The following is a 144,179-nucleotide window of genomic DNA, read 5'->3' on the forward strand; positions in this document are numbered from 1 at the left end:
AACAGGTGAGATTGTAGTCAAGGGCTAACTTAGAGAATAAAAAAATATATATATTCTAATAATACCTATATTCTCAAGGGTACGGGAATAGATAAAATAAGGAATGAGTATATAAGAGGAAGTCTGAAGGTGGCGCCAGTGACAGAAAAATTGAGGAGTAGAAGGTTAGCTTGGTATGGACATGCAATGCGTAGAGAGGAAAGTCATATTACTAGAAAAATGTTGAATGTGCAAGTGGAAGGTCATAAGAGGAAAGGAAGGCCAAAGAAGAGATGGTTGGATTGTGTGAAAGAGGACATGTGTGTAAAAGGAGTGGATGATGAGTTGACGAGTAATAGAGACGAATGGAAAAGATTGACATATTTTTCCGACCCCGCTTAAGTGGGATAAGGGTAAGGAGATGATGATGATGATGATGATGATGATGATGATTCGCAAGGGTACGGGACCTACACGGGCGAAACCGTGGATTTAATAATAAATTCTAAATAATAATAAAATATTTTTAACAAAAAAAATAAACCAACTTTAAAATCACAAAAATAAACTAAACAGCAAAAAATAACATCATATGTGCTACCTTCTGATCACTTTGAAGGCGGTGCCGAACCAGTGGTGTATTAATTAAAGTGACTATGTTTTATTTCCGTATTCCTACGGAAACGGTAATTACGTGAGTGAAGCCGCAGAAATCTTTGCTAAACAAAGGGCCTACTTAACCTTCAATCAGTTGTATCTACAATTGTTCATTCTACGATGATACGATTTTATTAACAAGAGATAACATGAAAAAGTTACGCACGACCATTCCCGATAACATTTTGTGTGAATAAGAAAAAGTATGACTGTGGACGCGTCCGCGTTAATGCGCCGTGAACGAGATGCAAAAACCCATTGAAGCTGGCAGAATTCGGACATCGATCGAGGAACGCTTTATAAAAAGTAAAGTTTTATAAAAATACTAAAGTTTTCGATTGCATCGCTCGCAAGAAAGTCCCCAATTACCAAGTGGACCGTAGCCTTAATATTACAACCACAGACATTTAGTTTTATAGAACAAATACGAAGTGAGTGATGATCCAAATTGAAAATAATATTTATAACCTGTTACTGTCAACAAAATGTCAGACATGGACGTACAGACAACTTCACGACAATAATTTGTCAGTTTTGTTTCGGTTTTGTATGATTATGGCCGTGTTGGGGCCAAATGTGAGTGTAAATATGAACGGGCATAGTAATATTCATAGTCAGTTAACAAAATCACTAGAAAGAATTTTGGAGGATGCTTATTTGAGTGGTGAATTAAAATTGAGCGGTCGTAAATTGCGGGAGTTCCCGAAACCAGTGAAATATGATTTGAGTGATACAGTTGTGGCTGGTAAGTTTGAATTTATAAATAAATCGGGTTGCATTTGTATGCGATTTTAGCTCAACACGAGGTTTTATATGTGTTTTATGTGATCTCGTAACCGTTATGGAGTGTTGGTTGCTGTTATTTTTGTTTATTTACCGGCACTAAGCGTCTCGGTCGCCCGGCGTGGTTGTCACATCGATCGGAAAAGATAAAGTTCATAACTTCACGGTAACGGCTACCGGCCGTGAATCATTCATTTTTACACATTTTTCCTACTATACATACAGTAAATTGAGTTCCAAATCGTATTTGCAGTATAACTTGCACATAATATATTGGTTTTATCTGTGACTGTGACTTATCTAAAATAAACTGAGTCCATTAACTTTTGATCGAACTTTCTAAATTCATGTGCAACCGGGCAAAGGTTAAACAATTATTGTGAACCTAAAAGCAATGATGTACCTTTAACACATTCTATAATCAGTGTTGCAATATATTCTCTGTATGAACTGATTTTTTAATACATACTAGGAGCTAAAGTAAAACTTCTGCCTTATGGAACTAAAGTTAAACGCGCTCTAACTTAAACCGCATTTAAAGTTTTCCATCAAGCATAATTGTAGTCAAGCGCGAGCCTTTCATATAAAAAAAAAATAAGATCAATTTTTGAAATTTGAAATATTATATACTGATTAACTTTTATGTTTTCTGTTAGAAGTCTGAACTATGGCCTTAATATCACCATTTTTATCTAAAAAAAAATAAAATGAAAAAAATCATCCATTTTCATTAAATGATAATGTCAAATGAAAATGGATGATTTTTTATTACAGATTTTCCAAGTTCCAAGTTGTACTAAAAAATTAATTACCCGTCTGAAACCACCCCTTATATTAAAAAGTATACCTGAAAGAGGCTTTTAACACCCTTCAGGACAGGATCAAAGGGGAGGCTATACAGATAGTAAAGATACATGTTATTGCGGCTTTACTTCTTTTTTATCTTATTGGAATAGCAGAGATAGGGGGATACATTTCAGAGTGCCTTGTATACATGTATAAATGCTGTTGTCAAGGGCTCTTGTAAGTCTGGAGTAATGAAGTGTTGCTGGTTTTTTTTTAATTTCTGTTTACATAAACAGTTTGATGGTTTTACTGAAGGGGTTGACTTTTCCATATAGAACAGGAGTCTGTTAGAGTGATACTTACCTATTTTTATGAAGGCTGATTATTTGTAAGCTCATGCTCCTACCAAAGGAAAGTGTGGTAGAAGGTTTAAAAGTGCAATCACAGAATAAAGAATAAATACATAATGAGTATTTACAAGCATCGTGGTGAAGCCGGTGAAACCCTTAAAAACACAAATGTCACACATTAGATTTTGTGAACGGTTTTTAAAATATTTAAAAATATAAGACCGCATTTTTTTATAATATTAGTACAATTGCATTCATAACCTATCTATAGTATAAAATTATCATTGGTAGTTAGTAACAAATCCATTAGCTGTTGTCTGGCACTCCCATATTAATTAGGCTACCATCCCAACATGGGTAATTATTTTTGTTATCAATGCAATACAACCTACTCTATAACCTGTATACCTATAAGATACAAGCAAACCCAGCCAAGCTTCGCTTTGACAGTTAAGCAAGTTAAGTTAGCAAGGTAGCTATCACTGGATAACTGAATATTTAGTTGTTTATATGTAAGATACATATAACATAATAATTTCTGTTACACATTAAATTGACTTTAACATTCAAAAACTATAAATAACCAATAACCAGCCTTAATAAATGCCTAAATGTTACCTAAATTTTTTTATAGTAGGTAATTCATTGTTACAATGAATTGCCACAAAATAACACCTGCTTCTATACAATCATTTGTCACTATTAATTTTAAAAACTTATAATCCTAATAAATTGTATTGGTTGTATGTTTACAAACTAAGTAATATCAATATGTAAACAAGATATAATTTGATTTAAAAATGATGCCATGTTATCAGACCTAATTTCCAATTGTAACAGATGATATCATATTTTATCTTTATAATATAAACATTTTAAATAAGGCTTTATTAATTGTGTGCCTTGGGAATCAATTGTGAGGTATGTCACTTTATCTACCAACAAAACGTTGTGTAGACTGATCCAAAATTCTAGATTATATATTGAATTTTAAAATGAATGAGTTGTATTTATATAATTTTTAACTACAAATATTATAAAAAGAATGGGATATGTACATAAATAAACTTTGTTTCTTCCTAAAATACTGTAATACATATATACTTACAATTAATTAATACTGAAATAGCCCAATGTGGGTTCGCATCTGGTCAGGGAATTCCACAACTTCTCAGTTGTGTGCATTAATATCACATGTTAATTTGTTAAACATTAATAACAGGAAAACATCATGAGGAGACCTGCATACCAGAGAATTTTCTTAATTCTCTGCATGTGTGAAGTCTGCCAATCCACATTGGGCCAGCATAGTGGACTATTGGCCTAACCCCTCACATTCTCAGAGGAGACTTGAGCTTAGCAGTGAGTCGAATATGGGTTGATATTGATGATGATCCTGATAGCCCAATAATAAAAGGGATTCTAGTTGAAATTTATAAAGTTCTAGTAATTTTTCTTAGTCAGTGTCAAAGTTTTTTATTTTAATAAACTTAATCAACTCAGTTTGATTCACCTCATTGTTCCACTGTGTTTTTCAGTGGATCACTGTGTTTCGCAGTGTATAACTTTTTAACTGTTTCTCCCCAATGATCACTGTGGTTCACTAGTTTTCTGCGAATAACTGTAGTTTGGCGAGAATAACTATGTTGACTTATCGCCTGCTGAATTTTATAAATATGAAAATTTAAAATAAAAAAACTAATTGAGCAAACAAAGTGAACATTGTGCGCCTAAGTTCGCCCTCCTTCGCTCCGATACGTGCTGGTCTTCACAAAGGCGTAAGAAAAACAAAAGCTCGTATTCACGGGCTATATTCGGCGTTTATTGTTATGGTGGGAGCTATAAAAATGCGGCGCTTAAAATGGTTTTATTTACTTTTGCATAACTCCACCAGCTGGCACTAAAATATGAAAATACCTACCCACGGACCATTTAAGAATTTAGACCATAAACTTGTTCATATTTGAATAGTTCCAAGCGGTTGTATCAATTTAGTACTGCTGCAGGAGTCTTCTTTTTCCTTTTATTTAGTTCTATACTAATATTATAGAGCTAAAGAGTTTGTTTGTGTGAACGCGCTAATCTTAGGAACTACTGGTCCGATTTGAAAAATTCTTTCAGCGTTTAGATAGCCCATTTATCGAGGAAGGCTGTAGGCTATATTTTATCCCCGTATTCTTACGGTAACGGGAACCACGCGGGTGAAATTGCACGTCTACTAGTACCTCAAATAAAGCGGAATGTTAGATTAGAGTAAGTACCTTCCCAATTTGAATTATATTTTAAGTACCTAGTTGCAAGGACCATTAGAGCGAGGCCCCATTAGTGCGTTGCGCTGCGTTGCGTCGTCGCAGCGTCGTCGCTGCGTCGTTTTCCATACATTTTTTATGACATGCCCCATTAGACCGTTGCGTCGTCGCGCGCGACGTTTCAACGGATCGACGGACAAGAGACTATAGCGGGAGGGAGGGTGATGCGCTGCGTTGTCGGAGCTCCGCTGCGACGACGGACAGTGATGCACTGCTAGAGGAGAAAGCTAGACGAGCGTAACGACATTTTCTATTTTACCATGAGTGAGCAGGATATTGATATAGATTTTCTCATATCCTTGGTCCAAGAAAGACCCATTATATGGGATAAATCACACGAACATTACAGTGATAAATTTCGTAAAGCGAATGAATGGGTAGCTGTTTGTAAAAAAATATTTCAAGATTACGAGGAGTTTGAGGACCAAAAAAAGAACAAAATTGGTGAGTTGTTATTTATTATATTATTTGTAAATTCAATACATAAGTTAATTTATATCTTTTTCAACTGCCATGGTAAAGCCCCTTCTGGACTCATAAAGTAATTAGCAAATTGATCTCTGATAAAATTTTCGGCTAATGATTCTTCATTGCTATGGGGTCTCAATTGTGAGAACCTACTTATTGCCATATTGTCTTGTTGTTTTAACCCATCGTGTTGTATAACAAAATTGTGTAAAACACAACATGCTTTCGCAATATTAATAGTTAAATCATATGACGTATCAATTGGCCTATGTAAAATGCGCCATTTATTTGCCATGATCCCAAATGCACATTCCACGTATCTACGTGCTCTGCTAAGGCGATAATTATAAACTCTTTGTTTCACATTGAGATTGGATCCGCCGTATGGGCGCATAACATGCTTACTTAAACCAAAAGCTTCATCACCGACGAGTACATAAGGGATGGGTGGCTCGTTATTATGATCATTTCCAAGTGGTTGAGGATCAGGCAATGGTAATTCATTTCTCATTAAAATCTTGTACAGTGTCGAATTTCTAAAAATAGTAGAATCACTTTCCTTACCATATGCACCCACGTCGACAAAAACAAACTTATAATTTGAGTCAACAACCGCCAGCAAAACAATTGAAAAATATTTTTTATAATTATAAAACAGAGAGCCACTTTTGTCTGGTTTTATTAAACGTATATGTTTCCCATCAATTGCCCCGAAGCAATGAGGAAAGTTAGCTTTGAGATCAAAATCTAATGCAATATTTTGTAGTTTTTCTACTGTGATCTCTTCTATGTACAGTGGTCGAACATATTTCCATATAGCTTGACAAACTGACGAAATAGTTCTAGAAATTGTTGCTCTTCCACGTTTAAATTTGAAATGCAAGTCGTTTATCGAATTTCCGCTGCCTAAGTACCTGAAATAGAAACACAAAAAAATAAACAGGGTGGCCCATTTAGATTGGTCAGTGTAGACAAGTTAGGTACTTACACATTTTTTTCTTTCTTTGCAGGTAACGAGGTTGTGAAAAAATGGAGAAGCGTGAAGGACAACTTTTTTCGATACGTAAAAAAAATAAAAGAAAACAGTTCGTCTGGATCAGGGGCAAAACAATTGAAGAAATATCATTATTACAATCAGTTGCTGTTTTTGATGAAAGTTGCCCAAAATAAAACTGATAGTAGCCTTGAAATGGTGTCTGAAGAAACGGAACGAAATGAAAACACAGCATCATCTTCTCCATTTCCTACAAAAGAAATGTCCTCGTTACCCCCAGGTCCTTCTCGCTACGTGCCTGCAAGCCGTAAGAGATCAAACCAAGCAATAGATGATTTCGAGGCGCAAGCATTAAAAGCGTTGCAAGAGAAAGAAAACCGCCACTTATCATTTTTCAAAGGAATTTTGCCTTCTTTGGACAGCTTTACGGAATTACAAACTTTGACATTCCAAAGCAAAGTTATAAATATCATTACCGAAATTCGGTTCGGGGAACAGACTCAATCAACAACATGGCAGTCACGCGGATATCAAACTGGACAACAGTATCAAGCAACACCATTGCAGTCACGCGGATATCAAACTGGACAACAGTATCAAGCAACACCATTGCAGTCACGCGGATATCAAACTGGACAACATGCCCAGTCACCATCGCCATCATCGTATCGAACAGATGAATTCGAAGCTACCTACTCAACCAACACTACGATTAATAATTTTACTGATGATAGTCAAGAAGAAGATTATAACTTTGCTTTGTTACCTAATAGTAATACTTAAATTAAACTGTTTTTAAAGATAATAAATTAATAACTGATTAACATTACGAGTATTATGATATTTGAATTACTTACCTCAATGTAATACCAATCATTTCAATTGGTTCTAAAGGGTTCCTGAATTTGGTATATTGCTTTTTTATATGTGGTTTTAAGGTTTCAACCAAATTATTAAAGCTGGCCACACTCATTCTAAAAAAATTAAAAAATGTATTTTCATCTAATAACAACTCCCTATATTCCTGCATAAAAAACTGACCATCACTATTTCTTAATGCTATCAAAGGAGATATCCAGAATCTTCTATGATTTCTACGTTTATTTCGGCGGTGCCGTAATAAAAGCAACAAAAGAACACGTTTGTATCTATCCATTGCAAAGGCTGAACTGAGACGCAGCTGCGTCGGCGTGCATACCCTCTTGCGTTGCGTTGGCGCAGCGTCAACGCAACACAGGTGTGGCATACAATGCGTTGTTCCGTTGCGATGACGCGACGCAACGCAGCGCAACGCACTAATGGGGCCTCGGCCTTACTCCTCATTGGATGGACCGAGGATATTAAGCATTTTGCAGGGAGCCGCTGGATACAGGAGGCAAAACCATGTTGTTTGGAAGTTCTTAAAAGGCAACAACATTTTAAATACATGTTACATGTACAAAATCACTACAAAAAGTGTGCCGAATTTACCTATTCCACTGAACGTATGCACAATAGGGATGATGACAGTTTTTTAAATTGTATATAAATTAAGAGTATACTAATAGCAAAGCAATTTTGTAAAAGTAACAGGGTATCTGCGATCATTACTTTCGGAGCTACAGGGATTTAAAGGTCATTTGTGCGTTTATGTTTATAGTTCATTTATTGAAAAATGTCACATTTAATGTAAGGAAGCTAAAACTGTATGAATTTTTATCTAATTATGATAAAAAAAATTAATAGGTTTTTAAATTTTATAATCTTATTTATTTTGCAAATATCCAGACAATCTTTGCGATTAATGTATAAATTAGTTAACCTTGACCTTATTTAGTCGAATGTATCATAAAAATCAATATATTCAAACCTAGTCATCATCCCCATTCTGTGTTTAATTCCAGTCAATCTTTGCGTTTTATGTATAAATTAGTTAACCTTGACCTTATTTAGCCGAATGTATCATAAAAATCAATATATTCAAACCTAGTCATCATCCCCATTCTGTGTTTAATTCCATTATATGTATATATTTATACGTAATATACGGTTATTAAAGTTCCGAAACATACAACTCGACACTGTATGTGTATTTCGTATGTATTTAGGTAGATATTATTTGTTTAAATAACTTTCGTTGTTTACTATGCGACTGAATGAAATGCGGTCAATTAGCCGCTTTTGTTCACCTCAGTTTCGACGTGCTAGTGACATATCTCTTCTCTATTATAAAATCTTTATTAATGGGCCTTTAATTAGCAGTAGAATTTGTGATACCACAAAACAGACGAATCTAAGCGACAACGCCACCAAGACCCACCAGTAGCATACACTCAAGAAGTTAATAATAAATTGCAAAGATTTTAAACTTATTTCGTGGTTGTTCATTATGAATGTTATTTAAACGGGTACATACCACGATGAAACGACGAGATTTTTATTGTCGATATTTCGACCCAGTTGCATGGATCGTGGTCACGACGGGACTGAAGTTGCGAGATGAGAAGTGAAGTCAGCTGTTTGGGGCAGAATCGATCTACCCTCTTTCTTGTTCTTTTTCTTTTTTCAACAACCTCGCGTTTTTGGCTGTTTAGGCAAACCACACTCACGACATCGCTTTTGTTATTATGCGTATCGCGGCGCCCTCTTGGTTTGCACAATTCTACCACCGGGTTCCACTCGCTGGCTAGTTTGAAACCTAAAACGATCCATGCAACTGGGTCGAAATATCGACAGTAAAAATCTCGTCGTTTCATCGTTGTATGTACCCGTTTAAATAACATTCATAAATTGCAAAGACTTTGCAATAGAGCTTAAGTCTATAAAAATATAGTGAATGCATCATCATTGCATATTCTCCTCTCTATAGCCTCCGCCACCACTTAAACTACAAGTCCATTTTGTATGTTTTACACTTCAGCACTTATGCCTGTAGAGTTTGCAATCCTATCTCCTGACAACGAGTATGCAAATGCTTGATAATGTTTTAGCCAGATTTATATTAATAACAGATATACATACAACTGTTTAACATTAGGTATATGGAAACATATACTTCTATATATTTGCTACATAATTTATAATGCTCAGTAGGTTGCAGCGGCGAAGGATGGAATTTTGACGAAGGTAAGCCGTCCCAAAGAAAAGAAAATTCATGCCGCTTGGTAGAAACTCCGGTTTTTTGTTTAATATATCCATTCATTTATAATCATTACATTAATGAATATGTTTAAATGGATTTTTAAAATATGACCTGGTGGGAATCGACTTGTATTGGCCGCTTATAGGTAGGCACCTATATCATCCTTCTCATCCTCAGCCTGAATTAGGACTTGCCTTCAGGACCTTCGTTAACTAAAGCTTACGAGGCAGTTATCCTCAAAGTATCTAAAATATATAAAGATCACGCACGGGTTGAATCTAACGACATTCTTTCGGTATCCTAAAACATACTCATACCGAGCTCTCCGCAATGCGCCACATAAAATCGCAGTGAAATTAATAAAACCGTTTACATAGATAGTTGTTGAAGTGGCAGTAATTAATTAAGATTGATTTGTAATGTAAGGGCATCGTATTAAATCTATGCATACTGTTGCATTACTTGGTAAACTTAGGACGTGTTCACACTGGCATATTTTTTATAGCGTACGCGCTAAATTTCACGCGCGTTCCAGCTCGAACTTTCCCCGATATCTAACGTCACCCGTACGTGGGTTTTCTAACTCACGATCTCGGGGGCGTCCGGACTGATTCACTCAGATCACGGTTACACCCTCCCGAATGGGATCCTAAGTCGAGGTCCGAGTCTCATAGGAGACGCCCTTAGAGAGTCATTATGTCCTCTATCTTTATTTCAGCCTTCGGGTCTCATCAGGCTTCTGCGCTCGCCAAAATCCCCCGGTGACGCCGTAGTGGTCCAACATGGAGCCATCGGCACTTACTCAACACGAAAAATAAAACAAAAAAAATGCTCGAACCGGTGGTATCTCTGGAAGGCGTCTCTCGCGGCTCTCGCTTATACGAGCTTAGAAGCGTATCAACACTCGCACGAGTTGAGCGTATGCCAAAATGCGCTTTATAAAACGAGCTCATACGCGCGTATAAAACGCTAGTCTGTAACCGCCCTAAGCAGCTGCACTATCTCATAACGCACGTCATCGGCGGTAGTTGTTAAAACAGTGCTCGTCTCAGTTTGATTACGACTCGAGTGCTACAAGTGGGAATGTTTTTTTTTTTTCTCAACTCGTCTCTGTTCGAGAGATAGATAATAAACAGTTTGGTAATGTTTTGTTTATTTTTTGTTTAAGACAAATCATAACACGATCAACAAAAATACTATTTTTATTGGTTTACTGTTAAAGTTGTTTACGTTAAAAGTCTACTGTTTAGTTTTACTGAGACTTTTAACAATGTTTTGTTACCTAGGCACTGTATACCAACACATAACAGAAAAGCATTACTTAGCTGGCGTAATAAAAAAAAACTAAATTCAATTAAGACCGGTTCGGAACGCAGAATCTAGGTATTTACGTAATTAATTAATATTGTAAATAATCATTATATTTTAGGAGCATCTGCTAAGTTTATTGCCTTAGTAGAGTCCGAACTGAAACGGGAGTAAAGTAGACAAACGCACAAATTGATAACTTCGTAATCTGAATACTAGAAACAAAGTAATTTGAATACAATACCTTGTAGGTAATATAAGTAATCATCATCATCAATTAACCTATAATTGGCTCACTGTTGAGCACGAGTCTCCTATCAGAGAGAGAGAGTGGCAGACTTCACATATACATGTAGAGCATTTTAAGCAAATTCTCTGGCAAAGTTTCCTCACATTGTTTTTCCTTCACCGTTTGAAGCAAAAATGCACATAACTGAATGGTTGGAGGTGCATGAGCCAGACCGGAGGCGAATCTACTACCTCCGAAACAATAGCAGAGGTCATATCCACTGGCCTATCACGGTTTTTAATATTCGTAATAATCTATATATATAAAAATGAATTGCTGTTCGTTAGTCTCGCTAAAACTCGAGAACGGCTTAACGGATTTATCTTATCTTGGTCTTGAAATGTTCGTGGAGGTATAAGGAAGGTTTAAAAGGTGAGAAAAAATCAAATAATTTCCGGGAGAACCCTAAAAACTGCCCTTTTCTATTTCCCATACAAAGTTTAAGAATCAAGCGGTAGGGGTAGGGTAGGGGTAGCGTAGGTATAGAAGGGTAGAGTAGGGATAGAGAATAAGTGCACTTATGTCAAAACGAAGCTTGACCGGGTCCGCTAGTCCCATAAATATTATACTGATTGGACGTGAGGGTGGCGTGCAATAAGAGAAACGTAGGGAAAGTAAAATGATACCTATCACGATTCGCAGACGGTCAATCATGTTCACTGATAGCGTGATGTATCTAATCTACGAGTAGCGACGGGAAACATCCGAACGATATATATTCACGCGATATCGCGAAGCTACTTTTCCAATTTCTTTCTGCCGATAATGATTTATTGGATCGAAATTTTTGTGTAACTATTGGATAGAAGCAGGCGTTACTTTGCGGAAGTTCATCATGATTATATAATGATTTATTTATTTTGCTATCATCCGCGAAAAGTCGACGAACCCATGCGACAACGTCACCCAGGTCCGACAAAATACTCTCCACGTACGTTTCACCCCGAAACCGGAGCATCCTCAGGAGATGTTGACTCTACAACGTGCAATTGCAAAGATTTTGCAAAATTGCAAAGACTTGACTTGTTGTCGCATGGGTTCGTCGACTTTTCGCGGATGATAACAAAATAAATAAATCATTATATAATTTTGTGTAACTGTTCGATGACTTACCTTACCTTACCTTATCAGCCGATAGACGTCCACTGCTGGAGATAGGCCTCTTGCATGGACCTCCAACCACAACGATCTCAAGCCGCCAGCATCCATCGGGAGGATATCAAGCGGGATATCAAGCGGGCGGGCAGGTAGCCGCTGGATGCCAACTGTTACTATCAGATAGAAATTTGACTGTATTGCGGGTAGCTTTTTTGTCACATACGTACGATTTCAGTGAATTAAATTAAAATGTAAATATTATGTTGCTCTAGAGGCCTTAACATACTACCAAACGACGTATATCGTCAAGATAAATAGACAAATAGACAATTACGCTACTACCGCTACCGGAAATATCGGTATCTTGCGTTTGGACGCTTAGGACTACTCCACCGCCATTGGTTGAAATTATGTCCATTTCTCTTCACGAGATAGGTATGTCCTTGGTCGCCGCGAATTGAATTATTGAATTGTGTGAAAATACGTTCAGTGTTGTTGGAAATTAGTATGAACAGGTCTACTTATAGGTAGGGATTTGCATGCCCATACTCTGTTGCTTGCGTTTACGTTTTTCCTGGTTCAGTTTACATGAGGTAAATACCATGTACTTTTTTCTGTAGTCATACCAACCTGTTAGCAAAACTTTATAGTGATAAGTTGAGTTACACGTAGAAGCCATACATACAGAGTCACAATCGCATTTGTACTTACTATTCGATTTTCCTGGATTACTTTAACTACTTTGTGGTGATAATACAATGAACAAAACTTAATTTAGGTCAAAATATTCAAATTAAGTATGTATAAAACCTATACTACATAGCAGTAGAATTTGCAGAGCAGTTCATTAAAAGTTTCATCCAACTAATGAACTATGTGTGAAATAGAATACAAGTGGCGTTAGTCATCCTCGTTCAAACTATTTAACTAACTAGTTACCGTTTCATGGCTTTTCTATAGAAAAGCGCACGAGACAGGTGCATAAGCGTGCTCGGCCGACCGTCACACCGGATGTAAGGGGACTGTCACACCAGCATTGTTGGCGTAAAATAAACATACCCGCATTTTATCTAAAACAGCACTTGCACAACCACAGCCTTCTGTGGGATAGATAGGTAACACATTGTTGTGTTGAAACACAAAACAACGTACAACTATATATACTCAGAGGCACAATTATCCGCCCACTTTAATATGCGCGAGTATACAAAAATGGGCGGATATTTGTGCTTCTGAGTATATTATAACATTCTATGAGGTTGAAATATGGATAGAAAATCCAATACTTAACTGCATTAAGCACTTGCAATTCTATGAGATTCACAGTTACATAGATAGATAGAAACACAAATTAGCACTTGCACAAGTTATAGAAAAAACTCGAATCGCATTTAAATTATTTAAATACTCATGATAAGAAATAACTCAAATTAAAACAGATATTATTTTTTTATAATAATAATAATAATAATAATAATTTATTTGCTAAGACATGGGTAACAACAGATACAATAAATACAATGGTCCAAACATGTTTTGCCACGAATTAGGCGTGCAAATATTTAAACAATAAGTAATTTAATTTAAATGTTCCAATTATTTTTACATGCTGCATGTTAATTTGTTTTAAAATAAAATAAAATTTACCATAACTATACCAATACTGAAATTCTTAAGTAATGAAAATAATGAAATATTTAATTTATGTGTATGTCAAATTGTAAAAATATAATAAATTAGTCAAATACTCATGATAAGAAATAACTCAAATTAAAACAGATATTATTGAGAAAAACGCGGATCTACCAACATACGTACCTATTTATATATATGAATACTTTATTAGAAAACACAAATTCCGTTTTTAAAATCAGAATCAGTATCAGAGTAGTAGCAGTAGTAGTATATAACTTAAAGAAACAAAATATAAGCAAAATGGTAAGGTCAAAGAAACTGGGTCCTCAATCAATTAAGTTTCATTAACCACGATCTGTCGTCTGAAATTCCAAAAACTGGCATTATAAGTATTAAGCTTATTGCAATTTTAATTTAACAATTTTCTTCAATTAAAACTGGTAACGGTACAACATTTGTCATTCAAGTTAAAACATTAAATCCTTGAGCTAGAACAGTAAGTATTCGTATACTAGTCGATACTAGTAAATTAGATGTAATAAAAAAAGTTTAAAATAATCTCGTTGGAGTATTTTTGAAACAAAATGACCGAAGTGCGTATATTCCATTTAAAATACCATGGCGCCCCATTGAAATGATGAGAGACAATTCCCATTGAGTTCGTGACACCGCGCAGGTATCCGAAACCTGTTTTTTGTACACGCGGCCAGTGGGTGTGCGCCAGAAAAAGTAAACATTTTGTGGATAATGTCGTATCGTTTAACGTCAAACCCAAACAGTATATTTGGCTTGTAACGGAATATGCGCCTATTATCCTTTTTTACCCAAAAATGTCATGTTTTTAACATATACGTCATACTCGTAATCATCTATTTATGATATTATAATACTTTACTCTTGCCTGAAATCACGCCCTTAATGGAAGGTTTGCCTAAAAGGTGCTTATTTATTCTTGGCTTGAATATAACGTCACTGTGATGATAATGCAAATGGAAGCAGGAAGGGCATTCCAGATAATTTTATGGAAAACTATAGGATGCCTGGGACTCTGTTTTTAACAAATTCCGCGGGAACCATGAGTATTTCCTGGATAAAAAGAAGTCCATGTTCTGCCCCAAGTTCCAACTTATCTCTACCAAATCTTTTCTTCGGTTTAGCTGTAAATAGGTAACGAGACAGAATACATTTGCACAATAATAAATCACACTTGTAACAAAAGAAAATCTTACATTTCACAAGTTTTGTAATCCCACTTCGGATGAACCACTAAACGCTGAGTAGATTCTATAATATAAAGAAATTTCTTTGTTTCTATGCCGGTTATGTTAGAAGCATATCCGGTGTCATGCGGCTTTCGTTAATCCGTCTTATCGGGTTGCCATGCCTTGTAGCTTATGAAAAGGTCGTTTGTTTCTTCGTATGGTTTCTCTTATCCGTTTAAATCAAAGAATGGGACCAAGGCGCAAAACCTTGACATGATGTGAGTTTTCCTTCATTAAGAATGGCTGACACACTTAACAATGTTATTATATTTTCAGCCTAGTTTCACGCTTCCTCTGAGAACTCCCTTTGAATTAAATATAACCCATTATAGAGTTCCTGCGCGCAGAGCCTCCTGTATTTTTAACACCGGTCGAAGGTCGGCGAAACCAAATTAAACCCTTTTCATTTTCCATTTAACGGCTCCGGAAGCTTTCATACGAGACATTAGCAAAGGGATGACGTTACGAGGACCAGAATATATTATAACCTCAATGCAAATTTTTCGAGGCTACAATGGACGATGCCATATTATAGCGAGGCTAGGTTAAACAATAGGCGCGTCACTCTTTATTCGCCTCATATTCAGGTATGGTCCTTAGAATATTGATGATGTTAACCCGACCAATGGCAATAGGCTGTGAAGTATCACATAAGCTTTCTTGCTTGGAGTCTTTCTCATATGTTCAAGTTATATCATCAAGCCTTATAAAAAATTAGTATGCAAGCAGTATCCTTCCCTGGCGTCAGCGAAGTCTCGTGTCCTATAGAATTTAAATGTTTTTGACGTATGTAAAGTTAAAGTTAACGTTTATTAGATATCTTGTTAGTGATGTTCTGCGAGATTTTTTTGTTGGTCGTGAAAACCATGTGAAAGTGATTAACACTTGGCTGGCTAAATGAGTAAACAAAGACATAAGAATAAAAACTAATAGATTCATATTGATGGGGCATTCATCAGTTAAATGAACTAACTATAAACAACTACAATACATGCATTAATAGTTGTCACTTTCCATGCAATCACGAGTATAATCTAGTGCACTGAAGTATCTTAAACATTAATAGAATATGTAATCCATTCATTTAACTACCATAGACAACTAATTGCATTTTCGCTGATGAGTGTATTCAATATGTTTTCTACTTGCGCTGTTTATTCCTGTGAGACGTTTTATGTCTTCGTTAAAGCAAAGTTCTCCACCGTGTCTGTCTGTCTAACATAAAAAAATACTACTTCTGAGTTTTGTTACACTGACTATTCGACTGGGTGACTTCTGGGAAATGTCATGTTTACGTGTATTAGAGTGTTAAATTGGCTGATTGGCTGATTGGCTGAAATGATTGTTGAACATGTCGGAAAAATTTCGTTGAATTGGGGAGCTTCATTGAGTTTCACTTAAAGCGTTATTCTATTAATATATATTTATTAATAGAAATCTAATCATCAATTTGTTTATGCTCTTTTACTCAGGTGGGTTGATAGTATCTACTATTAGTACTCGTAGGTATAACTAGTTTCTGATTTTATCGTTCTTCGACTCACATAATTCAAGTCGATGAAATCCGTCGGCAAATAGATCTAGATCAATACGGATACGTGTACCATTATACCCGGCCCACTTATCTCGCCCTTTGCGTTTTCACTCCATCGCCTAGTGCAAGCCTTTGCATCGCCAGTGACCCACATTATACGTTAACAACTGCATGTTACTTTGATACTTTGCAGGGTTGCTTGAATGAAAGTAACAATGCAGTTTGTATTCATTTTCTTTACACCATGTCGAACACTTTATTATCTCCAAAACTTTGATATTGAATTCTGTTATGGAAATCTTTTTATTTCGTTACAAGGCCATTTATAAACTATTTGTGTTCGTTGATGTGTAAAATATCAATTTATAAATTTTAAGTATGAAGCATTACATTTTACTCATTGCAAACGGTATTGTGCTTCTTTATAAAATTATTAATGATATAAGTGGTACTTTTTAAGTTACGTAAGTTAACATTTAAAGCTATAACTTTAGTTTTATGTTATGCATTTTGTTTAATATTTATTATATTTCATCAATATAACTTAATTAGTGGGAAGTGTGATATTTCAAACTATAACTCTATCTGTGTCAAATATTTTCTATAATAATACTTTTCCGATGCTTTCATCGGTGCTGCGAGATTGAGTAACTGACATCTATCTAAGGCTCTGAGACACTCTGAGTTGAGTATGTTGTGGACTCTTCTCGGATTAAGGCGCGTTTTGAAGTTGGAACCCTCGTAAATTTTAATTTTAAAATTTCAACTACTTATCCGTTTTATCTGTATAATTACCTGATGTTTCAAAAGTGCTTGTAAACTAAGCTTAATTGAAATAAATGAATTTAGACTTTGACTTCAACTTTATTACATCCATCCTTAAATCTAGTTGATTTACAGCGATGTTACGAGTGTAATTTTACATTCACATCTGTATTGTGACATCACAGGAAGTCTAATATTTCACACACGCAATCATTCCGATCTCAATGATACACTCGTGATTCGTATCTATCAACAACTCAATAGCTTTGTGATTGATTGCACTCGATGTCTTCATGTCAAGTATTTTTCTGATAAGTTATTTACTATGTTTGCAGTTATAACCTTGTAAAATCCTATGCTACCACTCGAATATTATGTAATTTTTGTTATAACTTTTTGTATAAATTTCTTCTGCTTGGTGTATTGACATAAAATCGAAGTCGCCAGACACCCTTTGCTTATGACCCTTAACTCTGATCTTCGATAATGTTTCTTTTTAAAGAGTTGCCACGATACTTAGTGCCTGGTTTATCTATACACGGACGGTTGCAGGCCTGGATCCTTGAAACCTGCTACTTCCCAAAGCCACCACTAACTCTAAAATTGACATACTTACCTATAGGAGCATAGGCTTACAAACTTTCAGCCTTTCAAAAATTAGGTATGTATGGTATGTGTGACATAGGTTTTCGGTCAAAAACCGAAAAAGGCCGTCACTGCCTTGTCTCAGACTCGCTATATTTATTACCGAATTCGTAAATTGATTTTAATAATATTAAGATACTACTACATACTCATAACCCTATTAACACATCGACCGGCTTCCCGATCTTGGTGGTCTATCTAACTATAACCCGACCCGATAGCTTTCCAAGCGTGTTCGGCTTTCATAGCCCTTTTATGTTCACAGTTGTTGAGCAATCCTCTGATCGGTTCCGTTTTACGATTTTAATTGCACTTACTTTTTATAACGAGCCTTCTGAGATTACTTCCCATATGAGTTGAATCTATTTTTAACCAAATTCAAAAAAGAATGAGGTTCTTCTTAGTCTGAATTATTTATTTCCTTTTTTTACCCAATTTCTCGAAGACGTGAGACTAATTTGGAAAATTCTTTTCCCCATATTCAGGCTCCCGTGGTCAAGGCTTTTTTAAGAGAGAGTATTTACTGATTAAGTATTTTTTGTTTGTAATGCATACTTTTAAAATGTAAAATGAGTAACTTTGTATGGATATTTGAAATAAAGAATATAAAATAAATGATTATTTATTAATTTATACTTATAATAGAACTGGTATAAATAAATTGCAAAAAATCAACTATATAAAAATAAGTCGGGTTTTCCTTCCTGACGCTATAACTCCAGAACGCACGAACCGATTTCCACGGTTTTGCATTCGTTGGAAAGGTCTCGGGCTCCGTGAGGTTTATAGCAAAAAAAATCAGGAAAAGGTAGGGGTTGGGTAGGGGTAGGGTAGGGGTAGAGTTGGGTAGGGGTAGTTGAAAGTTTACATCGAGTTTCACGCGGACGAAGTCGCGGGGGTCCGCTAGTATTATATATTATCCAAAGTCTTAGTTAAATGTTAGGTAAATGTACCGACTCGTTATACGCCTACGTGAATAAACATGGCTCCTGTAGACTTGTGGAACTTTATAGCACAAGTCCCTCTGAGCTTTACCTCTAAAAGGTCCATTTCAAAGCATATTTCATGTTTGAGTAACCGTAGAAGTTTCAAAGTAATGAAGCATTCGTTACTCTGATTTATATTTCAAGGGTGTGTAAATTATTCAAACGGCTCCTCGTAAATAAGCACGCCCACATCACAGTTGGCTGTACAGTTACTTTGGAAGGTGAATGTTAGGTCTTGCTTTTATATTATATTTTTTTTATTGTAATAATTGACTGACCGAGCAGATGCTCCATCTGATGCTAAGTGGAGACTATCGCCTGTAATATGTCATCATCAAATTGTAAATACCGCTAGTTTATAATCTATCTCGCAAGATTGTAAACTGTCGATAGATTGTGAACTCCATTCATACTCCTAAGAACCGGAACTTGAGTGGTTCAGAAACCAATAGTTAGGTTATGTTAGGTATTTTTTATATGTGAACGTACAAATAGTTTCTTACAAAAATTTGTTACCAAAAATAACACGTTATATTGTTGCGGTTCACAATTTATCGACAGTTTACAATCTCGCGAGATAGATTATAAATTAACGGTATTTGCAATTTTACGATGGCATATGCATTTCGCGGGACACGTAAGGAACACGTTACCAATTTCAATATTTTAAATTTTTTCGAATTTTTTTAAACATTCTCAATAGTAAACAAAATAGAAAAATAATCATCCAACTCAGTCACGCCATTTTTTATAGATGCATACAGCGACAACAAACAGTCTATTTTTATATGTAAGAAATAAGAGATTAAGTAAATGTATTCCAGTTACAAAAAAGCAAGCTCACCGAGAGGATGTCCCGTCATAGATACGTGAGACGGAACTTCGCTTCCTTCATTTTCCACTCGGTTGGCTTTTGCATGAACCCTTGCTTGCCTGACCGCGAGATCGCTATTGTTTAAAGGCATTACTCCTAAGCTATATGCGGATACATTGAATTATACGCATTTGTAACTTAATGCAGGAAATGCTTCACTCCGCCTTCAAGAATGAGCAAAATTTTTAAAATGGCGATAGTTTCTATACTAGTGTCAATAAATAGCCTATAAATCATCTTGTCTACATCAGTCTTGATCAAGATTTTAAACATAATAGTAAAACAGCTTTACTTTATACTGAGACCTATTGAGGTCAGTTTCCGCACCATTGCACCGTAATTAATAATTTATATGAAACTTGAAGCTATTATTAAAACCATTTGGTTGCGAACACCGTTAGATCGCTATAAAAGTTTAAACATACAGTTGATGTTTCATTAGCCATTGCTAAAACTGGCAGCACGTAAAGCATTTAGGTCGCACATGATTGTATTTAGACTATTCCTCTAAACCGTTTCATGTGTGTATTAGATTTAGTTCGTTATTCTCACGCGTAGAGTTCATTATAGATCTATTATTATTATTAACTGTGATCTGTTTGACATCTGTAAGTACAAAGAACCTTTCTGCCTGAGAGAATTTGGTATTCCAAGCATTTGAGTAATTGTCTTTTCTAGTTGTCGTTAATTTTTCAATGTCCATGGATTAACGGTATGATTTTCAAATCTCCATAAATAAATATTACATTTCTCGTTAAAATCTGATGTTAGCTAGTTAAGAATAATTTTGGCGTGTTCTAAAGTTTTAATTAGTTCATTCATAATATATTTAGTATTACAGATAAGTGATGGACCTTTTGTCTACGTCCATTGCGTTATAATCTAAAAATAGACATTATGTCGTGTGCCCTCACTGTGAAGTCCCCTCTATGCGCCGGCGCATGCCGTGACTGGAGTGATGGAGTCTCTCGCACGTGCTTTATCTCCATTTTGAATCGGATGCAAATATGGTGTCAAAGATAAAAACAAACTGTTAGATTTACGACTTTCGAAACGGATGTTGCGTTTACGAGACCCTTCTTATTGTTTGTTTTCGTTATGAATACGAATTTAAAAATTTAAAGATAATAAGTAACGGAAAAACGTTTATTATTGTATATTGTCTTATATGTTGTTAAAAATCAATGAATTCCGATTCAAATCGGCAATATGAAGATGGCAGTATCGGTTCTTCATCATAACGCTCGAAGTTAGTAGTGTCCCCGGGATGTTTAAACTTGGGAGTAAACGGCGGAGGCCATCGACAATTCAGTATAGCTTCCCACTCCACGCCTTTAAACCATTTGTGATTTTTGAAATCCAGTACTCCATTTTTCATTACTCCAAAACGTTTACTGATGTCAACTTGAAGAGTGTTCCTCACAAGATCTCTCAGATCTCCGTTGAAATTTGACGGGCAACGATATTTCCCTGACACAATTTTCTCGTAAGTTTTCATTGGATCATTGGCGTAAAAGGGAGGATAGCCTGCATTCATTTCATACAGTAACACACCGAAAGACCACCAGTCAACCGAAAATCCATAACCTTTGCTTAAAATTAATTCAGGAGCTAAATATTCTGGTGTTCCACATAAAGTCCATGTTCTGCCGGTTATTTTTTTGCAAAACCCGAAGTCGGTTATTTTGAGATATCCATTCTTGTCGATCAATATATTTTCTGGTTTTAAATCTCGATAAACAAGTTCGCAGAAATGAAGATATTCTAACGCCAATACAACTTGGCTAGCATAGAATTTTGCGATAGGCTCCTCAAACTTGCCCATTTTTCGTAGATGACTGAACATTTCCCCTCCAGGTACAAACGGCATTATAAAATAAATGTAACTGTTATCTTTAAAACTAAATTCCATCGACACGGTAAAAGGAAATCGAATCGCTTCGAGTATTTGTTTTTCATAGAGGGTGTGTTCCACTTGCTTCAATTTGATGATTTTCTCTTTCTCCAGGATTTTCATTGCGTAGTATTTGTTGGTCTTCGAATGTTTCAGAAGGACAACTCTCCCAAACGCCCCAGTACCTAAAGTTCGCACACGTTCTAGTTCCGAGAAAACCATTTTTGATTTTGACTTCTCACACCATCGCTCGTCGAATTCATTTTTGAGTTTCTCTAGATATTTTCTGTACTGCAGCTGTTGTTGTACAGTGTAACCGTCCTTGACTTCTGCGGATGTAGATTGATAAGCTTTGTACGATGTATTATCTTTAAATGTGCCATAGCTTTTACTCGAATTCATTTTAGTTCGTTGTCAAATTAATATTCGCAATTGGTCCATTGCCAACTGGATTTTCGTGTTTGTGGAATGGCATACTGGCAATTATATTAGCAGAAAATTGCGATTTCCTTTCGCGCGTGTCGAGGGGCCGTCTGTATTCCCTTGCCGGCTGTATTCTCCGAGATCGAAAGTACGCGAGGGTATAAAGAATTGCGGGGGTGAAGGGTGAACGAACCAGCTGTGGGGAGGGGTGGTAGGATCAGCTGTGTTTGGGGTGACACGCCATGCCGCGCCGGCCGGTCGGCGTCCCGACTGCCGTATTGATCAGACGCCACGTGGAACTTATACGTTCATTTCCCGAAACTTTTCAAGGAATCAATAATAATAGAATAAATGACAAATTCCCCTCTACTCATATTAGGTACATTTAGGAAGAAAGAAGAAACTCCGCGAAATTGTAGAATGTAGAACATCCTTGGAAAGTATTGAAAAACATATCAGCTATCTTAGTATCTACAACACAGGCTAGATAGTAATCTGTGTATTGTTTAAATATATTCATTAATTTATTTATTTATAGATATAGTATAAAGATCACTGCAGTAGGTACTTCGATCCAGTAAATTATTCTGATGTCTCGTGTAAATGTGCTGAATATATTCACCGTATTGCATGCGTGCAGACGGCGTTTGAAAGTGAAGGGCCCTTTTAACATTTACAACTTCGAATATTTACATTTTTATATTGCAACTGCTATCTTCTTTATTTCAAACAGCTGGCCTATTCACTAATTTGGTCTTTATTAACAACCTATTAAAAAAAATATCATATCAAGTGTGAAATGTTATCTACCTACTAGGCACCGGATAACATTTGTTACATGGAATCTCAATATCGTATATGTCTACTAAAATATGTCAAAGTTAGTGAAATAGCCTGCTGATACAAAAAATAAATTACCAATGAATTACCTAAACGAGGACTGGTTTGTTAGTAGGACTCCGGGAGAGTATACCCGCCGTCCACTAAAATGCCCATAAATCTTTCTATACTTAGAAATCGCTATTTTCTATACATTGAATCTTAAACTGCATTATTTAGCTATATTTTCTCATAAGAAACTTCAATTAAACATTTTCAATTTATGAGTAACTAGCTGACGCCGCGCGGTTTTATCCGCGTGGTTCCCGTTCCCGTAGGAAAACGGAAATAATATATAGCCTATAGCCTTCCTTGATAAATGGAAACACTGAAATAATTTTTCAAATCGGACCAGTAGTTCCTGAGATTAGCGTGTTCAATCAAACAAACAAACTCTTCAGCTTTATAATATTAGTATAGATTAAGGATTTTTATAAAAATTACATTCGGCCCATATCTCCCATCTGGGTGTGAGACTTTACCTTTTGTAAGGTTCAGGCCAGTGTCGAAGTAAAACGTCGTAGTGCACAATAACAAATTCACTATTTATTCACTTTTCTTAACTTAATAACACTTTTTAGTAATCACTCCAAAATCTCAAGACTGAATGCCCGGCTCGACCGCAGTCGTCGTACCCCCCCTACCGACCTTTTCCCCCAGTTGGTCGGCCGTGATTGGTCGACGTCTGCGATTGCTCGAGCTCCCTGATTGGTCGACATCAATTGACCATCTTTTTATTAAATAAGAATCAAAAAGAACACTTAAAATTGAAAGTACATATAACAGTTAATTAGTAGACATATAATTCTACGGAAACCTAACAGCTCGGCCATCCTACCTTAAGCGAGTCCCTTCGCTTGGTTTTAATACATTAATTTCAATATAATCACTAATACTTATTTGTAAGTTACACTTAAGTTACAAAATAAAGTGTGTATATATATAAATATATATATATAACATTTTTTTTCTTTTATATATTTTTTTTTAATTTAATTCATAGGTTTTTAACAATAATCAAGAAATTAAACTACGCGAATAAAATTAATGCATTCATCGAATAAAGTTTTGAATTTACATTTATCATCTTGTAAGTCCTAATTAATGAATATTATAGCTAAAAAAAAATAATTAAGTGAATAAATACATTTCTTAATCAATCTTTTATTAGTATCAAAAATGAATAAGCAAATAAAATTAATGAGAAACATAAATACTTATAATTACGCTTGTTAAGTTTAACATAATGTATAATGGTTTATAATATTAAGTAATTTCTGTTCGAAGACACAACCAGACATTTACATTAATCTTCTTTTTCAGTATTAGATTCAGATTCAGATTCATAATTTCTACAGTAATTCATCCATGGCTGGATTTTATCAACAGACACGACGGGTTCGTATTTCCGGCCATGTTTTCGTGTCAAAGGTGTGTCTTCAATCAGAAATCTGTCGTTATTGAGCATTTTTACCATGATGCGGTAGGGACCTTGATATTTTGATACAAGTTTTTGTGAGTTATCATTGTGAGGTACTTGCCTTTCGACTCTAACTAAATTACCTTCTTTATATTGTGTTGCCGCCTTTCTATGTTTATTGTAGATAACTGCGTCTCTTACCTGTTGCTCTTTTATTTTCTCTCCTGTCTCTTTCCTAAGCACATCTTATTCTTCTACCGGAATCCTATTAATTGTATCGCTAATTATATCACTTAACTTACCTTCTGTCTTGCTGGTTACATTAAAGCCGAATAATAATTCAGAGGGGCTCTTTTGCGTGGTTTTGTTTTTAGTTGTGTTTATACCGACCTGTATATCTTCAACATGATCATCCCAGCACTTCTCGTCTTCGCCATGACTGCATGTAGCTAGCGCGTCTAAAATTGTTCTGTTGAACCTTTCGACTTGACCGTTTGCTCTAGGAGTCGCAACAGCATTTTTAATATGATTAATGCCGTATGATTTAACGAAGTCCTGGAATGTTTTGCTGGTAAAGCTCGTTCCCCTATCTTGTTTTAACAGCTGTAATACTTCTTCCAGTCTCTGTAAACCTTCCTCGAAGTTCTTTGATGGAATCAATATATCGTCCATGTAGACAATGGCATACTTAATTTTGGCTTCCAACAGTATCTTATTTATGGTCCTCTGCCAATAGGTCCAGCTGGTCTTCTACTCGAGGCATCGGATAGTGATCTTTTTTTGTTTTTCTATTCAAAGCCCTATAGTCAACGCATAAACGTTTATCACCTGTTTTCTTCTGTACTATGATGATAGGGCTTGCATACGGCGATGACGACTCTCTTACTGTTTGGTTGTCTAACATTTCCTTAATCATATTACTTACCATTAGTCTTTCAGCCTGCGACATGCGATAAGGGCGATATACGACGGGATCGCCATCAGTTACTTCTATGGTCATTTCATGTACCTTTGTAAAACCCAAATCATGTAATCCACTAGAAAAACAGTCACTAAATCTCGCCAATAACTCTTTCAAAGCTTGCCGCTGTCTAAATCTAACTTTGGATTATAAGTCACAGAGGTATCCATTGTTGTTTTATCGAAAACAACACTGAATGAATTTTTAATATTATCTGCTGAAACCTTGTTTTGTTCTACAGATCTAGTCAAAAGCGTGCCTGCAACGATACTTAAGGGTTTAGGTGGTGTAATATTATGAATAAGAATAGCCCCACGACCAAGCTTGATTTCGTACTGTCCCGGGAGTAAATAACTCTCTTAGTAAATACTCTTTACCGTCTGGGCCGCATAACGTACCTTTTACATATACTACACAATCTAGCATAGGACAACCAGTGGAAATTTGCACTGCGCGCATTGTATTGCTAGGGATTTCACAATCATGATTAGCCACTAACGAATTTTTATTTGGGACGATCCTTTGAAATTTAATTTCCTCTGGGGTCTTAATTATCAAGATGTCTGGTCTTTCAGTGAAGGAATGGCCTAAAAGAACAGGGTGCATTAGTACATAATTCTTTACAACATAAAGATCTATTGTCGCGGCTACGCCTTGAACTTCAACCGTGGCGACCACTACTCCAAGAGGGCTAACTAGGTTGCCTCCTATACCCCTAAGGGTGGGTAATTTATCCCGCGGTGTCATTTGGAGATTTAAGCATTTGACCTCACTTTCCCTAATAAGTGAACACTGACTACCCATGTCTATATGGCTACTCACCGTAGATCCGTTGACAGTGATGTCCATGACGTATTTATTAATTCCAACATCTTCAGTCATCACTTCTGAGATCTGCTTGTGATTAAGATCGTTACCCGAAGTAGCATGGGAAAGATTCTATTAATTTCTTTTTCCATTCCGGCCACGTATGTAGTATCGAAGTTAAACCCTGATACCATGTTCTGGCTACGCCGGTTAATTTAGGCAATGAGTAGTGTATGATTTCCCTTTCTTCCCAACCATATATTTCGGCACACTCCTCCACTTTATTGATCCATGTTAAAATAGATTGGTCTTTCGACAAAGGGTCGAACTCCGGTACTACATTCGTGTTAAACGTTATTTTAGGTTTATCCGAACTCTTAACTTTTTCTAAAATAGCTAAAAATTTATCCATCATATCTTCATCTTTACGTTTCGACGTTTTCGACCTTTTTGGGGGCGGCGACTCGCCGACTGAACTCAAAGAATCGCTTGTTTCATTGTTTTTAGTTTCAGCGTGACGTCGCTTTGACCGTGATTTTCTATTCCTGTTCGTATGTAATTCCTCTTCAGTATCGGAGGACACAGAATGGTGCTTCTTCCGTCCCTGTGACCGCAATGTTCGGCTTCGTTTATATAAACGTTGCGGTTGATCAGTTAACCTTCTACTAGATTCTTTCATTGACTCTCCTGCACAACTATCCGTATCCGAATCAGCCATATTTCCTCCTCCACTTACACGTTCCGGTTCTTTTCTAAACTGTAACCTCAACCCCCCACCTGGGATTGAGTTCCTTAGATGAGACCCCCCACCTGGGGCCTCACCCCTCCTTAGATGAGACTCCCCACCTGGAGCCTCACCCCTCCTTAGATGAGACTCCCCACCTGGAGCCTCACCCCTCCTTAGATGAGACTCCCCACCAGGAGCCTCACCCCTCCTTAGATGAGACTCCCCACCTGGAGCCTCACCCCTCCTTAGATGAGACCCCCCACCTGGGGCCTCACCCCTTACTTGCATATATGACCCATCACCTAGGGTATCCTTCCTTGACATCATCCCTCCACCTAGGGATTCTGTCCTTTGCCTTAACTCCCCACCTGGAGTTTTTTTCCTTTTAGACCCTTTACCTTGGGTATACTCGGTATCATTTTCATCATTTTCCATTATCTGAAACTTTCAAGAACACAGCTTAGAATTTTATATTTAATATAAAATTCGTAATATTTTAAAAGTTCTGACACTTATTTTCGATTATCTATAAGTTTCAATAAATACGGTTAGTAATCATTATTTTTATTTTAACACGTGGTAATCTTTCTTAGATATGTTAAAAGTGTAAACAGAAAAGGAAATATCCCATAAATAAAAAATAAAAAAAAATAATGTATAAAACAAAAAAATATAAAAAAAAAAAAAAAAACTAAAGTATCCACAAAAGAAAGAAAAATATATAAATAAATAAATAAAAAAAAAGGATCTCATTAACACCAAATCGAGTTTAATTTATTTTTGTGATTCATTCAATGATAATTTTATACTATAGACCCTTCAAAATCACCGCAAAAAGTGATCCTATTAATACTACGACACTGAGTGAACACATGCACAATCTTGTTTTTAATTCCATTATACACTTATGTATATCTCACTTTTTAAATACACAACTTGACATTGTACGTATTTACACGGTATTTATAAATTATTTGTTTAAATAACGTTCATTGTTGACCACAACTAACATTGAATTGACTATAAATTTCCTCTTTTGAAAGCCTTATTTTTCATACTATTGCATTGGATTCATTACCTTCGAGTTACACTTTAGTTTATTATTTTGCTTAGGTAGACAATCCTTTTATTTTTAAGTTTTAATTTAGAATGTAAGTACTTACGTTTTTCCGAGCGTGTGGACGTAGCAAGAAAATGTAAATTTCCTTGATTATCCCACTTATGAACTGTAAGGTTCAGGCCAGTGTCGAAGTAAAACGTCGTAGTGCACAATAACAAATTCACTATTTATTCACTTTTCTTAACTTAATAACACTTTTTAGTAATCACTCCAAAATCTCAAGACTGAATGCCCGGCTCGACCGCAGTCGTCGTACCCCCCCTACCGACCTTTTCCCCCAGTTGGTCGGCCGTGATTGGTCGACGTCTGCGATTGCTCGAGCTCCCTGATTGGTCGACATCAATTGACCATCTTTTTATTAAATAAGAATCAAAAAGAACACTTAAAATTGAAAGTACATATAACAGTTAATTAGTAGACATATAATTCTACGGAAACCTAACACTTTACTTTACTCGGGCTCAAAACAGCAAGCTAATATTTACAAATTGTAATTCTATGATAAATCTATACTAATATTATAAAGCTGAAGAGTTTGTTTGTTTGTTTGATTGAACGCGCTAATCTCAGGAACTACTGGACCGATTTGAAAAATTCTTTCAGTGTTAGATAGCCCATTTATCGAGGAAGGCTATATATTATCCCCGTATTCCTACGGGAACGGGAACCACGCGAGTGAAACCGCGCGGCGCTAGCTAGTTTAATCATAAAAATATGGCACATGGTACAATGTAGCAAATGAGAACTCGAAGTAGTATATCTTTGAGATGTATGTACCTACATCCCAAGACCATTTCCAAGAATAGCTAGGCAACGCAAGATAACATAGTGCGGTCAAAACAATATACATACTGTATGTAGTATTGTTAAGTATTTAGTAAGTATTATTATTGTACAGGTACCTATTGTTATTATCCTGTTGACGCAATGTATGTGACTTGTTAAAAATACCCTTCGCTCGGGACATACCGGAGAATTGCGAGAATCGTTTCTACACTAGTGACATGTAGGCTTTATAACTACTTATTTTATAAAACCTACTAGCCGTCGTCCGCCCTGAGACTTTCTTAATCCGTTGTTAGCGGGTGTCTAAAAACTATAAACTACCTCCCTGCTAAATTTCGTGGATAGTTACCACCCTACCGGCAAAGACGTACCGCCAAGCGATTTAGCGTTCCGGTACGATGCCGTGTAGAAACCGAAAGGGGTGTGGATTTTCATCCTCCTCCTAACAAGTTTGCCCCTTAGACTTTCTTAATCCGTTGTTAGCGGATGTCTAAAAACTATAAACTACCTCCCTGCTAAATTTCGTGGATAGTTACCACCCTACCGGCAAAGACGTACCGTCAAGCGATTTAGCGTTCCGGTACGATGCCGTGTGTGTGTGAACCAAAAGGGGTGTGGATTTTTATCCTCCTCCTAACAAGTTTGCCCGCTTTCATCTTAGACTGCATCATCACTTACCATCAGGTGAGATTGTAGTCAAGTATCTTCTATTTAAATGTAACAATTTTGTACCTAACTACAAAAAAATATAATGATCAATGTTACAAATAAATAATGAAAATTTATTGTCACATGTAAGCAGGCGTCCACAGATCCGCATCGTGCGCATTATACGCAACGCATCAAACGGATTTTAGTATTCTTTGTATAGAAAGTCATAATAATAATAATAATAATTTATTTATTCATCAGAAAGCAGGTTTACAAAGATTACTTAAATATAATAAGACCCTGATACTTTCTACCATAATAATTTGGTGTCTTAAAAATTTAAATAGACTATGTATAATCCTAATTTAAAAGCAAACAAATAAAAAAGAAAACATATGTAATAGCTTATACAATTTAACATTTTAAGATTCAATGATTATGAAAAATCTAACTCAAAACTACTGTGACAGATAAAATAAAATAATAGTCATAATATATACTGTCAAAATTATTGAACCATGTTAAAGTGCGTCCACTGATCCGCATCGTACGGATTGCATCGAACGGATTTTATCTACTGTAAAATTAAAAATGCGTCCGATACGTACGCCAGTGGACGCCTACCAGTAATAATCTATTTCATGTTGTTTCTTTTGTTCCTGCGGTCGCAAAGACTTCGCTTTTTACTGCTTATTTTTTTGGAAGATACGGCGAAGACGTGCCAATCATCATATGCATAACTTTATGGCACATAAACACATTCGTTCTAGCGGTCGTTTGCCTCAGTAGAAATCAGATGCTTGCTGTGCGATAGCAAATTGTATAAATTCAACTATACTATGCACAAAAATTAAGGGAGCCGAAAAAAAATCCAAATTTTTGGGGGATTTCAACAGGCTGTAACTTATACAAAAATGGTCGTACAGCAAAAAAAAAAAGCAAATTGTAGCTCTAAGTGTTTAGTTTTTGATAAAAATTATGACATTTTCAGAGCGAAATTCATGCTCCTTTAATTTTTTCAAAAATTCGATCAAGTGGGAAAAAAAAAACGGTTGGCTGAATTGAATTGAAACTTTGTAGGGTTTTTGTGGGTATATTGAACAGTACATAACGTCAGTGGTTTCCGCAATATTTTTGATTGGGCGCTTGATTTTCCAAAAAACGACAAAAAGCCCTTTTTTGGATACTTTTTCAAATTCATGTAATGATTGAAAAAAAAATTTTTTTTCAAAATTCAATTGCTAATCCTTGTAGAGAATTTATTCAAGTTTTTAAAACCAACCTCAAAATTTCTGTGCGATCATTGGTTGCTGAGATATTGGTAATCAAAGACAAAATGATCTTTTTCCATTCAAACATCGATATCTCAGCGAGAAATGCTCGTATCGAGATTTAAAAAAAAACGAAATTAAATCTGAATAAACAAGCTATCCGGTCCATATGGAGGTTGAGTCGAAAAATTTTTTTCCACGTCCGTAGATTAAAAAAAAAAACCAAAAAAATTTCGAAAATTTTTTTCTCGGTGGTTTTCTTATGATTACTCGAAAAATATTTTCAAAAAAAAATTTTCAAACTCAGATCTAAAAACTAAACACTTCGAGCTACAATTTGCTTTTTTTTTTTGCTGTACGACCATTTTTGTATAAGTTACAGCCTGTTGAAAATCCCCCAAAAATTTGGATTTTTTTTCTGCTCCCTTAATTTTTGTGCATAGTATATTTACATGTAACTCGAGTTGTTATCTTTAAATCAGATGATTATATTACAGGTAAGAGATATTTGGTTTGTATGAGATAAAATCAGCCCAGCTAAAATGTTTTTGAATATTGTTTTAAAATTGATGATGCTAAAACAATCTCACGTATCAATTACTGAAGAAGAATAAGATGTTTTTAATCAATACAATGCTGAGAAGCTAGATAATGTATTACAATGATATAATGTTAAACAAAACACCGTCGCATTCATACTCACTAATATTATAAATGCGAAAGTCCGTCTGTCTCTACCTTTTCACAAAACCGCTTATTTGATGGACATAGAGATTTTGTTAGTAGAGATAAATTGGACCTTGATACAGAAAATAGGCTACTTTTAATCCCATTAAGATCTATGGTTCTTCGAGGTTTGTAAAAAACAGAATTACACGCGAACGTAGTTATAGGCGTCAATAAATCCATTTAAGTACTTAAAAAAAACAATTGCTTTCTCAACACATCGAGTAATGAAAAAGATGAATAACAATTGGCACATTAGCGGGTCATCTTAAATAAAAACTTGTTACCACTACATACGTGCGTTATAATACCGTTACTTACACATACAGAAGCACTAGAATTATCTTCTAAGGCAGGAACATATGGGCGCAATGTCTGGTGATGCGTGTGGGGAATTTGGGAATTTTTGAAATGGATGGACGACCGGATGCTCTGTAATTAATTATTGTTTAATCACAAGTAAAAATTTGCACGTGCGTTTCTAATAAAATTGTTTTATGATACTTGGATTGCCATAGATGTTCTATTTTGACGTGACAACGTCTTATAAATCGATAAAACCGGCTGCACACTCGAAAAAAGATGACGTCATGCGTCGTTAAAAAAAAGTATATTCTGGTCTATGAAGATTATTAAACATTATTTTAGAAAAACTAACATTTTCTTTTGAAAAAATGCAACCATTCCATCGGTATTTTCTTATGACGTTGTCACGTTCAACTATCGTCAGTAAACTTTATAGATAACCATTTTTTATTTTTACTTGTGTTGAAGAATTTGCAACTTGTACTGTAGCATTGAATTGGCGAGAATACTAAACTGTTGTACATGTAAAAAAGAAAAGTTATCGTCTATTATCAAATACACTGGCTTAACAAAACTAAGTGACGCTGGCAGACACTTCGTGAAATGTCGACGTCTCCGTACCTAAAAGACTTTAATGTTACATCAATAGCAGTTTCAAAATTGTTGTAACATTTCACAGATCGTTGTTACCACTCATTTAAAGGCTTAGTTTACGAGAATGTCTATATAGTTGTCTGTGTGTTTCTAAAGTGTTTAGAAACACCTAAAATGTCGTAACGATCTTACGTGTCTTCGAATAGATTGGCGAATTTGTCGCGCTATTCCGTCTTTCCATTCAATGCGTATAATTGTTTGTACAGATTCACTTGTAGACTTTATCATTTGAAAAAAATGCTTCCGCTGCTATTGTTACTACGGATCGTTAGTTTATATGACTATTCTTATCTAATGTTTATAAAGCCATTTAGCTTTTTCGTTTGTACATAGTAATAGCGTCGACAGGAAACTTTTTGTTACCGATTAGGATTAATTAAACTTTTAATTTTTATGCTTTGTGTTTAATAGGGTAGTTATCAAAAGTGTAACTTGTTTAAAGTGTAGTTGACTGTTTCGCTATTGCTATTTTTAATGAAATCTATGAACGTTTATGATATTCGAAAGTATCGTTTTTATATTTTCATTGTTAACTTTGTAACAGCTTCGTAGATCCATTCATCGATTATAGTTATGGATCATATGGTTCTAGCACTGCCTAGAGCTATGAAATACAAGAATTGTCAACAAATTCTGAGTTGTACCTAAGTTATAGTTCGGAAGTTTGTGCTTTTGAATCACAGTGCTACATCAATATCTAATAGTATCGTTACAGTTAAACATTATTACATTCAGCCCGTCCACTCAGATTGAATTAGTGTGGTGGGGATGAACTCCAAAATTCCATTATTAAACCTAAAGTAGGCCGTTAAATATAGGCTGACATGATGATGTTCATTATTTCATTCATTCAATAATGAGTCGCGCGGATGTGATAGCCAGTGTGAAACCAGCCTTACAATAGGTTTCACTGTCGTGAATAGTTTAGCGATGTATTGTACTGAATTCGGTCATCGCAATTTAGAACACTTATTACTCAATGTTATTGTTCTTGACTGAATGAATAGAATGCCTCGTGAGGCTAATGTGACCTCGTACAGCATCTATATCATTGACGAGCGCTTTCGACCAGTGCTTGCTGGCTTTTTATTATTAAGGCGATGTACAATTTTTATTATATACTAGCTGACACCGCGCGGTTTCACCCGTATGGTTCCCGTTCCCGTAAGAATACTGGGATAATATAGCCTTATAGCCTTCATCGATAAATGGGCTTTCTAACACTGAAAGAATTTTTCAAGTCGGACCAGATGTTCCTGAGATTAGCGGGTGCAAACAAACTCTTCAGCTTCATAATATTAGTATAGATGAATTAATGTACTTTTCTGAAAATTAACTAATTAAGTAATATAGTTCTCCTTAAGTCGTGTTCTTTACATGTAAGGATCGTGACCTCCTTCATCTTACTTTGTCTATTAATTGATGCAGTGGTTTTCTTGGGAAGATTACACAATAAGTAAGTAAAATCGGAATTTAAAAAAAAACTCAAATTTTATTAATACAGCAGAACATATAAAACTTCTTTCTTTTTGGAAGTCGGTTAGTTAAAGCTAATTAAGATGGTAGTATTTTTAATTTTTTTTTCGCCATCTTATAGTAGAATTACCAGTCTATTAAACATAAACATATTCACACTAGTAGTGAGATTTCACCTCAAAACTGCGTCGTCACTTGCCATCTGGTGAGATCGTGGTCAAGCGCTAAGTTGTCATGTAATAAAAAAAAATCAAAGTCCACAAAGTGCTATGAACTCCCATCGGTCAAGGTTCCGCAGGCCCGCAGTCCGCAGTGGACTTGGCATCGACTCCGACTGGCGCATTGAGATTATTTCCTTCGAGACGTTGTGTTGCCGTGACTTTCGAGTTTTGGTATCTAACCTACAGTATAAGTATGTTGGACTGAAAATAACTTTAATTTTAAGTTTTCGACTAATTATTATCACCATTATATAATTATATTATTACCTGAGAAAAGCCGTGATAGCCCGGTGGATATGACCTCTGCCTCCGATTCCGGAATGTGGGTTTAAATCCGGTCCGGGGCATGCACCTCCAACTTTTCAGTTGTGTGTATTTTAAGAAATTAAATATCACGTGTCTCAAACGGTGAAGGAAAATATCGTGAGGAAACCTGCATACCAAAGAATTTTCTTAATTCTCTGCGTGTCTGCCAATCCGCATTGGGCCAGCGTGGTGGACTATTGGCCTGACCCCTCTCATTCTGAGAGGAGACTCGAGCTGCTGAGCCAAATAAGGGTTGATGACGACGACGACGATTATTACCTGACGTTCGAAAGTGCTTGTAAACTAAAGCCTAATTGAAATAAATGAATTTTGATTTTATTTAAGGCCCTTTCTTGTGTACAAGCATTCTTATTAGTATTAAGCAGAGCATTTGCATCTATAAAGCGTACGCCACTGTCCACTCCTAAAATATTAAAATACTTATGTTTTCTTATCTCAGAGAACGTGACAAAAAGAGCATTAAAAGAACATTTTAAACAAACATTAGAACTACAAATTACTTACTAATAATTAAAGTAAGATATCTTAATTCGTAGAAAGAAAGAAAAGAAAGATCTTTTTTAAAAAAGAAAGATCTTAGCGGTACTCAATACGACTAGCTATATTACTAAGATATAGCAAGATACCGTACGTACGTACCTACTTACTATTTTACGAAAAAGAAAACACTGTATAATGTATGGCCACCCAGATAATAAAGCTATTAAGATTGATGAAGTATTAATTAGTTGAATTTGCGGCTACATATATAATACATCATAACGTAAAATACAAACGTACAATTATACCATAAAACTTTATTCTCGTCTAACATAAAACTTTACACTCAGTTTACACAGGACGCATAACTGAGTATTTCATTCTTATATGGTATTATATCATTAAATAATTACCATAAATATCACTTTTGTATGTAAATTCATCGCATTAAACGAAAGTGGCGCACTAAATCTCTTTCGGAGAATGTTTACCAGTTATTTTTAGTCAGTTTAAACATGGAGTATCTATAGACTCGGAACAGGAAAGTCGACGTATACGTTGAAAAATACTTGCTAGTTAAGGGCCCGCCTACGCGTACTCGTATCTATTTGTTTATTTTTATTAATATTTTCATTAAAGTCTTCATCATCATCATGATCATCATCATATCAGCCAATGGACGTCCACTGCAGGACATAGGCCTTTTGTAAGGACTTCCAAACATCACGATACTGAGCCACCTGCATCCAGCGAATCCCTGCGACTCGCTTGATGTCGTCAGTCCACCTGGTGGGGGGTCGGCCAACACGGCGCTTACTAGTGCGGGGTCGCCATTCCAGCACTTTGGGACCCCAACGTCCATCGGCTCTTCGAACTATGTGCCCCGCCCATTGCCACTTCAGCTTCGCAACTCGTTGAGCTATTAAAGTCTTACTAAAATGCAATACCGGGCAATCCTCCTATTTGAATTTTTTTTCAAGTTTTGTATATGTGATATCCTTTGATCCTTTTGTCAATTGTCTTGTAGTAAGGCGTGACTAGTATGGCGCAGTTCTATACTTTCACGGCTATCTACATTTTGTAGTCTGTCATATTGTTGTCAAAGAAATAAGTTTATTAATTTTTTTTCATTTAATCGCACTTAGACTATAAAGTTTTATTTTTAACGGTTTCAACATTTAATATTCCTTTCGTATTGTCAATACATTTGTTATCAGTAATTGTTATCGTTAACGGCACACTAGCGTCACGAAATCGTGTCGTCGAGTTGCACCTAAGTACGTTTGACACAATTTCAAATTCGAAATATTTTCTTTCTAATTGATAAAATTTTCAAATTCGAATTTGGTTTTGGTTAGCATTTTCGGTTCTGGATCATGTGGACCAGAGTTCGAGACGTAGGTAAAGCCAACATAAGACATTAATTAGGATTTTTTTCTTTGGGTTAGATACAACTGCAGCAAATTTACCTATGGATAATACCTGTAATTTTAACCGTGATGTTTTTGAAATATTATTGTTATTGTTTTGGACAAGTTATTCAATAGGTGGGCCCTTAACATTGAAAACACTCATTAATTCCACGTGGTAACGTTCGTTACTCTTCGAGGACGATACAAACGTAAAAAACTGGACCGTCGACATGTTTCATACGTTTTTTTGTCTGTTTGAACTTTGAGGCCGGTTATGGTTTATGTATGTATTTAGCATTTGGTATTGCGAAGTCAATGTTAGACTATTTTGTTATGTAATTACTAATTAGTATTATTAAATACGGCTAAAACTTAACTAAAGATACAAAACTCGGAAAGAAATTTGTTCAGTGGTGTAACTGACGGCTGTTTCTGGCGTATTTGCCTTCCTTTTGAATTAGAGGTTCTGAGTTTCAAATCCAATTTTGGAAATTGTAATTTTACCGGAAATCATACAATTACGACAATGCTGCTTGGCGGTAGAAATCAACAGTACTTTCGCGGAGATGCTGTCACATAGAGCCCACTACTACCTACTACTTGTTAGAATTCTACTAATCATTCCGCAACTACCAAAGTTACTACTAAATTACTACATACCTAAAATTGTTTACAATGTTGCCTGATTAAACTAAATAGAACAGAAATAAATTTTTAGACTCTTTACTCCCGTTCTATAGACTACAGACTTGCTCATAGTTTCCAATAGTAGCGAATAGCAATTTGGGGCTACACTCTTCACTATAAACCGCTTTGGGCGCTAAATTGCGAAACATCAAGCACAGTACAAAAGGCTATGAAGCAATCAAGGAGACGTGAATGCAGTTATTGCCTTTCTACTGATGTTTGCATACTGCCCGAACCTAGATTAAGCTTTCAGCAACTCTTGTGTTTGTTACCTACAAAGTATTTATCTATCATTGATGTAGAATAGCTATCGCTTTGCTGGCTTATTCACTATTTTGATCTTTATTGTCAACCTATTAAACTAAACAACAAATCAATTGACAAAATGTCATTACATACATACTATATTATGATATCCACCAGTAAGCATTGGATGACATTTGTATTTTGTATCGTAGTATGTAGATGACATTCTGTCAATTGATTTGTTGTTTATTTTAATAGGTTGATCATAGAGACCAAAATATGAAATAGACAGCTGCATCATATCACGAGATCCGCATCGTAAGTACGTATCGGAAGCATCGCATCAAATGGATTTTAGTATTCTTTGTATAGAAAGTCATACAAGTGCGTCCACTGATCCGCATCGTACGGATCGCATTTAATGGATTTTATCTACCGTAAAATTTTAAATCCGTTTGATGCGATGCGTCCGATACGTGCGATGCGGATCTGTAGACGCCTGCCAATAACCGTACAAAGTAATTGTACGAATGGGAAACTAACTCAGAATAATTTATGAAGTGTGTAATGCACGTCACTAGTAGCTATTGATTCTTTATGTACATCTATTATGCTGATTTTTATCTGATAAAAGTGTATACCAGCATTATGTGTTATCAATGACAAGTGTTCTGGGAAGCGCAATAATATTTTTCACTGGTTATTTTTATGTGACTTTATATCAAAATGTAACAATAGGAATTGGCAAACTTACGAGTTACCTACCAAAATCATCGTATCTGGGTACTGTCTCTTCGGACTATTATTTTCACAGAATAAAACGGAGAATCATCATCAACAATTCATATTCGGCTTACTGTTGAGGAGGAGTCTCCTCTCAGAATGAGAGAGGCCTTAGTCAACCATGCTGGCCCAATGCCGATTGGCAGACTTCACACACGTAGATAATTAAGAAAATTTTCAGATATTGGAGACTATAGAGAGAGAATGTTAGACTAAAACATCTCCTTAACTGGACTAAAACGTCTATTGTGAGTTTTGCAGCCGAGCACATGTTCTTTGACTCTAATGATTGATTTTTTTTTCTAACTAGAATTAAGAGATATGAGAATAGGTAACGAACGTATCTTTATATCTGTATGATCGAGTGTCTATATCGATGCAGCCTTTTGTCGGGTCAATGGTGTGTTCATTGTCATCGGTTGGCCTTTGCCGATCCCCTTCTGCCATGAAGGGCAGGCAACTGCTAAAAATATCTCACCTCTACAAAATTCAATAGCTGATGGTATACATTGTTCGCCTTTTATTTTCTTATAAAGGAAGGCTCTATTCTAGCTAGTGAAAACTATTATCGATTTTCGAAGCGATGTCGTGAGTGTGGTTTGACTAAACAGCCAAAAACGCGAGGTTGTTGTAAAAAGAAAAAAGAACTAGAAAGAGGGTAGATCGATTCTGCCCCTAACAGCTGATGTCAACTTCGCATATCGCAACTTTAGTCCCGTCGTGACCACGATCCATGCAACTGCGTCGAAATATCGACATTAAAAATCTCGTCGTTTTATCGTGGTATGTACCCGTTTAAATAATATTCATAATGAATAACCACGAAATAAGTTTAAATTCTGCTTTAATGATTGAAATCGTTAATTATTAATTGTCTATGTAGCTATGATAGACAAACATTCGTATTTTATAAAAGCTAATAGTTTGTCAGCGCATGCTCCTACCATAGATACCTACGGTATGCAACAATGAAGTTTGGATCATGGTGGCTTAGGGAGAGGGCAGGTAGTAAGGTCCAGACCGTTAATGGTCCATGCTTATAACTCGCCAGGTAGTAGTACATAGCTTCAACCTAACCCTTCGCAGGAATTTTTTTAAGTATACATCTTACACAAGCTGACATCCGTGATTTTACCCACATGGGCTTATTGCATTGGATCCAGATAGAATCACACAGCGTTGGTCGACCCCCCAACAGGTGGACTGACCACATCAAGCGAGTCGCAGAGATTGAACTCAGGCGGCTCAGGGTCGTGATGTTTGGAAGTCCCTACATAATGCCTAGAAAAAATTACAGTTCTTCGTTTTACAGCTACACAGGACGATTTAACTGATAAAAATTTACGCCACCGGTAAATTATCTTGCCTTTTAGCATAGCCCTCCCCCCAAGATCTTGAAGGCATGGAAGATCTTTCTTGAAACTTTCCTTTTCCAAAGTGTTTTTGCTGTCTTTCCATCTTCTAAATGGTCTGTCGCGTCTCCTTTTGTTGTTTTCGGATCACACTGTAACAGATCGACTGTACCTACAGTTAAAACTGTACGTCGGTAGCCCGCATAATCAAAACCATGGGAAAATTCAAATTAAAATGTCACAGTGGAAACTAAGAAGTAGGTTAAAGGCATATTATTTACTCAGTACAAATCTCTGAGTCACGCATCTCGTAACACCGCGCTATATTTATGATACACAGCGGAAATTGTGGTATGCAATTATTGTGGGCCGAGGTCTCAGATGGAGTCCCGGCCATTACTTGGAATTAATTTAGATTACCACAAATAACCACCTATCTGAGGTAAATGCGTAGCCAGATCCGAGTCCAGACTCGAGTACAAATTACAGAGATATAGTCAGCTCTATAAATTACTTGGTCTATGTGAATATAGTTAATTTTTTTAACAGAATATACTTCAGACGGGCCTATTCAAATTATGGGTCCCATATATGGGTCCATAGTATGCAATTTTAACATCGATTTCAAACCATTTAGTTTAATTTATTACCTAAACAAAATCCAATTTATGGATTTGTATTTTATTTATTTCAGTTTTAGTTACTTGTAAGACAAGAAATAAAAGGCTTTTTTATTTTTATTTTATTTATTTAGCATTGTTTTACACAGTTCAAAATAATATTCACTATAGCTTTTTCAGTGCTTTATGTTCTGTGATTACCTTGACAAAATCGAGATACGCACGACTAGTAAAACAACACTCAGGATCAATTCAGCAGTGACTGCCTCAAATCTCATTAATTTATTTGCTCATGATGTACTGTTTGCATTAGCACTGATATGCTATTAGAGAGCTCGTCAGTGTCTTTAGTAATATTTGCGGTTACGTTTAGTAATATAATCTCACCACAACAAACCCTCAGCTGAGCCGATGCCAACGAACCTATTAACCGGTTTTTTTTGTAAGAATAACCGACGACGTTTGTACAACTTCCACGTAATCTTTCACTTTGAATTTAATTGAACACGCACATACTGATGTATGTGTAGAATAATATGAAAATTGTATTGTTTCAAAAGTTTCAAGATATGTTCCATGTTACAAGAGACATTCGATTACGTAGCTATAAGTAAATTTAGGTCAAGGCTTTTTATTTGTGTATATCACATCAGAGTTACTTAAATACCGTTTTTATTCTATTAGTTTTTTTTTCGTGTGCAAAATAAATAAATATTGGCCATCGTCAATGTCGAAATGTTTGAAGCGTAGATTTTTACTATTACTGCATCGTAAAGTAATTAGCATATTTCCTTTTTTGCGCTCATTTTAATACAGGCTTAGCTAAATCTTAAGTTGTTTTAAGTTTACAGAAAAATACTCGTATATCATGTTTTGTTTTGTGGTTGAATTAACATATTTTTTCGCTTTAGGTTCATTGGTTGTCATTGTTTTAGGTGGTATTTATTGGTTATGTTTTACAAGCATTTTCTATTTTACAATGTACTTGGTTCACTAATATAAATTATCCGTCATTGAGATGATGTGATTGTGTAGTTAATTCACTCGGCGAGGCCATCAAGGCCCCGATGATTCTAACACGCATAATTACGTTTGTCGGTCATAATTATTTTATATCCTTCAGATGATATCAGTGTTTTTTTTATTCTGGCTTGTTTGTATTAGCCTGACAATTAAATATTTATTAGTCCGTGTATTTCAGTTAATTAACTTGGTACCAACAGGCTAATTCACTAGACTACGGCCAGTTTCTTCATCGTAAGTAACAGTCAAAGTAACGTCATAAAGCAAAAGTGACGGTTTTAATCACGGAAAAATAAAGTCTTCTTTACTATTTACTGCTTTTACTGTTACATGAAGAAACTGGCTGTTTTAAGTACGAATTTGAGATTCAATGTAACAAAATGTCATCCGGCGCCTACTGACAATCCTTCGGGGATATCATACAGTTGATAATATCATATGTTGTTAATAAAGACCAAATTAGTAAACAGATCAGCTGTAAGTGAGTAAACTTAGATCACTGAAAGAGATTGAGGTTGTTAATTCGTTTAATGCATATCAGGTATTTTACGAGTAGCGACAAAGTTTTCAGCTTTATCATATACTTGTACATTTCACTGTACACTTATTTCTGGACTATACATCAGCAGGCAACAAATGTCATCCAGTGCTTAGTAACAACCCTTTATCTAATAGGTATCATATAGGTAGATGACATTTCTCAGTTGATTTGATGATTACTTTAAACGGTTATTAATAATGACCAAATTAATAAATAGGCCAGCAGGAGACAAGCAGGAAAACGTCCGAATGACGTAAACAATAACTGTGATTGAGTTTTACAGCTGTATAAAAGTAATTTTGTCTCCAACCCTGACCTTCATATAGCTACATAGCATCTAAATAGACCATAAATTGACTGCTCTGGTTTTTTACAACCAACTGTACTTGAAGGACATGTTTAATTGGTTGTATATGTCGCTTGTTCCCAACTCACAACTGTGAATAACTCCTTACACATTCCGTATTACGAGCAGTTTTCATGGCGGACCATTACTTGGATCGTAAAACCGCATGCGTTAATGAAAGGAAATATTGTTTTCCCTCAAGTTTGCGTCCCCCTTCGTTTACTTTGGCGGGCTATTAAATTACACACTATGAACTCAGTGGTTTTGATTGGTGCGTTTTAATCCTTGCCAGGGTAGACGCATTAGGTGGCAGGCGTCCACAGACACAGATCCGCATCGTACGTATCGGACGCATCGCATCAAATGGATTTTTTTTATTCTTTGTATACAAAGTCATACAAGTGTGTACGGGATTGCATCGAACGGTTTTTATTAACCGAAAAATTAAAAATCCGTTTGATGTGATGCGTCCGATACGTACGATCTGTGTGCCATTATTCAGTTATTTTTTAATTAATTTGTCATCATTTCGCTGTTTTCAGCTGCTAACTATATTTTTATTATTTTTAACTGCTAACTATAGTTTTCTGACACTCTATAAAATGATTTCAGCATTTTAGAAAATCGTCAGAATTTATGGCTATGGTTATATTTTTGTATTCTATTTCTCCTTTATTCATGTATAATTGTATTTTATTTTTTTGATGATAAGAATAAACTCTATTAATGCATTGTTCTGTGAACTGGCTCCTTCTTCACTTGAATCTGTTAAAAATAAGAATAAGAATATGTTTGCGAATTTCCTCCCAATATTTTATTATTATTCAATGTTAATCAATTATTATATGTATAATTTTATTGTTTTAAAAACATCTCTCTTTGTTTCAGATTTATCTAAGAATCGCTTCAGTGAAGTGCCAGAAGAAGTGACAACGTACATTTATTTAGAAAAGTTATTATTGTCGCAGAATATTATAAGGACTGTGCCAGACGGAGTGGGGGGACTACAGTCCCTCACATATTTAGACCTTAGGTAAGTACTTGAGAACTTAATATTTCAATTTTATCCTTACTTATAGTTCGCGCGCCGAATGATGATCCGTAAGACGTTTCAACTGACAGTTGTATTAGTGATGCGAAACAATTTCGTAACAGTCATAACATAAAGTCGATAACAGCTTGACGACGTAACTTTTGCAGCACGTGTACGTGCTGTTTTTTTTTTTATTGTTTACAAGTTAGCCCCTGACTACAATCTCACCTGATGGTAAGTGATGATGTAGTCTTAGATGGAAGCGGGCTAACCTGTAAGGAGGAGGTTGAAAATCCACATTCCTTTCGGTTTCTACACGGCATTGTACCGGAACGCTAAATCGCTTGGCGGTACGTCTTTGCCGGTAGGGTGGTAACTAGCCACGGCCGAAGCCTCCCACCAGCCAGACCTGGACCAATTAAGAAAATTCTCAATCTGCCCAGCCGGGGATCGAATCCAGGACCTTCGTTTTGTAAATCCACCGCGCATACCACTGCGCCACGGAGGTCGTCAAGCTGTTATCGACTTTATGTTAAACACATCCTAAAAGCTCAGTACAGGCATTTTTCAGAGGGAAGGGACCCTTAATTTATTTTAACACAAACAATCGCATCATCCATAGATGTCTTATAAGTTAATTATAATCATAATATAATGATGAATGATGATATTTACATAACTCTCCAAACTGAACTATCATATCGATTTTTAAGGGCCTTTTTGGGCCTATAATAAATTCTCAATTTCTCTAGTTATTTAAATTAAGGTACAAAATTAAATTTGTCTTTTTTAGTGTCATGGTTTTCTGCAATTACCTACAGTACTCATTTTGTGTACTTAGCCTTTGATTTATTAGAAGTCTACTGAACTTTTAAAGAGAGTAATAATTTTAGTATTTATTTTATTTACACTTAAAAAATAAAGCCAAGTGAAATCATTATTAAAATACTACTTAATGTAGTTAACAATTACACGTATTATTCTTAAATTATAACCAAGAAAAAACACAATTATAGCAGTCTTCTAAAGTCTGTAAACTTTTTACGTTCAACAATTTACAATAGTGTCTTTTATAATATCACAATGTATTTTTGAAGCCTTTTTTTAGATTATTTTATAATCCATCGAAACCTGGTGTTGGGCGTTTCTCAATACTTGCATCATTTCCATTTTGACGTTCAGGCGGAATTCGTCGGGAATCGTCTTCAAATGAGGTAACAGCGAGAGAAGGAAGAGTTTATCTGGATCCTCCGATTCGGTTCTACTCTGATCGACATTCGCGAACGCGAATTCGTCTACCATACTATTGTGTTTGCCGCTCGCGTTTTTAGCAGATGAATCGTTTGTTGCATCTTCTACTGTACTGTAGTCATCGTCAGCGGTATCGTTATCGTCGTCGGAGCTCTGTCTCGCCAGTTTCAATCTCTTCTTAGTTTTCCAAACTCTTTTCGAGCGTCGTCCGCTGTCCGAGTCGCTCGATCCCACCTCCTGGCACTGCGCGTCGGTCTTTTGCAGTTTGAGGAAGCCCAGTTGTTTTGCGTACAAGTACGGCCGCTTCGTTCTGTTCGGATGTGTCACGTACTTCTGGAAGCAGTCCCTGATGCTTTTCCACTTCTTCTGCAGCTGGAGTTCTGCGAATTGGTAGAAAGGTAACTTGTAGTTTTCGTGATAAACATTTTTTTTTTTATTGTTTACAAGTTAGCCCTTGACTACAATCTCACCTGATGGTAAGTGATGATGTAGTCTAAGATGGAAGCGGGCTAACTTGAAAATCCACAACCCCTTTCGGTTTCTACACGGCATCGTACCGGAACGCTAAAATCGCTTGGCGGTACGTCTTTGCCGGTAGGGTGGTAACTAGCCACGGCCGAAACCTCCCACCAACCAGAATTTGCATTTTTATATTTTGAAATTTGCATACGAATTCTTCTAATGTTAGAATAAATGTAAAAGTTGATATCACAAAAATGGCTAAACAGTTTTGGTCGTGTTCGCTTACTAATCTGGATTAGCCCTGAAATATTTTTAAATTCTAGATTGTTAATTCAATGATAATGTTTTAAATTTTAAACCGATTGTTTTGCAATTAAGCTTAGCTTTTGACGGCTTCCGTGGCGCCGTGGTATGCGCGGTGAATTTAAAAAGCGCAGGTCCTAGGTTCGATCCCCGGCTGGGTCGATTGAGGTTGTCTTAATATTGATCCTGGTCTGGTTGGTGGGGACTTCGGTCGTGGCTAGTAGCAACCCTACTGGCAAAGTCGTACCGCCAAGTGATGTCGTGTAGAAGCCGAAAGGGGCGTGGATTTTCATCCTACTCACATGTAAGCCCGCTGCCATCTTAAATTGCATCATCACTTACCATCAGGTGAAATTGTAGTCAGGGCTAACTTGTCTAGAATATAATAAATAAATAAAGAGATAATTATCCGAGAGACGACGTGGATGTCCCCTAGTGCTATAAATAACCCTAATCAATAAGTTGTTGGACCTACATTTGTATCTGTGCTATCGTAGGCAATATCCAATATCTTTCTATTTTATGTAAGTACTCAATTTACTACAAGTGTAAACAACAATAAATAAATTAATATGCACTTGATAAATGGTCACACTTATACCTATTGGTTCCTTTATAGGTAACCTGATAATATTGTTTGAAGTGATTGCACAAAATATCTACTTATGAAGTAATAATTGCAAGTTTAAAAAACCAAAGACGACTTAATAGGAGATTCTCCTAACACGTGTTACATTTGCTGTGATAACAAAACGCCGAAGTCTTCGCCTCTCTTTGAAGACGGTTACAAACAGTAGAGGCAAACGTTTACCTAGTTCCCGCATCTCGCTCTTTGATATCTTGACGTCGCCGGTCATGAGCGTGTTCACGACCTCGGACCACAGTTCGTGCCTTTTGTTTTTCACTCTGTACTCGACGTGCTCGAAGTCCCATATGCCCGGGCGTCTCTTCACCTCCTCGATCAGCCGCTCTGGGTCGTATTCGAACTGGACCGTGTTGGCGCACATTTTGTTGGTGTGGTTAGCTCTCGTGGGCTCCCTTTTTGAACGTTCGAACGAGCGGCGTGCAAACGCGGCTGTCTACACGGGCAGCGGGCGCCGGGCGACTGACGCGCAGCGACGGAACGCGCGGTGCAGATTCAAAATGGCCGCGCGGTACGTTAGGAGGTCCAGCGTGGTCGAACTTTGAAGCAGGACAATCAAGATGACTATGTTTTTATTATTGAAAAAATATTATTACATAATTTACTAGCGGACGCCCGCGACTTCGTCTGCATGAAACTCGATGTAAACTTTCAACTACCCCTACCCTACCCCTGCAATATTGGTTTGTAGTACATTCTTTGTATCAGAGATGGCGCTTTATGTGAATAAAGATTTTCCTGTTTTTTTGTTGAAATATTTCCTGAATTTTCTTTGCTATAACCTCACGGAGCCCGAGACCTTTCCAACGAATGCAAAACCGTGGAAATCGGTTCGTGCGTTCTGGAGTTATAGCGTCAGGAAGGAAAACTCGACTTATTTTTATATAGTAGAATATTTATATTCCTTTGATTTTGGAAGATATTATTCTGATTGAGTTTATTTTTGTTTAAATTTGATTGAGACAAGTTAGTCCTTGATTCCGAACTAACTTGATGAACTTGTTTTAAGTTTAATCTACCTTATCACTGACTAGTCTAGCAGCAACTTTCCGGAACGCTATATCGCTTGGGCACAGTACGTCTATGCACGTGTGAGTATAACTAGCCACGGCCCAAACCTCCCAACAGAACAGACCAGACCTGATCTAAATTTGTGTGCTTCATACTACACAACTAAAGTAAAACTTCTTTAGCTCTCTCTCTCTCAACGTCCGCTCGCCTCGCCCGATTATACATTTCGTAAAGCATTCACAAGCTTACTCCCCAAGACAAATTTTACTTTAAAAACCGAACTGCAAAGATCTATTGTTTAAAACCGCAGTGTTACGCTACGTTATCAACCCATATTCGGGTCTACTATACTGCTGACTGAATGGCTGACTAGTATACTGCTGAGCTCGAGTCTCCTCTCAGAATGAGAGGGGTTAGGCTAATAGTCCACTACGCTGGCCCAATGCGGATTGGCAGACTTCACACACGCAGAGAATTAAGGAAAATCTCTGGTATGCAGGTTTCCTCACGATGTTTTCCTTCACCGTTTGAAACACGTGATATTTAATTACTTAAAATGCACACAACTGAAAAGTTGGAGGTGCATGCCCCGGACCGGATTCGGACCCACACCCTCCGGAATCGGAGGCAGAGGTCATATCCACTGGGCTATCACGGCTTCTTCACTTCACAAAATCGCAGCATTACATGCAAAATAACGTACCAGATTGATGGTCACCCTACTCGCAGCTGCGTATCTGTATCGAGCGAGGCGACCGCGCCCGGAGTGGGGGACGCGCGGGAACGCGGCGGCCGCGCCCGCACGCCGCCGCTGCGCGCTGCGGTCGCACGCCGGACACCGGCGCGGCGCTCGCCAGGGTTCCCAACTTTTCCCCCAAATTTAGGGGGCAAATAAGTGAAATGGGATTTTTTAGGGGTATTTTCAGGAATTTTTAATATTTTTGATGACTCTTTAATATTTTTAAGTAGAATTTATTTTTCTTTTCTCTTTATTTGACATACAAATAATACAATTATTAAACATAAATGCAAGGAGCAGAAAGATAAAATGCAAATCTATTTATAGGTAAACACCGCATGCAACTGTCTAAAACTAAAGTTTAAAATTTATTTGCAATATTAATATTTTAAATCATGACTGGTGCGGAAATACACTATTTACTAATTTAATACAATTTATTTTCTATACTAAACTATAAGAATACTTAATCTAAAATACAGAATGGATAAAATATATATATATATATATATATATATATATATAAATTATTTAAACTATACAATAGAAATCAAATTACTTATTACTTAATTCTAAATTTACCGATTTAAATATCAGTGTTAATTGATGATAATTTTAATATTTCTTTCTTGACCTAGCGACTTATAACGATATATAATAAGTTATTCTACAACCATTCTGAGGCAACTGGCGGCAATTTTCATCGAATTAAAAAAATGTTAAATTTATTCATTGTCAACATGTATAATTTCAAAAAATCTGAATCTTCAGATAAAGACGTAATATTTTGTCTGTATTAAATATAGACTTTTGAAACATATTACAGCATATTATTTCTAAATTATTATGAATTTATATTTTTAGGGGGATAACTCAATAATTTTTTTTGATTTTAGGGGTTTTTGACACAAACTGTAGGGATAAATATTTTGGAGAGTTGGTAACACTGGCGCTCGCTTCGGCAGTCAGTTTGTCACGTCATGCCTCGCGTAGACTAAGAGACTAGGAGTATGACGAAAGCGAAACGCTGTACGCCCTCGCGCGTGCATACGTTGCGTTTAATTCACCGCGGCTTTTACGAATTGGAACACGCGCATTTTATTTTATTTTAAGTATTTAGTTACGATACTTTATTTTATAAATAGCTTAATTATTAATATTAATTATGTTTAAGTACCCATATCTATAAATATGTGCCGTGATAGCCCAGTGGATATGAACTCTGCCTCTCAGTCCGGAGGGTGTGAGTTCGAATCCGGTCCGGGGCATGCACCTCCAACTTTTCTGTTGTGTGCATTTTAAGAAATTAAATATCGCGTGTCTCAAACGGTGAAGGAAAAACATCGCGAAAAATCCTGCATACCTGAGAATTTTCTTGATTCTCTGCGTGTGTGAAGTATGCCTATCCGCATTGGGCTAGCGTGGTAGACTATTGGCCTAAGTCCTTTCATTCTGAGAGGAGACTCGTGCTCAACAGTGAGCTGAATATGGGTTGATAATGAGATGCTGTAAACGTAGCCGGTGCTAGTTATCTAGCTCGTTTGTCGCCAGCCGGTTTCGCGAACATCTCTCATTGATATTTTAATGTTCTATCTGCCTGCCGAGTAGAAAAACCTGTCAGGACACATTATCCTCAACCGGATATCTATAAGTACATACTGACTAATGGTTGTTTTATAGTTTCAAAAATATACTCAGAGGCACAATTATCCGCCCACTTTTATATGTCGCGAGTATATTAAAGTTGGCGGATAATTGTGCCTTTGAGTATAAATACAACAGAGTATAATAATTATCTCGGTGTTAGACATAAAATATAAGCCATTATAAGTTGTAGTGATTTTTTTTTAATCTTTACACGTTAGCCATTGATTACAATCTCACCTGATGGTAGATGCAATCTAAGGTGGAAGCGGGCTGACTTCTTAGGAGTAGGATGAAAATCCACACCCCTTTCGGTTTCTACACAACATCGTGCCGGAACGCTATTCGAATCACCAGCCCACCAGCTAGGGACCTAGAGCAATTAAGAAAACCTCAATCGGCCCAGCCGCGGATCGAACCCAGGACTTCCGCCTTGAATACCTACCGCGCATACCACTGCGCCACTGAGGCCATCAAAAGTTTCAGCCAGTTCAAATCGCATGCTGCCGTTCTATGGCAACTACATGACGGCCCCCGTGGCGCAGTAGGTAGTATGCGCGTTGGATATACAAAACGGAAGTCCTGGGTTTGATACCCGGCTGGGCAGATTGAGATTTTCTTAATTGGTCCAGGTATGGCTGGTGGGAGGCTTCGGCCGTGGCTAGTTACCACCTACCGGCAAATACGTACCGCCAAGCGATTTAGCGTTCCGGTACGATGTTGTGTAGAAACCGAAACGGGTGTGGATTTTCCTCCTAACAAGTTAGACCGCTTCCATCTTAGACTGCATCATCACTTACCATCAGGTGAGATTGTAGTCAAGGGCTAACTTGTAAAATAATAAAAAAAGATCACCCAGAACCTCAGACCAATTATTGTATAGACCTGCCTCGCTAGTCGTTACTGTCTCTATAGAATCGATGTTAAATAGTTGTAATCGTGTTCGTCGGTTAAAGAGCTTCGTAAAAATACCTTTTTGTGTAATTGAATTGTGTAAAAAGCTTCTAGTTTAGTATAAAATATATACAAAATTTAAGCCCGTTTTCCTTAGAAAATGACAGACATTTTTGTTCGTGACATTGAGTGCGATACAGGTCCTTCTATAATTGATCAGAGCCCAGAGAACCAAAAGCCCTCTGCCAATTCTACCCAAAACCGAAACATCCCCAGATACTCTTCGTAAACAATGTTTTAATTGCATTGCTTTCTTACGATGTTATTTAAATGCTAAGTCCGGCCGCTCAGAGATTTCGATTCTGTCACCTGTCAATGTTACTTACGTTTTTATATTCGTTAATTAAATAATCTATAAATCTATATCTATTCTCTATACGTATGTGTATATATCAATCATCAATGCCTCTTTTTTGTTGTAATTTTATAACTCAATAATGGACCTAAACCAAATGTTTAGGTTTTGTTCGGACTATTTAGTAGATGGTTGATGTGGAGTTTGCACAAAATCAGTCGAGCGGTTCATCATTTATCACATTTTTTGTAACAAATGATTTCGGGGGTAGGGTAAAATAGGGGTAGGGTAGCGGTAGGAGTAGGGTAGGATAGAGAAGAAGTGCACATCAGTCAAAGCGAAGCTTGACCGGGCCCGAGCACAAAATTATTACATTATTGTAAGTTTTCATGTGTATTAAATTGTTATTGTTATAGCTCGTTATTAAGGTTATTTAAGATATTAAAATATCTCATTGACATTGACAGGTGTCAGAAACGCAATCTCTGAGCGGCCGCACTTTAAGTGTGTACTTAGCGTAATTGTTAAAGAGCGCCCATTCACAATCTCGATTCATTTCACCAGTTAAATGCTCTTCTTTTTTGAATGATCAGATAAATCAATCACTTTCACTCGAATCAATCGTGCGTTCAGTTTATATGCAACCGGTAGTAAGTTGTGCGACAGACAAAATGGACGCGGTGTGTCAGCTGCGACCGCGTTTCGTCATTTTGTTGTGACATTTGTTTGGAATTAGAATACGCGTAGACAGATACATACCCACTCTGTCTAAAAGTCGTTTGTCCATACTAGGCAATGAACTGTGCCCATGCAAATCGCCTTCTAGTTTCATGTCAGCAGCGAAGAACCGAAAATGGCATATCTGATAGTTTTACGTCAACATTGTGAATTGTATAACTAATTATAGGTATCTAATCTAAAAGTTATACGATTACTCGTTGGTCATGTGAAAGACTATGCAGTAGGTATGCAGCTTTGGATTAAGCCTTAAGAGGTTCTAAATTTGACTCCTGGGTCAGAATATACTATAATATATATATGGAACACTAGCAGACGTCCCGCGGTTTAACCTGCGTAGTTGATAGTTCTCTTTCTTGTGGGAATGTGGGAATAAAAAAATAGCCTAATAAATTTTAGGCTATGATTTTTTTTTCACGAGATTTGTCATTGGTCGCATGCTAGGCATGCACAAATTGATTTATGATCATATACCAATATACCTCTAGTATGATCTACTTGTCTATGGTGTAATACAGTTCTTTAATTGCGTGTGTCCACCACATTAAATTAACGAACGAATTCGATGGTGTTTCAAAAATAGTTGACTTAACGATTGTCGAGTCGTTGCCCTTTTAGACGGAAATAGCTGTGAGACTGGCAAATTTCAGCGATGGCACTTATGATTGAACGAAACACTGTTTGAGTGATACAATGTTGTGCATTTACGAGACGTAGTGTATTTGCGTCACTTGTTTTATAGACCTAATCAATCCTAATTGTTTCTTTATTTTTTTTTAAATATAAAAAGAACACGGTTTTTTTTAAAAAAGAATATTTGCCATTTTTTTTTATAATATGAACAATATTCCCATTCCCCTCCAACTAGTCGGGAAAGACTGTGCTAGGAATGGGTACGACAATAGACCAACGGGGTGGGGATCGAACCACCACCCCTCGGTGATGAGTCCGACCGCTCTTACCGTTGAGTTATTGAGGCTATATACTTAGACTAACTTTGGTTTGTATTCTAAAACATGTTACCTGCCAAAACTACCGTTCAAAATCTATAGTTCGTTATATAAAGGATGCTCGAGAGTATTTTTAATTCTTTAAGGAAAATTAATTAAATATGTGTTCTAAATGAATATTTTCGGAGTAAATAATATTTCTTTTGTAAATAGATCTAAAAATGTGTCTTTTCTATACGTATCCTTATATAATGATGTAGCGAAACTTATTCATTGATAAATATAGCTAAGTAGCTAACTAGTGAAGTGCGAAGTGCCTGTTGCAACTACGTCGATATCGACAAAATGATATACAGGCTGCATTCATACACCACTATCAGAAAGTGCAAGGGCTTTGTATAGCAGGCCTGTCTTGAAGTAATCAAGAAAATCACTGCACCACAGAGGTCGCTCTTGTCAAAAATGTAGTGCAGTACTGTCATCATCTTAACTTGTCGTAGAATAAAATAATATTTCTTTTCATTTTACCTAAAGACGTGTTTTATTTGAAATACTTTGTATGAAAAAGTTTTTTTTTTAGTTAAAAAAAATAGTTAGGTATATGCAGTTCGGTTCCTATAAGTGGACTCGTCAAAACCTTGAAGATATGGGAAATACTCCCGAGCAACCTGTATACGGAGCATGGGCTGACAAACAGTTTTTATAAATAACGAAGATTTTAGCCCCCCCCCCCCCAGCCAAGTGGCACGTCGATTCTCTTTCTACGATCGCTAACGCTTCGAAAACTAGGAAAATGTATGAGAATGACAGATCTTGATCACGTGACCTGTAGATAGCAAATGTCATTCCCATACATAATTCTAGTTTTCGAAACGTTAGCGATCGTAGAAAGAGAATCGACGTGGCACTTAAGGTGGGTAATCTCCGTTATTTATAAAAACTGTTTGTCAGCCCATGCTCCATAAATACAGGATGCTCGGTAGTATTTCCCATAACTTCAAGGTGTTGATGAGTCCACTAATAGGAGAATCGACATACCACTTGGCTTGGGGGGGTGGCTATGACAGACGCTCAATCTAACACAAAACACATAATATAATCACGGCATGTATATTTAAAGGGAGCCGTGATAGCCCAGTGGATATGACCTCTGCCTCCGATTCGGGAGGGAATATGGGTTGATAATGATGAATGATGATGTATATTTAAAGATTGTTCAAATATATGGACTGCATACTACTCGTATTTGTCTTGTCCATTTCCGCCTTCCTTGGTCGTAAACCCTAAAATGTTGTAATACCGTAACTATCTTGTTTGCGTAGTCGTAAACGTCGTGACACCGTAATTCCCGTAACAAAAAGAACGCACAGTGATACTGATAAATGATAATGTTAACAGTGAAGCGGTTTGTAGGTCGGTGTGGTCGGTATAAAGATCAGTGGGCGGGGTGAACGACCGGGGATGTCACGGTCTCGTTATTCATATACGTGTATGTCTATACTAATATTATAAAGAGGAAAACTTTGTTTGTATGTTTGTTTGATTGTAATGAATAGGCTCAAAAACTACTGGACCGATTTAAAAAAATCTTTCACCATTCGAAAGCTACATTATCCACAAGTAACATAGGCTAAATTTTATTGTGGAAAAAAAATAGGGTTCCGTAAAATATTTTGGTTTTTCTGACATAAGGTGTAACAAATCAACCAGAAAAATAGGGTAGGGGTAGGTAGGAGTAGGGTAGGGGTAGGATAGGGGTAGTTGAAAGTTTACATCAAGTTTCACGCGGACGAAGTCGCGGGCGTCGGCTAGTGGATGATAAAGAAGTAAAATGTAGTAGAACATCAAAATGGTGCGAAATGACTGAATGGTTGTCCAGGATATAGTTGAATACGACACCACGCCACGGTTCCGAGGGTATTTGACGGCCTCCGTGGCGCAGTGGTATGCGCGGTGGATTTATAAGACGGAGGTCCTGGGTTCGATCCCCGGCTGGGCCGATTGAGGTTTTCTTAATTGGTCCAGGGGCCTAATTGTCTAACGGAGTTCATTGATCGTAAAGTTCATACGATCGGCTACGATCAACGATCAATCGTAACTTTACATTGGTATTGTCTAATTTAGTTCATTATATGAAGACCGGATGGTGAACGATGAACTGAAATCATTCATGAAGATTGCGTATTGTTTATGCAAAACGATAGTGAAACTATCGTTAATAATATTATCAAATTTAAGTCAAACTCCATAATAATGCATATATTTTAACAAAGTTTTATGTCTTTTGTTTAAAACATTAAAGAAGCATTAAATTTCACGAAAAATATCTACTATTGAAGAAAATAGCGTGAGAAAATGGTACATGCAACTCGAGTAACAAAACGCAATTAACGAATTTAACCAAGGGCTATTTGGACTATTTGGTAATCTCCCTGTTGTCTGTGTAGGCTAGTGTCAAAATAACGGGTTATCCTATTAGTCTGTGGTGAAACATAGCATATTAATAACCTGTGGATTATAAATAATAATTTAACAAAACAAAATAAAATTTTTATTTTTCAGATTTTAAAGAGAATTTAGAAATTGAGCAAAGTTTTACTAAATTATAGTGATCTTAGGAGCAAAGTTTACTTCGTTATTGTTATTTGTTAATCAAAAATATAAAAGTAAACAAAAAAGAAAACTACCTCTATCTAATTTTGTCGATGTCCATTTCTTAAGAAGTTTCTCATTAAAACAACGCTTAACTCAGGCAAGGCAGGGCTAAGGTGGTTAGCGTAACTACAAGTGGTTAACTTACAGTTAGCCAACTAAAGAACAATCAACAATGCCCGATTAATAAGTGATCGCGCTGCTTGTCTACTACATGTCCCTGCACTAGTTATAGCAGTAATTTCTTTGTTGGGAAGTATTTAGCACATCCGGGCTGCGCAAAAGGAGAGGGTGGGCATTTCCTCTGTCTCTTAGAAAAGTCCGCATGTTATTTTTATCCCAGTGTTAATCTCTAAGTCTCGTATGAATCGGCACTAATATACATAGGTTTACCTAAGTGTGTGATGAGTGACTTCACAAACAGACTTATTATTAAAGGATTTGAACAGTTCTCTAGCTCTTTAGGGTGTTTTATTCCTTCACCAGCCAACAACAGTGTCATAATTACAATGGGTTCGCAGAGTTAGTTTATCTAGGCATTTAGATATACCATTAAAAATGCTCTCTACTGAGAGCAAAATGTTACTGTTTTATTTTATTTTTTATTCTTTACAAGTTAAAACTGAAAATCCACAACCCTTTCAGTTGCTACACGTCATCACACCGGAATGCTAAATCGCTTGGCCGTATGTCTCAATTGGACCAGCCGGGGATCAAACACAGGACCTTCGGAACATTAATTATCATTAACATCTGATAGTGGTATATTAACACCATAACTACCAATCCACATTGGAGCAGGTTTTTTTAATCTTTACAAGTTGGCTCTTGACTACAATCTCACCTGATGGTAAGTGATGATGTAATCTAAGATGGTAACGGGCTAACTTGTTAGGAGTAGTAAGACAATCCACACCCCTTTTGGTTTCTACATGGCATCGTACCGGAATGCTAAATCGCTTAGTGGTAGGTCTTTGCCAGTAAGGTGGTAACTGGCCGAAGCCTCCCACCAGCCAGACCTAGACCAATTGAGAAAACCTCAATCGGCCCAGCCAGGGATCAAACCCAGGACACCACTGCTAATGTTTTCCTCTCAAAGATTCTATCTAACTTTTAGTATGAAATATTAATTTTTTTTTTAATTTCAGACTAAATTGATTATTATGAACAGACCATTATGATGAACCACTGATATTGACTCAGAGACATGAAGATAAGTGCTTTGACAACAAGACTGACTAGCTGAGCCAGCTTAAGAATTATGTGGTGTGTGTGTGTGTGTGTGTGTGTCTAATTCCAGGAGCTCTCTATGTCAGCCATCCATCTATATTCTTACTCATTTTTGTTAATTATAAAATAAATTTGATTATTTAGTGTGTAACTTCATTATACCTATCCTGCTAGCTGTTAGAAATATAGCATCTGTAATAATTTATTTACGGTAAAACATATTTAAAAATAAACATGCTTTAACATTTAAGTATGGCCAATATGTTGTCAAGTACAGTGGGCAGGGCTGAATCCATGATTGATGACTGATCCATGATGATGACTTTCTGATTTAAGAAAATATACTAATCAGCAAAACAGTGTCTGAAAGTACTGTACAGGCCGACTGTTTGGATGAGAAGTATATATTTGATTATTTTTAAGCTGTGTGGGTTTAAAAAATGTCTAACTGAAAGTCTATGTTTACTGTATTTATTATTATTATAATAAATAAACTTAAAAAAATCTTTTTTTTATAAACTTCCAACCCCTATTTCACCCTCAGAGGTATCATTTTCATAATTCTTAGAATACTAGTAGTCAAGATACTGTAATAAAAGATACAGTTTGTGAGATTGTAGGGGTAAACACTGGACCTACTGAACCAATGTTGAAGATTATTTTACCAATAAAAATCCACATTTGAGTATTATAGGCCATGTATTCCTTCCCACGGGAACAGGAATTATGTGGGTGAAACTGCAGGGGGGTGAACATACACAGGTATCATAAATGTATTTTTTACAACTACACTTTATTGAATAATTTATTTAATTATTGTAATGGTAAAAAACAAAAATTAATAGTAAAATGTTAAACTGAAAGCTTTAGTTTTGGAAAGTACTACAAAAAACAAACTCAGCGAAGTAAGTATTCTTTTATTTTCAAATATCAAAGACCAAATCAAATATAAATATTTTGATAATACACACACATTTATGATTTGACCAGATAACAGGGTCATCAGTACAATGTCCTATCAGCTAAAAGCCTTTGCCATCTCTTCTTCAGCACACCAATATGTTATTCCACTGTATTGCAGGTGCTTTTTGCAATATTGGAGTCTGCAGTTATAGGGCATATTCCAAATATCCTGTAAAGCAAAATTGTTAATATTGAACATATTATAAAATACACACATCAACATTTAGCCTCAATGTAAGTGTAGTTTGTGTACTAAGATAATATAGCAGACAGACAAGCTTCGCTTTGACTCATTCCCTATTTCTATCCTATTCTACTCCCACCCATTGGCTTATCTACTATTATTTCCTATTCCTATTCGGTAGCTCAGAATCCTAGGATTCCTAGGGTGGGCATGCACCAATGGAAAATGTAAATGTACCTATGAGCAATGACGAAAGAGTTCGTTCGCCATAATCATAATTTTAAAAATGATATTCGATTCCTTTTTGCTTGATAACCAGCAAACTTAACTAAACCACACACATAAGCCCTGGAACACGGATCCCAACACATTGGATACAACAACATGCAAGATGTCGCAGAAATCTAAAACATGGTATGGTATTAAATATCGTAGGTATTGAGTTTATGTCGCTCTATGGACTTATCGTCTCTTTCTCTGGTACGTCCAAAGAAAGTGTGTGTAAGAAGACATTGGATGCTGGAAGAAAGATGCTGTTTGATCCCCAGTTCTTGGAGGAGTGAGACTGTGTACAGGATATGCAAGCATTCTTCTTCAACACATTTCTAGAGCGTGTATATTCTTTTTCTCACTTCTCTCAGAGTCCAAGTCTCAGCATCCTATATAAATCGATTAATGGCACTCAATTAACTTCATTGTTTTGACTTTATAGGTTCATTGCAAAGAATATATAATTTATTACTCTTTTTAACAGAGTTCATTGTTTACAAACAAAACACTTCGCAAAGTTTCGTCCTAACTGTGGACGGGGAGACTGAATTGAGAGATTTAGAATGGAAAAAAATATTAATTTTAGATATTTAATAAAATATAAATTATTATTTTGGAATTTTGGACATCCACAATTTGTCCGTTTTACGATCAAAGGTGACTCAAGACCAACTCAAGACCCATCGTAAGTTTTTGACATAAGCCATGAACATAAAACTTTACACAATTCGAAGACAATCGCAAATAACTGTCAAATCTTAACAAATCATTCACTCTTCGTATAAAAATAACGATCTAATCGTAATGAACTAACTATGCCCAACCGATGGCTTTCCATTGGCTTACACAATCCGAAATAGCCGTTTGACAAGTAAAAACGTACGATTTCAACTGTCAAATTCAATCGTTTGCGTTAGACAATTAGGCCCCAGGTCTGGCTGGCTTGGCTTCGGCCGTTGCTAGTTACCACCCTACCGATAAGGACGTACCGTCACGCGATTTAGCGTTCCGGTACGATGCTACTGATTAGACAATATAGATGTAAGTTGTATTTAAAAATTTGCCTCGAGTTCTCCATGGTTGCAATAATTTATGGCCAATTTTCAGCTCTGTATCATTTGGTCCCGAGCTTGAATAGAACCTAGCTTTCTCCTTTTAATATTTCGATGAATAAAAGAAAATTGTTTCTTAAGGCTTGATGCTAATACCAGATATTCTATCAAGAAAATATATCTACATAATATCTTGCAATGAACATGGCCCGCAAATTGGATTTGCAAATGTAAGATATCAACTTGTTTCTTATCTAAGGAAAATCGGGTTTCCTGTAGATCCAAGTACAGGTTGATCGTCGTGTTGCCTTCGGTATACGAGGTACGTTCGACTAAGTGTATGTGATTAGAATGCGTTAATTATGTACGTACATTACACGTCGCTTTACAACTGCAGTTGTAGGCACCGTTACGTCTTGGAACTCTATGTACAGCTGGTACCATTCTGTGGATTGCCATGAATGCTTTATGCTACAATACTGTCTACATCTGTTAATACTGTCTTTATGATGATACAATCAGATAATGTGTGCAGCAGCGTCAGTGATTGTACCATTATTTTGTGGTAGAGGAAACACCTCGAGCAGGTCCCAGGACTTGTGACCTTGAGAGTAGGTTTAAGGGATCCCTTTGGAATGCATCAATACTCTCTCCCTGCCCGTCATGTTCTCCATGCCCACACTAAACATTTTTTGATAGACAATAATTACAACGCAAAATATTATCAATAATTACAAACAAACATTATTGCACAAAATCACTAACGCGACTGACAGACGAGACGGTGTCTACGCTGCCTAAGAAACAACTGAGCTCAAGTCATCAAATACCCTCTTATTTATACCAAGACTGATACCTCTTCGATATAATAACATATATAATGAATGTTAATACCTGTAAAAATAATTTTGGGAGACTTCGGCCGTGGCTAGTTGCCACCCTACTGCCAAAGACGTACCGTACCGCCAAGTGATTTAGCGATCCGATACGATGTCGTGTAGAAACCGAAAGGGGTGTGGATTTTCATTCTCCTCCTAACAAGATAGCCTGATTCCATTTAAGATTGCATCATCGCTTACCATCAGATGAGATTGTAGTCAACGGCTAACTTGTAAAGAAGAAAAAAAATAACCGTTTGCTAAAAACCGTCACTCTAACATTACATAAGCAACACGGTTAATAATTTACTAATTTTTTCATTTTACTGTTTTCCTATTGCTCTTTCAGTTACACATGGATGCACAATGTAACACCGACGACACGAAATTCCCAACTCTGGGCTGAAAATTTCAGTTGAAAATGTCTTAGTAATAACAAAAACGCAGTATCTCATAGCCCGATCCAAGCTTCGAACCCAGGACCTCGGGATCCGAAACCACATAGGGTGACCACTGGACTAACAAGGCAATAGGGATGATGACAGTTTTTTAAATTGTATATAAATTAAGAGTATACTAATAGTAAAGCATTTTTGTAAAAGGAACAGGGTATCTGCGATAATTATTTTTGGAGCTACGGGGATTTAAAGAGTCAGATTTGCGGCGCTGCCGCGGATCCCTGAAAAACGCCCCATACAAAATGGCACGAACTAATGACGTCGAAGCCAATATAACGATCGATAGATTTGTATGTGCGTTCAAACAAAATTACTAATATCTTTGTTATTTGTGCGTTTATGTTTATAGTTCACATATTAAAAAATGCTAAAACTGTATGAATTTTCATCTAATTACGATAAAATATTTTTAATAGATTTTGAAATTTTATAATCTCATTTATTTTGCAAATATCCAGACAATCTTTGCTTTTTATGTATAAATTAGCTAACATTGACCCTATTTACCTGAATGTATCATAAAAATCAATATATTCAAACCTAGTCATCATCTCCATTAATTTACTACAATATACTCAATCCTTAATACTGTTTTTTCGACTTTTAGAGTATTTATAATTTCACTCCATTCAAATTTAATTCGGTCGCGGGTGGGCCGCCGTACCGAGAAGCCGAACAATGTCAGGAAAGAATGAATGAATAAATTTGTAAACATACTACATGTTAACTGTTGTTGTGCGTAAGTACTTACTACGGAGAAACGCACTGATTACGAACTGATAGCCGTAACATTTGGTTTATTTGGGTTAATCAAAACATTTTCCTCAAAAATCGAATTCTACTTTCATACAATCTATGCTATAGAGAAGTAATCGAGTGACTAATTTTACTAAAATAATCGAAAAAATGGAGATTTCTATTAAAAAAATATCTGTCTCTCAATTCGCGCCAATCCGTCGGAACTACTTTTAGCAGACTCAGACATGATTACAAAAATAAGAAAACTAATGTCGAACAAAGGATGATTCACAAAATTTGTCAGGACAACTTAATTAACAAATCAAACTGTAACCAAAATAAGACCCTAGAATGGCAGAGAATGACCTTGAGTGAAGTCACGCACTTGTGAACGTTGTGTGTAGGGTTAAAGGATCCTTTGATTGTTAACAAACACTCCCCTTTTCCACTCAAGTCACTCTCCCCGCCTATCCCAAGTAACCCATAAAGAATTACACAACAAGAGATGTGGACGGCTCGAACCCCACGAGCACACTGAAGCCGTCCGTACCGCTAGTCCGTTACAACGCGGCGATATCACTACTTAGCAGATTTTCATGCGGTTTTCACATGTAGAATAAAGTATCTCTAGAGTAACATATAGGCTACTGTTTCAACGAAATAAAATTAAAGATACCTATAGTCAATATATAATATACTAGCGGACGCCCGCGACTTCGTCCGCGTAAATTTCGATGTCAACTTTACTACTACCCCTACCCTACCCTACCCCTACCCTACCACTACCCCAACCCTAGCCTACCCAACCCCTACATCTACCCTACCCCTACCCTACCCTACCCCTACCCCCACCCTACCCCTACCCTACCCTACCCCTACCCCCACCCTACCCCTACCCTACCCCAAACCTACCCCTACCCTACCCCTACCCTACCCCTACCTTACCTACACCCTACCCCCATCCTACCCCTACCCTCCCCGTACACTATCCTTTTCCTACCCCTATCCCACCCGTACCCCTATCTCACGCCTATCCTACCCCTACCCTACCACTTCCCTATCGTACCCGTACCTCTACCCTACCACTACCCTACCTCTACCCCTACCCTACTACTACCCTAAACCCGGCCCTAAACCTACCCTACCCCTACACTACCCCTACGCTTCCCTACCCGTACCCTACCCTAACCTGTAACTTCTCTATCTTACTCCTACCCTTAGCAAAATCGGTCCAGTCCTTCGAGAGTGGTGGTATGACCAAGAGAAATAGATACTTCTATGCTAATAATATAAAGAGGTAAAGTTCGTGTGGTTGTAGTAGGTAATCTCTGGATCTACTGGACCGATTTGGAAAATTGTTTTACCAATAGAAAGCTACGTTATTTGCGAGTGTCATAGGCTATGTTTGATCCCCATATTCACACGGGAACGGGAAGTACGTAAATAAAAGCGCCGGGCGTCATATAGCGAAATTTCTGCGTCTTTTAGAAATTTTTTATTATCTCCGAAACTATTTAAGTAATTAACATACTGTAAAGGGCAAATCTTATCTCCATAATATCCTTGTGATTATTAAATAATTTATTTTAATAAGGATTAAAGTTTAGTTGTATAAATAATGACGTAAACCTAAGTATATAAAATTAATAATTTTTAAAACACAAAAGGTACTATATCTGCTAATATATAGAAGATAGATATATGGTGTCGCGGACTTTTTTGTAGAACTTTTAAAGATACATAAAGCCTCCATACATTAATTTCAATTTTACACAATGGTTAAGGCAGCGCATGCGAATAAGTCTGCTTAGGAGGATTTTCGGTCCGACCTGTATGACAAAAACTGTGATAACTCGGCTAATATATATCATACTAATATAAAATATATAGCACTCCCCGATAATGTAGCATTCTACTGGTGAAAGAATTTTTGAAATCGGACCAGTAGTTCCGAAGATTACCCCATTTAAAAAATGTGACAAACTTACAAACTTACAAACTTTACCTCTTTATAATATTAGTATAGATATAGTCAATAGTCATCCAAAAAAACAATTCCCAGCGCACGGAGAAGGCTTCCAATAGTTTAATAATACTGTACGTATATCATGAAGTAAATGTAGCTACTAAAGTAACTATTAATTTATTTAAAAAAAAATACAACCGACTCCAAAACATTAACGTACCCACAAAACTAAAAAGGGGAAATAACATTATAATATTTTCTAACTATTGATCACTTTTTAAGTTGGTGCCAAGCCAGTAATCTATGAATTCAAGTCCTACCTATAATAAACCTATTGTAAAGATTTTTGTACACCATACATTCGTTTTGCCTTTCATATGTTTTTTCTAAAAACCTAAAATCAACACCACACTGGCTTCGCACCGACTTCAAAGTGATCAATAGGTAGAAAATATTATAATGATATTTTTCCCTTTATAGTTCGTGGGTAAGTTAAAAATGGACATGTTACCGCATAGAATTTAGAGTGACAACCTGCATCGTCGCTGCCGCAGCGTGAAATCAATTTTTCATCTACGCAACTCCCATTATAATAGCTTTGGCACGCGTTCCATTTTCAAACTGTATGCTCCATAAGTATGGCATCAGACGTCACGGTATACGCGTACTACAATGCGCATTCGATGCGATTTGGTGGGCTTTTTCTGTTATATGGCAGTTTCGTGTGTGTTAATCGTGTTTTGATTGAAGGGTACTTCGCTTTATCGCTTTTGTGTTCGCGCTCTGAAAATTTCGGCTACGTTCAATGCTTGGTTGGAGTTGATGATCGTGTGGTGCGTGGTTTTTGTTGATTTTTTTTTGGCTTTATTGCACTTCCAGGATTCGTAAGCTTGTATAAATAATCACTAACATTTAGAGTAAGAGACGCACAAGTAGATTTTATTTTGTTTATTTACTAGCGGTCACCCGTGACTTCATCTAAATAAATGTCAACTTTCATTGTAAGTTTTTTTTGTGAATACCAACAATTCTTTTATTATTTTTGCCAATTTACACAAAATCTTGACAAATTATATGGCAAATCCTTCCTCATAAATCGTTCTATTTGTTGGTGAAAAATGAAAACTGCATGAAAATCCGTTTAGTAGTCTTTTTTATTTTATCGCGAACGACAGACGCGACAGAGGACTTTGTATTATAATATGTATTGATTTTGATATACCTAACTTTAGAATAATATGAAAATAAAAATTATCATAAAAATACTATCCCGGTGTAAGTTATGTTGATACTAAAACTAACGTTCGTAAACATCAGCCGCCAAGAAGGACTCTTCCTAAAACTATCACAAAGATATATACAAAAGATATCTTTCTATACTATGGTGATTCGAACGCCGACAGTCCTTTCTGTAGTACAAGCAAACAATCTGCTAGAGTTGCTAGACTGTCTAACGCCAATCCATCACTGCAGACCTTCGGTCGTTGTCTCCCCAAAGTGATCTACATAATATACCTACACAGCACCACACTGGCTGCCTAACAAGTGACGTGACTCCGCATTGACGCAAATATATGCTTACCCTTACGGCTCCCGCACACGGGCCACCGGCCACAACCACAAAACTCTGCTACCGGCATATTTCCTATAGTTTTTACAATCGTCGCTGCTCGCTTCTTGTGGCCCGCACCGGCCACTAAACGCCGATACAAAACGCCGCCACACACCACTCGCGCGAATATTATACTGTATGTATGGGTTAAAAAAGTAGCACGCACCGACCGCAAGTGTCGACCACCGGCCACAAGTAGCTGTCTCGCGCGTTAGCTTTTTTTTTTTTTTTATTCTTTACAAGGTAGCCCTTGACTACAATCTCACCTGATGGTAAGTGATGTTGCAGTCTTAAGATGGAAGCGGGCTAACTTGATAGGAAGAGGATGAAAATCCACATCCCTTTCGATTTCTACACGGCATCGTACCGGAACGCTAAATCGCTTGGCGATACGTCTTTGCCGGTAGGGTGGTAACTAGCCACGGCCGAAGCCTCCCACCAGCCAGACCTGGACAAATTAAGAAAATCTCAATCTGCCAATCGTCTTGTAAATCCACCGCGCATACCACTGCGCCACGGTGGCCGTCAAAAGCAACTTTTGTAGCCCCTTCTTGCTTCTTGTAGTGGCGTTTGTGGCTGTCGCGTGTGGCCCGTGTGCGGCGACACTTAGAAATGTAGCACCCATGTGATTTTTGAATTCAATAGCATTTTCCTACTTACTGGAAGTTCTGGAATCTTATGCATGGCACTGCGTATATTTCTTGGACATGTTCCATGTAGAAAAGAAGACAGTACCATATTGATTGACAAGTACCATGTTTTTGATTCGCAATTTTCTCTACATTTTATGGCGAGTGAAATCTTTGCTGAATAAGTATGTGGTATTTACTTATAATTAGAGCTTTTTTAGGTTTAAGTTCGGCCCCGTTATTTTAGATCTTTTAATTAATTTAATTAACTAATACTTATTTAAATGCAATATTATAAAATTCAAAATTCATTTATTTGAAGTGGGCTTGGTTTACAAGCACTTTTGAAACGTCAAGTTTGACTTTTGACAATTGTAAAGGCTCTACCACCGGCTGGGAATTTTGTTTACTAGCACTCTTTTTTTGAAAAGTTTGCCAATTTTAAATTTTTACTACCGAAAGTGTTCAATTAATTTATCTTTATGGCGGAGTTATGTAACTATGTAACTATGTAAATATGTAAAGTCCTATCATATTGGAGCTAAATATAATCTCCCCTACATCCAAATCCCCTACCCTAAAGTGGAAATAATCGATATTAGAGCGACCTTGATCCATTCGTCCGGAACGGTGGAACAATTTTGCGACAGGGGTGCGAATTGCGAACAATGTCAACGTTGGAGTATCTATCTATCAATTCAAGACATACAACATACACACAAATATGTCATAAAAAACAACACTTGTAAAATATAGCAACTCTCGCAATCAGTTATTCTACCGCAAAAAGTTGTGAGATCCAAGTAATACCAAGTCGATTACTTTATTCTGTCCATAATTAAGGGATCTTCTGTTTCAAATTATAACGTATTTAGCTAACCTAACAATATCTTATAGTGAACATATCACTGTTAAAAATCTTTTATATTTTCAATAAATATATTGACTTGGCCATCGCATGAATACAAATTATACTCGTATGTCACATTTATTATTGAAATCTGTCTTTTAGCACAAACGAAACTTTTTGATATTTTCCGTTTTTAATGGGACTTTCTGTCTGTTTAATGAGACTGGAAGATAGTAGATGTTATAGACTAACATATAGGCTACTTTTCATCCCGGAAAAATCCGTGGTGGCGAGTTTCCGCAAGTGATTAATGAAATAGTACCGAATAAGCTTGCTAATTTGCTGTATCGTTTTTTAACCGACTTCAAAAAAGGGAGGAGGTGAAAGCGACAGAGTACTTGTCATTTCGTCACCTATACCTTCTGATCACTTTGAAGGCGGTGCGAACACAGTGATGTGATAAAGCCGATTAAATCATAAACTTTTAGGATCTAAAGACAGTTCTTCTCCGTGGTTCTTTCAGAAACGGCTTTAATTAATACGTCACTGTCTTGGCACCGCCTTCGAAGTGATCAGAAGGTAGCACATACGGTCTTATTTTTCGCTTTTTAGTTTATTTTTTTGATTTTGTAGTAGGTTAAATTTTTTTGTTAAAGAGATTTTATACTAACCTACATATTTTATTCCACTTGTAGCCGTTTCTAATTATCTTTTGTCCCTAATGTCACCTAATATGTTTAGCACTTAACTTCACTTCTATTTTCTCTAGTTAATACTTATTATCTTTCTTATGCGACTTAATATGCGTGAGATATTATGTAAAATTAACAAGTTATAATAAGTTGTTAATTTTACATATCTGTTGTTGTTGTTGAGAGCCGTGATAGCCCAGTGGAGATGACCTCTGCCTCCGATTCCGGAGGGTGTGGGTTCGAATCCAGTCCGGGGCATGCACCTCCAAGTTTTCAGTTGTGTGCATTTTAAGAAATTAAATATCACGTGTCTCAAAGTTGAAGGAAAACTCACTTGCACACCAGAGAATTTCTTAATTCTCTGCGTGTGTAAAGTCTGCCAATCCGCATTGGGCCAGCGTGGTGGACTATTGGCCTAACCCCTCTTATTCTGAGCGGAGACTCGAGCTCAGCAGTGAGCCGTATATGGACTGATAACGACGACGACGAATAAGTTGTTAATTTGTTGTTGTGTAAATATTGTGTTATGTTGTGTAAATGATAATTTGATAAACGTAATTAAGTAACGAACAACGTGCGACGACAACGAAAAACAGAGGGTCTCAATTATAACATCAAATCATTTAATATGGACCCCTTTCGCTTCAGGGGTCGACCCTTCATAAAGTCATCTAGTGAACAAGTGTCAAGTCTCAAGTGGTGCTTGTTAAGTGACCTCAGTTTGATGTCAATAAAATTACTTTTTTTGTTGATTATAATTTACCTTATTAGTGTGAAATTGAGCCAAATTGAGCATGGTAGCAGTGCTCTATGTAGCAGCCTGTTCTGGGAAGCACTACACTCATGTTTCTGCCGTCTAGAAAGCAGTTAATTCAAACCATACACTTAACTAGTCATCATCATTAAGAACCCATATTTGGCTCACTATTGAGCACGAGCCTCCTATCAGAATGATAGAGGATAGGCTTTAGTCCACCACGCTGGCCCAATGCGGATTGGCAGACTTCACACACATAGAGAATTAAGAAAACTCTCAGGTATGCAGGTTTCCTCACGATGTTTGTCCTTCACCGCTTGAGACGCGTGATATTTAATTTCCTAAAATGCACATTACTTACTAAAAAGTTAGAGGTGCATGCCCAGGACCGGATTCGAACCTATACGCCCTCCGAATCCAAGGCTCAGGTCATATCCACTGGGCTATCACGTCTCTCACCTAGCAAGTGTCAAGTAGTTTCTAATCAACCTCTTAATAATAAATAATATATTTTAATAGCTGACCCGGCAAACGTTGTTTAGTCCTATCGATGTTTAAGAAATAGTGTTGTGGTCCTCAACTCGATATTTAATAAAAATTTTATTAAAAAAAAATACAACCGACTTCAAAACATAAAAACGTACCCACTAAACTAAAAAGCGAAAAATAACATCATAATATGTTCTACCTGCTGATCAGTATGAAGGCGGCGCTAAGCCGGTGATGTATTAATTCAAGCCATGTGAGAATATCTTATAGATTTAGATTTTTCAGACAGTGTTGTTTCATGTGGTCCTGTCAGAAATGGCTTAAATTAAGACAACACCGGCTAAGCACCGCCTTCATACTGGTCGTTCAAAAAAAAAAAAAATACCGACCGAATTGAGAACCTCCTCCTTTTTGAAGTCGGTTAAAAAGCAGTGGTTGATAGTAAAAGTATGAAAATTTAAGGTTACATTTTTTATTTTGTACAAGCAAGCGCTTAGCTGCAATCATGCCTGATGGTAAGCGATGATGCAGCCTATGGTGGAACGCGCTTGCCTAGAAGATTACCCTAACGTTACCCTACCCTACCCTAAATACACTGTGCCTATCAACCTAAGGCGAAAGTGTTAAGCCTCATGTGCATGTGTGCTGCAGACTGGAATATCTACAAAGATATCGCTTTTTAACTACTCTAAAAACCAGTAATGGATTAATTTCAGCTACAAAATAACCTTCCTCCTCGATATAATGTCTAATGTGTAATCCCCATTTCCGTAGTATGCTATTCTTTTTTTTTTATTCTTTACAAGTTAGCCCTTGACTACAATCTCACCTGAAGGTAAGTGATGATGCAGTCTGAGATGGAAGCGGGCTAACTTGTTAGGGGGAGGGAGGATTAAAATCCACACCCCTTTTGGTTTCTACACGGCATCGTACCGGAACGCTAAATCGCTTGGCGGTACGTCTTTGCCGTTAGGGTGGTAACTAGCCACGGCCGAAGCCTCCCACCAGCCAGACCTGGACTAATTAAGAAAATCTCAATCTGTCCAGCCGGGGATCGAACCCAGGACCGCGCATACCACTGCGCCATGGAGGCCGTCAAACATACATACATAATAGTCTTTACATACGTACATAATAATAGATAGTAGGTAGTATGATGAGAAGCCGTGATAGCCCAGTGGATATGACCTCTGCCTCCGATTCCGGAGGGTGTGGGTTCGAATCCGGTCTAGGGCATGCACCTCCAGCTTTTCAGTTGTGTGCATTTTAAGTAATTAAATATCACGTGTTTCAAACGGTGAAGGAAAACATCGTGAGGAAACCTGCATACCAGAGAATTATCTTAATTCTCTGCGTGTGTGAAGTCTGCCAATCCGCATTGGGCCAGCGTGGTGGACTATTGGCCTTACCCCTCTCATTCTGAGAGGAGACTCGAGCTCAGCAGTGAGCCGAATATGGGTTGATGACGACGACGACGAAGTATGATGAAGTTGAGGGTCACAACACTAAAGCTTTGTAATAAAAAAGATTAATGGAATGCGCAGGTGCGGAGCCTACGTAATTCCATTCCCATTAGCAGAGTAATGCACTTACTATCGTGTGTGAGGTATATATTCTAATGGCTTAATTGTACTTCTCGCATATGTAGAGTTCCGGTACTATGAGCGATAACCGTTAGGTTACCTTTGCATTTTTATACTATGTTGTATCATCGTAAACTGCCTTACTGGTACAATGGTTAGCCTATGCGATCACGGGTACTGGGATAAAAATATTGGGTGATTTCTTTTTAATAAATTCTCACCAGTTGGGAAGTGAGTAAGGTTACATACACGATGAGACGTCGGTTTTATCATCAATATCATAAAATAATAATAATCGTTACAAATCATCATCATTATTACTCGGATCGAAGTTTGGAGATCAATAAAAAAAAACAAAAAATTCTCGAAAAAATTCTTTCCATCTTAGCCGATCATTATCATCCTAAGTCCTCTTATGCCTAAATGTTAATCCAAAAATATAACTAAAATTTCTATCTACTAACTAAAAAAAAACCGTTCTGATCTGTATTAACTGATAATTTATTATGTACTTTAAATATATTTAAAAATATTACTTACAACTACTAACTTACTGTTTGTATTGTATCACCAAAATGGTTATGTATTTGGGCAAAAACAACACTTAAAAACCATCCAAGAAAAGTACCACGTTGTGGATCAGGTGTTTTAGAGGAGACAAATCTTCTACAACTAGCACTAATGGCCAATAAACGTAAAACATCCTAACGCTGAGGAGTTACAAATGTAATGGGAGAGATCATTAGCTAGAGATTTGTACTCTTTACGTATTATTGTTTTAATGCCTATTACTTCTGAAGTTAGAAGAAGATATTGAATCTATTCCAAGAAGTCCGTTTGCCTTAAGATGTAGTGCTAATATGTACAGATAAGTGTACAAATCCTACTATTGTGTCTTCAGTAAGCGTTAACCTTAGCGTTTTCTGTGTTCTGTGTCTGCAGTGATAACACTCCTTCAGACAAACGCTCTTTATCTGTCATCCTCATCCATCCATCAATCTTTACATCTAAAGCGAAACGGAGTTCCTTCCTTAATAGATTGACTAATACCGCTTCTCATTGCTTAATTGCATCAACGTCGTCGTGGGTAAAAATTTCTTTAGACACCCACATCCTTTCTTAATAGATTGACTATACCTCTTCTCATTGCCTAAATTAACATAAACATCCACTCTACCCTTTATCATTTTCACTCAAAACGCCCCCAACTCATTAGCATGTGAATAACATATAACCAACGTTGTGGGTAAAAAATTGGCTACAGACACCCACATCAAAGATGTTTCGAGGGCAATAGGGCATATTTCTGAACGAATACGACCCGAATAACTATGATGTAACGACAATATAGCGAAAGCGTGTCGTGATTTATGGTTACTGACAAATTCCCTCGCTATTTTTATAACAGTTCTACATGTCTAGACAACCCATGTCTAGAAAACCAGCATACGAAATAACTAGTAATAACCACGTTTGAGTAAACAAGTAAAAGATGTGATGCAATACATTTCGATGCCAGACACTAGTGTTGACCAATACAATCAATCCGATAATAATACAGCCGCAACCAGACTGGTTTCTCGATCTATAGAAAGCGTACAAATAAACACAGCGGCGTATAGCGTTCATGTTCAGATTCTGGTGAAGCTTCATTGTTGGTGCCATATACGGTCGTCCCGATAACGGTTGGACGCAATTATTTTATTATTAGCGTCATACCAGTTTAATTAAGACCGTGGATGAGACGGGACAGAGTCTTGATGCTGAGTGAATCAAACTATTTGATAATACTCTGCTAGGGATGAGTAACACGAAAGTCTGAGTCTGACTATGATTTATATTATACCTTTATATTTTTATGCCTTTTTCGTAATAACTTATCAGAGTGAACACTAATGTTAATATGGTGATTGTTTTCAAATACTTACTTATGCCTATTACGTTTGTCATAGTGACAGTTCTTGGATGTGTTCAGTGGATATTTATAAAAAAATTAGGCATAGAAACAAGAATTGTACCTACTTATTCTGTATGTTCCACAACCATTTTACAACAAGAAAATAGCAAAACATATCACTCACTAAGAATAGATACTCTGGTAAATGCTATAGTTCGCTCCAAAAAGCTGGATAATAGTTACAGAATAGCCGTATAAGAGTACTCAGTAATTGCACTGGAGACTAGACGCATCCTTGTATTCTATTTAAAGAAAGTTGTCACAGTGAGATTGGTCAGGTTTTTAAACTGTACAGTGCAACGTAGCATAGTTACACGCTGCACTAGTTGCTTAAAGTGGTAAAAACATTGCTTTCCACCTTTCAATTTTTACCCTGGTATAGAAAAACATCTGGGTCGCTATCTACGCTGAAATGCATCGTTACACCTGGGCCACGAAACTGTCGCTTTGCTTGATGTTTCAATTCACTGCATGCATCATTTCTAAGCATCAAAAACAAGGCCATTTAATGTTAGCTTGCAATGTCCCTATTATGTCTGAGTTTATTGCACGATTGATTCATACACTATAAAACTTTCTTGTACAGTTCTCGACGCACGTTTTATGATCGTTTATAACAGCTTGTCCAAGTTGTCTCGCTTCTATTTGTGACCTTGTTTCTTGTCCTTCCACATTGAGTATATCAAAATTGTTTTTGCTCGTCGTTGGAGTATTTACTTCTATCGTTTAGTTTGTGGCCCTCAGATAAGTAATCAAAAACATGACAACCTTTCGACGACTCACGCTTTTTATATGAAAAATTCTTTAGCGCGTCGCAAAAAGCTTACACTTACTTACGTATACTTTTTTTAACTACCAATTAATTACTTATCGGGTTCCTTCAATCCACAGTGCATCGAACTCTATCTATTATTAAATGTGGTATCTTGTGTGTTGAATCCAGTTTCACAGCACGTCTATGCGTCTAGACGGGTCCCAGCAAATAAAGCCGGCTAAAGCTTGTATGTACGTAATGAGTTTTGTTATCTTTGAGGTTCGGCTAAAAGTACTTGTTTTCAGATGATGTACTGACTAAAACTACGTTCCAATTTACAGGAATACCACATTCTATTAGGTAGCTGTTTTGAGTAATAGTTGTTAAAATGACGACCTAACTACTTTATATTGTATATTCTTTTGGTTTAATTTACTTTAATTAGATATACTAGGTTCATATATTAAAACGACGAGAATCATGCCTTTAAATATGTTCTTTGTCTATTCTGATTGAAGGCTAAAAATTTACTCAAGTCACTATGAAAGAAAAATTTTACTGCTGTATTTAGCATTTAGCAACAGCTTTTTTTATAGAGATTTTTATAAAAAATCTGATTTATGTTTAGAGATTACAAAATAATATCAATATTTCTTCGTCTACGACTAGCTCTTACGAGGTACAATTAATCATTATTTCCTTAAATTTAACCTTTTCGTTTTGTTAGATGACGATTTTATGTTAATCAACCCTAAATAGAATCATATTTTTGTAAATTTGTAAAGGATTCTACGTCTAAATTTTGATAAGTCTTCGGCTGTATCAAATTCATTGGAATGGGTTCGATCGGCAGATTTGTTACATAATGTATTCCCTAAATAGAATCTTATTTTTGTAATTTGTAAAGGATTCTACGTCTAAATTTTGTTAAGTCTTCGGCTGTATCAGATTCATTGGAATGGGTTCGTTCGGCAGGTTTGTTACATAATATATTCTCCCGCGGTTTCATGTTCATTGAATTGGAAGTTGTAATATATCCTCTCGACCCTATTAGGATCTAGCTATCTTTAGTATACTTTTAGGTTAACCTAAAAGTAATCACTTACATCTTATTTGTTGTGTTGTTTTGTTTGTCGTAGTTTATTTCAATTGATTGCCGGGAACTACGTAGTTTGTCGTTCTTCTTTATTCTACTGTTTACCAGTTCTTTATTCACCTGTTAAATACGTCTTCTTATTTGTTTTTGTTTGTTGCTTAGGACCTACTACTTTCGTTTTTGTTCTTTTGTGTGTTTGATTTTACGTTTGTGCGAACTTCTTATATGGTTATTTCAATCTGTTGTTGTAGCGTGATTTCTTTGATATAATCATTTTATGTGATAAAATAAAACATCAATAAAACTTTATTACGTAGTGGCTCAAGTTTTGGTTCGTATAAGTACCGATATACTTAATTACCATAATAATTTCCTTTGATGAGTTGATATAATGCTGATGAAAGTACGTAGACATTCTACGTTTTCTAGTGTTTTATTATTTGTGTAGATGCAGTGAATGATCGTTGCAGTTTTATAATACAGCTATTAATGGACGTCAATAAACACGCAGCGAATATTTCCCCGCTCTGTTTAATGATTCTTACGTAAACATAGCGGTGATACATAAAATGTGAAAGCGCTTTGATGTTGTGTTTAATGTAAAAAAAAGAACGAGGAACTCATCTCTGTGTTACGTAGGAAATTTTCTCATTAACTTGGCTCATTAAGAGTTTTCTACATGAAAGAACAGATGCCGAGTATGTACTAATTATACCAGGACTCAAATTTTAAACTTAAAGTCGATTTTTTTCTCAGGGAACATTTTAACGAAAGCCCAAGACTAACAAAGACCGTGTACTTGAATGCTTGACCGAGATTCGCTTGGCGTTGCAATGTAGGCTTTCCCGGATAAAACATTTATTGGGCAAAAATCTCAAGCCCTGCTTATAAGCGAGGTCCTTATTTGAAAAACTTTACTTTCAGAAATTAGAATGCGTATTTGTTTTATACAAGGAAGAACTACTGCCAATAACTATTCGTACCTTATTCTAGCTAAACTGTGCTTACGCCCAGAACTGATAGTACTGACAGCAAAGAGTATTTCATAGATGCAAAAATTGCACTTCCTACCCTGAGGATTTTGTATGACCTGTATTAGAGAGGGGATTTTTTATTTTGTATAATTTTTGCATGAGTACATACTTCATAATAACTTATACACTAGCTAAAAACCTTGTGCTCACCTATGACTATGTACCAGGTTTTTGCTTTGACTCATTGATTGGTTGCCTATTGCATAAAGCTGAGCTGATTGATGGCACTAGAGCATCAAGTTTATCCCCGGTCTTGGCGTAGACCAAGACGTTAGCAGTTGGTACGTTGGCCATTATGTTGGCTATCATATATTTCGCCAACGAGAAGAGCATATTTGCCAATGTATTGGCCAACGTAAAGAAAGTTGGCACTAAAAGAAATTTGTTCCATTTCTTGTGAATCTTTGTGAATTGTGAAATTGAGTATCTTAGTAGGTATCACTGTTTATACTCTTGGCAAACTAACTCTGAACCATTAGATTAGGTGACGAACGATTTATGAGTACGTTCTAACGCAACGTTTACGATAATTTTAAAATGGGTCTCAAATAGTCATAATCCATGAAGGGGTTGCCTTTGCTATTTCAAATTGTAGTAAAAAAAAACACGATGTCATTATGCGATATTATTTTAAGTGCAATGTTGTACCCTTCCATGTTCCAATGATGGTGGACCAATTACTTAATACACCTCTATGATGTGATATCAATGAAAAGGTTTCACTGAGAACACGAAAAATAAAACGAAGTCATAAACATGCTTTTAGAACCCTTATGATTGATTTTAAGCTTGCGAATATAATAATCATCATTATCATCAAATCAATCATCAAAAAAATCATCATCATCATGGAAATCCATTACAGGACAGGCCTTTTGTAGAGAAATCCAAACACCACGATCCTGAGCCGCCTGCATCCAGCGAATCCCTGCGATATCCTTGATGTAGTCCACGCGGGGTCGCCATTCTAGCAGGGACCCCAACGTCCAGCGGCTGTTCTGTTCCATTCGTGATTGTTTTTAGTTATTTATTAATTTACTTGTTCACAGTTCAAATCAGCTCACGGAGCTCCCACGAGAGGTATGCCTGATGCCGCTTCAAGTTCTTCTCGTCCCCGACAACGTACTCACAAGTTTACCAAAGGAAATCGGCAAGATGGCCACGTTAGCGGAACTGGATGCATCCAACAACAGGCTCACACAGGTCCCCATGACGTTGGGCGACTGCGCCGGCCTGCGGTGTTTAGATCTTAGCAATAATCAATTAGGACTTTTGCCATTACGTAAGTAATTTTGATTTAATTCTTCTTGTTGTTAACCGTTTTTACCCTACTGCGTCAGAAGAAGGGTTTTCTAGCATGTGTCCATTTCTTTGGCACGCCCTACAGCCCAAACGGTTGGACGGTTTTTGACACATGAGGTGTCATTGAGTAGATCCAGAGATTACCGCCTGCAATACCACCAAAATTAGGAGTAGGGTAGGTTAGGGTAGGGGTAGGGATAGGGAAGAAGTCCACATTAGTCAAAGCGAAGCTTGACCGGGTCCGTTAGTATTAGTATAGATATATACTGGTAGTATTACCACGACTTGATACATAATACGTCGTCGTTATCAACCCATATACGGCTCACTGCTGAGCTCGAGTCTCCTCTCAGAATGAGAGGGGTTAGGCCAATAGTCCACCACGCTGGCCCAATGCGGATTGGCAGACTTCACACACGCAGAGAATTAAGAAATTCTTTGGTGTGCAGGTTTCCTTACGATGTTTTCCTTCACCGTTTGAGACACGTGATATTTAATTTCTTAAAATGCACACAACTGAAAAGTTGGAGGTGCATGCCCCAGACCGGATTCGAACCCACACCCTCCGAAATCGGAGGCAGAGGTCATATCCACTGGACTATCACGGCTACATATAATACATAATATACTCGTACATAATAGTACAGTACGAGATGAAAACGTAACCATTTCGAAATTGCTTGGTAAAATTAATCGAAATTTAATGAAATTATTATTTTCTGATTGCGGTTTTTGGATATAAAGAAACTCCTGAACGCACAATAACTAAAAAACTCCAATTTCTTGCCATAGCTTAGTTTAGTAATTGATCATTCATGTTAGTAGGTAGGTAGATACGCATAAAAATCGATTTATTTTTTAATGCAATCATTCTATAAGGCTCGTAAAATACTTCCCGTTACATTTAGCTGATTTTAATTCTGACCAAATTGGATATTTTTTGTGTGAGGTAGGTTACCAACGTTAAACTGGTCCTAGTAAGTGGTCTTGATATTTACTGACGCAGTAGACTTGAGACTAATTGGGAAGTCCTGAGTTCGATCCTTGATTCAATTTATAGGCTTCTATTTTAAGTTTCTCTAATTTTGTGCTTTGATATGGCTAGTTACCATCGTACAAAAAATAACCTATTAAGTTTTTAATTGTATTTGACGGCCTCCGTGGCGCAGTGGCATGCGCGGTGAATTTACAAGGCGGAGGTCCTGGGTTCGATCCCCGGCTGGGCCGATTGAGATTTTCTTAACTGGTCTAGGTCGGGCTGGTGGGAGGCTTCGGCCGTGGTGTTTGTGTGTTTGGAACGATGTCTATGAAGAAATCGGTCCTTCTTTTAGTGAGACCTCAGTTAAGCCCTAATTTATAATTATATAAATTATTATTTTTAATATTTTAATGTTCAACGGAATTTATCTAAGTATTACAAATACCTGAGGTTTTACTTGTTTTAATATATTGAATAGAACTACTAAAAGAAAATTCGCATTATTAATTAGTTTAATTTGTGATTCGCCGAAAAAACTGTTTTTTTAAGCAGAAATGAATCAAAATATTTATTTTTCCTTAATGACAATTGATTTTCCCTAACATGCACTGTAATGTTGCATTGCAATTTTACGTTCAAAAAAGGTTTGCAAATTATCACAATCATTGTTGATCATCATCACTATCAGCCTATTATAACTATTGGGACAGGCGTCCCTCCTTTTAAAAGAGGAGATATTATGGGGTTTCACCCACCATGCTGATCCTATATGAATTGGCATGCTTAGGATGATCATGTCGAACTATCAAATTTAATGATATCTACTTAATGACCGGAACCAACAGCTAAACAAACGGGCACTTTGTCACCACCTTCCTGACTTCGTGCTAAGAATTTTCACTTAAAATCACTTGGAAAAAAGAGAACCTCAATGCCCGACCCTGGACTAGAACGCAGGACCTTGTGATCCCAAGCCACATAGGCTAATGACTGGATTAAAGTTCGTCAGGCTTTAGACATTGATTATAATATAGTATGTGTTGTAATTCCAGTTATAATGTGTCATTGATATTGGTTTCCAGAGGTGACATACCTGCGGCTGGAACACCTGGACGTGAGCTGCAACTGCATATCCTCTCTACCTCTGGAGCTTCGCAACATGAGCACCATTATCACATTGAACCTGGACAACAACCCGCTCGTCTCCCCACCTACTACTGTAAGTGTTTACCGGTCACTCAAAAGTACAAAGAAATAATATGTCTTTTAAACTTTACCATTATTCCCTTATATTTGTATTGTAAGAACATTTGCTATATCTTTTAAATATGACCAATATTACCCTTTACCCCTAAGTAAGCGAAAATCTTGTTCTAGGAATGGATACGACAAAAGCTCAACGTTGACGACATAATAACCACAACTTAGACCAATTACCTCTAGACTTGTATTCACAATATTTTTATTGTAATAACATTTGCCATATCTTTTAAATATGACCAATATTACCCTTTACCCCCTAAGTAAGCGAAGATCTTGTGCTGGGAATGGTTACGACAAGAGCTCAACGTCGACGACTCACGACATAATATGACTACGGCGACACATAACCACCACCACCTTTGGACTTTTATCCACAAGCGTTAGCTTTCAGCCTTGTCTATTCTGTGCTTGTTTAGCACTCAAAATCACCAACAAAATTGTCTGTCGTTTTTTTTTTTAATAAAATCACACCTCGAAAATATTTAACAGTAATAAATATATTCTGTGTCCTTATACTACACACAACTATAAATTTAAATCGCAATACACACACGTCTATTTTTAACAGAATGAAACAACGTATCTGTACACGCAGTTTGTTTACAACACCTTAGATCGTGATCATGTACTTTTGACAGAGGGTAACGTCTAGCGAGGCAGGTTCTATGGTAATTGGTCTGAGCCACCAATAATTCCATAAAATATGCACGTGAATCTTTCTATTTTAATTTATAATTTGGGTAATATGATATGAGAGACCGTTGGTACCGTTGGTACCGTGATAGCCCAGTGGATATGAACTCTGCCTTCGATTCCGGAAGGTGTGGGTTCGAATCCGGTCCGGGGCATGCACCTCCAACTTTTCAGTTGTGTGCATTTTAAGAAATTAAATATTACGAGTCTCAATCGTTGAAGGAAAACATCGTGAGGAAACCTGCAAACCAGAGAATTATCTTAATTCTCTGCGTGTGTGAAGTCTGCCAATCCGCATTGGGCCAGCGTGGTGGACTATTGGCCTTACCCCTCTCATTCTGAGAGGAGACTCGAGCTCAGCAGTGAGCCGTTGATGACGACGATATGAGAGAAAATAATATAATTTAACTACTCATATCACTCACAGTATAGGTACAATTATTTATGACTTATGATAAAACCATTTTAATTAAGGAAAACATTAACTTTTAATTACGTGCTACATTGCCCTACATTTGAAGCATTAATAAAAACCTTTGCTTATATCATTTGCAAGTTGACACATATAACTTCGCTTCGCTATCGCGTTAATTATGTAGGTTATTTATCAGATTATATTTCATGGCTTTAGTGCCTATATGTTTTTATTATATAACTAATGGGGGAGTGTCTGTGAGATCATGAGATTTATATAGTGTAATATATATAAATCTCGTGTCACAATGTTTGTCCTCAATGGACTCCTAAACCACTTAACCGATTATAATAAAATTCGCACACCATGTGCAGTTCGATCCAACTTGAGAGATAGGATAGTTTAAATCTCAAATTATAGTCGCATTTTTAATTTATTGCTAATTATTTGTCTCTATATATATATAAAAGAAAGTCGTGTTAGTTACTCCACTTATAACTCAAGAACGGCTGAACCGACTTAGCTGAAAATTGGCAGGGAGGTAGTTTAGAGCCAGGAGAAGGACATAGGATACTTTTTTTTTGTAGGGGTAGGGTAGGGTTAGGGTTGGGGTAGGGTAGGGGAAGAGTAGGGGTAGGGTAGGGGTAGAGTAGGGGTAGGGGTAGAGTAGGTTTATGGTATAGGGATAGGGTAGGGGTAGGGTAGCGGTAGGGTAGTTGTAGGGTAGGGTAGGGTAGGGTAGGGTAGGGTAGAGTAGAGTCAGGGTAGGGGTAGGAGTAGGGTAGTGTAAGGTAGGGATAGGGAAGAAGTGCAAATAAATTAATTAATAAGTCAAAGCGAAGCTTGAGCGGGTCCGCTAGTATAATTATAAAACTCAAAGGTGGCTGACTGACTGACACTATCTATCTATCTATCAACGCACAGCCCAAACCACTGGATGGATCGGGCTGAAATTTGGCATGGAGATAGATGTAATGACGTAGGCCTCCGCTTAGAAAGGATTTTGATCAATTCTACCCCCCAAGTGGATAAAATAGGGGATGAAAATTTGTATGAAACTTTGTCAATTTTGCGGCCATTCGGCTGAAATTTGGAATGAAAATAGATTTTACTCTGGATTAATACATAGGCTACTTTTCATCCCGGAAAAATCCATGGTTCCCGCGGGATTTGTGAAAAACTTAATTCCACGCGGACGAAGTCACTGGCGTCCGCTAGTAATTTTATGAATTCGATAATATATAAGTGTTAGATGGATGTTAAAGTATCAGTAATTTACAGTAGTATGTCATACATTACAATTCCGCTGAGCCGTGATAGCTCACTGGATCTCTGCCCTCGATCCGGAGGCCGTCGGTTTGAATCCAGACCAGCAAATGCACCTCCTACTTTTCAGTTATATGCATTTTAACAAATTAAATATCACGTGTTTCAAACATTGAAGGAAATACATCTGCATACTTGACAATTTTCGTAATTCTCTGCGTGTGTGAAGTCTGCCAATCCGCATTTGGCTAGCGTGGTGGACTATTAACCTAACTAACCCCTCTCATACTGAGAGGAGACTCGTGCTTAACAGTGAGCCGAATATGGGTTGTTGATGATGATGATGACGTTACAATGACACATACAATAACTGAATTAGGACAACTGGTCTGGTTTCGGATCTGCTAGAATATAATATTCCGCGTGTAGATTTTAGAAATCACGGATGCCTTGGTCACAGACGGCGATAACTCTTGACTTTGTGAATATTGCAAACTCGTGATGTGATGTCCAGTATGCCTAGCATGCGACCAACGACATATTATTTCGCGAAGATAAATAGACAAAATGGCGGCGGAGTAGTCCCAGTCTCATCTATTTCTTCCCAACGCAAAGAAAGAAATAGCGGTGGTAGGCTACGATCGTGGCTAGTTACCCTACCGGCAAAGACATACCTCCAAGTGATTTAGCATTCTGGTACGATATCGTGTAGAACGGGGGTTTGGATTTTTATCCTCCCGTAACAAGTTTGCCCGCTTCCATCTTAGATTGCATCAATCAAGGGCTATTAGTAAGGAATTAACAAAAAATAGATAGCGATATTTCCTATTTTCTTTTTTTTTTTAAACATTCGAAGTTACATAAATTCCCACCAAGCTGAATATCGATAAGATTGTTTAAAATATCATTAAAAATGAAATCCCCATTTTTCCCCTGTAAGGAAAAAAAATTATTAGTATAAAAATTAGTTTTTCACGGTGGCTCGTAGAAAAAAAGTATTGATAATTTTTTTGTAGATAATTTTATGGTCTACAATTTTGTCTAAGGTATTTTTATGATAACATTTACCGTTTTGCTGAAAATCGCGAAAAACTCATTTTTGACCTTTGACCTTAAATAATTTTTTTTCCTTACAGGGGAAAGATGGGGAACATTCAAATTTTGTTTTTAATGATATTTTAAACAATCTTACCGATTTTCAGCTTGGTGGGAATTTAGGTAACTTTACTCTTATTTTTTGGTTTAATTTGACCGGTCTATTAGGCCAGGAGCCCAATATTGACACAAAAACACATTTACCCCGTTATCTCATATCACGTCAGGGAACCTAATGTAATTTATCGTTATGGGTGAGTGAACCAGCCCAAATATTGACTCATTCAATTAACCTACTATGACTACTCCTTTTATTTACCCTCATGTGTGTAACATTATAACTGCACCCGCGTCATTTGTTTAATTAATAACAGGAATTTTCTGTTGCCCAAGTGAACGTAAAGCGTTTGTTTATTGATAAACGAGAATTAAGCAGCAATACTCCCTCCAGTTTCCCACGTTTTGACTATGTTTCCTAGTCGTACGACAATGTCTCCTTCTCTTTTTCGTTTTCGAAGTTCAGTTCGACCGCGATTTTCTGGTTAGGATTCGAGGGCATTGCACCGCCTAGCCCCTGGGTAGCTACGCAATTGCATCAGTCATCTCATCATCTCGTATATGCCGATTCGGTAACCGCGACTACAAACTCCGTCAACAGACCCAGTTATACATATATTAATATTGTGCATAAGTATTTGCTAAAACAGATGCACTCCATGGACCTCACTTTCCAAAGCCCGATGGAGCAGAGAACAGAGACGATTAGAAGGACATGGGTTGCTGTTTCTAGCCGGCGACAACCTTGAACATCATTATAAACGCGACGCGGAAACGGAAACGAAAGCGGAAACAAGACGCGGAAATTTTGGGTTCGAGTCCCAGCTGGGCCGATTGAGGTTTTCTTAATTGATCCAGGTCTGGCTGGTGAACCACCCTACCGACAAAGACGTACCGCCAAGCGATTTAGCGTTCCGGTTCCGTAAAGGGGTGTGGATTTTCATCCTCCTCCTAACAAGTCAGCCCGCTTCCATCCATTGCATCATAACTTACCATCAGATGAGATAATAGTCAAGAGCTAACTTGTAGAGAATAAAAAAAAACACCAGTATTAAACTATTACCTCTTTCTTCCTCAGATATGCATGCGCGGGCGTGTGCACATATTCAAGTACCTAGAGAACATGGCCAACAAGGACTCCCTACCTGCGCACAGGCGGGTCGACGAGACCCGGCGGTCCACCAAGCACAGTTCGTACATCAGCTCTCCGAACACCGTTCACATAACGTCAGGGAACGCCACCATTGACTGCTTGAGGCACAAGCCGAGACATGTGGTCGATAGTGGATACTGCACCGACGGCGTTGAGAAAAGGTGGTCGAATGATGGTGAGATCAATAATTTAACTAATAATTCTCAATGTAATTTCTTCAACCCGAAATCAATTCAATGGCGAAATCTCACAAATGATAATTCAAAGAAAAATAGTATAGGTACTATACGTATAATTTTTATCTGAGCTCTATAACAATTGTCGTTTTCAAAAAAAAAAAAAATCACAGAAATACCGAAAACTTTGACATTTGACCTTAAATAACGTTATTTACACCCATGGGATCTAGTGACTTTTGGCACTGTATTGCCACTACTGGTGTACTATGTATAAACTGTGTAAACCCTAACCATCAAAGATTCTAAGACAACTTTAGAATACTTTAAACTTAATTTTAAATACTTTTAGATTGTTTTACAATATCTGACTCTACATTCTGACTACTAGTGAAAGCTTACAAAAGAGTGGGTCCACTTCTTCATTTTTTCAAGCCATGTCTTTTTAAACATGACATGACTAATATTCCCTATTTCTTTTCATTTAGTTAAGTGGCTGTGTTACAAATGGATACAATAATATTTCAACAGGCAGGGTTTGAACTTAAGTCTACATCGCAATGATTTCCTTGAACATGGATTAAAGGTTGTTCTACAATGTCTGTTTCTTTATTCCACAGCAGGCGGCGAAGCAGGTGGAGGGTCAGGGAGGTCAACACCAAGTACCCCCTCCACTCTCTCTCCCGGAGCTGCTCTGTCGCGGACACAATCTCTCTCCAGTGAAACCCCCTTAGCTCCACTCACACCTATACTCACTGGGTATGTACAATGTAGTATACTTGAGGTTATTTGAAAATAGAATATTTGTTTTTCGACACTAGTTATGTATGAGACTGGTTTATAAATCTGCAGTCTGATTCACTAACTTTGATGTATGTTGGTTGACATACAAAATTGAGATTCTGTGTAACAAAATGTCATCCGGTGCTTACTGGTGGCTATCATACTGTAGGTTGATGACATTTCTCAATAATTGATTTTATGTTTATTTTAATAAGTTGATAATAAAGACCAAAATAGTGAATAGGCGAGCTGATCGTTATTTCGCTGAAGTCAAGGTTTTTCGAGTATGGGGGAAGGTAATGGGTTCGATCCCCGGCTGGGCCGATTAAGGTTTTCTTAATTGGTCTAGGTGTGGCTGGTGGGAGGCTTCGGTCGTGCCTAGTTATCACCCTACCGGCAAAGACCGACCGTGGCTCCCTAAAATGAAGCACTAGATTTACACTCTGCTAGTTGTATCCAATGATTTATTATAGCTATTATTATTATACATGTTATAGCTATTGAGTGCAAAGTTAATACTCGTACAAATCCTGACACCAGATTAAATGATGAACTATAAAGAATGGGGATGATGACTAGGTTTGAATATATTGATTTTTATGATACATTCGGGTAAATAGGATCAATGTTAACTAATTTATAAAAGCAAAGATTGTCTGGATATTTGCAAAATAAATGAGATTATAAAATTTCAAAAACTATTAAAAATATTTTATCGTAATTAGATGAAAATTCATACAGTTTTAGCTTCCTTACATTAAATGTGACATTTTTTAATATTTGAACTATAAGCATAAACGCACAAATAACAAAGATATTAGTAATTTTGTTTGAACGCGCATACAAATCTAACGATCATTACATTGCCTATGACGTCATTATTTCGAGTCATTTTGTATGGGGCGTTTTTCAGGGATCCGAAGCAGCGCCGCAAATCTGACTCTTTAAATCCCTGTAACTCCAAAAGTAATGATCGCAGATACCCTGTTCCTTTTTACAAAATTGCTTTACTATTAGTATACTCTTAATTTATATACAATTTAAAAAACTGTCATCAATTTATGAGCAACTTATTTTACTGCCAGTCTCATACATAACTCTTCTTTTTCTAGAATCTACACATTTTGGAAACTTAGTAGATTCACTGAACGATTTTGTAAACTTGGATTTTTTTCACAAGATACATTTTTGAAAGTCACTAAATAACAGACAAATTTCCAGTCTGTAATTTAATTTTTATAGATTTTAATAGATTTAGTTCTTAGATCTTTCTGGATCATTTAGGAGTTTGTTTAGATTATGAAGCGTTACAATTTACAAAGTCGTGTTGTTGAGAAAAATCGGGTGTATTAAAAAATATATATTTAGAAAAAAAAAGTTGTAATATTTGTATATTTACATTTTATACAAACTTGTATAGATACTTTATTTTGAACAATTTGAAAAACTAGAAATTTTGTAACGCTTACTGGATTTCACGTCTTCTACATATTATAATAACTAAACCCGTTTATTCATAAATACATTTATTTGTATCAAAATAATTCAAAATGGCACACTTAATTTTATTTTTTAACACGCTTATATTAGGATGAATTTTTGCACACGGACTAGCTAAGAAACGTCATTACAAATCCAATATGGCGGCCTCCCCAAGATGGCAAACTGGCTGTTTAAAATCCACCCCCATGATACGGATATCAAATGTAAGGGTTTGCTGTCAGGAATACGAAAAAAGCGTGTTTTTAGTATTTTTTTAATTATTTTATATTATTTATGAATAAAGGGGAAGTTCTCTTTAGATTATAATCTTGTAGTATTTTCTAATAGATGCTTTTATTTTTCTTAACATTTTTTTCTCGATGGCCGATGCAGAGGTAATACCAACAGTTTTGGCTCGCTCATCATCAACATCGTACTCCCATCACCCTCCCCCCTATTTTTATTAACCCCGGTGTTGTCCCTTTCAGCCTCCGTATATCACCCGAAGGGACCATTTCGAATGGCGACGATAAGAGTAAATTAGCTCATCAACAAACCTACAGGTACATTTCAGTTCAGATGGTTGCGTGTTGAATTTTGAACAGTTGTCTCAAAAAACATAAATTTTATTATATTTTGGCAAAAACAGTCATTACAACAATATATAATACTAATTAAAAAAATACAATCATAATAGACAATACCAAAACCGACCAACGGAAAAAGTACAATGCATTTTTAAATTGGCGTCCTCTTCCTAACAAATGAACATGTTACATTAAAACAGTAGAAACTTTTATATTTTTTTTCCGAAAAAAATAAAATGAAAAAATAATATGAAAGAAAAGACAAGGGCAATAACTTTTTTGTATTAATAAATTAAAATGATATACATATAATTCAACACGCGATCATCTTAACTAGGCTCATACACACTCACTGGCATAACAATGGCACCACTTTTATATTTATCTTTTGCAATGGTTTTGTGCTTTTGCATGATTTATTTTAGTTTTATACAGTGACAGAAAAATAAATTTACCTACTAATGTGTTTCAATATATAATTAAGGGCAAATAAAATTATTAATTAAAAAGTAATTAACTTGATGGAATAAAGGGAAAATAATTTTATTTAATTGTTCATACACCGTTACTAACCATCCTTTAAATGTTTTATTAAAACAATATTTTCTTTGCTGCATTTTTGCTAAAACCTTCAATGTGGGGGTTGTTTTTGTTTAGCTTACAATTAAAAATAACTTAAAATTAATATTTATTCTTCAGCTTTGTTTTGGAATAGCTAAATAACTAATAAGTCATAATCCAGTTGTCTGCACTACAATTTCAGTCTGGGCATCACACTAATATAATTGTAAAGACGAAAGTTTGTGTATGTGCAAGTTTGTGTGTTTGTTCCTCCTTTGCGGTGCGGCTACTGATGCTATTTGGCTGAAATTTGGAATGGAAATAGATTTTACTCTGGGTTAACACATAGGCTACTTTTCATCCCGGAAAAATCCATGGCTCCCGCGGGATTTGAGAAAAACTGAATTCAGAAGATACTAATCAAGAAGAATGATTAAAGCTATAGCCATACAGTATAATTAGTGTTATAAGATTGGCAGTATATTATTGCATATATTTGCGTGCACGCTTCTGCATATATGGCTAATTTTGTAAATAACAAAGTAACATTGTCAATTAGTGAATAACAACAAACTTACCACACAAGAATAAATAGACAGCAGAACACAGCAAATCAAATCTATAACATGTTACTAATTTAAACAATTGATATTACAGACAATACAAAGAAGCCTTAAGACAGCAGCGTCAACAGGACGTCTACAGACCCCGAACGGACCAACCCTCCCCGGAACTGGACTCCTCACCGCACTCCCAAAGCCCGATCCACTTCCAAAAGTCACCACACTCTCCTATCAACGGCTACAGTAATGTATCACCTTACAACCGATCACTATCCAATCCTGTCTCATCCAATACAAACTCCCCAATTCCACCAAGCTCACCCATACTCCATTCCACACCGAGAAGATTCCAACCGCAGAACGGCAACGCTGAAAAACCAGAAGAAACCAAACGACCCGTCCAAAAAGTAGTACCATCGAGAAACGTCAATAAAATGTATTCCTCGGTGAATGGGAACATTGATTACACCAGGGTAAACGGTTCAGAGACTTATACTAAACCAACATCACCGACTAAATCACCAACAAATACTCTAGGATACAGTAGTCTCAAATCGAATATACCTCGAACTGTAAATGATGCCAAGTTGTTAACTACAACAGTCTCGTACTTGAAAGGTGCCGGTGCTAAGCCTACGGGGAAGCTAGCGTGGAACAAAGAGGGTGCGCCCGACAAACTAAGCTTCACCATGAAGAGGGAGTTTGACAAGCAAAAGGAGGAATCGGAATTGTTGCAGCAGCTGAGATCGGTGAGTAATATTGAATTTTCTCCCATTATATATTTATATGCATATTTAATAGCCTACTGCAGAGTCAGATCTCTCTCCTTTATAGGACAGCGGATTAGGAGCTTAGACGACACATTGCACCAATTCAACTTGCAAGGCTTAGGGTTGTATTACTCTTTTATGACTAATGATCATTACAGACTTTCACAACAATCTAAGTTTGACTAACTTGCCGAACCATAAGAACTTAAAGATTGTGTAATGTAATTTGATGTAATGGATTTAAACAATGTGTAGAGTGATTTTAAATCATCATCTCCTTACCCTTATCCCACTTAAGTAGGGTCGGAAAAATATGTCAATATTTTCCATTCGTCTCTATTGCTCGTCAACTCATCATAAACTCCTTTTACACACATGGCCTCTTACACACAATCCAACCATCTCTTCTTTGGCCTTCCTCTCCTCTTATGACCTTCCACTTGCACATTCAACATTTTTCTAGTAATATGACTTTCCTCTCTACGCATTACATGTCCATACCAAGCTAACCTTCTACTCCTCAATTTTTCTGTCACCGGCGCCACCTTCAGACTTCCTCTTATATACTCTCTTATATACTCTCTTATATAAAATTAGAGTGATTTTAAATAATGATTTATATTACAGATAATAGAGTCACGGTTGAAGATGTCTCTACCGGAGCAGCTGGCGCCGGTGTTGGCGGACGGAGTGGTGTTGTGCCATCTCGCCAACCACGTGCGGCCGCGCTCGGTCGCCTCTGTGCACGTGCCGTCGCCTGCGCAGGTATATACTACATTGTATATAAGCAGCTTAAGTTTCTGTTTGTCGCCAAAAGCTAGTTGGTTACGTTCCTAATTGTACTAGCCCATGAAGTTAAGTTGCAACGTGGGTAAGTGTAGGGAAGAGTAAGATAGGAGTTGGGTTGGATAGTAGTGGTAGTTGCATTTCTTTCTAATATAGACATCTTTACTTAGATATTTTCAATTTTCCCTGTTTATATGTGCAAGTAAAATTTTGGGAGATTAATTGAAACCACTTCTTTTAGTGCTAACATGCTCCCAACGATATTGTCTCGTGAAGAGAAATTGACAAATATAACCCATAGGCGGCGCTACCGGAAATATCACTAAATCTTTATATTGCGTTGGTACGAAAGAGATAGGAAACTATCGGACGCCATTGGACGACATTTTGTTTATTTCTTTTTGGTCGCATGTTAGCGTTACATACATTTAATATAATCATCATCAACCCATATTCGGCTCACAGCTCATGTCTCCTCTCAGAATGAGAGGGGTTAGGCCAATAGTACACCACGCTGGCCCAATGCAGATTGGCAGACTTCACACACGTAGAGAATTAAGAAAATTGTCAGGTAGACAGGTTTCACAATGTTTTTCCTTTACCGTTTGTGACACGTTCTTAAAATGCAGTCAACTGCAATGCAATGCAATTAGTATATATACTTGTGTGTTTTCTGGAAAATCCTTAAACAAAGTGAATAATACTTACAAGCGGTCTATTATTCACTTTGTTTAAGAATATGATTTTCCTGTTATTGATACATATTTGTTTGTTATAATTACAGCCGAAGCTAACAATGGCGAGGTGCAGGCGGAACGTCGACAACTTCTTGGAGGCGTGCAGGAAAATTGGCGTTGAAGAGGTAAGTTGAGATAATTCTATAATTGTTATGTTTGTTTGTTTGTACAGTTCAATTCAAACTTTATAACGTCTCGGAACATCGAGTGTTTATGATGAGCAATGCAAATTTTAGGTATCAGCGGACGCGGTGGTGAGGCATCTCCCACACGCATTCCCCACATTTTAGCTAACTTCTGAGATGGTATAAAGTTTGAATCGAGCTGTAACTACATTTTATTAACTTTATTTTGCGATAAATCGACTGTTTGCTCTCTTACAATTCTTTAAATTATTATTTTATAATTATAATCTGTGGTTTGGTCTGTGTGACATTTGTTAGACAACTTTTTTCTCCATAATTCTCTTCCACGATATTAATATTTTATATTGCACTAGACTTAAGTACCATATTCTACCTATGATTCGAGTGAACATCGGACTATTTAGTAACCTTTTTATATATTTGTACGATTTATATTGTTGAATATTTATTAATTAAATTAAAATAATATCAATCATGTTCATGTTCTGAGACCTTAGAACTTTATGATACTAATTTGTATCACAAAGTAAAACAAATGTACTAGCAGTATCAAAATCATAAGTGACAATTGATAACAAAGGTTTTCTACTATTGGATATGTTACATCGCCTACAAAATCACAGCCAAAAGTTCCGAATTTAGCCACTCCACTGAGCGCACACATGCATAATTTTATGTTTACTTATATATTTATGTACGTAGTTTTTAACTTCTTGAACACACAACTCGACATTATAGACAATATTTAGATATTATGTTTAAATAACTTTTGTTGTTTATAACACGACTCAATGAAGACAATTAGCCACTTTTACTGCCTCAGTTTCGACGCGCTAGTAACATATTATCTATAGTATAAAATCTTTGATTGATAAACTATACCTTCTGTACCTTAACCGAACGGACATGCATTTCGAGTGTTGCAGGGCTTGTTAGATATCCTTTTGCGAGCGCAAAGCTATACAAAGCTATACTATATGAAACTAAGAGACGGATGGCGTGTGTTCCAGGAAGACATCTGCTCGCCCGATGACATACTGGGCGAGGCCGCGGGGCAGAGCATAGCTTCAGTCGCCTGCACCATACAAGCTCTACTGGAACATACGCACCGCTCGCCAAAGGATATCCCAAACCCATACCAAACTATCGACTCGAACGATTCCACTATAGACTCCATCGAACTCAATTACAACCAATACCAAGTCAGAAATAGATACAACGAAGACAGGTACATAAGCAACTTCAACGTCGACAACCAGAATTACACGTTTGACGAATCCGAAGAATACCAGCTGAATTACGAGAACAACAACAACGAATACTCGCCGGTTTACAACAACACAGAACAGTATTCGCCAGTTTACAACAACACCGAACAATACTCGCCTGTTTACAACAACGAGTTGAGACTCCGAGGGCCTTATCAGAACAACAGGATACAGTTCGTGACGCCCTTCTGCAAAGGAGACGGTGTTTTGAAAAGCGGTGATTTTGAAATTTACGACACCGATGAGGTTGATTTTCCGGTGGATTCTGTGAATTTGGTGGATTCTACAAATTTAAATGAGAATGTAGATTCCGAAAGGTATGTCCGGGGCAAGATGAATCTCGATATACAATCGAGTTACAATAACGATATCGAAATGCGAGTAGAAACTGCAACCGAAAGGGAAAATAGAATTTTCTACACGTGTCTATGCTTAGGCGGATTCATTTTGTCGGCCATCTTTCTTATTCTATACCCTTTGTGAATTGGTTATGGTACTAAGAATTCGTTCTAAAGAATTGTGGCGCATTAAATCATTGTAATGTTTTGAATGGATTCAAATTGCGTTAATCACATTAATTACGTATTTAGAATTGTTAAATAATTGATTTTATCAGTCAGAGGTCAGTTTCAACAAAATTTTAAACTATTAGCCCCCATTCGCACGAGCGCTTTTTTAACGCCCGCTAAAATATTTGTAAGCGTTTAAATATAGTATAATGTTATAGGTTATTAACTATTTCCATCGCCCAAAATTGAAAATGCAGCAGACCTCGAAAAAAGCGTCGCGTTTTTAAAACGCTGACGAGTGAGCATATACCTGGGAATACATTTGTTCTATTTGAACGCTTTTTTAACGTCCGTTAAAAAATCGCTCGTGCGAATAGGGGTTTAAAATGAGTTTGTCAACTTCAAAAATCCTGGTATGCATAGATCAATGATATAAAATTTGTGGATTACTTTATTGTCAATGTTTTGATTGAATTACTAATTGTATTAAAATATTATAGAAAAAACAATCATTAATTTAAATTTTTAATTAAACTTAACTTTAAAAAGTATACATAATTAGTATTAGTTTTAGTTTTAGTGGTAGAATCTTTACAAATAGTCAACTGACGTGTCAAAAGTGCTTGTAAACTGAGCCTACTTGAAATAAATGATTTTTGATTTGATTTGATTTAGCTCTCAACTGACAGCTTCCAAAATCTGACTGAAATCTAATTGTGATTATGTGATTTGAATCCAATTAAATTAATATACTTACTATTTTAAAAATAAACATTAGTTAATAGATTCACGTATGAAGTAGACTTTAGCGGTTATTCGGTAGTTGTTATGAAATTGAAATACACTGTTTTCAATTTAATGCACACATTGCCTTATGACGTAACAGTAAAACTGTGATTGAATTCTAATTGAGGCTGCTATTAAGAAAAATGAAAGGAAACCGGCACTTTAAAATTACATTATTAAATAGGTAACTATGTACATTAAATAAAAACTTTCTTAAGGTTGTTCACATGGGCAATGCGGTTTAGCAAAGTTGACACAGAACGCGGAACGCAGATCTCTTTCTGTCCGTTCAGCCTGCGGCTCTATAGAAAAAGTTGGTTAAGTTATTTCGATAGCGGCTATATCGAGCTCGTTGACTGAGTATCCGTCAAAAGATATTCGAATTTGACATTGATTTTGACGTGATTTTCACATCACAACAGAACCACCTGACAACTTGTCAGTTTCTATTTGGTCTACTTACTTTGTTGGCAAAAACGGCCACTGAATATCGGATCGATGTTCTCTTTTTTGAGAGAATGCGACGAATGCTATGAAGAGATCTATTACTTTATCTGTCTACGATATAACTGAATATAATTGTACGTAGTACATACACACTCACCTCGCTTTCGCTAGTCGGTACCAGTGTTCTACAGCGCCGCAGCGGCGCCAGTAGACTCGTGTGAACCGCCTTAACGCACAAAATATCTTCCTTCTAGTAAAATATGTAATACCGAATTTGTTTCATCTCGTTGGGATAAAATGAGTGTAAGCAAATAAAATTATTTGTACTATTATTATTCTTAAGAGTTAATTAAACTAAGAAATCTTCCTTTCTAGTCTTCTTACTAGGTATGTATGTAAATAGTATACCATATCTCATTTGCATTTTACGGGAGCCCGCGATTTTGTCTGCAAAAACTCCATTTTATTTTTATTTTAAGAAAAACAAAAAAAAGTAGAAAATCAAGAGTTCAAAGCGATTATCTAATGAGTCTTTTTTTAAGAGAATTTATATGTTTGTGTTGTTTCTGAAATAGATATGAAAAAGTGCCGTTTTTCTCTTCGATTGTTGAGACTGATAAAAGGAAATTGATAGTATTTGAAAGGAGGAATTGTATAACTTATCCGAATAATATATTCAATTATTTTTTTGCTATTTTCATGAAGGTAGTTGTAACAATACAATGAATCGTTTACGTAGGATGAAATGAATGAATATGGAAGCAGTTACGAAGTATTCGTATAACTAATACAAGTTATTTTTTAATAGTGTGTATCTACAGTCGGTTTTCTTATTAAATTAAATTTCAAATCGCCGTTGAAAACCGCAAAGTATTCTTCTTTAATATACGGACGCAATATTACACATATGGACGCAAAATGTTTTTCTTTAATATACAATATTTTACAAAAATATAGCCAAATTGGTAAGCGAAAGATTAAAAGCTTCTATACAAATAGTTAAAAGTGACCAGTTTTTCATCTCTTTAAAAATGCCTAAATTTCATTTTTGCGGAATATACTCTCGAATGTTCACGGGAATTTTGAAACTCAAAACATAGTATTTGAACAATAATTAGGAAACAAATAGGCATAATCTCGATTCGAAATTTACAAAGTCCAGCCAATATCAAAAGCCACAGACTGCTCTACCTGACTGAAGTTTCTATACAAATAACATCTATTTTTTTTTTTATTTTACAAGTTAGCCCTTGACTACAATCTCACCTGATGGTAAGTGATGATGCAGTCTAAGATGGAAGCGGGCTAACTTGTTAGGAGGAGGATGAAAATCCACACCCCTTTCGGTTTCTACACGGCATCGTACCGGAACGCTAAATCGCTTGGCGGTACGTCTTTGCCGGTAGGGTGGTAACTAGCCACGGCCGAAGCCTCCCACCAGCCAGACCTGGACAAATTAAGAAAATCTCAATCTGCCCAGCCGGGGATCGAACCCAGGACCTCCGTTTGTAAATCCACCGCGCATACCACTGCGCCACGGAGGTCGTTAAAATGTCAAAAACAAAAATCTAACTGTAAAATAACTTGTATTAGTTGTTGATTGCTTCAGTGGACCAATTTGTACGATGGAAACCATCAATTGCATGGAATTATGTTAGTTTGAATACTTTGTCCATCCTATAAAGTATTAAAATGTATTTGAAATAAATAATTAATTAATTATACATAAATATTTTTTACTTGGCACTTTAACGCGAACACCGAAATGTGACTGAAAATAATGTGTTTATCCATAGACAATAGACAAGTGTAATATCCATAGACAATAGAAAGGTACACACCTATTGTTTTGAGATGTCAAATGAAAATTGTTTAGATATATTTTGACAGTTCGAATTCTTGGTTTTCATTTCCAAAAACCAGAAGTTTCTCAGTCAGTTAGATATCTGAGTGTGCTGATGTATTTGTGATGAAAGTTTTTTGTTAATCTTGAATATTGTAATTACTAGCAATAAATACGTACGATATTTTTGTTACAAGAACTACGCAATTTTGATCTTTTTCAATTGTTCTGATGACTTTCTGCGATCTTTCGATTGCTGTATTAAAATTGCGGGTTTCAGTAAACCTTTGCTACTTTTTTCATCAGAATAGCTGGTTTTCCTGTGAATATAGAAAACTTTAATTCTTTATGTTCTTTCGTAAAGAACTATTCAAAGTTTTCTATACTTCAGCTAAAATATAATTTAGTAATATAATGAAGTGAAACATTTATTTTGATGCTAAATTTCCATAAATTGCTGTGAGTCTCTATGTCACAAAAAGGAAACTACTGTATAAATCTAACTCCATCAATTTTGGTTAGGAGTTAAATTAGTCTTCCTTGGATAATTCAAGCCTACATTTTTTAAGGGTGCCAAGAAAAAAATTCCATGCTGTTTAAAAGTATGAAAGTTTGAAATTGTCATTAAATCATAAAAACATCACAATGTTATTTGAATTTTTAGAATTTTTATGCGCTTGTTTAGTTTTAACATCGGCTTATTTGATTATACAGGTTGTTAGTTTAAAAGTAGTCATTAGCATGAATTAATAAAAGTTTTTTTTTTAATTTTTTAATGTATTTTGCGAAGTGAACTTACTAAAATAAGCCGCTGTAAAGAAATTTATCTACTTTGTTATTTATATAGTTTGGAATTGAGATAAATACTTTTCATTTAACACTTCTATTTCAGATTGAACTTTAGGTAGGAAGCCTTAAAAATAACATTGACTAAAAGTTATGCATTGATGATATCCTAAGGTTCTCAGTTTCGATCATTTTAATGAATAATGAATTGAAATGAATTTAAATATGGCGTGTAGAATGGAAAGCACAGTGAGAATTTCGAAATATTATTTTCCTGTTTATATACCATATGTGCGTGTTTTATAACACACAATAACCCTGTGTCTATATTTACATACCTTATGATAATAATACAATATCGATAGTACAATATCTTACGAAATACTGGTGCATAGTTTTTATCGATTATATTAGTATGGAAATTAGTAGTTTGAGCTATTAGCTGTATTATACGAATTAATCTAATCGTATGTTTTACCCAGTCGGATAAATTTCTTATATGATAAGAATTGTATGCCTTAATCTTCATATCGTTATTGTATTTATAATGCAAACGCGTAACGTTTAGTGATTATTTGGAAACCGTTTTGCGCCTACATATTTGTGTTAGTATATATTTTTTTTATTTTTGTAATTAGTAGAATTTGCACAACCAGTTCACTGCCTAGTTGACGCTTAGTTGTGTTGGGAGTTTGGGTGACGTGGAGGGACGTAACCTAGGCGTATTTTCTTAACTGCTGAATTCCTTGATTCTGACCAAAACTTTGCGCTAGATATTTAACTTTAATCTTGAATGAGCTAATCTATCACATTATATACAATAAATATATGTCAATTTCTCTTCGCGACATATGTCGTTGGTCGCATGTTAGCACTACAGAATACGTTTTACATAATAATTTTAGGTAAAAAATATGACATTTATTTATTTTATTAGGATAACCAACAGCTATTACAATTTCACATGTTAAAGATTTACATTGAAATAAATATATGAGTAGTTATTGCACAGCTAATTATAGGTTAACACAGCGTACACAAATTAATATTATGTCAATACTACAGTTGTCAGAAATGAATGAATGTCAAATTACACAATACAAATTAATATGCAACAAATGTCAGACTACAATAAACTAAAAGCAATAAAATTAAAAAACAAGTCACATAAAATTAAATATAAAAAAACAAAAAAAAAATGATATCTAAAAAATTACAAAAAAAAAAAAAACAATTACAAAAAAAAAACAAATTACATTTACACATTACACTAAAGATTACAATACAATTACAATTAAAATATTATGTTATTACTATTATTACATGTCATTATTATAAGTCAATTAGAATATTATGTCAATACCAGTTGTCAGAAATGAATGGATGTCAAATTAAACAATGCAAATTAGTATTCTAAAAATGTCAGACTACAATAAACTAAAAGCAATAAAATTAAAAAACAAGTCACATAAAATTGAATATAAAAAAACAAAAAAAAAATTACAAAAAAAATCAATTACATTATTAAAGATTACAATACAATTACAATTAAAAAATATTATGTTATTACTATTATTACATGTCATTATTAGTCAATTATTAATTAAAAGTCAATTATTACTGGATGTCAAATAATATTAAGTATTGGCTTTTAATACATTCGTTACTAAGCGCTTATAATTGTTGAGATTATTGTGGAATAAATCTATATCCTTTTGATGTTTCACACACTCATTGAATAAGTCCGATACCCGAGGAATGGGAGAAAATTTGCCTAATTTTGTTCTGTAGGTCTTATGATACAACAAATTACAAGGGTATCGAGGCCTACTTGAGCGCGGTGCTCTAATCGAAAATCTTTGAATCATATCAGAACAGTCAACTTGATGGTTAAATAACTTAAATAAGAATGTCATAGCCATTAACCCTCTTCTAACTAAAAGACTCTCTTTCTTAAAGTAAGAGAGTCTGTCTTTATAATTATGCAGATTGATTTTAAATTTATAAGATATCTGTCTCAAAAAGCGTTGTTGTACTCTTTCAATCCTTTGTATATGAATTTTAGTATATGGCGACCACACGGTGCAGCAATATTCGAGTTTACTCCGAACATAGCAATCAAACAATCTAATTATAGTGGACTTGTGCTTGAAGTTTTTTGAACTTCTCATTACAAATCCTAACGATTTATTAGTCAATTCTAAAGTTTTGTCTATATGGGGTACAAAAGTCAATTTGCTATCAAAAATTACACCTAAATCACGAACTGTCTCAACTTCAGCTAGTTGCTTGCCATTAATATCATATAATGATAATATTTTGTGTTTTTTCCGTGTAAATTTTATGTGGTAACATTTTTCGACGTTTAAAAACATTTTATTGTTCTTACACCAATAATTCAATCTCCCCAAATCTTCCTGTAACAATTTTATATCTGAGTCACACCGAACAACTCTCGTCAATTTTAGGTCATCTGCAAATAGGCTCACATTACTGTTGTAAAATATTTTGGTTATATCGTTAATAAAAATGTTGAAGAAGAGAGGTCCTAAGTTGGATCCCTGTGGTACCCCTGATAGAGCTATAAACATTCCTGATTTAAATCCGTCGACCACCACAACTGACTTTCTGTTAGCAAGATATGATTTACTCCACATCAACAAAGTGCCTGAGATACCATGAGCACGGAGCTTGGACAGTAACAGACGGTGATTTACCTTGTCAAAAGCCTTTGAGAAGTCAGCATATATAGCATCCATTTGGTGACCATTATCAATGCATTCTGCAATATTTGTTACATGCAGCAGTAAATTAGTGTTAGTAGATCGTTTGCACATAAAACCGTGCTGCTTGTCACTGATGTATTTTTCTAAGTGATTATACATGTGCTGGTAAACTAATGCTTCAAAGGCTTTTGCAACGGTCGATATAATAGATATAGGGCGATAATTCTTAACATCGTTCTGTTTTCCAGACTTGTAAATAGGAACTACTCTAGTTTCTTTCCAAAAATCAGGAAACTGTCCATCTCTTAAAGATCTGTTAAATATAATGCAAAGTGGCAAGGATAGTGGCCACGCGCATTTAATTAAAAATATTGGGGGTATGTTGTCAGGGCCAGCTCCTTTATACTGGTCAAGTCTTTTTAATTTTTTAAAAACAGTCGAACGGGAAAGATAAAGATTATCTATTTCATCACACTCATTTAAACTTACTAAACTTAATTCATTTTCATCTTCTGCATCATGTTCATATACTGAGGAAAAGTGACTCGCAAATAGTTCACTTACAGACTTAGGGTCACTTGCTTTTTTATCATTCAAGGTCATAATTGGAGGGTAAGCACTATTTTTATTCCGAATGTTTTTTAAATGAGTCCAGAAATACCTCGGATTTTTTCCTATTGCCATTTCTATTTTTTTTATATAATCATTATAACAAATTGTTATTAATCTATCACAATCTTTACGTAAGTATTGGAATTCTAACAAATCTAACGGGTTTTTATATTTTTTTACCTTCTCGTGATATTTATGTTTTAATTTAATAAGTTTTATTAAATTTGAAGAAAACCAGACAGGATAAGTATTACGTTTGTGTTTGCTTATGGGAACGTGTGAACATATAATATTACGTAGAATTTGATAGAATTTTGTCACCATTGCATTTATATCATTACACATAGCAAATGCATCTATCCACGATATGATATTTAATTCGTTAATAATTTTTAAATAGTCTGCTTTATAGAAGTTCAGAGAATTCCTAGACTCATTCACCTGCTTAGAGTCAGCAATATTTTGAGATATTGTGATTTCTAAAGGGGGGTGATATTTATCCACCTTTCTAATTGGATGTTCACATTTGCTAACCGTTATCTCTTCGTTTGTTAATATTAAATCAAGAATTTTATTTTTATGGTTATACGTTAAATTAAATTGTTTTAAACCATTCAATGACATAAAATCTATAAGGGAGCTTTTTAATATGCAGTTACCGTAGTGAGATGGTTGTGCCTCAGAAGTATGATCAGATGATGCAGACCATATTATACCACTAAGGTTAAAGTCACCAGTAATTATTGTGGTGTTATTGATGTTATTTAGGACTTTATTAGTGTTATCAAGAAAATTTTCAAGTAATACGTTATTAACGGGTGGGGCTAAATAAACAGCACATACATGTAAAGATTTTTTACCATGTTTAGTCATAAGATCAATAGTGACCCATATATCTTCACAGTCACTTTCCCACTCAGTTTCCCGCCGAGAAACCAGTTGATTTGAGACGGCTATGAGTACACCACCCCCAGTATTTTTATGTCCAAATAATAAGGACGTGTCCCTATCACGTCTGTATACTGTATATCTATTATCGAAAACTTCTCTATCAAAAATGCTTTTGTTAAGCCATGTTTCCGTTAATATTATAATATGATAATCGTGATTAAGTATTTCATGGTATATTTCGTTAGTGGACGAACGAAGTCCCCTAACATTTTGATAGTAACAGTTAATTGAATTGAATTTTGAAAAATAAAAATAAATTGTCATGCATTACAATACATATAACTTACTAACTATTATCTAAGACTATTTTAAATTAGCTAAAGTGTCCATATTTCTAATGAATTTATATTCCGTTGAATCGCTCTGGCGCATATATATACACCCACGTTTAATCCAAACAAATCTATAATTAAGTTCTTTTGCCTTCATACGTGCAGCAGCATGTAAAGCCTTCTGGTTAGGTGACAAGTGTTCAGCTACGTATATGGGTTTTTGTTCACCACCAAGACCGACATGACTGGTATTTAGTTTATCACCGACCTTCGCGGCTTTTTTGTTAAAGTTAATTACTGAAGCCAAAAACTCATCGCGTATTCTTGGACAGCTAAACTTAACTATGATGGATCTTGGCCTACGACTATCTTTTTGTATTTTTGACGTTCTAGTACACAAATGGATATCAGTTTCCTTTAGATTGTATTTAGTAGTATTCGCTATCTGACTGACTACTGAAAGTAAATTTTCGTTACGGTGTTCGGGAAGACACTGAATCTCAACATTGTTAGCTCTAGAATGCTGTTCTAATTGTGATAATCTAGTATTAAGGTCATTTATGCTAGTTTGTAAAATTTTATTTTCATTTTCCAAAGAATTAATACTCTTAATTTTTAGCTGGATTTCTTGCTTTAGCTCTTCATGCTTTTGCTCCATGAAGGATATAGAATCAGTAATTTGAGTGACATTTTCGCTTATTTCTTGAAGCTTAGAGCCAAACTGTGACATTATGTTGGTTTTGAACACATCAAGTAAAGCCTTTAGTTCTTCTCTTACAACCTGGCGCACATCATCTAAAGTTAAGTCATAAGAAGCGCCGGAGTCACTGTCAGATAATTGAGATTTTTTCCTTTTATTTCTCTTGGTAACATTCATACTGGTTTCTTGACTATCTTTGCTGGACGGGACACGAAGAGGAGTGTTCGAATTGTCTTTACCAGGACGTGGACGATTACACGCAGGACACAACCAACATGACAGAAAATCTGAAGATAAGTCCTTAAAGAGATCATTTGAAGTATTCACACAAACAAAGTGATACTTTTTAATACATGCTGCACATTTTAGTATTTCTGTCGTTTTGAAATTGCGACTACAACACTCATACATCTTATCAGTTTGGGTTCTCAACGAGTCTGCCATTATTATATATATATTTTTATCGCAATTTTGATTTAGATTTTCAACTGAATAAATGTTCATGCAGGATCAAATTATTTTTTGATAAATATTAAATAGAAGAAATAAAAATCGAAAATTTTATTAATTCGGCAGTAGGTTTCGAACCCGGGTATATTGAATCACACTCCGACGTTCCACGCACACCGCCATAAGTCCTTTTCATATTATGCGAAATTGTACATCAGTATTAATCAGTAGGCCTAGGTATGCGCAACACTAATGAATCAGTACTTTAATGTCTTGTTGATTTTGGATACCGTCGAAATGTATTAGCGTATGCGTGCGCCACTAAGTGTTAGTATGGTCTTATCGATAAATCCTAGCTCCATCTACTGGTATATGATGCAACTATTTAATCAATTGACAGTTGTCAGTCAGCGTCAGTGGATCCAGTGATCTGATTACATAAATTAGCGTTCGGCCGATAGGTGGCGTTAGGCGTAAGTCGATTGATAACGTACTGCACCAATTCGTCACTGTATTTTTAAAATTCAACGGTTGAATTAAACTTAAACACTTGTTTTTAAAGTCTTATGCACAGTTTTCAATATCGTCACAGTTTATTTAAACACACTTCAAAGAGTTATACGGTACAAAAGTAGTTTGATTGTAGTATATAAGTAAATAAATTAGTAGAATGTACAAAACTTAGTCATATTTGTTTACACGGTCAGATCTTTTTAGTGCACTTTTATGTCGAGTCTTTTCATTCACTTCACTGAATTTTCACATTCACAACATTTGTAAACGGCTTTAGGATAGATTTATAAAGATTTATATTTTTATTTACATAAACAATGCGGAGCCTGTGTAACTGTGTATTGACAGGAGAACGGTGGCGCCCTCTCTCGAACCTTTACCGTATGTATATTATATACAACATAAGCATTATACAGTCTATTTGCTGTTTCAGACTTCATTTAACCTGTAAGTAAATAGTATGAAAATTAGTCCCATTTGATTCGGGAAAAAAAATTGAACACAGCTATTGGGTTCTGTATCTCTATGTAGGTATATAACTTTAAAAAAAGTTTTGTGCAGATTTAATTTCGTTATGATCATATTACAATATGTATATTGTACAGATCACAGTTTCCTTACTTTACTAGTACATGTAGACCTACATGTACTAGTACCAGTACTGTTATAATAAATTTTATATTTTGTAGGAGGCAAACGGTTTCTGTAGAAATTAGTGATATTTAGATTTTAGAATATATTTCGAGGCTTTTTCATGTCACTATTGGATAAAAGATTTATTTAAAAGACAAGTTTTATATAATATAATAATAAATAATCGATAATGATAACATGTATTCCTAACAAAGCCAACTTAATGTGTTGCCAACTAATTCAATGGAGTTTGCATTTATGATATATAAAAAAAAAAACTAATATTTTGTGACTTGGCGGTCTGTAAAACGGGATATAAATTTTGATTTTTAATATCCTTATTGTTAACATTGTATATTTAAGAATTTCTTCCCTTTATAATAACTTAGTGTAATTTTTGTGCTTTATTATGATTGCAAATGCAGCTGATTTACATGATTTTACATTTACTGATGCAAACGTGCACAATTTTTTTAACTGACACTAAATTGACATGTTTAAAAGTCCTCGTTTTTCACAAGGAATATTTTAAAAAGTATAACACAAATTTTTAAATGTGTCAAATTAGTTATATTTGTGTTCAATAGAATTAGCAACTTGTCACAGTCGCCAATAACCTAATGTAATTTTATAAGCATTCCAAAGATGTGTTTATATTAAAGACTGTAGTACTTTATATGTTTAATTGTATTTACACATTTCGAATATTTTTAATTATATTCGTATTGTAGGTATTTAGTATTATAACCTTAAATTAAATAGTTTTTACGTTTCTTTTTTTCAAAATGTGATCTTATTTCTAGTTTTGCTTGATAACTAATGCATTTAATATATTCTTGCGTACTAATAGAGTACAACAAACTTTTATAATGTGTTGACTATTTCTTTTGATTGTGTGCGTGCATAACTTATTTTCTTACCTCAACTACGTTAAGATTTAATCGAATTTGTTTAAAACAATGATTTTATTTATTTGCTCATTATAAATGGGACTAATTCTGGTGTACACACAAATGAGTATTCATTAGAATCACAGGTCAAAATTGTGTTCTCCTGTTGCAAACAACCATTTCTTTATGGCCTGTCCATTTATTGTAGTCTAGACTTAAAAACTACAAATCTCTATCATATTAATAATAATATGTAAATAATTTAGACGTTTAAAAGTTGCGATTCTCATAAACAGACATTTTCAGTCACACTTCTAATTGAATCATTAGAAGGATAAAGGATAGAACATTTTTTTAAATATCATTACAAGTTCAGTACAGTTGTGTGTACAACTGAATTGACACCAGAAGCCTAGCATGCGACCAAGTGAAGAGATATAGACAAAATGTCGTCCAATGACGACGGAGTTGTCCCGTCCCATCTCTTTCGTCCCAAAGCATTGAAAGAGATAACGGTATTGCAGGTTGCGCCGCTATTGGTTGAAATTTTTCTATTTCTCTTCAAGACATATGTCGTTGGTCGCATGTTAGCACTACATAACGTTTATATCATTATTTCAGATAAACTATATGACACTTACCAGTCTGCCTTTACAGTATACTATACTTTAATATTCTATTTACTAAAAACGAGAGAATACATACAACTTCATTACAAGTTTCATAATATAAATTTCTTTGTTCTTTAGTATACAGATTATATAAAACTATCACTTTTCGTCTTCATATTTTTCTAAATGTTTAATTGTAGGTATTTTCGAAACATTTTTGGAGAATTTCGCATTATTTTTGAGCTTTAAATTTGCAAGTACAACAGTTTTATATACTTAATTAATCTTTAAGATATAGATTAATGATACTATATAATTTATTCATATAAATATTATAATGATATTTATTGGCTTTTGGTGCTTGGGTATTTGTGTAGTTTATGAGTTACTTGACTGGTTTTAATGATTGGCTATAATACAGGTACATTAGCAGCACGCCATCACCCTATGTCAGTTTAAATATAATATAGCTAATTGCTATGTGACGTTGCCACTGCCATAGTTCCATTCGGGAGATCTTTGATAAGATTTCCAAGTCGTGTTAATGATCATATTATAAAGGCAACACATTCGATTTATTCTGCCAAATAATTCACCCCAAAAAAATATACGTCAAATCTTTTTTTGAATATTTTTCTTCTGACAGACCAAGATTTTTTTTTTCAAGATTTTTACGGCACCTAGACTTGGATATCATGTATGATATGTAGTCAAGGGAACCCGTGATCGAAAAATAAAATCTAACTGTCACGTAAATCGCCCTTAGACGCCCTTAGAACGACGTTCCGTCTCTTTACGTTCTGTCTTGTCATTCCGTTAGGAGTCTACACCAAACACACTATCAGAAAAAAGGGAATCGAATGGCGTGTTGCCTGTATGCTTGTGCCGTCTTACTTTGTGCTCAGAAAATTGTTTTTTTTTCTATAGAAAAGATTACCGCAGGTCGGTTTATTGGTTGTTTAATTGGTTCTTTATAATGTGTTATTCTTGCCGATCGCAGATAGGCATTAAAACCAGTCTGCCAATCTATTCCATTAAAATTATTAAGAAGTGTTTTTTAATTTAAATTAGAGATTATTTTTTGTTACTTGATTTGGAATTAGTATAAGTTCGATTTGTAATGTGCTATTAGTATACCTACTTAAGTTTCAAAGATTTTTTTTGCTAAGATCTGTTTCTAATTATGCTGTGTTTGTATGAATGTGTTTGTTTGGATTGTTTTTTTTTCTGGCTAACAAGTTTACGAAAGGTACTTTTTTTGTATGTACTTACTATGATGTTTTATCTCTACTTGAAAATAAATTAATTAATTGGCAGTGCATTTGTTTTATTTTAACATTTTTCTATAGTGGAGGTACCACTTTGAAATTATTTAAAAACTGAGAGTTATATTATTATTTAACTAAAACATAAAATATATCCTAAATATAATAAATAAATAATTTGAGCTACAAAATGACACCTAAATATAAAAATAATGTCATAGCATTAAATCAAATTTTCTATGTGTAAAATATTAGATTTTTGTTTTCTACAGTTTAGTTCTACGTTACATCTATCTATCTCATTATGGAAGATCACGTGAACAAAGTGACAAAGGCGTAATAGTTAGTGAAAGACTAAGATTAAGTTATTGGACATTATCTTGGTATAATTATAATATATTACAAGTTTAGGTTAAAGTTTAATTAGTCACATAAGTAGGCTAGATCGTAATTTTATGAAGTACCAAATTAGTACTTTACAACAGATAGAAAAAAAAATCGATGTCATGAAGTACTTTCTACTAGATATACAGCAGTTTAAACTCAAGCCTTTATTGAAAAGCCTAGCTAGCTTTATTGAAAACGTTAAGGATTGCAGACATTGATATTAAACGAGTATGTATTTGGATTTACTTAAACATTTGAAATCATATAAATTCATTTTCTATTCAGAAGCTGATGTGCTGCGCTGCGGATGTTCTAGAAGGAAAAGGCACAGTGCAAGTCGCTATTACAGTGACAGAGCTCCTACGAAGGCATACAGCGCTACGAGACTCCCCGGCGATATCGCCCGCGCCTGTTCCAGCTGTGATTACCGCTGCCCAAGCCACCTAGCGCCCAAAACTAGCCCTAGCGCCCCAATCTACATTATCTCTATAGAAGATTGAACTAGGATCGTTTATCCGGCTCGAAGGACCATCATTTTTGGTCTTAACCAAGGACTATTTTAATGGGACAATATATAGAAGAGTGTTCTGAGCAGTTAGAGAATGTATAAAATAAGATTGTACTTTGTTTTGTATTCGATTTGAAGGATATGCGTAAAAATAAAAACTGAAAATCAAGATTCTATACAGTATGATACAGTTCTGAACAGATTAGATGAATATGTGTAGATGCTACTAAGTTTGTTACCACTTGTAAGATGATATCCTTTTGTGATAAAATATTTTCTGCGTTCATTTCAAAATGTTCATGTAAATAAATACGTGTAAAAGATTTTCTCTTTACCTATGGAATGAAGGTGAATATAAATTTTCGATCCGATAGAAGGGTTGTATTTCATGATTTCTTATACATGGATAAAATGTAGTATTACAACTTGTACCTAAGCGTTACTATCCCTATGTGAATAGACTATTAAGCTTAGAATCGCGTGCCTATTTAGAGGACCATGATAGTTTCTTTTCAAATAATTATACGTAATACGTACGCTCGTACGCGAATTATCTTGATACTTTGTACTTAAATGGAATTTCAAGTACCTAAGGTACAATTTTTCACTATGAGGTTTTCACTCGTTTCTCATACCTAAATAAAACTTACTATACCTACATTAAAGGTAAAGCTTTCGGAAAATATAAAATAGGTTTATTACTGTCCCACATTTGTGGCACATTTTCAAATGTGATAGACAGATAAATCTACAAGAGATAATAACAGAACATTCAAAACCTCTCTCCGTCTTTTTGTCACATCAATCAAAATATTCGATAAGCATTTGTAAGGTTTAATTTGATCGATTGATATATGTACCAAGTGATGTATTCTTTATGAGACCATGCGTTATAAGGACTTTTGTAGTCAAAAATGCGTACTTACATTAATGGAGCAAACTAGTCAATAGAAATAGAATGTGTTTTATACTAAAATTCATTTATTAACAGCGTCATTTATCACCGTTAATTAAATGAAACTTTAAAACAATCCATGACTTAATATGACTGCCGTTATAAATAGTTCCTGTTTTTTGTCTATTGGAGTTGCTATTGCTATGACGTGAGATTGCAATTTTTTGTCAATGAAACGCAATCACATCGTGTGTATATTGAAGTGTAGAACGCAAATAGTTAAATTAAGCACTTACTTGAGTTGTACACTATATTTCAGGAAGTCTGTTGCGCTTTGGATACAGTGGCTAGATTATATATAGATGACACATTTGTGTGTATAAATTCTAGGTTCGTTTCGTTAAAGCAACGTTCTTCAACGTCTGTCATACTCTACACCTTACCAGTTACCATTACGTCTAAAGGAAATGTAGACGAACTATAAAATTAATTTATTATACTCAAAACAAATTTGAAAATGTATTCGTAATGTAAGCTTTCAAATGGAATGTCTTTTCTGTTGTCGATTCAGTAAGTAGTATGCGTCAACGACATATGTCATGAAGAGAAATATACGTATTGTCTATCTTAACGACGAATTCGAAAATATCGCTAGAAGGGCAATGTATCAAAGTTAGTTTGGGGGCAATAACAGTTTTTTATATGTTATTTTTCTCCGGGAAATACCAGATTAAGTGAGGTTGTTAAATTTTACTAATTATTGCTTTCACACACATGGGCTACCGTATATTAATTACCGCTACGCCCCTGAAAGAGAGAACGTTATTTTGTCGACATTTGTCTGTTTCTCTATATGAGATATCTCGAAGCGCGCCCCTTGGACATAAATGCACTGTTAATTCGATCACATTAAGTGGCTTATATTAGGATTTGTGCACAATTGTGATTTTTATCATTAGCGTACTTTTGGTCTTTCTAGAATTTAGAGAGCGTAGTGAAAATTTTGATAAATTTTAAATAGATGTTGTGATTTAGGTGTGTTTTGTAATTAGGAAAATAATTTATCTAAACATTGGTTCCACGCACGTCCAAAATTAGCTAAGACTTTTGTGCCTCATACTACTAACGCACATAGTTACTTGTATATAAAATTAAAAAATGTCATGTCCATCATTTTGTGATATCATATCCTCATGGTCCACTTTACTGAAAGTAAAGACCGAAATCGCTCGGCAAATTAAAAAACTACTAATGTTTGTTTAAAAAAACGCGAACGTGTAAACCTATAACAAAAAATAGTGCAAGTATCAATCGAATATTTTTACTATAATTTTGGGAATTAGCTCCGATTTTTTTTAATTTGCTGGGCTACTTCAGTTTTGTTCTTCATTAGTTAAACTTGCATTTTTATATATCACATGTCACGGTTTAAAAAAAAAACTGTCGAGTATTAAGAGATTTTTAGAAGCTGTAACTTCAAAGTAAAAAGGACCTTATGTCGCAAGATATAACGCATTGATTAGACGCAGCGATTAGAGCTAAATAAGCTGTTTCTAGATCAAGTCAAATCTATAAACAGGCAGGTGTATGCGCCAAACTTGTAGTCCACTCTGACATGGCAATATGTTGAATAGGGTAGTTGACTCATATCAAATTTAATATGAATAATATATGGAATAAGGGTCCGAAATATATCGATATTATTTTAAAAAAGTTAGGATTTCATAGAAAACTTAATTTTTTTTTCCATACATCAAAAACGCTGTCGACCATTTTGTGACGTCACGATGTTACTTTACACCACTATAAGAAAGTCGAACTAATTTTAACTAATAATTTTGTCAAACATTGTCGTTTGATAAAGGTTTTTTGGTATTAACGTGACGTCATGAAACTGTTAAAATATAGATCATCATGGCCGACAGCGTTTTGGCTTGTATTGTCAAAAAAATAATCAATAATTAAAATTTTTATGAATTAATGTCTTAAAAAAATATATATTTTTTTCAATCTTGTAGAACGCTACAGAACAATTTAAAACACTTTGAAAAAAGTGACAATTATAGTGTTTTTCACATAGCATGGGTCCGTACCCATGTACGCGACTGTCATTGTTGACAGTCGCATGTATGACGTTCATAATACGTACTATTATCGTAAATCGGGACAATTTTTTAACAATGAAACGATTTGTCACCCACACCATCCGACATGAAATGACATCCTTGTACAGAAATGTACATTGCGCAGCCAAACGCCTCGTGTTCAGAGTGGACTCAAAGTTTGGCGTACGTACAAATATTTGAACTTAAAAGGGTAATATTAAAGCAATAAGCCATCAAGTGCTTTACACTAATCACGAATTTACTATAAGTCGATTTTCGGTACATTTACACACGTTATAGGTAATTAGGCACGTAGTTTGTACGATCATTAATAACATTTGTATAGGCGTTCATGATCGGGCAATTTCTTGCATTTCTTGCTGCAAATTTCTAGTGCGTTGCTGACTTTCTAGTTGTCGGCATTGTTCCAGCAATTTAGTTGCTGACTTTCTAGTTGTCGGCATTGTTCCAGCAATTTCATAGCCCGTTCATGACGCTGTGTCGTGTTGCCTTCTAATCATATGATCAATTTGTATGGCTAATGGACCACATTTTGTCTTTAGATTAATGAAGGTAGCTTCATACAAAACGCACAAAATATCTCATGCACTTAAATTTTTCAATGAGTAATTTTGTGGTAAATCGGTAATTTTAGATAAGATATTTTAAAATTATAATCGTGAGTGGTTTCTAATATATTATTAAATAAATATATCATGGATTTGTCGGAAAAATACAGGCTAGTTACTCTGGTTCTTAATTCTGGACCTGTTACTGCATTGCGTCGCAAAACAAAATAGGCGCGGCACGAAATAGGATATTGTAAACAGTTTAAAAGTAATGAAATCACGTGCCATATTACATGTGCATAACGTAGATAAGAAATATCTGTCCCTAGAAATACATACACATACATTTTTGTTATTATTATCTATTAGCAGACGCCCGCGACTTCGAATTTCCCCTATATAAACCCTATTTCATCTCCTCCGAGTTTAATTTTGGCAACTAAAAGCATCTTGTAACATTTTACTTATTAAGCTATTAAATCGTGCCAAGTTTTATTTAAATTCATTCAGTAGTTTCGGTGTGATGCCCGGTCAGATGACAGACAAAAAATTATTAAAGTATATATTTTTTTGGCTTCAGTATCGAATAATACTATAATTATATTATGTCCACCAACAAAATTTTTTAAAATATCTTCAATGTACGGAATTTGACCTGTTACAGTTTTATTATAGGTATCAATGAATAATACAAAAGTGTTCAACCAAATCGGAACTACTATTTCAGTAATTTTTAGTCGAATGAACAATTAAGTAAATAATAAATTATTGTATTATTGACTTTCATAATTTTTTAAGGCTGTGCTTGTCATAGACTCTCGTTTTAAATTAAATGATTCCTTTAATTTATAATTAACAACTTTAATGGTCGATTTCAAAACATTATAATAGGTGTCAGATAGTAGATATTCTCAAATTTTGTCTTTGTGTAAAAATACAAAGTGTGAATGTGACGACATAAACTTACGTTTAGACTGTCCGACGTTTATTAGAAAGTGGTAAAACTAGCCCTAAAAGTGATACTCAACACTCATTTTAATTGATTGAAACCGATAGTTTTAGGAAATTTACTCTACATTTGTACTTAATAATTGAAACAGTGATTGGAATTTTCGTATACAGTTATAAATAATATATATTGTTTATTTATTTAGAAAGGAAAACTTACGGCTACAGAAAGAATAAAAATAACAATATAGAAAAAATAATATAGTCAGTTACAAGTTTTCGCAAATTATTATGTACTTATGTATTGTGAGAATGTATTATTGTCATTTGCACTGGTGGATTTGGTTCTAGGCCTATTAGGCATGCCAGACCTAGGCTTGTGAGGCCTGGGTCTGCAGAGAAGGCATTTCAAAAGTACATTTAATTTTAAAAGATCTCCCGCGACTTAAACGTCAAAGTTACTGAAGTTTTTTCACCAACAATTTGATTAACTAATTTACAAAACTCGGATACAAATATTTCGAAATAACTAAAAATTAAATATACTTAAAGATTTGTTAGCATCTGTGGTTACCTAGCAACGTCAAAACTACCACTGCATTGATAGATGTATTTTTTTCTTATATGTATTGTATTCTTTATTATTTACCACCGAATGAGGAAAAAATGTAATAATTATAATACTCGTAATTTCTATTTGATATTAATTATTATTATTTTTTAGGATAATTGATATTCTCGTCAAATAAATATAGTCAATTCTTCAAAATATTTGAATACTATATAATTATTATTTAAATATTGGAATACTTTTGTGTTATAATCGGATTATTATATTATTTTTTAAGTTTGAATAAGTGTGCTTTCGGTTTCTATTTTTCGTTTTAATCAATGATTTGTCATCACAAATGTTTTTTTGGTTTCATAATAAAATTAATATTTATGAATGTACTTAAAAGTGTTACCACAATTGTAAGATGATTGTATTATTTTAGTCCTTTAAAGAAAACATCATATATAGGTAGGCTACCCATTTATCAGGGACCTCGTCGAATGACGATAGAGGGTCTTAGGATCTAGTGTTTGGCTAATGAAATAGTCCGACAAATTAAAAAAAAAATCGAGAGATATTCTCATTATAGTGCAAATATTGGAATAACTCAGTTTGATACTTTAATTTTTTTTATAGGTACCTAGTAATGTTTTCAGACATTTTTTTTTAACAATCATTAGTAATTTTTTTTTATTTAGTCGGGCTATGTCAGTCTCTACTTTCAGTAGTCAAACACAAAATAGTCACTAATTTCTGACTAGTAGTAGAGCTTGCCCGGAACTGTAGATATCCATCTTTGCCACGTACGCTTCGCAGTTTGGATCGGGCCGCATTGCAAGAACCAGCTCATGACTAAGGACCCCGTATGGGTTCGAAACTAGTCGGGCATACTCCGACCTTATATCACGTTTGTTTTAGCCTTATTTCATAATCAATTAATACAGAAGTGTGTATTGATCTGTCAATTTTATATGTTTTGATTAATAGAAGCGCATGGTGCCACCTGCATCTCTGTCGCTCCCCCTCTGTCGTCATCCCCCCCACCCCTGTACAGCGCGGACGATGGCTCATTTATGTGGTTTGCCAATACACCTACAGAGTGCCTAGTGGAAGTTTTCAATGTTTTCATACTGTGACGATCGCGTAAACGTAAACGAATTTATATGGAATTGAAACAGTTGTGCAGTAGTGCCACTAGATGGCGCTGTTTCAATTCCTTGGAAATTCGCGTTTACGTTTACGTAATCATCACAGTATCAAACTGCCACTAGGCACACAGGTTCTAATAATAATAATTGATGTATTATAATTTTCAAAACGTAATTTCAGTGATGTAATTTTGTTCTTATTAAGGTAACACACAAGGTCACATAAACTTATTTATAATATTTTTTTAAAAAAAGAAAATATAAAAGCGTTTTCACACTATCCGATTCAATAACTTGGATTTTGGAAACTTTTTATTTATATAAACGACAAGGAAAATAAGGAAACTCAAAGAAAATTTAAATAAACAAAAGTAAAATTTTCTTTGTCATTGTCATATTTTCATTTGATGTCCAGTGACGATGCAATGTATATGGTTGGTATTTTATACCGTATTTGTTATTAATTGTATTAAATGAAAAAAATGTAGGTAGGCAGGGCCGGACCGTCCATACGGCGAAAGGAGCGGTCGCTCCAGGCGCCTATCCTAGGGGGCGCCGAAATGGTAAAGACAAGATCGAAAAGAAATTTATGTGATGAATTTACGTGCGCAAAAGGCGCCATAATTGGATCTCGCTCCATTCTAAAATTTACCTCGGTCCGGCGCTGTAGGTAGGTATGCTCTTTATGCAATATAGGCACAAATGCGGTTTACAGCTGAAATAGATAATATTGAATCGGGTAATGGTGAAAATTAAATGAGAAACCTTCAGTTGAGCCGGATTTATATTAGTCGTCGTCAATCAAAAGGCAAACATGCTGGTGATGGTAAAACTACATACATTTCATTCCATACGGTGTGTACCTAATACCGAGATACCATAAAAGTACATGTGAATCCGGCTTTATAGAACAAATTATCTATGAATACTAATCGGTGTGTATAAATTAGTTAGGAGAAAAAAAAAGAACTGAAAGTAGAAACGAGTCTTTGTCCTGTTCAAAGATAATGTGCCAAAGACTATGGTGGAAAGTTTTGTGTTTTTTTTTTGTGTAAATTAGTAAATGTACTGCACTGGTCTCCTAGACGTATAAGAATGATGTAGCAATATCTTATCGTACCTACCCACGTGTTTATATGTAGATACAAATAAAACTATACTTATACATTTTCGAAATGTGTTTTTTATTTACCTACCTGTTAAAGATCACGTGAACAAAGTGACCTAAAGTAATAGTTAGTGAAAGACTAAGATTAAGTTATTGGACATATCTTAGTTTAATAATATCTATACTTAACTTTAATAAATCTGTAGAGAGGTCAATTCTGTACATGAAATATATTTCCAAAATATCAATCATTACTGATTAGTGATGGATACTGATTCCAAAAATGCAATCAGTAAAATTGTCTGCCTGGCTGTCTGTCTGTACGTTCGATATAGAAACAAAAACTACTCGACGGATTTTAACTAAACTTGATACTTGCTTTTTTAAGTATTCCAGAATCATACTCCTGGGCAGGTTTTAGAATACTTCTCATCACACTACGATCAATAGGAGCAGAGCAGTGAAGGGAAATGTTAGGAAAACGGGAGAAGTTACTCCATTTTTACAGTTACTGGTAGCTTAGGTAGGGCTGGATTAAAAAGTTCTAAGAGTGGACGAAGTCGCGGGCGTCCGCTAGTAGTTAGTATAGTATAAATTTAGGTGAAAGATACATTACTAATTAATCACATAAGTAATCTTGAAGTACCAATTTGATACTTTAAAACTGAAAAAAACAAGTTATCTTGAGATTAAGATTGTAGTCAAGGGTTAACTTGTAGAGAATAAAAAAAGCTTCGGTGTAGGTACCACTTTAAGAAGTAGCTAATCTGGGCTAGGTGTAGATTTAGGTTTTATTTCCTATTAACCCCTGACGCAAAAGGAGGGGTGTTATAAGTATGATGTGTCTGTCTGTCTGTCAGCCCGTCTATGGCACCATAGCTCCCGAACGGATGCAGCGATTTCAATTTGGTTTTTTTTGTATTAAAGGTGACTTACGGGCGAGTGTTCTTAGTCATGTTAGATGAAAATCGGTTGAGCCGTTTAATAGTTGTGGGGAAGAGCAAGCGATTGTCCGCAAATATACTCGAGTGGGGTCTCAAATGTAAGCGCACTGAAAGATAATATTAATGACTTGATCGAGAATGTCTCTTAATTAATAATGGAGATGATGGCTAGGTTTGAATATATTGATTTTTATGATACATTCGGGTAAATAGGATCAATGTTAACTAATTTATACATAAAAAGCAAAGATTGTCTGGATATTTGCAATATAAATAAGATTATAAAACTTCAAAATCTATTAAAAATATTTTATTGTAATTAGGTGAAAATTCATACAGTTTTAGCTTCCTTACATTAAATGTGACATTATTTAATAAATGAACTATAAGCATAAACGCACAAATAATAAAGATATTGGTAATTTTGTTTGAACGCGCATACAAATCTAACGATCATTATATTGCCTATGACGTCATTAGTTCGAGCCATTTTGTATGGGGCGTTTTCCAGGGACCCGCGGCAGCGCCGCATATCTGGCTCTTTAAATCCCTGTAGCTCCGAAAGTAATGATCGCAGAATGTTCCTTTTACAAAATTGCTTTACTATTAGTATACTCTTAATTTATATACAATTTAAATAACTGTCATCATCCCTATTTCATGACATTCGGGGGTTTTAAATTTTTCCAATTTTATGTTATGTAACCTATCTACCTCTTTTTTCTTCTAACATCATTGGAAAGTACCTACTTAATGAAGAATTAAATATTTATTATAAAAGTGCTTGTAATCCTGCATCGCAGGCCATGATCGGCTCTGAAGGGCGGAGCGCGCCTAATCGCTGGAAGCTGACTAGCAAGTCGCGTCCCCGCCCCGAACATGAGGCAATTACGAGCGGCGCCCGGCGCTTTTGTCTGTGGACCTGTGCGACAGGATGGCATGATACGTGTTTAGGGTTATCTAAAATTATTCATCCATAGCCGTGGTGCATGTAGCCGTGAAAGCGCAATGGATTTGACCTCTGCCTCCGATTCCGGAGAGTGTGGGTTCCAATTCGGTCCGGGGCATGCACCTCCAACTTTTCAGTTGTGTGCATTTTAAGCAACTAAATATCACATGTCTCAAATAACGTGGTTTTCTATTGATAAAACAATTTTTGAAATCGGTTCAGTAGATCCTAAGATTAAATACAGTAGGTACCTACCTATACAAACTCACAAACTTTACTTCTTTATAAAATAAGTAGAAGTAGTTTGATGCAAAAGTGAGATAGTTTATTTACAAGCCTAACCTACCACCTAAAAGGATTTTAAAAATTGTTTCATCAATGGAAAGCTACAGTATCAGTATCATGCTTGGCTTGGCAATGCATGGCTTTATTTTATTCCCGTATTCCCACGGGAACGTTAACCTATACGATAATTTCAAATAGCTGCACTTCTTTGGTCCAGTGAAAGTTAGTCTAAGTGGCTTCAAATGACGAGGGCCTGGCTCGGGCTAGAAAATATCCTTTATCGTATAGGATAAACGTAAGTTTGTTTAAGGTTTTTCTCGTCACCACTCTTGGGTAGACAGGTATAACAGGTAATCAATACTATTAACTAGCACTGGTGTAGATAATAATTAATTAAAGCTAAGTTAAAAGTTAGAGTAATCTGCAAAAAATAGTCCTAGATTTTAGACATCATCATTATCATATCCTGGACTGCAATAATTTAGGCAATCCTTTGGCAATATATTTACTTAATTTGAAATAAAATACTTTTCATCCAGTAAACAGATGGGTGAAGGTCGTTTCTAATTATGATCTTAGACTATTTGACCCGTTTCATATCTATAAATTAATTACACAATTTATTGATGACCCCTAGACAAAACCAAAATTAATACCTTATAACTTGTACAACATGTCCTAATTTATTGAGTCCAAACAAAATTAACTCCAAATCAAAAGGAAACGTCGCGTATCAAAAATGGAAGAACCAGGCTCAACGCCGTACAATCCGAGACAAAAAGGCGTAGAATCAACTCCCATTGTTATTTCGATACCGGCTAGCTATCTACGATTATTATTTACTTTTCGAAAATCATCGCCCTTGTTTACAAGTAATTAATTAAACACAATGAGCCCCGGCTGGGTATCTATCGGGTTCCGTAGACCGTGACGAGGTGTTTCTGGATGGGGTATGTGAGTTTTTTTTTAAGTAAATCGACCGGAAAATTGCCTATTTTTTGAATGCAGTCGGTGTTGGGGCGAAGTAAATTTTATGGATGTCGGTAATTATTTTTCGTCTAATGAGCATGTTTAACGATGTGTTGGACGTAATTAACTGGTTCCATACCCTTAAATTTCTTAAGAAGGTGATTTGAATATTTTAAAGAAAATATACGGAAATAAGTACCTACCTATCTAGCATCGGCGAAAAGTCCATACAGGCCTATTCCCGCCGGGTTATCTTTTAAATATTCCTTAATACATATTCCCTTAATACATATTCAATGCTGTATGAGTATACGAGTATATGTATAAATAAACAAACAAAACAATCTTTCCTATTTAAAATATCTATTGTTAAAGAAAGCATTTGCAAATACACAACACCATAAACTTGCCTAAAATATTTAGTACTAGCGGATGCTCGCGACTTCGTCCGCCCTTAGACCTCTTTAATCCAGCACTTACAGTAGTATCGCTGTAAAAATGCGAGTAACTTCTCCCGTTTTCCCAACATTTCCCTTCACTGCTCTGCTCCTATTGATCGTAGCGTGATGAAAAGTATATTATAACCTGCCCAGGAGTATGAAGAATAATTGTACCAAGTGTAGTGTTTGTGTATATATACACCGGTAGTCTGACAAAGCAGCCAGTCTGCCTCTGGCATCGAGAGGTGGCGGACGTGCGCTGCTGGCCAGTGTAGTGGTGAGACGGTGACTTACTGATATTACAGTAAGGACAAGGACGAACATACAGACAGACAGACAAAAATTTTACTGATTGCAATTTTGGCATCAGTATCGATCACTTATCGCCCCCTGATAGTTATTTTGGAAATATATTTCATGTACAGAATTGAACTCTCTACAGATTTATTAAAAATATAGATACGTTGGTATAGGTGGCTATTTTTTAAGCAAAATACATCGTTGAATAACTAATAAAGGACCTTAAAAGTTATTGACCCTTACGCTATTCACATAATAAATATATATCGTAGATGACGTCAGAGAATGTAAAATGATAATTCCATTTTGCTGATGCATAATAATATCAGCACAATATTGGATTGTCCTGTCGACTCTATAATTTTATTAGTCGCCTATGAACGCCTGTGGTGGAAAATTATACGAGTAATAAATTTGTAAAATTATATTACCGTTCGCGAATAAATTGGTTCCTGCGAACACGGCCGCTTAAACAATTGATCTGTATCGAGATAAACGGACCTGTCCGGCGTGTTGTCACATTATAGCTCAGACTGATAACCTTTGGACTTGTCATCGTTCATCATTAACAGCCCCTATTTCGCCTTAGACCTTAGTCAACGCTGGCCAAACGCCGATTGGCAGATTACACATCATCATCATATCAGCCAATGGACGTCCACTCCAGGACATAGGCCTTTTGTAGGGACTTCCAAACATCATGATTCTGAGCCACCTGCATCCAGCGAATCCCTGCGACTCGCTTGATGTCGTCAGTCCACCTGGTGGGGGGTTGTGGTGCACCAACACTGCACTTACACCTAGATAATTTCAGGTATGCAGGTTTGCTCACGATGTTTATCCTTCACAGTTTGAGACACGTGATATTTTATTTCTTAAAATGCACACGAACTTCACCTTTGGGCTTATATCGCACTCAAATTCACCAATAAAATTGTCTGTCGTTTTTTGATATGGACAAGGTAAACTCACACATCAAAAATATTCAACACCAATAAATATATTATGTGTCCTTACAAAACTATAAATTTAAATCGTTATACACACACACATGTAATTTTAACACAGTGAAACATCGAGTCTTTGCACGCAGTTTGTATGAATACGTTGGATCGTGATCATGTACTTTTAACAGAGGGGTAACGTCCAACGAGGCAGGTCCTAAGGTAATTGCTCTGAGCGTTATAGTTCACCGGAATAGGGTGACCATGATAGGGTTAGTTTTTGAAGGACAAGAATTGTAATTTAATTGTTCTATTTGTCTAGATTCTTTATTTATGTTTGCGATGCGAAACGTCTTTAAAGCCTCATATAGAGATCATCATAGCAAACATGCTTATTTTGTCTTCAAGCGTGATTGTTATCTTGATTCCTATCTGACCTAGTCAAATTATAAAAACCCTAAAAACCTTGGTTTTATTTCATACTAGGTGTCTATTAATCATGAAGCCAATTAATAAAACACTAAAATTTACCTGGAATCGAATCCTGGATCTCTCGTACCTCGACTACATAAGTACGGAACAAACGGGGCAGGTAATAAAGATCAATACAACACAATTCATTGGCATTTCAAAGACCATAATTAAATGTCATTATTTATGGTTCACCCATAAAAGGATAAAACCCACCGAGCGGCGCACGCGCGGCATGGCGTCTCACCTCTATTGTCGCATTAACATACGTGGGACGCGACATTTAAGTTAAATTCTATTTTCATTCAACTTGTCTGGCCGTTTTACTTAATATTATGTCAGTTAATAAATACTACATGACCTTTATAACTATTTCTGCTACTCAGACGGTTCGGTACGGATCAAGTCCAGGATTCGAGTCCCGGGCAGGCCAACAAAATATAAAAGTATTGTTTTTTTTATTAAGAAATAAATTGTAAAGTTGGTAAGATTTGAACCTGGGTCCAAAATAAATTTAGATAAATCGAAATGTCTAACCAGTTAAAACTAAAAGTTTTGAAAATACCCCCAATTATGAAGTCAAAATTAAATGGTGTTTCAGTTAGCTGGATCAAAGAAAACTATTTAGTTACTGTCAAATGTAAAAAACCGCATCCAAATCGGCACATCCGTTTCAGAGCTACGGCGCCACGTACTGACACTGACAGGCAGACATCGACGTCTATAACACCTCTCTTTTTGCTGCGACGGGGGTTAAAATGCCTTACAAAGCAAAGTTCTAGACCTACTCGTATATTAACTAAACATAGCTAAGAACCAGCGCAAGGAAAATGACTTTCGAATTAAAAAAAAACATCGTAATCAGTCCATACCTAATGCTACTATGCTCAGCTATACCTAATGCCACAGACTTATACAAACAAACATCAACGTTTAATTATAACACCCGTCTTTTTGCGTCGTTGGTTAAAAACTACTTGGTTATGAACCTATTCAATTTGAAATGGCGCCTTTGTGACCCGCAAATGCCTCTTAGACTAAAGGGTAAAACATACAAAACGGTTGTAAGACCTGTCGTGCTGTATGGATCAGAATGTTGGGCGGTGAAAGGGACGGATAGTAAACGAATGCATGTGAATGAAATGCGTATGTTGAGATGGATGTGTGGTGTGACAAGAATAGATAAAATAAGGAATGAGTATGTAAGAGGAAGTCTGAAGGTGGCGCCAGTGACAGAAAAATTGAGGAGTAGAAGGTTAGCTTGGTATGGACATGTAATGCGTAGGGAGGAAAGTCATATTACTAGAAAAATGTTGAATGTGCAAGTGGAAGGACATAAGAGGAGAGGAAGGCCAAAGAATTTAATTGGATTGTGTGAAAGAGGACATGTGTGTAAAAGGAGTGAATGATGAGTTGACGAGTAATAGAGACGAATGGAAAAGTTTGACATATTTTTTCGACCCCACTTAAGTGGGATAAAGGTAAGGAGATGATGATGATTGTACTGTATAAAGACACAATCCCACCTAACCGCATTAAGCCCATTTGCATGCTGATTGTTCGTGTGTTTGTTCTGGTGGCGATGACGTATGGCGCCATAAATAACGAGCCGCGGGCCCTTTCCATTACCACAACCGCTGGGGCACCGTCAGCGAATAACAACGAATTTGTACCTACAATCACACTTGGAGGATTTACATATTTAATTATAAGAAGTATTCAAATATCTAATAACGGATTTATGCCACTGTCATGTAATGATGGTCATTGTAGCACTAGTGTTGCATTGACTAATTACATACAGTGCATACAATACTTTTTACTGCATTATTTTTAAAGAGGAGGAAATATTCCTACCCTGAGGACTCATTACGAACTCATTGTTGGAAAAGGAATTGTTGATATAATTTGTACGTTTATATTTGACCCTTGAGTATTAAATACCCTTGCCGAAATAGATTGTGGAAAAGACTGGCAACCTTTCGGAGATGGTCAAAGCCTTGAAGCCTTTGGCGCCTTCAATACGCTGATAGATTGATCCTAGACATCACGTCACATTCAAAATTGTGAGCAAATTGGGACACAACCAAAGATATTATTTATTAGAGATAGGCAACTGGCGCATCAAAATTGACGCGGACAAATGTGCATAATTGTCTCAATTTCATTTAGTCGCTTTTTAAACAACGAAAGTTATTTAAACACATCATTAACAACCCATATTTGGCTGCGCATGAGTCTCCTCTCAGAATGAGAGGGTTAGGCCAATAGTCCATCACGCTGGCCCAATGCGGATTGGCAGACTTCACACACGAAACGAAACTTAATTAAGAAAATTCCCTGGTATGCAGGTTTCCTCACGATGTTTTCCTTCGCCGTTTGAGACACGTCATATTTAATTTCTTAAAATGCACACAACTGAAAAGTTGGAGGTGTATGCCCCGGTCCTGATTGAAAACCACACCGTCCGGAGGTCATATCCACTGGGCAATCAATGATATAGGAAGTGTAAAAACTATATACATAAATATATTGTAAGTAAACACAAAATTGTCACTAAATTCGGATTACTTCTCTGTAGGCACGTTACATATCTATAGTACAAAATAATCATTGGACACCGCCCAATTTAGAATTTTATAATAGTCTACATATAACTTGCTTATTTATTTAGTTTTACTTAGTTATTTTTTATTTCATTTACTTTCGATACATGTCAACCAATGACTTGCTTTAAAAAAAGAGAATATTAGTTATGTTTTTTTATACTTATGACTAATATTTCCCTTTCCAGGGTGGCAACGGAACTCTCTGTATTAAGTCTAGTAAGTCTTTAAAAAAAATGGGTTCTTACTCTTGGAGTAAGTATTTCGTATTCAATTATTATGACTGATCCTTCTAATTGATACCTTGACTAATGATTTAAAGTTAAAAAATAAACCTAGCTCTTAGCGTGCGGTTTCAGTTAAATCTAATTGAGTAGAAGGTAAGAGGTTAATTTTCTTATATAGATAAATTATTGTTGTTTTATGCAAATGAGCGAGAGCGGGTTTTTGTAAATAATTAAACAAACGCCTCGGGCGGATTGTTCGAATACTATTTGTAAATGTTTTATGTGATTAGGAAGTTAGTTTTTTTTTAATCTTATGCTTCGTAACGTACTTTTTTGGGTTGTAACGGTTGTGGTTGGTATCTGTGTACTGCCAGTGTTTAGTCTATGCGACTTTTAATCATGTGGTCCTAAGTTTGAGCCCTGGAGCGGGCTATGAAACGAAAGAAAGAAACTGGAATGATGGAGGAAGATGTATGGACAAGTAGATTGTTAACCGAGGGTGGAAACAATCAATTCCCGAGGTATTTAGACGCACGAGCGTAGCGACAGCGAGTGCGGCTATAGCCCGCGTAAATCGTAGGAATTGATTCTTTTACCCGTGTTAAACACTCTACTTTTCATTTCGAATATGAGGAAATTTCATTTCGATTATGAGGAAATTATAATTATTGTCTATTTATTTAGCCCGCTCTTGGAACGTCGGTAAAGCAGTCGTCAAATTGGACGACTGCTTTACCGACGTTGTGACTACTCCCCGCTAGGCGGCTCGGCATTTGCTATCGACAGATCACGTGATCAAAACGTTATAGAACCCGGCTTATGTTATCTAACTGTTATATTTTGGCTGGTGGGAGGCTTCGGCCGTGGCTAATTACCACCCTACCAACAAAGACGTACCGCCAAGCGATTTAGCGTTCCAGTACGATGTCATGTAGAAACCGAAAACCAGTGTGGATTTCATCCTACTCCTAACAAGTTAGCCTGCTTCCAGCTTAGATTGCATCATCACTTACCATCAGTATCATTGTAGTCAAGGGCCAACTTGTAAAGATTAAAAAAAAAATCTAAAGGTATGTTCATAAGCAGGGCCGGACCGTCCATACGGCGAACGGAGCGGTCGCTCCAGGCGCCAAATCCTAGGGGGCGCCGAAATGGTAAAGACAAGATCGAAAAGAAATTTATTTCTTTTTTCTTGACATTCCGATATACGTTAGGTTACGAACTTTTCAAACGTCCCTAGTATATAATGTTAGGAGCAAACAAGAAAGGCGCCATAATTGGATCTCGCTCCATTCTAAAATTTACCTCGGTCCGGCGCTGTTCATAAGGTTCATGTCCATTGTGTGGGCATATGTAAGTCCACAATGAAAAATAATTAACTAAATTCCTATAAAAGCCCCGGGTTATGGCCGCTCATCGCGCGCGCATCTTTCACAATCAAAGAATTTATTCGACTGGCGAGCGCCGATACAATAAAATATGCGCGCGCACACAACGAACCCCATTTAGCAATTAACTTAACAAACAAACGTAATATATTGTGGTTCAATTTCAATACAAGAATGGCGTCTGAGCGGACGGCTAATAACTTATTCCGTTTATTTGCCGCGGTGTTAATTGTACACTGTCGCAAAATCTGCACAAAGACTTGCGGCTCGCCGCAAATTTAGTAAAAACGTATGCGTCTTGGGACAATCGACAGAATTGATAACTTAAACTGTTAAAGTGCTTTAATTAATTAATTCTAAATTAATTATTGATTTTAATTAAGAATGCTCTATTGTGGGAGAGGTGTGATGAACATTTTGACAGCAACAACATGCTTTTAAAATAGTCTGTGGTGTGGTCCTTAAATCAGTCTGAAATTTGCTCTGTCAAGTGTTTTAAGCGGTACCATAATAAGTTATCAGTTCAAAAATTGTATAAATTTATATCTATTTAATCTAAATCCGTTATTAATAAAATAGAACAACCGTTACTTTTGCTTGAATCGTTATTGTCGTTTGAATCTTAAGTGGTGGAATTATTTCGTTTTAATATTACATACATTTGAGTAAGTAACGTGCTTAGTAATATAACCTGAAGTAAATAAATTATTATTATTATTATTATTAGTACTAACTTATATATGGAAAAATATAGGAGTTCCATAATTATTGAGTACGTTACCTTTCGTCAATCTGATTATTTTTGAGAAAACTGAACGCTTTCAAAGTTTAGAAACTTTAATTATGAATTATTATCTTTATAGCATCATTGGTACGTTTATTGCGTTTCTTGTTGTAGTCGGCTGGTAACTTTATTACAGTTTCCATATGCATAGAAAATCCAGGAATTTTCAGTTTTTAAAATCATCTATATATCCTAAGTATTCTATAGTAATTGTAATTAAATCAACATAGGTATTATAACTTGCATGTACTCGTCTAAGTGTGTTTCTTTCACAACATTCTAACAGTAAGTACAATAAATTGATGATATGATGTGGGCACAAATAAAGAATTTAAATAAATAATAATTGATGGAAATCTAATAGAAAATACGATGTAAGTTATAACGCTTTTTACGACAAAGCTCGCCTAAATTGAAGATCTTCTGCTGGGATCTCAAATAAATAAATAGGTAGGTGTTATAAAAATATATCCTGGTATATATTAAGATCATGGTAACCGTAACATCATAAGAATACGTCACTTCATTTTTAAGAGTTATCGAGTAAGCCCGTTAAAATATTATTTGTTTTGTATTACCATAACATTAATTTGTATTGTAATTGGCAGGTTTTATTACTATGTTTATACTGTGATAGCCCAGTGGATATGATGCTTTAGATTCGGAGAGAGTAGGTTCTAATCCGGCATGCACGTCCAACTTTTCAGTTGTGTGCATTTTAAGAAATTAATTAACACGTGTCTCAAATGTTGAAGGAAAAACATCGTGAGGAAACCGGCGTACCTGAGAGTTTTCTTAATATCTAAAATATACGTGTGTGAAGTCTGACAATCCCCACTATCGACACCAAAGTACACGAGGCTATTTAAGTCATGGATGATGACAGTTTTTTTAATTGTATCTATATTAACAGGATATCTGCGATCATTACTTTCGGAGCTACAGGGATTTAACGGGTCAGATTTGCAGCACTGCCACGGATCCCTGAAAAACGTCCCATACAAAATGGTACGAATTAATGACGTCGTTGATCCGTTGATCATAACGATCGTTAGATTTGTATGGGCGTTCAAACAAAATTACAAATATCTTTATTATTTGTACGTTTATGATTAAAGTTCACGTATTGAAAATTGTCACGTTTAATGTTGAGGAAGCTAAAAAAGTATGACTTTTCATCTAATTACGATAATAGATTTTGAGATTTAATAATGTTATTTATTTTCAGATAAGATAATCTTTGTTTTTTATGTATTAATTAGTTAATATTGATCTTGTTTACCCGAATGTCTCATAAAAATCAATATATTCAAACCTAGTCATCATCCCCATTAAAGGGAGGCATTGCCAGTTAACTGCCTAGTTGAGGCACTACTTAATAAAGTTAGTCCGTGGCGTAGTTCAATGAACTTACATGTTACATTACAGAGAACGCAAAACGCAGATCTTAGAACGCGGAACTCTTCTAGTATGTGCAGGCCTTAAGAGCTTTTTCCTTTCAACTGAGGAGGGAACCCTAGCAAATGAATTAAACCACAAACAATAGATTGAGAGCTTATGATAGCGAATGTTCGTAAAATTTATAATATGAAAGTTTATCAGACAAGCAGCAATTTAGTTGTAGAGCCTCAATAGCTCAATGCTAAAGCGGTCGGACTCATCACCGAAAGGTGTTAGTTCGATCCCCGCTTCATTGGTCTATTTTCGTACCCACTCCTAATACAGTACCTCCCGACTAGTTGGAGGGGAATGGGAATATTGGTCATATTTAAAAGATACGGCAAATATTATTTTGCGGTTTAATTAGTTTGCGGCTTAGTTTAGTTTGTCAAATAAGTCAAGTTTACAAGTAAGTTTTTGAAACATGTTTATTCGTTTTTAATGCCCTTTAGTCCATAAAGAACCGTCTGTTCCGAGTCTTCATAAACATATACACAATACACACGAGTAGGTAATAATTTTTGCGATTTTTAATTTTCATTTATCTCAAGGTGTGTGTGTACCTACGTAATTTTCATTTAGTGATTGGTGATTGGTGGGCGACTGTACGTGATTTTTATTTAACACAAGTGACTGGTATGTACGAGTGTACGTAATTTTTATTTAACACAAGTGACTGCTGTGTAAGAGTGTACCTACGTTATTTTTATGTCACACAAGTGACTGGTGTGTACAAGTGTACCTACGTTATTTATATGTCACACAAGTGACTGTTGTGTGAGAGTGTACGTAATTTTTATTCAACACAAGTGAACTGTGTGTAAGAGTGTACCTACGTTATTTTTATATCACACAAGTGACTGGTGTATACAAGTGTACGTAATTTTTATTATCACAAGTGACTGGTGTGAACGAGTGTACGTAATTTTTATGTAACACTAGTAATTGGGGTATAAGAGTGTACAAAATTTTTGTTTAACACAAGTGACAGGTGTGTACGAGCGTACGTAATTTTTATTTAACACAAGTGACTGTTGTGTGAGAGTGTACGTAATTTTTATTCAACACAAGTGACTGGTGTGTAAGAGTGTACCTACGTTATTTTTATGTCACACAAGTGACCGGTATGCAAGAGTGTACCTACGTTATTTTTATGTCACACAAGTGACCGGTATGCAAGAGTGTACCTACGTTATTTTTATGTCACACAAGTGACCGGTATGCAAGAGTGTACCTATGTTATTTTTATGTCACACAAGTGACTGGTGTGTACAAGTGTACGTAATTTTAATTTGACACATGTGACTGGTGTGTAAAAGTTTCCGTAATTTTTATTTAACACAAGCGACTGGTGTGTACCAGTGTACGTAATTTTTATTTAACGCAAGTGACTGGTGTGTACGAAATTTTTATTTAAATCAAGTGACTGGTGTGCACGAGTGTACGTAATTTTTATTTAACACAAGTGACTGGTGAACGTGTGTACGTCGGGATGCAATCGCTGCGCGCAGCGGGTCGCCGGCGATTAATAATTGTTTAATAAGCACCTCATTACCGACCGCGAACTACAATCAAAGACAAGTTATGACCGCGGCACCTTTGTACTGTGAGCGAGAAAAATGTTAACGCTTTTAATTAGCTTATTAAGAACCCACGACATAAGCTATGAGTAGCAAAGATACTGGCAGTGGTGTAGCGAGGGCAAATGCTCCAAACGTAATACGAAAGGGGTAGGCGGTAAGCGCCCCAATTTTGTCAATGGAAGAGAAAAAAAATAACAAAATCCAAATGTGTAGGTACGTCATTAGACAAAATCTAGCGCAAAAATATGCCTCTTCAAAGCCTTCAGTAATCTTGGACTTGCTTGGGTAGGCATTTCTTCCGTTTATGCTCCTTCCGAAGCAACGGAAGTTTCTCTAAAAAAATAGCCATAAGGCAAGAACTTGTATACATATTACCATATTCAGTAACATTAACATTTCTGTACATAACAGTACTTGTGTAAATTAATAAAATGGATCGCTGAAGGCGGTGGGCGGACGAATAGGCGGATTTTAGGGCGGGAGGACTTTCTTTTTTGACAATTGATTCTCCCTCCAAAATATACATATAATAAACTCAATTAAATATAATACAGATACATAACGTACTTATAACACAAGTATTAATGTTAGCAATAGCGTTTTCTTCCTTTTTTAAGACTCTTAAAAATATAAATTTCGATTATATTCGCTAGAGAAATGCGCATTTTTTTTAATTATCAGGACATAGCCACAAAATTTCGGTACTTTAATCGAAAAAACGTTTTAGTGTAAAATGTGGTTGATGTTTTATAAAAAAATATTTGATTTGATTTATAAAAAGAATATTTGCCATATCTTTTCTTATACCAATATTCGTTCCTCTCCAATTAGTCGGAACGACTGTGTGACTGACTGTGAGACAATTTTTATTTTATTTTTTACAAGTTTGCCCTTGACAGCAATCTCACCTGATGGTAAGTGTTGATGCAAGATGGAAGCAGGCTAATTTGTTAGGCGTAGGATGAAAATCCTCACCCATTTCTGTATCGATATCGTACCGGAACGCAAAATCGATATACAATAGTCCAGCAGGCAGGATCGAACCCATGACCCCTCGGTTTTGAGCCCGGCCCCTTTACTGTGGAGTTATTGGTTTCAAACGTACTTACGCACATATTAGAAGGGCTCATTTACATTTATTTCAGTTTAATGGTATATATTTTATAAAAGCATTCATCATCATCATCATTATCAACCCATATTCGGCTTACTGCTGAGCTCGAGTCTCCTCTCAGATGGGTTAGGCCACCACGCTGGCGCAATGCAGATTGGCAGACTTCACACACGCAGATAATTAAGAAAATTCTCTGGTATGCAGGTTTCCCCACGATGTTTTCCTTCACCGTTTGAGACACGTGATATGTAATTTCTTAAAATTCACACAACTGAAAAGTTGGAGGTGCATGCCCCGGACCGGATTCGAACCCAAACCCTACGGAATCAGAGGCAGAGGTCATATCCACTGGGGTATCATGGCTCTATATAAAAACATTACATTAAGGGAAACATAACAAGAAACTAATATACAACAGAAACATCATAACATCAAAACGATTGACATCAACAAAGCAACCGTTTCATCCAATTAGGAGACCATAAAACTGATAAACTATGACACATGCCGATTTGTAAACCAAATAACCATATCATGTCATTAATGACAATAAAATAGAGTTCAAAATCGTTTATTTTTATGTTTATCAGGGATAGATTAATATTTGTAGGGTGTAATAGTGAGACGAAACATAGTTCTCATTAGAGAAAACAAATCAAAATAATTAGGCAATAAAAGGCGGGCATGTTCCCATTGTGATATAATTTCCTAGATTGAGTTTTATTACCAATTTGATTGTTACAAATTTGTTTATAGGCGCTCAGTTTTTTTTATATTGTTTTGATGTTCCGCGTATTGGGGTGAGGTTATTTTTTGCTTTAGTTATGAGTATCAATGATACTTGATAGATAAGTATTTTTTTCATTACAATTTGTTAGCATTTTGTTCCATTACTTAGCCGGTTTGTAGTTTGTCTCGTAAGATAAGTAATAGCAACAGTTATTTGGTAGGTAACTAGGTATTGATTGCTATTGTAGTGTTGAAGGCTCTGTTTAACTTAGTGTTCTTAATTTTACTTTGATAGAGCCCTATTTTGCTTGACAGAATAAAGCTATTTTGTTATTAACAAACATAGCTTATCGGTTGGTGCCGGCAGGAACTAAAGGGCCCAAATCATTCAATCAATCACACGGCCCTAGGCACTTACTAAGTGTGCTAAGTGGATAAGGAGGGCTTGGCCGTAAGCAGTAAAATATCGCGAACGTACTCTAATGTATGCTAATAATAAAAAGGGAACTAAGATCGTACCCTGTGAAACACCTTTTTAAAAATTAAACTGATATCGCATAAAGTAGAATAATAGATGCCAATTTTTGAATTACAAAGAAAGACTTTTCGAGCTATAAAACGTAGTTAACTGTAGATAGGTACTTACCTACACAAAAGTCCTTGTCAATTATTAACCATTTAGTTTTTGAGTTTTTCAAATAATTGAGCAATTATTATTAGTCCTCCCAATTACTAATATCACATCAACTTGTATAATTATTTTATTCCATTAGATTACCATGGCCACTTAATAAAATTTGTTCCTTCATATAATTAAACGATTTACCTTCGTTAAGCCAATGGATGGACGATAGACGATGAATTATGGGAGATCATGGATTTTCATGGTGTATTAGCCTGTAATTATACCAATCTGTGAAGGTAGGCGCCACGCAATTAATGGAGTCGGAATGCTTGTTGTAGAAACAATTAGTTCTGATAACATTTGAGATTACAAAACAAAGACCTTAAGAATTTACATTGTCAACTAATTATTATCGAGCATACCTTTTGAATCGATGAATTTGTAGGTCAATACTGCAACCTATAATAGCTCAAATAATAATTCATTAACTAAAAAGCGAAAAGTAACATCATAATATTATTATGTTCTACCTGCTGATCAGTTTAAAGACGGTGATAAGCCGGTGTCTTATTCATTTAAGCCGTTTCTGAAAGAACCTCATGAAATAGCACTATCTGAAAACAATTTAGAAGACACTAGTCATCCATATAATTTTCAAAAGTTCAGATCCTGACACGATGAATATGTGACCACATGGGGAGTATACCTTTTAAAACGAAAAAAGGATTTTTCAAATCGGTTAAGGAGTCTTCGAGTAATCGATGGACATACATGAAAAATAACATAGGAACCGATCAACCTGAGAACCTCCTCCTTTTTGAAGTCGGTTAAAAAGAAAAAGAGGAAAATCAGACAAGAGAAAATAGTTAGAGATTTCGCATGACGAAATGCGTCGCGGTATCATGCTGATTTCAGAGTTAGGTCGTTTTCCTCCTCGGAAAAAAAATAGAACACAAAAAATACGAAAGTGAAGAGCTCTATCAAAGAAAGACACACTGAACAAGTATATGTGTGCGTACACGGTTTATGTTTATTGCACACCTATAAACCGATCATTCTTTAACTTTCATCAGAATTAGTCTCATTACACCGGTAATATAACGTTTAATTACATTTTAAGATCGTATAACAGCCTTAACTCTTTCACCGACGCCGCTGAGCGTCGCATTGAATTCGCAAGTGTGTAACTCAATCATTAAAGTTAGGGTCGTGCTTAAGTGATGGTGCGAAGCTACATTTTTATAGCACAAGTATACAAGCAACAGTTTTATAGAACAGTTAGGGATAATTGTTGTGAAATAATCTAACGAGACCTATAAGAAAATTGTGACTGAACTCATGGAAAGAGTACAAAATAATGCCTATGAAGTGAATAAGTTGACTTCTAACACTATTCAAAGAAGCAAAAAATTTGGGAAAGTGGTTGTGTTTTTTGTTTACGGCTGTCTGATTTATATACGTGAAACGAAAATGTGTACGAAATTACGAAAATTTCGGATCTCTCTCCGACACTGCGTACGAATTGTCCGATTCTTTAGCAATCGAGCTGCAGAGAGGTAAATTTGGATAGATTTTTTAATTGTCCCTTGAATTTTAATTGAGACTTATCTATATTACAAAGTGATTGCAATATCAATGTTATTAAAACTTTCTATTGCTCTAGCAATTGGATAGCCAATATAATTAATTTATTTTGAGCGATAATTATGGACTGTAATACAATAATATCGCTTTGCTTACGTGTTTAAAAGGTGAGCTATATTTACAAGTTTGCTTGGCAAAGTTTCAAACAACATTATTACTTGACGCAAGGATGCTTTAATTGCATTCTCACACCTATCGTATGCGATGTATATCGCATGCTCTTTTTGTGCGTTCGATAAAGTATCACATTGGCATAATAAACAGGTAAACTGATAATTAACTGAGCTCTTTTTCCATGGTAATTTGCTAAATGTAATACTTAGTTAATACAGCCGGTTTTCAAAAGGATACCTGTGGTGTATCTACTAGCAGTGTAGAATTTATGACGATTTTTAATTTTAAATACGTTACTTTGTTCGTATGAAATTCAGTTTTTCATAATTGCCGCAGCGGCCATTGGTTTTTCTGGTAGAAAAAGTAGCGTATATTTTATCCAATAGCCTGCTTGCTCTACCTTCTAGTTCTTCTAGTGAAATTCTTATTAAAATCCGTCGAACCGTTCTAGAGTCCAACAAACAAAAGTGACAAAAAGTTTAAGTTTGTGCGTGTCAAACAAAGAAACTTTGTCAAACAGACAAAGTTAGTATCGTGTAAATAACTATAAACTAACAGTTATTTTGAAATCCTAGACACGTCAATTTTATTTAAAATAGCAGAATCTCGTGGTTTCACCTGCGTAGTTCCCATTAGCGTGGGATATCGGGGATAAAATATGCCTTCTTACTCCCTGATAATGTATTTTCTATTAGTTTCTATTTTTCAAATCTGTCCAAAAGTTTTTGAGTTTAGTTTTTAAGTAAAAAGTAGAGGAAAAATTCCTGTTCCTCTTTACAATATTACTAGCCTACACCCCGCGTTTTCAGCCACGTATTTCCCTTTCCCGTGAGAATACGGGTTTAAAATATAGTCTATGACACACAAATAACGTGACTTTCTAGTGGTAAATGAATTTTCATAATAGGTTTGCAGATCTAGAGAGATCTATAACCCCATTCAATACCACAAACATTACTTCTCTATGAATAAACGTACAGCAAATTACCTATAATGCTAAAAAGGTGCCTTACATTATGCATTTCAATACGAAAAACCCCATTCCAAATGCCAGATAATTTAAGAGAAAATCGCAAACAGAATAGAACTATATTTTTATCGGTTATTTTTTGTCATGTGGTTGGATAATCAGTCTATGGCTCAGGGATTTTCTTTCTTCAAAAAAAAAAATATTTATTCCCTCTCCGTAAAAGTATCGCAAAGTAAATAGAGAAAAATATCGAGCATTTACAAAATAGAATCACAAAGTTCCCCCACACTCGCGCCCGCGTACGGCTTTTGCCAAAGAATGTAATTAACAGAACACCAATAAAAATAATTGGGAACAAAAAGCGATCCGCTCTCGCCGCCATTTATTATTTTGATTACCCTTGTTATTGTTATGGCTGTGGCGGCGCCTTGCACCGAGACTCCCTGCAACACAGTGTTCCACTGTGTACACACACTTTTGAATAGTGTAACTTTTTCCTAAGAAAACTTTATCGTGTTCGTGTAGCTGGAAAACAGTTATATTGTTATCATTTTATGACTCAGACCAATTATTGTATAGGACCTGCCTCGCAATTAGTTACTTTTCTGTCAAAGTATATGATCAACGATCTAATGCGATTATAAAAACTGTCTCTATAGTATCGATGTTAAATAGTTGTAATCGTGTTCGTCGGTTAAAGAGCTCCGTAAAAATACCTTTTTGTGTAATTTAATTGTGTAAAAAACGGGCAAAAACTTCTAGTTTAGTAAAAGATATATACCAAATCTAAGCTCGTTTTCTTCAGAAAATGACAGACAATTTTGTTCGTGACTATGAGTGCGATACAGGTCCTTCTATAATTGGTCTGAGTTTTATGAAGCAGTTTGGATACCGGCGTGTTCGCCCTTTCGACGACGCGTTTTTCCGAGACCTTTGCACTAAAAAGTGGATATATATTCTTTTATTGTGCCGTATAATATTATGATTGTTTATATTTTATTAACAAGAGACATAACTGTCTGGATTCAAGCCCATATAAGAATTTTGTTTATGACGGGATGTTGATGATTATATTATCACTAGTGCTTGTGCGCGACTACGCCTGTGTGTCAAGGCTTTTTGATGCATTTTCCATACTAGCAATGCTTCACGGTTGTTTATATAGACTATAATCTATCTATCTCAATGCTACATTCTATCCAAATTTGTTCTACCGAAGGTTACAAATGCTCCAGAAAATAATGATGAGAAGGAAAGAAAGGAAAAGGAAGAGAAAAAGAAAAGATAAATAATCTACAGGCAGTCAGCACGATGTAATGCCACGCCACGTTGACTCTGCAGAGAATAAAAATAAAAAAAAATTGTTTATACCTACTCGTATAAATGATGTCGGCGATTGATAATGTTAGTTACAGCGAAATGCGAAAATGTCTCAAACAATACTTTTCTTCCTAATTGGATTTAATTAGATGAAATATTCAAAAAAAAAAAAAAAATTCATTTATTTCAAGTAGGCTCAGTATACAAGCACTTTTGATACGTCAGTTGACTATTTGTAAAGATTCTACCACCGGTTCGGAAGGCAGATTCTGCTGAGAAGAAACCGGCAAGAAACTCAACAGCTGTTGCTCTTTTTAAAAAAATCATACAATAATATTATAATTACAATTGATGACAACATTACAATTTCTTATAGTTTTACTTCCTGTGTGAAGGTGGAAGTTCCTGTGTGAAAGTGGTGTATTGCAAATATATCTATAAAAAGTATCAAAATACTTGGACCTTGCTCACGAGATTACCTCCATGTAGAAGGTCGAGTCAACTGTTATTGTTCCGATAGTCGTTTCAGTCAATGGTTTTATAGCGAAAAACTATAATAGCAACACCTTATGAAGCTTTCGCTTAAGTGGATCAAGAGTCGGATACAGAAGGCAGTGATTGAGACGGCGCGTATTGTGAGGAGGTTCCTCACTCTGGAGCCCAGACCACCGGTTGCTTGGGCACTCAAATGTCCCGCAGCGGGAGGGTTGATTTTTTTTTATAAGTTTTAATAGTGTTTTGTATTATATTTTGCATGAATAATATTGTTAAAAATTAAAAAAAGGAGAAATAAAATACATAAGAGAAAAAAATATATACTTACATATAATATTTATTATGCAGCATATTAATATTTCGCAATGAACATTACATAAGTTTTATCTATCACCATACATTACATCATATTTGTAAAAGAAGGCAACTAAAAAAAGTTCCAGGCCCCGGCGAGATTCGAACTCACGATCTCCTGTTTACTAGACAGGCGCTTTAACCAACTAAGCCACGGCGCCGATGGCCGATTGGACAAAAATTCACATGAAATTGCAAAAGCTGAAAAACCTTGGAGCCCTGACTATGGGTTGCTCGGGTCCTGAAGTTTTGCCACGGGAAAGCTGGTTATTTTTATATACATATTTTTAATAGAGTTGGGGAAAAAAATACTTGAAACTATAGTAAAAGTTAAGAAATAAATGAGACAATCAAAAATAATCATTAGGTAAATACATTGTCAATACACATAAATAATAATATAATTCTGAGAGGACACTCGAGCTCAGCAGTGAGTCGTATATGGGTTAATAACGTATAAATAAAATTGAAGTGTCCGTCTGTGATATCTTAATAACTGTATTTTTTCAAGTGCTTGCAGCTATTTACACCACAATAAAACATAATTAAGCTTTTTCAAAGTTTTTTCTGTATTTCTTTTGATAATCTCTGGAACAGTTGGCCAGATTTTTATGAGACTTTCACTGGAAGATAGAGGAGGTTATGGAGCAAAGGGGCGGCCGGAACTTTACTAGGCAACCTATTTGCAAATTGTCAATGTGAATATTTTCAATCATTTATTTTTTATCCGAAATAAATAACATATGCAAGTTACAAATTGCAAGTTGTACATTATTAAAACTAGACAATTATCTTAATAGTTAACTAAAAGATAACGCATTTCCTTGAGAAGTTTACCTGTTTAAAGGCAATTGTGACCATTACATGGCTATGAGATAAGAAAATTACACGTAACGTAGCAATGATTGACGGGTAAAATAATGGTGTTTTGTTATCAGTGTGCCTAGTGGGAGTTTTCAATATTTTCATACTGTTACTATTGCGTTAACGTAAACGCGAATATATATGGCATTGAAACAGTTGTGCAGTAGTGCCACTAGATGGCGTTGTTTCAATTCCTTAGAAATTCGCGTTTACGTTAAATTAAAAACGAAGAAATTTTTTAAACTAATAACTCCTACGTTTACCTCACATACTCATTATTCATCTTCACAGCAGTTGGAAATTAAGTTACCGGGTAAAATCATCTCTCTTAACATACATTTTTCCAAGTTTGTACATTTAACTTTGAATTAAAATAAAACATTGAATTACCGTACGGAATTATTTTATTTGCTCGCAATAGTAGTGAAAAATATATTGTAACACGCGGGGCTAAACCCATTATAAACTTGGTTTCTATTTAGCGGCTCTCACCTTGCGTCTCGGGCCCTAAAAATACCTCGTATGTAAAGGGTCGTTTTAACCCCTTGTATCTATCGTATCTACTTTTTGGTTTAAGAGATCTTCGACTGAAACGACTTGGGAACATTAACGGTTGACTTTCCAAAATGGTGATAATTTCGTGAGCAAGGTCGGATAATTTTAATGTATATATGCAATTGTAATAATTTCTTTTCTGCTTTCTAGACTATATTATGCACAGTAATTTTGTCATTATAAGTATAATCAACTTTTATTATAGTTTAAAAAGAAAATTAATTTCAAAACGACCTAATTGCTACGACATATTTTATCTTAAAGTGTTTTGTTTCAAAGTACAGAAATTACGTATTAACTAATTCCTGAAATTGTTCCTTCTCACGCGACCCAGCAATAAAACGAGAGTTAATAGTTCTTTGTCTTTACGGTTAAATTAAATTTGCTTTCTGTTTATGTTCGCCAAATAGAGGAATAATGCTAAAATATTAATAATTAATATTTTTCATTCCATATACAAAAGTCGTGATAGCCGAGTGGATATGACCTCTGCCTCCGATTCCGGAGGGTGTGGGTTCGAATCCGGTCCAGGGCATGCACCTCCAACTTTACAGTTGCGTGCATTTTAAGAAATTAAATATCACGTGTCTTAAACGGTGAAGGGAAACATCTTTTAGAAACTTGCATACCAGACAATTTTCTTAATTCTATGCGTGTGTGAAGTCTGCCAATCCGCATTGGGCCAGCGTGGTGGACTATTGGCCTAACCCCTCTCATTCTGAGAGGAGACTCGAGTTCAGCAGTGAGCCGAATATGGGTTGATAATGATGATGATGATTCCATATACGGAAATGTTCCTAGGTAGGTATACCTGTCCATATATCAAGCTTACAGTGTGACTATACTGCGCGCCACAAAACAAGTCCCGTATGTCTTAATGGCTCTCATTGTCATTTGGTAATGGCGGTCTTATGGTCATTTGTGTAAGGCGCTGTCAATTTTAGCTCAGGCTTTAGTCGCGGGACTTCTTCGTAGCGCGGAGTCTAGTTATCTACAGTCGATATCTACATCTATAGTAATTGCCTCTATGGTCTGTGGTACAGTGGTTTGCATAATGGGGATGATGACTAGGTTTGAATATATTGATTTTTATGATACATTCGGGTAAATAAGTTCAATGTTAACTAATTTATACATAAAAAGCAAAGATTGACTGGATATTTGCAAAATAAATAAAATTATAAAATTTCAAAATCTATTAAATTTTTTTAATCGTAATTTGATGAAAATTCATACAGTTTTAGCTTCCTTACATTAAATGTGACATTTTTCAATAAATGAACTATAAACATAAACGCACAAATAAAAAAGATATTAGTAATTTTGTTTGAACGCCCATACAAACCTAACGATCAGCGAGCCAATGACGTCACTAAATCGTGCCATTTTGTATGGAGCGTTTTCCAGGGATCCGCGGCAGCGCCGCAAATCTGACCCTTTAAATCCCTGTAGCTCCGAAAGTAATGATCGCAGATACCCTGTTACCTTTACAAAATTGCTTTGCTATTAGTATACTCTTAATTTATATACAATTTAAAAAACTGTCATCATCCCTATTATGCAGCTGCGTGTGTGCACAATGCCTTTAAGTAAGATCCTTATTTATACAGCTTATTATCATCTCCATAAACTTTTATACGGGAGTATACTTGCCCGAGTTCCCTTGGCCGGCGTTGTATGGGCCAGTGGCCATTCCTTCACCAATGAATTAACATATAAACCAAAAAAATTAACAATAAAACAAACACGATAAATAGAGTCGTTGTAAGCTTTAACTCACAACGCTCGCGTGTGTGGCATCATTAGCCGCCCTCGGAAGTTATCTGCCATCTTGTGTTACGTGATTACTTATTTTGTGTGACATTGTGTGTCTGAGGGTGCTTCTTGTGCGGTAATCGTGTGGTCAATTAAGCTACTGTTACACATGCACATTTCATTAGATGACCTCTAAAAATATATTACAAAAATTAAACGTTTCTGATCCGATCACGCAGAGAAACTAAAAGCATAGGTGACTTCATCGTCCACTAGGTTCCTAAAGTTAGCGCCCAAGTCATCACTAGCAACACCCATTGTTCGAAGACTTTCGTCTTCGGGCATTGAGGAATTATTGACGTAAAAAAGATGTCACAGATATTTCTAAACGCTGCTTTCGATACGCCAGTTTACCTCTTCCTCCGCCAATTTTGAAATTATAGTATAAGAAACAAGAAAAAAAGAACCTTCACAGTACGTAATAGAAATATTGATAATAATTATCTACCTACTTATACCTACGCTAGTATAATTTGTTTACAAAGTCAACCATAAGGTTATTGTAACAATTTCCACCAAAAAAAAATCAATTTGTTATAAGGTCGTTTGTCGTTAATTCGTCTCCAAGCGAGCGTGCTTCCTGGCTCGACAATTTACACCTCTCTCCGCGGATGTGGACCGTTTTACCGATTTCTTTGTGTTTCGGCCCCATTATGTCACGACCCACGAAGTAGAACATCGGAACTGAACGACTGTTAGGGCTACAGTATTTGATCTTGTTTGTTTTGACAGACAGACAACGAAATGATCCGCGATTGCGTTTATTGCTCACTAGTGGACGCCCGTGTTAGCGCGTGTGAGTTATTCGATAGCTCGGCTCGTATCTTCATGAGCCGAAATAGCCGTAGTAGTATAAGGAGAGTGTTAACGAGTTTTAAAAGACGCCTTTAACCCTACATCCTTCGGTCACTAGTCCGGGACCTCACTCAAGGTTATTCTCTGCCATTCGAGTGTTTATTGGTAACATTCTTAGTGGGAATTGTTAGACCTGACAGACTTTATTCAATAATAGTGTTTTTCCCTTTAAATCCACTTCTGATGTCAACCCGCTCACCGATACTCGTGTCTACATTCGCATAAAATTCCGTGTTATAAATCCCGCGGGAACCATTGATTTTTCATAGATTAAAAGCCTATATGTTGATCTAGGTTATGTATATTCTACTGCTGTTTCAAACTTCAATCAAATTAGTTTAAAAGTTGTGGAATTAACAAATATATACACTCGCAGTCACAACTACACGCAATGTTACGTAAAAAGTATAAAAATCGACAAATTTTTCTGATTTTTTACAAAAGCATTATGTCCAAAATAATGCCCAACGTTGAAATAAATATGAACGTTTAGAATATAATAAGACTTGTCCGCCCCAAACTTTTATTACCTTTTGTGACCATTTTCTGTCAATTACTTAACCTGTTATCGACATAAGACCGCTGGACCCACATTACTAAAACATTTATGTACAAAAGTATCCAAAAATTAACATTAGAAACAAAGTTTATTATGTTTTGAACTTTAGGGATGCGACAGTGGGTACAATATCGATTGTGGATAAAAAAATGCCCAACTCAAATTATAGTATTGTGGCATCGCATAAAATGTTATTGTAATAACTAATAATAAACAGGCCCGATTCGTTTACTCAATTTCCTAATGTGTAGATGCCCATTGATCGGACGTGAGTCTCACTCAAATTGCTTTGGTAGTCGTTATAAAGGGTACGCCGCTGTTTTTTCAATGTAGGTGAATGCTGAGACCTAATTATACGTTATATTGGAAAATAATATTCCTGATGTATTTTAAGTCATATATTGTTCATTTCCGATCTTCAGTGCATTAGTACAGTGTCCTCAAATCCATTCAGAACTAATGTCAAAATAAATAAAAAATATCGCCAAAAACTTCTATAGTTCTATACTGAACACCGATTGTGTACCTAAGTATGTACATATTTAAATTAATGATTTTAATATTTTATTCCTAATTATATACAGAGTGTCCCGTAAATAGTACGACATACTTTGACGGGTGATAGCTGACATCAAGACCTACTAAAATAACGCAATATTTGTTAAACTGTTATTACTTGAAACAGCTATTCAAAAATAATTATCAGTTATAAAAATCAACGGGTAATTTTACAGCACCTTTAGTGTAGTTTAGTCATTCAAAATTCAAGTCATCAAAGTCATAATTATATTGATTTTTGTATTTTGTCCAAAAATCAATATAACTTAAAAACCGTAAAATGTCGGTTACCATATATTGCGTTATTTTAGTAGGCCTTGATGTCAGCTATCACCCTACAAAGTATGTTGTACTATTTACGGGACACCCTGTATAATTACTATGTATGTATGTATATGAGTATGATTACGATATCTACCTTATCGGAATTATATTTTACTGGTTTGTCGACTTATTGTCGAAATCGATGCCCATTAACACCAGATTCAATCAAATATTAGAGTTATTGAAAGAAACACGTACGAATCATACAGCAACGCGAAACGATTTCAAATCGATATCGAAAATCGCACTGAAATGAGAGTACAGCCTACGTGCCGCTATTTAGCACCCAAACGGAGCAAGCACAAATTGGAAATCAAAACAACCATCCACGATCATCACTAATCCAATCTTTAACGTCGTGATCGATAACATCTGAGTATCGAAATCACGATTATTTGCGTACAGTGAGTCACATCGATATTTTTACTGCCTTCACTACATCGTCTTCGAATTTTATAAGGCAAAATAAATCTTATTGCTGAAGATTTTAGAGCACTGTTTAGCTCGAATAGTGTTGTGTTTGAATCGATTTATAATTTAGTATCGACTTTGTTGTTCGGTGTAAGCAGTTGTCGAGTGCACCTATTTCTTTGGATTATATTAAATTATAGCTAGGAGTGAAGATCGTCCAGTAATGTGTCGGTGAGACGGCCGGCGCGCTGCGTGGGATTGCGCGAACGTATAATTTGCTTCGATTTCTTCGACGCGGACGCATGAGTGTCGATAATGGCCGTGGTCCTTGAATTTGTGTTACTTTTTATGCCTTCTTGAAATCAATCCCTTTTGTATCTGTCCCAGTTGGTGTTGCTGTTTTCAAGGAAACTTTTTATATTATTAAAAGGCTTTCGGTAGTTCGTAGTTGCAATAATTAGGTAACAAAAGTACTTGTAAACTTAGTCGGATTTATGATTTGAGTTTTGTTACTACGAGGTACTCATTTCATAGAGTATATAGAGAAGATCTGAAGCAACTGTTGATGCAGTTAACCGGTTGAACCACAAACGAAAATAAAATTTTGCTTTGTCTTGCTGAATCTCATTTTTTATAAAAAACAGTTTAATTAGCTCTGTATCCTAAAATTTTATATATTTCATATTGTTTTTCATCAATTACTAATGATTAAATAAAAATAAAATAATCGTTTTCGACTTCAATTACCACCTTTAAATCATGCCATAACTTGACTTTTCAAAAGTGCTAGTAAATTAAGCTTAGTATTTGAATTTAATCCATAAAATACATATTTAATATTCAAAAACAATTATTAAAATAATAGTTACAAGCACACATTACAAAAAGCAAACATAAATGTTTCGTAGAATCGCATGCGTTGTGTAGATTTCGTATTTGGTTAAAATATGAAATCTTTGCGACATTAATTTACGTAAGCGAGTCCTCTTCTATGGAGTCAGCGACTCTGGTCGCAGTGTCACCGTAATTTGCTTTATCTACCTAATTTCGTTAATGCAAGCTCATCTAATCCATTTTCCACGGAGACGGTTGGGCCGAACATTAGCATCTGTTAAAACAACATTACGAGCGCACGCTCACTGCCTTAATGTTATGAAGTTTCCATCATTAAATTTATTGTGGAAAATGTAGAACGATTCCTTGAAATGATGGTTCTGTAGGTTCTTTTGGGGTGGATTTAAGCTTTGGAGATATCCTCATGGAAATCTGTTGGAGCGAGCATCAAATAAAGTCCACATTTTTAAGACTTAGGGAATCTACTCACTTTACATGGGGAAATCCTCATGGATCTGCAACCTAGCCATCGTCATCATCATCATATCAGCCGATGGACGTCCACTGCAAGACATAGGCCTTTTGTAGGGACTTCCAAACATCACGATTCTGAGCCACCTGCATCCAGCGAATCCCTGCGACTCGCTTGATGTCGTCAGTCCATCTGGTGGGGGGTCGGCCAACAGTGCGCTTACTAGTGCGGGGTCGCCATTCCAGCACTTTGGGACCCCAACGTCCATCGGCTCTTCGAACTATATGCCCCGCCCATTGCCACTTCAGCTTCGTAACTCGTTGAGCTATGTCGGTGACTTTGGTTCTTCTGCGGATCTCCTCATTTCTGATTCGAACCTAGCCAACACCTACTCTATTCTGACGTCACATCGCCACAGTATATAATATCTACTTGCAAAATAATTATATTTCCCACCTTCCCCAAGCGTATTAGAAAGAATCATGGAAAATCATAATGGAAGTAGGTTGGTTAGTAGAACCTACATAATATAAAATATATAGGTCACTTAGAAGATATTTTGTTAGTTTTTGCGATATTTTACTGGGAAATTATTACTATCAAACATTATTCGTTGTAGACTTATTACTCAAGCACCGTTTTTACTGTAAAAACACATTAAATATTTAGAGAATCTTTGGCCTTTACCAAAGAATATTATCCTTTCTTACGAGAGGTCTTTACTCACGTTGCGGAACCCTAAACAATTTATGGAAAAAAAACCCAGAGTTGGCACAACTAATGTAAGTGTAATGAGCTCTTATCTAAATAATTAAAAGTCGATTTGGTGCGCTTTCTGCCTTCACGACAATCTTTCGGTACATCTACCGCACCGCAGTGACAAGGCTAACTGGGCGAATCCTATACAGGCAGTGATTAATGACATTATGACAGTTTTGCGTCACGTGGGCTTGTCATTAATTGAGTCGGACTAAGGCTCATAGCACACATCAACTTGGAAAAGGGATCGTCATTGTATCGCATCGGTTTGTCGTGAGGCGAAACGATAACGTTACGATTAGTTACGATTAGTGACAAGTGTGCGTAAAGCTACTGTTGTACATGCTCATTTCAAGCACGAAAGCATGCTACTATTGAGCATTGGCTCGCATCGTGTATCGTAACATTCATCAATAATGAGCATGCTTATTTCGAGCTTGCTCAAGAATCAACAATACTTGCTGCGCGGGCGGAAGGGGGCGTGCTTTTAGCACTTAGGTTTGCTTATTGGTAGTCGATCAGCATTGCTATTTTGTATTTTCTTCACCTTCATCTCTCCCTGTCTAACACGATACTATAGACAGAGCGCGATAGATACAAATTAGCATGTGTAATTGGAATGTTTGCTTTGAGAATGCTTGGAGCATACTTAAAAATAGCATGCTTATTGCTAGCAAATGTAAACTCATGATAAGCATGCTCGTATGGAGCATACTTAATAGCACGTATTTTGCATGCTATTTTAGAGCATGTGTAACAGTACCTAGGAATGTCATACAAAAATATTGCATGGCTCAAGTTTATACGGTGACCAATTCCTTGTGGTTCTAAATAGGTAAATATATAACTTTCAGAAACAAGCTACTACGAGTATATTGGCATAATCTTAACTACGAAGAATAAGAAGTAAAGAAAACCAAAGTTTTTTTTTAAATTTTTAAACTAGTTTCCGCCAGCAAGGCGATCAAGCGGAAAGATCTACTCTGAAATTATCTCAGGACGTGGCAGGATGAAATCGATTGTCAAAGGTCCGTCCCAGTGATGTTTGATTAACTTAATTTGTTTATCCTTCTTTGGTATTTTGTGAGACGCTCTAACCGATTTGTTCTATAGCATTTTCTTGTTCCCTTTTGTTACCTCTACACAGGTATAAGATGCTGGGAAAATCTCGATTTTGTCAACACAATTTATTTTTAAAGTAGAAGTTGACGGAAGCTGCTGGTTGCTCAATTAATGTAAAGCAACATATTCGAAGAAACACTTCGTATAATTAAACTTACTTGAACCCATACTTGTTTTGATAATACAGTTCTTCCTACTGTTAAGTTCTTTATTTATTTATTTATTTTATTAAAAACACATTTAAATTAAGCCTAACCATAGTGCAACACAAACCACAGTTGGTTTTACTGTGCACTGGTTATTATTGCATAATACAATATTTAGGAATAAAAGTAATTAACAAACAGAAGATGATAAATACCAAGAATAATCATTATAGGGTAGTTAAATAAAAGTGTGAGTGAACCGGTGCTGCGACGCTACACAGGCTGTCCCAAAAAATAATTCTTTAGTTTCCGCTTATGTACGTTCGTGAGTATATTGGTATCTTTTAGAAGATTCTTTACCGCATCCGGAAAATCGTTAAAGATTGTTGGAACAATATATTCCAGCCTTCGCTTTCGCCATTTATGTACTACCCAGTTAAGGCGTAGAAGAGAGAATGTTTTTTGTTTAACAGCATCCAAGCCAAGTCAACAGAAATGAAACTATGCAAGATAATATCTAGAAATTAAACTTCAAAATCAACAATATCTAAGAGCGTTTGATCCTGTCCAGGCGTATATAGAACAATGTTTGTAGCTCTAGTACCATACAACACTGTATGGTTAACCCATAACTCTTAATGAAGCTATAAAATATATTCTCCTTTACACAATATTTTTACCGCCACTCCGTGATCATGGTTTAACTGCCCAGTAAAACGTATACGTTGTAAACTATAACTTCATTTAGCACTCGTTTTCTTACAAAGTAATGGGGAGTCGTAATAAAATTGTATAATTTAATTTTACTATAAACTTCAAATTAAGGAATCGATTTATAAGGCTCTGGTTTATTAAGCTTTTCAGTTAAGTAATGGGAAATCGGTTAATAGATTTTAAACTTTATCGTATTTCGTTTAGGGTTTGATAAAACAAGATTTGTTCTTATTAATTGATTATGAAACACGGCTAAAACTCACGTGATATTACGTCGGAGTATGCCCGACTAGTTTCGAACCCATACGGGGCCCTTAGTCATGAGCGACGTAATATCACGTGAGTTTTAGCCGTGTTTCATAATCAATTAATATGATTAACACTCAGTTTAAATTCTAAAAAGATTTGTTCTTGTCGACATTCATAGGCAGACAGTAAACTTATTTGTAGGTAGTTCGCTAAGTATTTTTTTTTCGTGTTGAGTAAGTGCCGATGGCTCCATGTGGAACCACTGCGTCACCGAGGGTTTTGGGCGAGCGCAGAAGCATCGCCTGATGAGTCCCGAAGGCTGATATAAAGATAGAGGACGGAACGACTCTCTAAGGGCGTCTCCTATGAGACTCGGACCTCGGCTTAGAAGGCCATTTGGGAGGAGGTAACCGTGACCTGAGTGACGTTAGTTATCGGGGACCTCGTCTTCGCTGGCGAAGACGCTGTGTAGCTTGATTGTGTTGCCCGGGAAGCATTGTCGGTCGTCATGTCTGGATCGTAAAGGACGTTTTTGGGACGCCTCTGTTTGAAGTTAGCGTTAAAGTTGGGAGTGTAGTTGCAGGCCTTAACCACTAGTTGGTTGGGATGGATGGCAGCTCTGTCGAAATAGTTCTGATACAGCTGTTTCATGCAACTCATTCTCTAACTAGGAGCCTCATAATAACTACTCAACATGCTAATATGTATTCTATGTATCAGAGTCAATCCATGGTGCCTGCCATTCTCGGAGTATCTCTGCTTCATCGAATCAGAAAGTGATTCGCAGAAGAATCATAATCAAAGACATAGTTCATTAAGTCGCGAAGCTCAACTGGCAATAGGCGGGTAATATAGTTATGCGTAGGCGAAAAGCCGATGGACGTTGGCCTCCCAAGATACTGGAATGACGACCTTGAAAAGCGCAGTATTTGTCGCCCGATACTAGGTACACCGATGACATTAAGGAGAACCGCTGGATAAATGCAGATTAAAATCGTGCATAGTGATTGGATGTCGTTACAAATGGCTTATATCCAGAACTGGACGTTCATCGGCTATGAAAATGATGATGAAGATTACTAAGACTACTCAAGTGTTAAT

The 144,179-nt window shown here is 35.8% G+C and overlaps 4 protein-coding genes, 1 long non-coding RNA gene and 1 other non-coding gene across 9 annotated transcripts; 2 read left to right on the forward strand and 4 right to left on the reverse strand.

The window, feature by feature from the left end:
* The first annotated feature begins 1,162 nt into the window (after positions 1-1,162).
* On the forward strand, positions 1,163-112,214 carry LOC112058593 (leucine-rich repeat and calponin homology domain-containing protein). 4 transcript variants are annotated; one of them, XR_008252412.1, is made up of 12 exons: positions 1,163-1,381; positions 42,871-43,015; positions 74,899-75,131; positions 77,213-77,349; positions 81,998-82,247; positions 82,869-83,007; positions 85,002-85,076; positions 86,319-86,973; positions 87,622-87,759; positions 88,565-88,642; positions 104,598-111,526; positions 111,709-112,214. XR_008252412.1 is itself a non-coding variant. In XM_052891257.1 (11 exons), the coding sequence occupies exons 1-11, from the start codon at positions 1,186-1,188 to the stop codon at positions 90,412-90,414; spliced, it is 2,787 nt and encodes a 928-aa protein (XP_052747217.1). In that variant the 5' UTR covers positions 1,163-1,185; the 3' UTR covers positions 90,415-103,760. The 4 variants fall into 4 exon arrangements, 2 of the variants coding, with proteins under 2 accessions (XP_052747217.1, XP_052747218.1); XR_008252413.1 differs by having other exon boundaries at positions 104,598-111,522; XM_052891257.1 differs by lacking the exons at positions 104,598-111,526; positions 111,709-112,214 and adding an exon at positions 89,674-103,760.
* Positions 4,864-7,638, forward strand: LOC128199892 (uncharacterized). Its single transcript, XM_052891263.1, has 2 exons — positions 4,864-5,308; positions 6,343-7,638. The coding sequence occupies exons 1-2, from the start codon at positions 5,125-5,127 to the stop codon at positions 7,107-7,109; spliced, it is 951 nt and encodes a 316-aa protein (XP_052747223.1). The 5' UTR covers positions 4,864-5,124; the 3' UTR covers positions 7,110-7,638.
* On the reverse strand, positions 20,635-22,328 carry LOC112058524 (cAMP-dependent protein kinase catalytic subunit alpha-like). The gene has a single exon (XM_024099411.2). It carries the CDS (start codon positions 22,137-22,139, stop codon positions 21,018-21,020), a length of 1,122 nt encoding a protein of 373 aa, XP_023955179.1. The 5' UTR covers positions 22,140-22,328; the 3' UTR covers positions 20,635-21,017.
* LOC112058525 (uncharacterized) lies at positions 43,900-46,155 on the reverse strand. Its single transcript, XM_052891264.1, has 2 exons — positions 45,843-46,155; positions 43,900-44,646 (listed from the first exon to the last, which is right to left on the reverse strand). The coding sequence occupies exons 1-2, from the start codon at positions 46,036-46,038 to the stop codon at positions 44,120-44,122; spliced, it is 723 nt and encodes a 240-aa protein (XP_052747224.1). The 5' UTR covers positions 46,039-46,155; the 3' UTR covers positions 43,900-44,119.
* Positions 56,788-57,968, reverse strand: LOC128199893 (uncharacterized). Its single transcript, XR_008252414.1, has 2 exons — positions 57,272-57,968; positions 56,788-57,019 (listed from the first exon to the last, which is right to left on the reverse strand). It is a non-coding gene; the product is annotated as an uncharacterized LOC128199893 (long non-coding RNA).
* A 20,714-nt stretch (positions 112,215-132,928) lies between the features above and the next one.
* Trnat-agu (transfer RNA threonine (anticodon AGU)) lies at positions 132,929-133,002 on the reverse strand. The gene has a single exon. It is a non-coding gene; the product is annotated as a tRNA-Thr (tRNA).
* Positions 133,003-144,179: the final 11,177 nt, after the last annotated feature.

The sequence above is a fragment of the Bicyclus anynana genome, chromosome 3 (genome assembly GCF_947172395.1).
Source record: "Bicyclus anynana chromosome 3, ilBicAnyn1.1, whole genome shotgun sequence".
In the NCBI taxonomy this organism is placed as follows: domain Eukaryota; kingdom Metazoa; phylum Arthropoda; class Insecta; order Lepidoptera; family Nymphalidae; genus Bicyclus; species Bicyclus anynana.

Coding starts and splice junctions, on each gene's coding strand:
- LOC128199892 (XM_052891263.1), top strand. CDS start 5,125: ATGAGTGAGCAGGATATTGATATAGATTTTCTCATATCCTTGGTCCAA. Junction 5,309..6,342: donor CCAAAAAAAGAACAAAATTG/GTGAGTTGTTAT, acceptor CTTTCTTTGCAG/GTAACGAGGTTGTGAAAAAA.
- LOC112058525 (XM_052891264.1), bottom strand. CDS start 46,038: ATGTGCGCCAACACGGTCCAGTTCGAATACGACCCAGAGCGGCTGATC. Junction 44,647..45,842: donor GAGCGAGATGCGGGAACTAG/GTAAACGTTTGC, acceptor ACCAATTCGCAG/AACTCCAGCTGCAGAAGAAG.
- LOC112058593 (XM_052891257.1), top strand. CDS start 1,186: ATGATTATGGCCGTGTTGGGGCCAAATGTGAGTGTAAATATGAACGGG. Junction 1,382..42,870: donor GAGTGATACAGTTGTGGCTG/GTAAGTTTGAAT, acceptor TCTTTGTTTCAG/ATTTATCTAAGAATCGCTTC. Junction 88,643..89,673: donor GGAAAATTGGCGTTGAAGAG/GTAAGTTGAGAT, acceptor CGTGTGTTCCAG/GAAGACATCTGCTCGCCCGA.
- LOC112058524 (XM_024099411.2), bottom strand. CDS start 22,139: ATGAATTCGAGTAAAAGCTATGGCACATTTAAAGATAATACATCGTAC.